Raw genomic sequence first — 144,179 nt, 5'->3', positions numbered from 1 at the left:
GAAAAGTAAACCCAAGGTTCTTTGCATAGATTCAGTTCACACTAATTCTTTTTTTCCATGAGCACAATACACTTGTAAATTCCCAGAATATTTGTTTCCCTATGGAACTTGATCTAGAGCTAGTGATTATTTTGGGAAACCAGACTTGTGACAATTGTGTCTCTCCTGAGTTTGAATCAGTTTTCAAAATGTCTCCTACCGAATAAGCCTCTAATTCTCCTTCATTGAGTCTTGTTGTGTGCGTGTATCTGCTCATTTATATCTTGTATTAAATTAAGAGAGGCTTCTTAATTTGGAATTATTTTTGCTTTATTGAGTTATAGTAATTTATTTGATGTCATTTCCATGATTTAATTTTATCATCGATTAATTTTATTTATTTATTTATTTATTTATTTATTTGCTTTTTGGGTCACACCCGGCGTTGCACATGGGTTACTCCTGGATCATGCACTCAGGAATTACTCCTGGCGGTGCTTGGGGGACCATATGGGATGCTGGGAATCAAACCCGGGTTGGTCGCGTGCAAGGCAAACGCCCTACCCGCTGTGCTATCGCTCCAGCCCCTGTCATCTATTAAATTTATGGGATAGCAAAGGGTGCTCATGAAATATTTGTTCCCAAAGGAGACCTGATGCCCAATAAGCTTGAGACTCTAAATTCATACCCTGAAGGGAATTTTAAATCAACCTTGCTCACTACCAGATCACGCCGCATTGTTTATGAATACTGTTATTCTGGGTTGTGCTAAATGAATACATGCTTAACTCAGGCGATCCTGTGGGTGTTCTCGATGCCTTTAATGGGAAAATATGTTCTGTCTCACAAAGTAGATTTTATATTCTCCAAGGAAAGAAAACATCATTTTGATTCCATTTGTATTTTTTCATAGCAGGTACACAAGAGGTGGTGTTGACAGCTGGACTCAGGTTTAAAGAGAAGCAGGAAAATTCAGAGAGTTGAATCAGTAGTATCAATTGAAAAAAAAAAGAGTGCCTGAAAAATGCTTGTTTTCAGAAGAAAACTGGCACAGGTAAAAGCATAAATAGAATGCCTCCAGGGCAACTTCAGGGCTGTGATGTTGAGACAGCTGGAAAACCCAGCTGTTGAATTTTAGGGACACGCAGGTGTACTTTATCCAAGGAAAACCCCAAACAGACATTGAAGCCTGACAACAAAAGTTTCCCAGGGAAGATCTTGATGAAGGAGGAGATATACTATTAATCGCAGATGAATTATGAATTAAGAATTAGTGCCTGCCGAGATAGAACCTTCTTTGTGCTAAAAAAAAAAAAAGTTTGCCTTATAAAACGGTACGTTCTTGTCTGTAACTTTGAGAATAGCTACTTGAAATGGATGTAGCTCCATCCGAAGTAGCGTCCAGTTTACACAACATTAATTTTATTGCAGCTTTTTTTGTGGCACATTTTCTAAAACTAAATGTACCACGATGTTAAATAAAGCTAGATAATGATTGACTTGGTGGGCCTGAAAATTGGGAAACATTAAACTCACGATAGTAAATACGCTCTGCCATAAGCTTTAGGGTTTCATCCCAAATGAGTATTAAGACAAATACACGCAAGCAAAAAGGAGAAAAAAAAAAAAACCCTGCTGGATTTTTTTTCTGCCCAAAGCAGTTAGGAGCGATGTGGCCTGACCTGGAGGGAGCGTTGACTTTGCTGATTGACGGGGCCTCTCGCTGAAAGCGACCTGTGTGTGGGGTGCAAGTTGATAAAAATCTTCCTAATGGAGCAATCGGAGTGATCGCTGCCAAAACCTCTGCTCCTTTTGTTACATCATCATTAAGAAACTTGACCGTAATCTGTAGATCTCTGTCTCTCACAGATACACGCTCGCGCGCACGCAGTTTGCACATACATGCATATGTTTTTAAGCGTCTTTATCTGACACTGATAATTTTCTTTAATGACGCGGGAAGAAAAATGGGAGAAACAAAACAGCTAACATTCCCTTCCACTCGGCTTCCAATAATAAGAAATCAGATTGACTTTTCCTAGCAGACCCAAACCCCTGGACATAGAGAGAGAAACATAAATGGGATGCACAAGGCTGTGTGGTGCTTTAGAGCTCTAGCGTCCAAACGAGCGGTGCTCACAAAAGGGGTGCATTAGAATCTGTGATGCTTTAGCTTGCTAGCGTCCCAAAGAGCAGGGATTCCACTCCTCCTAACCCCCCGGCTCCTAGACAGATGTGCTTGGTAAATCGTCAAAGGATATGACACAGTTGTGTCAATGCTATCAATCAGATCATTTAGGGGGGCATGTGGCACACCCAGGGGTGGTTGGGTCACTCCTGGTCCTGTACTCAGGAATTTCTCCTCCTGGGGCTCGGGATCAAACCTTGGTCAGCAGCGTGCAAGGCAAACGTCCTCCTCTCTGTACTATCGCTCTTGCCCTTACTCAGGTTTGGGGTGGAAGCAGGTCATCGTTGGAGTGGAACCCTCAGCTGCCGGGCCTGGTCGCAGCGGGGTTGCCAGGAGCAACGCCCCAGATCCAGGTGAAACTCCTGTCACCGGCTCCAGCCAACCCTGGCGGCGATCTGTCTGCCACGGCACCACGGCCGTTCCAGGACGTTCCTTTTGCAGGTAAGGGCGCAAGCCTTCCCTCTGGGATCATCAAATCTGGCACGGGTTTATTTAGACTGGCAGCGCCCACGGTCAGATAAGGAGAAAAGGGACTCTCAGGAGTTTCAGATTTCAGAGAGCTCTTCTTTGCCTCTGCAGGATTGGAAAGATGGAAACGTCTAGAGAGAGGGTTCAGTTGCCGGGGAAGAAAACAGACGGCAGAGGCCCGTTCAGTAACCTTTCCTGCTTTTTTCCCCAAGTGCGGTCTCACATGGGGTGAGCGGGCATGGGTTGCATTCTGATTTACACAGTCTTCCAAAGGGTGGCTCGAGTTAGGGCTCCAGTGTGGACAAAGGTTCCTGATAACTCATGCTTACTACTAAGAACGGAGTGGTGGGTCTGGGGTGGGCAATGGCAGGGGGCTCCAGCAGACAAAATATTCTCATGCTTCGACAAATACTGAGGCAGCCAAGTCCTGCCTCAAATTCACTGCAGGGCCTCTGCATTGAGGACCCCTCCATCAGAGCTTTGCCCCCTGCCTGGGGATTTCAGGGTTTCCTAGGAACCTAAGAACCTTCGGTGACGGTTTCCAGACACCTGGCAGAAAAAAATAAGGGAAAAGAGAGAAGTCAATAAACGGAGGAAACTTTTAACATGGAAAAAGAAGAAAAATTACAAGATTATTAGTGACCTTTGGGAGAGAATAAAATGAAAAAAATGAATTTGGAGAATTAAAAAAAAGCATGAAAGTTAAATTGACAAGTAAACACAGAAGGGTGGAATTGGACAAAGGACATGGTATTAATGCTGTGTAACTAAGTTAATGAATCAGGAGATCGATCCAAGTGATTTCTTTAAGAAAATGTTTTTGAGGAAGAGTGTTATATATATATGTATATAAATACACACATATTAGCAGAGAGTTTCTTGCCTACGCGCCTGGCTGTCTTCCCTGGGGCCCCTCAGAGGGGATGGGCTCCAGAAGACCTCCGAAGCCTAGCCACAGTCATGCTCAAGGCCCCTCTACACACATTCGGACAAGCTTCAAGCATGAAGGTACTGGCAGAGGAACCCAGGTGTGTGGGACCCGGGGCTGAGACCTCCAAGCCTGCTCGGATTGGGACTGGGCCTCTTCCATCCATATTTCCCATTTTCCAGTAGCTAGGCGGTCACACCCAGGGACTGCCCTCGTGTGCCGTGTAATTCTGTCAACGGCCAGCATCCGGAGACTTAAAAGCAAACTCCCAGAAGTGCTTGGCCACTTTGTGGCTACTCACCATCTTATAGCCTACTTCTCCCCCTGGGAGAAACTGGCAAGCTACCGAGAGTTTCCTGCCCACATGGGAGAGCCTCGAAAACTCCCCATGGTGTAGTCATATGCCAAAACCAGTAACAAGCTGGGTCTCATTCCCCTGACCCTGAAAGAGCCTCCAATGAAGCATCATTGGGAAGGATGAGTAGAGAGAGGTTTCTAAAATCTCAGGGCTAGGACAAATGGAGATGTTACTGAGAACCACTCAAGAAATTCAACAATCAACGGGATGATGATGATGATGATGACGATGATGATGATGATGATGATGATGATGATGATGATGATGACTCCAAATAGTTCTTATTCAGTGTGTGGTGAGAATACTTCAGATCTACTTGAATACATGATGCTACAAGTAACTCTAGTTACTATGTGGTGCAGGACATCCTCAAGGCTTTGTTTTCTTACACTGGAAATGTATACGGACCCTCTGACCTACTCTAATGCAATTCTCTACCCTCCACATGATCTTATATTGCATGGAAAAAACGAAGGGAAATAGAAAAAACAAGGAAATCATATAAAAAATGAGAAACCCTTGACCTTGGATTGAAAATTTCATTAACAGGCAGTGAGGGGAAAGATGTGGGTGAATGAACAACAGACCAGAAGGACCATAGGGACAATGTTGGTGCATTTCTGGCACCTTCTTGGTGATGGAGCTTCGTAGCTTTGTACATCAATTCCATAAACTTGAACACTATGTGACTGTTACCTAAACAATGATGTTTTTTAAAAAAGAAAGAATGTTACTAAAAATGAGATTGCCTAGGCAGGGGGGTGAACTTTGGTGGGTGGGAGGGATGAAGAGATCAATCAGAGGTAGCGTGAGGACCTTGGTGGAGGGTCTTGGATATCTTGGTGCTGGCTGGGCGTTTGCCAACTGCACATCAAGACGATCAATATTGACACAATTGTAAACATGAAACTAATGTAGTAATTAAATGTGTTTGAAACATAAAATAATTTTTGTTTCTAAAAGAAAAACTTTTAAGCGAGAGAAAACTGCCAAAAATGTCTACATCAGTTGCATTGACTTTCATTGCAAGTAAGAGAACAGAATTAAGCATGGCTTTAAAAAGGGTGGGGTGGCGGGAGGGTCAAAGCAATAGTACAGCAGGTAGGATGCTTACTTTGCATACAGCCGAGCATGGGCCAATCCTTGGAACCCTGTGTGGTTCCCTTAGCACCCCATCTGGCCTACTTGGCACTGTGAAGAGTGGTCCTTGAGTGCAGAGTTAGGAGTAAGCCTTGAGCACTGCCAGGTGTGGTCCATAAAGCAGAATAACAACATAAACAAAATCCACCCAAATAAAAAACACATACAGGTTCCTCTTTCCTTGTCTTGTGAAAGTTCACTGGAAGCCCATTCAGGAGTTCCAGGTGGTCTGGCCCTTTGGGATGTTGTCCATGACACATTCCAGATGAGGATGGAAGAGCCGACAGTGATGGAGTGACATTTGTCTCTGAAGGCAGTGCCAGATGCTGCTAAAGCCCAGAAGCTAGCTGTGTGCCGTATTTAGCTGGAAGCAAGGTCTGGTAACTTGGATTTTGCTTTTTAGATGTTCGAAGAGGAGAAATTAGATATGCCAAATGTATTTATGGGATTTTGTATCTGCTTTTTCCTTCTCAAAATTCACAGGATTCTATGGACAAATACATTCTTCCAGCTTGGGTATAATCAGTAATTGTAAAGAAAATCTGATCTCTAAAATATCAAGTAACGGAATGAAAATGCTAATAAATCAATCCAGTAAAAATAATGAAAAAGACAAAAAGATTTTTAAAAAATAGAAATAACTAAACACATAAAGGTAAATAACTCTATATCCTTGCATTTATGAGACAGACCCCACTTGAACTTTTTAAAATTTATTTTTCAATTGAGGTAACTGGTATAGCAGCCTGTAAATATTTGTTATAGGAATATAGTATTTTCATGTCACGCCAACCACTACATGTTAAAATCCATCCTCCACAAGTTTCTGGGACATCAATCAAATCTTCCCTCCTCTTTGCTCACCTTAATTCTATGGTGAGAGTATAGTGGTTTCCACTCATTGACATTGTTCCTTTGCTTTGTTTCTTTCTGTACAGGACCTGAGAAATATCATTCATTATCTGTCTTTCCTTCTTATTGTACTTAGCATGATACCCTAAGTTTTATTAATGTTGTAACGAAAATCAAGATTTCTACCTGCTGTGCTATCCCTCCAATCCAATGAACACAGGTATGCAGATATATTTTAAATTATTGTTTCAATGTTCTTGGTATAGACACCTACGAATATAACTTCTGAATTATATGATAGTTCTTATTTTGAATTTACTGAGTAATGTCTAGACTCTTTCCCTTAGAAGCTGAACCAAATTACATTCCTAACAACAGTAAATGAAGGCGCCTCTTATCCATCTCCCATCATAGTTTATTTTAGTATTTTGTTTTTTGTGCCAAACTTGTGATGACAAGGGCTCATTCATACATCTGCATTAAGGGATCAGTCCTGGAAGTGTTTGGGAGATCAGGGACTGTGTGGACCAAACCAGTGTTGCCTGCAAGCAAGCAAGCAATCCATCCGTACGCTATCTCTCTGCTTCCACTAATTTCAGACCATTTTGACGTAAAGGAAACTCAGAGGTGTGAGGTAATCTCTCATTATCATCTTGATGAGCATCTCCCTGAGAGTACATGCTAATGAATACTATTTTTCAGGAGCTTACTAGCCATCTGCATATATTCTTTGGTATGTCTTCTATGGTCTGTTTAATTTCTCTCCCAATTTTATGGGTTGCTGTTTGAACGGTGTTGCATTTTGTGAGTTCCTCGTATATTTTGTATATCGGCCATTTGTCAAATGTATGGTGTATGGATATTTTCTAATATTCTATAGAATTTTCTTTCAACATGCAGACTTCTTACTTTGATGTAGTCTGTAAAAAAAAACTACACACGCTGAAGAGTGTGTGTTCCTGGGCTCTCCAGCCGGCTCTATCTCACCACCCGCGTTCGGTGCTCTGGAGCCGCTGTGTGTGGACTGGATCAGGGTGGCTGTGGGCAGGCGAAGGAAGAACGAGGACCAAGCTGGTTGCTGATTAGTTACTGTTTATTCAATCTTTCGTCTCCCTCGTCTCCTGCACTCTGGCTCCTCATTCCTCCATCCCAGCTCTCAGGATTCTGCCTCTTTCTTCACTAGTCTCTCCAGCCCTACTTGTCTCTCTCCACCTTGCCCTCTGGGCTACACCCAGTCTGGTAGCAAAACCAACATAAGAAAGCCCTTCCTGAGGGCCCACCAGGTTCAAAGGAAACATCACCTAGAGGTATTCCAAAGCCCACAGGCAGAATACTTCTTAAGGTGTTTTTCTCCTTTCCTCACTCCAAAAACTCCATCAACATCTTAATCCTAGTTAGTTCTGTATGGACACAGTAAAAGATACACTGAGGCTTGCAGGGCAGCTCTCCAGGCAACATCTTGCCACAGACTCAGACTACAGCACTCAGGCCAGATTAATCATTCCTCACCCTAGCAGGATCTGAATCTAGTTATTACTTTTTGGATCATGACAGCATCGGCCCATGACCAAGGTCTTAACTTATAGTAAGCATTAGGCACTTTGGCCAGGCCCATCTCGATGCCAGGGTAGCACACAACTCACCGCTTGCCCTGGGCCCGTCTCATCCCTCGTCTAGACCCTGCTTTTGGGGGTGCTAGGAAGTAAGGGCAGCCAAGGCTTAGGTCTAGAGAACAGATGCCCAGGAGGAAAATATCAGTTAGAGCTAAATGACTCCCATGTTACAAAAGCATAGCATTTGCTACTGTCTTCCTGTGCCCATACAAAAGAACGTGGCTCATAAACTATGCGAAAGACTCAAGGAGAAGAGAAAAACAATATTTACAAGTCAACAGAACACAAAGAAAGAAGTCACAAATAAACACAGAGGAATGGGAGCACTGTGATAGGAACAACCCAATAAACCTAAACTACCTGAGGCTATGTTATCCTAGTAGTCCCATTTGTTTATTTTCACTCTTGTTTTTTTGCTGATAGAGGCAAATCCTCAGATACTACTGAAGCCAATATTATTAGTGTTTTGCTTATGTTTTCTTTGATTTATTTCATGGTTTTTAGGTCTAGCAGCAAAACTTTCATTTTAAGAGTTAATAGTGATCTAATGTCATTCTGTTGCATACAACTATCCAGTTTTTGCAGCACCATTTATTGAAGGGACTGCATATTTGTATATAAAGATACTTATAGATAAATCACATATACATATATATGTTCTCACATAAATAATTTTTGATTTGTAATAAAGGAGTCAACATTAAGGACAGAAATGAGGAAATATATCTACTTCAGAGGTCAGAGAGTCTGCTTTTATTCCAGTACCACCCTGTTTTGATTACTATAGTTTGGTTGCGTTGGGTTTTTGTTTGCTCTGTGGAGGTGTGCCATATTTTCTCTAACCAGACATTTGTTCTTGGGCACTTGGGTTTTTTCCAGACTATTGTGAATAGTGCTGCAATAAACTTAGAAGTGCAGATGGCATTTCTGCTGTGTGTTTTTTGGCCCCTCGGAAATATTCCCGGAAGTGGTATTGCTGGGTCATATGTAAACTAGGCACTGGTATATCTTTACAAGAAAAAAAGCATCCAACCCTATCAAAAAATGGGAAAAAGAAATGAATAGAAACTTCCTCAGAGAAGAAATACAAATTACTGGTACACATCAAAACAAAACAAAAAAAGCCAGAATAACCAGTGCTGGCATGGATATGGGAAGAAGGGACTCTCCTTGATGCTTGGTGGAAATACCCTGAATGCAAATAGGTCTGACCCCAAAACCAAAAAAAGCAAACAAACCAACTGGTAATGCCATTAATAGTTTCAAAATATGCATTTTATATTTCTCTTTCAGACAGTATACATACAGCTATTTTGCATGGAATAGTAACTTTGTTGTTTTTTAGGTGCTTTTCTTAGAATTGTTGAAAAATCTTCCAAGGCCAGTACCAAATTCCCCGATTTGCCTAAGAGAATTCCAGAAGCATCATTAAATTAGTGCCTACGTTTACAGGCTGATGATACAGCCTAGGGTTTGGATCCAAGCATTTTGATCTAAGAATTACCATAGAATGCTTCCTATCTGGGTGGAGTTGGTCTGTTATTTCTTTGATTCAGAGAGTACCTTGCTTTGTGGCATTTACATATCACACTGACCCCAGTAACAATAATGGATTTCATTCCTCTGACCCTGAAAGAGCCTCTAATATGGCACCATTGGAAAGGCGAGTAAAGAGAGGCTTCTAAAATTTCAGAGCTAGGATGAATGGAGACGTTACTGAGACTACTTGAGAAATTCGACAATCAATGGAATGATGAGGAGGATGATGATGATGATGATGATGATGATGATAATGATGATGATGACTGACCCCTTGAACTCTGATAGAAAAGTCACGAGGATAGATTATTTGTTCATTTCCCCAAGAATTGCAGGAACCTATTAATCATCACCCTATGAAATCACTCAGTAAAAATGCCTAGGAGTGCTCTGGTTTCTTTGTAACTGTAGGGAAGAGCCCTTCCATTTTACCACCCACACTTCTTCTTCTTCTTCTTTTTAATTTTATTGAATCACTGTGAGATAGTTACAAGTTTTCATGTTTGGGTTACAATCACACAATGTCCACCAGTGCACATTCCCCACCACCAATATCCCCGGTATACCCCCCCTTCCCGCCCTCCCCCTGCCTCCATGGCAGACAATATTCCCCATACTCTCTCTCTACTTTTGAGCATTGTGGCTTGCAACACAGACATTGAGAGGTCATCATGTTTGGTCCATTACTGCCCAAACTTCTTAAATGACCCTCATACACTGTCTTGACTTCTAGATTCAACCATTTCATGTTAAATTTTATTTGTATTCATTTATTTTTGTTTTGAAGCCTCCCTTGGCCATGCTCAGGGCTTGCTCACGGCTCTGCATTCAGGGATCTCTCCTGACGAGTTTCAGGGGATCATACGAGGTGCTGGGGATCAAACCCAGACTGGCCACTTGCAAGGCAAACACATGGACTACTACTGTATCCTCTCTCCAGCCCTTTGTGTTAGATTTTTCAATGAGGGTTTTTATTAAAAACATAGATCTTGGGGGCTGGAGCGATAGTATAGCGGGAAGGGCATTTGCCTTGCATGGGGCTGACCCGGGCTTGATTCCCAGCATCCCATATGGTCCTCCGAGCACCGCCAGGAGTGATTCCTGAGTGCAGAGCCAGGAGTAACCCCTGAGTATCGCTGGGTATGACCCAAAAAGAAAAAAAAACCCACCAAGACAGAGATCTCAAAAACTAAAACCAAAAACAATAAATAAAAGATACCCTTAGATCTCAAATATTCTTTCCTTTTTTTAAATTTTATTGGAATAATACTAAATTATACGGTCTAAGGGAGGCAGGGATCTAGTCCAAGGAGTGGGTGACCCTGACTCTGCAGAGCAGTGCAGCCACGGTGCCCTCCAGGTTGAGAACTGAGTGGTTGCATACCTGGGCTGAATGTTACCTGGAGAAAATGGGTCTCTGGCTCTCTGAGCACTGCTTGGGGTACTTTTCTAAACCCCTAAAATCAAGTCAATTCTATAGTTATTTATAGAATTTGTCATTAAATCCTCACCTATGTCATTTAATTCTCAACTATGGTTGAGTTAGATATTCTACTATATAGGACCTGTTGCTATAGTACTGAGAATATGAAAGCTGATAGTAATTAAAAGAAAATGAACCTGACCTTGAAGAGCACCATGGTGTGGCGTAGACCCTTGACTATTTGGGAGGACTTGAATGGCTTCTGTATTGATTTTGGATCAGCTTCTTTTTGTCAAAGGGAGTACTGGGCCCATAGTTCTCTGTCATCCTAAAGCTTGAGCATGAACATTCAGGGAGCTTCTCATTGACTTATTCAGCTGCTGCCTATTACAATTTTGTAAATAGAGATGACATTTTGTTAATAATTAAGTGATGACTCGTTACTGTTTTTCCTGTCTATGCCGCAAACCCTTTATAATTTCATTTCAGCCTAAGGACTTTACTTAAAACTCATTTAGTCTCTGATTTATTATTAACTAATTAAGCTAATATTATTATTTTATTATTATTATTATTATTATCATTAGTGGATTAAGACCCCTATTTTCACCCTTCTTATTATTTAAAGTTGTCCCTGTCTAGAGTGTAGACGTTTGCTGTCACTTTTTCACCTAACCTCTGTGGACTGCAAGAAAATAGAAGGGATTCTTCTAGCATTATCATTTCTATCTTTCAGCAGATAGAAACATAAAATATTGGTTTTTCTCTCAGTTTTTCACCAGGTCTTCAAGGCTATGAAATTAGAAGCTTAAAACAAGATTATTTTTTTCAGAGTCCTTTGAACAACTTCAATAAATTTCACTTAATTATATAGTGCCATAGGCACGACAGTCATCAAGAGAAACTTGTGCCTTTTAATTTATATAATTTAATTTGCAACAAAAATAATTAAGGGACACTGTGAAGTATTTTCAATTAAAATTATTCGATCTTTAGAAAATATGAATAATAAATTAATGCATTATATTGCATTTTATGGCCATTCTCTTAATAAAAGAAAATGTTGCATCCATTCAAAAAGAACAGGATGTCACACATAATAAAGGCAACAATAACTATTGGGAAGTACAGAGAAATTAAAAAATGTGTAAATCGATGAGAGTGATAAAGAAAACGGTTTTGACAGACATGGGTTCCGGACTGAAAGTGTCTGTAGAGCATGCAGCACAAACATGGAAAAATACAGCAGAGCATGTAGTCAGGACGTGTCAGAGCAAAAGGGACAAAGGAAAGATCTTCAAGGTTCTCAAATAAGGAGCAAAAATTAGGCCACGTATAAAAGACGAGTGAGTAGAGTTGGGCTAGTAAATATCCCACTATGAATTGGACTTAATTTCATGCTCTGCTTTCTGCTTTATGGAAATCAGGGAGACGGACATTACTGAACTGGAAACTCACTCCTCTCAGTGGCCTGATGCCCTCCAGGGCGGTGTTGAACCAGCAAGTCAAGGTTGTGAGAGGGTGAACAGCTTGACTTGAATGAGTGAGAGAAGAGAACAGATATTGAGCATGAGACAGATGTGGGCGTCCAGCGATGTAAGACATAGACACTGAGCATTTGGAGTTTCTTTGTTTTTTTTTTTGGGGGGGGGTCACACCCTGCAATGCACAGGGGTTACTCCTGGCTCTGCACTCAGGAATTACTCCTGGGGATGCTTGAGGAACCATATGGGATGCTGAAATTGAACCCAGGTTGGCTGTGTGCAAGGCAAACACCCTACCCGCTGTGCTATCACTCCAGCCCCGACACTGAGCATTTTGAAGCAAATTTTACAAGATTGGAATTGTATCAAAAGAGCGAAAGGGTGCATTTGAAACCATTTTCTGAGTAAATCTTTTTTTTTTTCTTTTTGAGTCATAGCCGGCAATGCATAGGGGTTACTCCTGGCTCATGTACCCAGGAATTGCTCTTGAAGGTGTTCCGGGGACCATGTGGGATGCTGGGAATCGAACCCGGGTCTGCCACGTGCAAGGCAAACACCCTACCCACTGTGCTATCTTTCCAGCCCCTCAATGAGTAAATCTTGACTTGGGCTAAGCATATGAGAGAGAGAGAGAGAGAGAGAGAGAGAGAGAGAGAGAGAGAGAGAGAGAGAGAGAGAGAGAGAGAGAGAGAGGACAGGCAGACACAGAGACACAGAGAGACAGAGAGACAGAGAGAGTCAGAGAGAGACAGAGACGGAGAGACAGAGACAGAAAGAGACAGAGACGGAGAGACAGAGACAGACAGAGAGACAGAGACAGAGAGAATGAAGGACAGTGCAGCTGGCAGTGTGGGGAAAGGAGTTACTCTGCAGAACAGTTTAGGAAGAAAGAGTTCTTGGAAATTGGCACTTTTAGAGTTCTAATAGAACCAAGCAGTCCATGCAGAGTGGGATGACTCCATCATTCAGGATAAAGTTTCTGGGAAAATGTGGATGAAGAGATAAATGCCGGTAGGAAACTGGGCTGAGCAGGACCATGATAGGGAAGGAGCACTGACGTGAACCGGGATTAGTCAGTGCCTGAGATGAGCTCAGAATAAGCCAACCTTCAGCCGAGCAAGTGAAACAGGTCCGAACTGGCATGAGGAGGCCATAACACACATGGCACACACATGACATTACAGCATGTATGTGTCCAAGAGGTGGAAGACAACAGCCAGCTGCTCTTCTCACACTTAAACATCTATAAAAAAATGAAACACACAAAGGGTCAAATCTACCTTTTCTCAGATTCAAGTGGTGGCACACAAGAGTTTAATAAAAAAATTAAGTTCTATTAGGTAGCTGTGATTTGGTTTGGCTCCGGAGGATTTGTGTTGCTTGTGAGGTTTTGTTTTGATTCTGATTCTTTGGTCCTTCCCACGAGACCCATCGCCATCCCTCCGAACCCTACACTACCTGCTTCAGAATTCACAAGGACACGCCGTGTCCTGCCTCCCTCCGGTGAGTCCTCAGCCAGGCTTCTTGGCCTTTTTCAAATCTCTAGGTCCCAGTTCATTTTCATAGACACATCTGTGATGGAAATTCAATAAAAGCCCCGGGATATTGGCTGCTCTTGGGGGAGAAAAAAAAAAGCCTAATTGGCCTTTAAGAGAAAGAATGTGTGCTCTGAATGCAGTCCCACGCAGGAATCTCCAGGGCTGGTTTGAAAGATGAGCTGCACCAGGGATGCTGGCACTGTACACTCTAAAGCACGACTAGGGTGGGCTGGAGAGATAGTGCAGCGGGGAGGGTGCTTGTCCCCACACTGCCCGAGAGGATCCCGAGTGCAGAGCCAGGAGTCAACCCTGGGCATAGCCTGGTGTGGCCTCAAAATAAACAAAGGACCCTTACACTGAAAGCAAAGACCCAGTTGAAATTGTATTGCGTGCTTCCCCTTTGATTCGCAGAAAAAGATGGTTGTCTTCTCCCCCCGCAACTGCTGAGACCTGTGACCAGCCACTCCATCTACTAAAGGATCTCAGCCACTCTGCGCTTTGAAATACAGAGCAATTATTCTCTATGCCAGTTCTTCACTTTGCGTGTCATATTGGATTCACTGGGAATACTATTTGAAAGTTTTAGGTATCTGGAAAAATAACAAGGAATATGAAGTACAACTTAGAAAAGCAGGTTAATGCCTTTGAGAGTAAATGATAGAAAAATTCAAATACTCATCGGGGAGGTAAGAGATGTAAGGAAATAATGCTGCAGGGTATATACATTAAGGGGATGTAATAAATTAGATACTAAAATTAAAAAAATTTAACAGGCAACTGCAAGAGAGAAAATATTTTCATATTTCCCGTCATGATCGAGTCTATTGTTTTCAAAGTCACTGATGAGACTTAAAAGCAGCAAATCACTTTTCAAAATAGAGTCAAATCTGTATAACCTTGGAGCACTTCACCATTTGCATTTTACCATCTGCTTTGCATACTTTTTAATATGCGTGTCTCACAGTTGATTCGACTTACCAGCTCCTTTAGGAAGACGTGTACTCTTATTGTGTTGCAGAAATGATAATATTCCGCTGCTTGTGTGGCATAAATCTGAAAGGACAGCGTGGAATGAGCACTAGACAAAGAGGCAGGAATCTTCAGTGCAGTCACATCATCACAGTGACTAACTCAATTTGTTGTCCTTGGAGAACATTTATTTCCAAACCCTCCAGGCTCCAATTTCCCTTGCTCCAATGGACGGGCCAACCTCTCTAGGATTCTCTCCAACTCCAAAATTCTCACAAATTTATCTTTGTATTGGGGGAAGGACACATCACTTTAATAAAAAGACAGCTATTGACTAGCACTGTGTCTCTCCTGTGTTGAATGACATTTCAAGAGCATTTAAATTTAAAACAGATACAACCGGAGGCAAATAGACAAAAGGCTATCAGAGGCTCCATGCCAGGACTGAAGGCTGCCTTGCGTGCTCCTGACCCTATTTTGATCCCTGGCATCACGTGATCTCCTGGGCTCCACCAGGAATGATCCCCGAATGCAGAGCCGAGAATAAGCTCTGAGCACTGCAGATGTGGCCTCAGACAATGCAAAACAAGGCTCCATGCCAATAATAAGAGGAAAATTTAAACATAAAAGATAAAAACATAAAGTATGTCAGAAAGCACAGTGATTGAAAATATAAAAACTTCCTTGGTTGGAATTGAGAGAGAAGAGAGAAAGAAAGGAGAGAGAAGAGAAAGAAAACTATTTTTTTCCTGGCTTTTGGGGTCACACCCTGCAATGCACAAGGGTTACTGCTGGCTTTGCACTCAGGAATTAGCTCCTGCCGATACTCAGGGGACCATATGGGATGCTGGGAATCGAACCCAGTTGGCCTCGTGCAAGGCAAACGCCCTACCCGCTGTGCTATCGCTCCAGCCCCAAGAAAGAAAACTTGCTACAAAAACACAATTTAATGAAGCTACAGACTATAGAAGAGTTGAGGGGTGGTAACAAGTAGAAATCTATGTGAAGAATATATGTATTTTTATGTTTCAATCAAAAGAAATTTGATCCAGCAATATTATATGATGGATAAACTTTAAAGACAAATGTAATGCTTTGGAAAATATTATTATTACTAATAATAAATAAAAGGATCACCCCACTGAGAGAATAGTTCTGAACCCTGATTTGCCAACCAATGTAGCCTCAAATGTATGAAATACATTTTGACAGAATTACTGGGAAAAATTACCCCAATTAAACCTGGTGGAGCATTTTTATGCATTAATAAATGAAGCTGACAATTTAATTAACAAGCAGAACTGAGATATGTATATAGAACCCCAAAAACAACAGTGAGGGAAAAAAATACTTCTATTTTCCCTAGGGATCATTCCCCAGATATTTATACAGCACCTTTTAGGTTCATAATTTGTGTGATTTGATGATAAGATTTACATTATGTTACAGGCCGTCATAAATGTCCAGATTAAGAATTTACTACCTGTTTCCTGAACATTGTGGCTAAAGAATGCAGGAAGGCTGTACTTTTCTTTATTTTAAATTTATTATTTTTATTGAGTCAACATTACTTTACACAGCATAAACGTCCATGTTGTTGCTGTGTTTTATTTTCAGACACTGTGGTCTACAAAGAAGTGACAGTAGAGTTTCAGGTGTTGAGAGCATTCAGGGCTCCAACCGCAAGCCCCCCAGCCAGCGTCTGCCTCCATCCTCCACATACAACCCCGGGTTCACTCCCGCCCTCCAACCTGCTTCTTTGACAGACACATTTTCAGGTTAAATAATGGTACCTTGGTTCCCTGCTTGCAGTAGCGTTGGCTGTAGCTATCTATTTTCAGCCAGCTCACCTCTGTACCGCACATGAGCCAAAGTCCCGAAACCCTTGATGCTAAATTACAGTATAGAATTTTCAATATAAAATTGTATACAACCTGGTATCAGTATGTATCTGAGTAACCTGCAGTCAAGTCAATATACAGAAATTCTTATCACCTCCCCTGGGTTCCAGGCTGACCCTTATATGTGTTGTCATTATAGATGAGAGTCTATTCTGGTTCCATAGAAATGGAAAGTTCCTGTCAGAACTTTCACCATGTGTGTGTGTGTGTGTGTGTGTGTGTGTGTGTGTGTGTGTGTGTGTGTGCTATGCAGCCACATTGGTCTCTCAGCTGTTTCATGTTGCTGAGTCTTTGTCTACTCACTGTTCATCCGTCTGCCTCTTGATGGACAATCTGGTCGTTCTCAGTTGTTAACAAATGAAAAAGGTACCATGAGCATTCATGTACGAGTGTTTTTATGTTTAAATGCATGTTTTTTTTTTTCAGTTTTCTTGCACAAATGCCTTAGTTGAATAGCTGGATCGTTTAATAACTACATTGAAATTTCGAAAAGTCAGCTCCCTCAAAGCCGTGGCTTTTGAATTCTCATTCTGAATGAGTTCCATCTGCTCTGCTGCCCGGACTCTTGTCTCCTACAGACGCTTGTCTGTGAGTGTGGATTGTTATCTCATCATGGAACTTGCAATTCTTTAATAATGAATGGCGTTAGGCCTCTGTCCACGTGTCTGTATTCCTTTTTGGTGAAGAATCCAAACAATTTAGCGTTTTTAATACTGGACATCATTGGTGTCATTTATTCAGTTGTGTATATTCCTTAAATATTCTTCAGAGAATCCCCTCACTAGCTGTGTATATTACAAATATCTACCAGGTTGTGGCTTATTTTCATTTTTCTATGAGTATCTTTGAAAGAAAAGTTGTGTTACTTTTCCTTTGAGGTAGATTTTCTCAATTTGGTGCTTTTATTAGTCCACTCAGATTAGATTCTGGGAATCCTTGACTGACTTCCCATCATTAAAAATGATATTTATGATTTTTTATGTACTAGTTGCACATATAAATGTTAGTCAACATTTTAATATTTAATAATCAATATTTAATATTTTATTTATAATATCTTCATCAAACTCATTTATGTTCCTTTTGTGATTAATTTATTTGTTAATTGAGGTATCATAGCTTATAATACGATTGTGGTCATTGTTTTACAGTTGCCGAATACTACACCAGTTCCTCTGCTGTGTTTTAAGATTCTTCTACCACTATCCCAAAATCCTTTCACCTTCCCTACCACCTTTTAATTTCTAGTTCTATTGATCACCTCTCTGGGTTTGTTTGTATTTGGGACTGTCTAATCTCTTACACTCCACACGTGAATGAGAATATCTGGTATTTTTTGCTTTAGATTCGCTTCCCTTAGCATGACATCATCCGATTCCATCAAACTGCAAAATTTTACCTTTCTCTCATAGTTGAATACTATTCCATTGTGTGTGTGCTTGTGTGTGTGACATTTATTTTTATCAGCTTATCTATTGTGGTGCCCGTGGGTTGTTTCCAGAGGTAGGCTATTGAAAATAGTGCTGCTATGAACATAGGTGTGCATATATTTTGGAATAATAATTTTATGTTCTTGGGTTAGAAGCCCAGGAACAGAATTGCCGGGTCATATAGAAGAATTTCTAGAAAAGCAGTAGTTTTTATTCTGATGAAATTCAATTCTCTTATGATTCATAATTATATTTTTGTACTTAAGAACTTTTTATTCCAAGTCCTGTCTTCTTTATTTTCCTCTAAAGGTTTCTAATGTTAGAATTTGCATTAACATCTAAGGTCTATTGTGAACACTTTATTTTTAAAACTTAAGTAAAAACTGATCGTTTCTGTATAGTTACCTAGTAATTCCAATACCTCTGCTGTAAAGACTCTAGAGACTTCTCTCTTAGACGTGTCGCCTTAATTCTTCAGGTTCACTGGAGTCTCGTTGCTATCTTTAATTAATTCAAACTATATTTTCCTAATTAGATTCTTTGGTTGTTCTTCGTCGTTTCCCTCAATCATTGTCTTTGCATTGCCAGAGCACATCTGAAATGCTGTCATCTCTTATAGATCATTGAATTTTGTTTGCTGTTGGATAACATTAGGTTGTCCTTGTTCCTCCCACAGGGAGTTGAGGTTTTTGGAGTTACTCCCTCAACAGTGCCCCTGCGACATGCCCAATTCTATCAAGCACTAATAATCTACATTGCTTTTCTCTTTCCTTTTAGTCACTTGCATGGTTTAGCATGAGATTGTCCTTTTTGTATAGACACAGGAAGGTAGTTGATACTATGCTTTGTATTCGTGTATGGGAGTTGATTGACTCCAAAATAATATTTACTCCTGGGCATTCATATTTACTTGACTTAAGCCTCAGTTGCCCTTTGTTCCTAGCACTCCAAAAGCAGGGTCTTGATGAAGAGACTGGATGGACCCAGGGCAAGCTGTAAGCTACCCTAGTGTCGAAAGGTGACAAGCTAAGCACCATAAGTATAATAAGTTAAGAGCATGGTCTTGGAGAGCCTGACAAGCTACCGGGAGTCTATTACCCTCTCAGGAAGCCTGACAAGCTCCCTGTGGTGTATTCATATCCCAAATACAGTAACAGATACATATATGCCTCTCGGAGAGCCCAGCAAGCTACAGGGAGTATCCTGCCCGCACAGCAGAGCCTGGCAAGCTACCCGTGGTGTATTCAATATGCCCAAAACAGTACTGATAGGTCTCATTCTCCTGACCCTGAAAGAGCCGCCAATCGTTGGGAAAGACAAGTAAGGACAGGCTGCTAAAATCTCAGGGCTGAGTTTAAAAGAGATGTTACTGGTGCTTGCTTGAGTAAATCGACAAACAGTGGGATGACAGTGATAGTGATATAGTGATACATGGTCATGGAACAAACTCTGTCATGACCCAAAAAGAAGTAACTGAACAAGGACCCTGCTGGGCTTAGGAAACACTAACCTGGCCTGAGGACTGTAGTTTGGGATGTATAGCGATATGTCCCCAGGAAAAGCCAACCTTTAAACTTAATATATCCCTTACTGTGTTCATACAAAATGACTAGAAATATTATAAGAAGTAAATTTACTATGATTGTTTAATTGGATTACTAGCTGAGGAAAGGAGGAAGCAATGCACCCACGATGGAATCCCTCCCTTGAGTGGATCTCCTAGTAATCTAAGGTGCTGAACCCTTAAATGAAATTTTTGTCCTTGAGTGAATCTCCTAGAACTTTCCATGAAGGAATGGCTTTACCTCTGTTTGTTGTTATGACAACGTTCAACCCTACCGATGTGTACCCCACCCTTCATGATTCCTGTATAACTGTGCTGTCAGGGGAAAGAGGAGACGAGAAAGAGAGAGATTAGGAGAGGACTTTGGGGTCTGTGAGGAGACTAGAGTGATGGAACTATGAGACTGTGCTGTAAAGGGAGAGACCAGACTACACTGGGGAGGAGAGAGAGATAAACTGACTATCAACCAGCCTGGGGCTCTGTTCCCCTGTTTCTGGGTTCCCTTGGTCCTTCATCCACCCATTGCCCTGGGCCAGCCAGGAGAACCCTTCTCAGCCACCAAATGCTTGAGTCCTGCATGCCTCTATGCCTTTCTGTTGTGAAACTCACAATTTGCTACAAGTTACTGAGGATTTTTTGCACTTCTATGTGTGATTATGTAGTTCGTAATTTTTATTTTATTTTTTTGCAGTGTCTGTTTTGTTATCAGAGTATGGCTGTTCATAAAATATTTGACTAAGTGTTCCATACTCTGATTTCTGAGAGTTGGCATTATTCTTTACTATATATGTAAATATATATAGAGAGATGTAAATATATATAACTATGCATATTCATATATCTTATAGAATGAACCATTGAAATAATAAAATATTGCACCGTTTCTTTTGTATTATTTTTAGAAAATCAATGGTTTTACTGAGTATTATAAAAATCAATTTTTATATGATCCTGTGTTAGATTGGGTTCATTGTGATTTTCAAAATATTTGTGTTCATCTGGAGTGCAGTATAAATTAGCAAGTTATAAAGTTGTCCTTTATAATTTATTTAATATATAATTTCTATCATTATGCCTTCAATTTCACTGATTTTTTTTCTTCAGTGTTTAATCTGGTGCTAATTCTTTCTAATGTTAGTTTTATTTCAGATGCTATATATTTCATCTCTAAAAGTTCCTCTTGATTCTTTATATTTTCTTCTTCCCTCATTATTATGCATTTCTGTACATATTTGAGCATATATAATACATTAATAACAAGTTTCCAGCATTCTTTCTATTAATTCCCTCTTCATTTTCATTTCTAGGTTTTTGTCCCTCTATTTTTTTACTTCTGGTTACAGGCCACATTTTCCCTAGCTTTTACATGTTTCATAGCTTTGATACGCTGTTGAACATTATGATTTTAAAATTTAAAAACTTGGACTTGCTACATTTATGAGTGTCACCCAGGTGAACAGTAAAGTAACTTATAATCAATTTTACACTTTTGTGATTCAAGAGTTGAATTTTGGAGCTGTTAGAGATTAGCTACCATTTTCAAGTGTCATTGCTAAAGTGCTATACTTCTGGGCTATCTATTAAATGCCCCACTGATTAATAACAAGATTTTCCTATTATGGTTGTAGGAACAAAAATGATTTCTTGTACTGGGTGAATTCTGCCTATGGGTCCAAATCATTTTCTTTTCCTAAATTGTATGCTTTGTCTGCCCCACTACAAACTTGTGTAGACTGATTTTTAGCTTCACAGTCAGAGGGTCATTAGGCATAGCGGGACGTCTTTCTCTGAAGATTCTCCTCTTTATATTCTGACGCTCCTCCCTCCCACCAAGTCAGCTTCCTAATTGTCACTGAACATCAGTCCCCAGTGTTGAACAAGAATAACTTTTTTCTATTTGAATTCCCCTCCCCTTCTTGTCCAGTCCCAAGACTGCCTCCCTGAAGAAAACCAAGGCTTCCAGCTTGCAGAGGCCAAAGGTTTGTGCTCCCTATTTCTGGTGACTGGAAGGAGTAATTTTATGTATTTTGACCACCTAAATTGTTTCCAGTAGAGGAATTATTATCGGCACTGCTACTCCACGCAGACCGAGCAGGAGTTGAATTTCTGTTTACAGTATATTTAGATGTGTTTTTCTGCATGTAAAATTTCTGTTTATCCCCAAATGTCAGCCATAGCAGACTTACTACACATTGAAAATCATGTTTTCTTATAAAAAATAATTTCCCAAGCCCAATAAGAAATCTAAAGGTCAGATCATGAATATAAATGCGCTTTGAAATATGGGCTTCCTTTTCAAAATGGTCTGGTCCATTTTGATTGTATGTCTGGATCTACGATTCCTAAGTGAGTGCACCCGCTCAGGTGGCATCTGGGGTACAGTGAGAGTTTACCTCCATTTCAGAAGATTCTTGTTACCCTTCACTAGATTATAATTAAATCAAAATAATGAAAATGGTAAGCAGTCATTAACTGTGTATTAAACATTTCATAGTAGAATTTTTCAGAGAGCAGAGAGGGAATTCTTTTTTTTTATTAAATTTATTTATTTTTAATTAGAGAATCACCGTGAGGGTACAGTTACAGATTTATACACTTTTGTGCTTATACTTCCCTCATACAAAGTTTGGGAACCCATCCCTTCACCAGTGCCCATTCTCCACCACCCGTAAACCCAGTGTCCCTCCCACCCTCCCCAATCCCATCTCCCCCCCACCCCACCCTGCCACTGTGGCAAGGCATTCCCTTCTGTTTTCTCTCTCTAATTAGCTGTTGTGGTTTGCAATAAAGGTGTTGAGTGGCCGCTGTGCCCAGTCTCTAGCCCTCATTCAGCCCGCAACTCCCTTCCCCCACATGGCCTTCGACTACAATGTAGTTGGTGATCGCTTCTCTGAGTTGACCTTTCCCCGGAACGTGAGGCCACCCTCGAAGCCATGGAGTCAACCTCCTGGTACTTATTTCTACAGTTCTTGGGTGTTAGTCTCCCACTCTGTTATTCTATATACCATAGATGAGTGCAATCTTTCTATGTCTGTCTCTCTCTTTCTGACTCATTTCACTCAGCATGAAACTTTTCATGCCCATCCACTTGACTACAAAATTCTTGACCTCCTTTTTTCTAACAGCTGCATAGTATTCCATTGTATAGATGTACCAAAGTTTCCTCAACCAGTCATCCGTTCTGGGGCATTCGGGTTTTTTCCAGATTCTGGCTATTGTAAACAGTGCTGCGATGAACATACATGTGCAGATGTTGTTTCGATTGTACTTTTTTGCCTCTCTGGGATATATTCCCAGCAGTGGTATTGCTGGGTCAAATGGGAATTCAATATCTAATTTTTTGAGAGTCGTCCAAATTGTTTTCCAGAAGGGCTGAACCAGTCGGCATTCCCACCAGCAGTGAAGAAGGGTCCCTTTCTCCCCACATGCTCTCCAACAGCGGTTGCTTTTGTTCTTTTGGATGTGTGCTAGTCTCTGTGGTGTGAGGTGGTATCTCAAAGTTGTTTTGATCTGCATCTCTCTGATGATTAGTGATGCAGAGCACTTTTTCATGTGCCTTTTGGCCATTCGTATTTCTTCCTTGGTAAAGTTTCTGTTCATTTCTTCGCCCCATTTTTTGATGGGGTTGGATGTTTTCTTCTTGTAGAGTTCAACCAGTGCTTTATATACCATTGATATCAACCCCTTGTCTGATGGGTATTGTGTAAATATCCTTTCCCATTCTGTGGATAGTCTTTGTATTCTGGTCACTGTATCTCTTGCGGTGCAGAAGCTTTTTAGTTTAATGTAGTCCCATTTGTTGATCTCTGTTTTTACTAGATTGCTTAGTTCCGTGTCACCTTTGAAGATACCTTTATCTTCAATATCGTGGAGGGTTTCGCCGACCTGGTCTTCAATGTACCTTATGGTTTGTGGTCTAATGTTGAGGTCTTTAATCCATTTTGATCTGACTTTTGTGCATGGTGTCAGGTCAAGGTCTAAACCCATTTTTTTGCATGTGGTTGTCCAGTTGTGCCAGCACCATTTGTTAAAGAGGCTTTCCTTGCTCCACTTCACATCTCTTGCTCCCTTATCAAAGATTAGATGGTCATACATTTGGGGTTGTGTGTAGGGATATTCCACCCTGTTCCATTGGTCTACGGCTCTGCCTTTGTTCCAGTACCATGCTGTTTTAATTGTTACTGCTTTGTAGTAAAGATTGAGGCTGGGGATGGTGATGCCTCCCATCATCTTTTTCCCAAGAATTGTTTTAGCTATCCTTGGACGTTTGTTATTCCATATGAATTTTAGGATTGCTTGATCCATTTCTTTGAAGAATGTCATGGGTATATTTATAGGGATCGCATTGAATCTGTATAATGCTTTAGGGAGTATTGCCATTTTGACAACATTGATTCTCCCTATCCACGAGCAGGGTATATGTTTCCATTTCCTCATGTCCTCTTTGATTTCATGGAGTAGCGTTATGTAGTTTTCTTTGTAAAGGTCTTTTACTTCCTTGGTTAAGCTGATTCCGAGGTACCTGATTTTCTGGGGCACGATTGTGAATGGGATTGCTTTTTTCATGTCCCTTTCCTCTGCCTCATTGTTTGCATATATGAAGGCCATGGATTTTTGGGTATTGATTTTGTAGCCTGCAACTTTACTGTATAAGTCTATTGTTTCTAAGAGTTTCTTAGTAGAGGTTTTAGGCTTCTCTAGATATAGTATCATGTCGTCTGCAAATAGTGAGAGTTTGATTTCTTCCCTTCCTATCTGGGTGCCCTTAATCTCTTTTTCTTGTCTAATAGCTATCGCAAGTACTTCCAGTACTATATTGAAAAGGAGTGGTGAGAGTGGGCATCCTTGTCTTGTGCCTGATCTCAGAGGAAAGGCCCTTAGTTTTTCCCCGTTGAGGATAATGCTTGCCGTAGGCTTGTGATAGATGGCTTCGACTATCTTGAGGAAAGTTCCTCCAAACCCCATTTTGGCGAGGGTTTTCATCATGAAAGGATGTTGGATCTTGTCAAATGCTTTCTCTGCATCTATTGATATGATCATATGGTTTTTATCTTTACTTTTGTTGATATGCTGGATTATGTTGATTGATTTCCGAACGTTAAACCATCCTTGCATCCCTGGGATGAATCCCACTTGGTCGTGATGTATGATCTTTTTGATGAGTTGTTGGATCCTATTTGCTAGTATTTTGTTGAGGATCTTCGCATCGGTGTTCATCAGGGAAATTGGTCTGTAATTTTCTTTCTTAGTGGTGTCTTTGTTTGCTTTTGGTATTAGGGAGATATGTGCTTCATAGAAACTGTTTGGGAGAGTTCCTGTTTTTTCAATTTCCTGGAAAAGTTTGAGGAAAACAGGCAATAGGTCTTCTTTAAATGTTTGGAAGAATTCGCCAGTGAAACCATCTGGGCCTGGGCTTTTGTTTTTGGGGAGGGTTTTGATTACCGTTTCAATTTCCTTAACATTGATGGGTCTATTCAGGTATTCCAGGTCTTCTTTCTTCAGTGTTGGGAGATTGTAGGAATCAAGGAATCCATCCATTTCTTTTAGGTTCAGAGAGGGAATTCTTGCCTAGTAGGCATCGAGAATTTAGAACATGGTCTTAATATTAGGCAACTCAAACAGTAGAACTGTGGACAATTACTTCACATTTTTCTATTCCAACCAAGTAATGGCTCACACTAATGAGTCTCTGAGAATTAACCAGGCCCTTAGGCAAAACTCATGCCTCAATAGATTTCATTTGTCCAGGACAATACTGTTTTTTTTCTTTTTTGTTCTTGCACAACCATCTCATATTCATTTCTACTCATGGGCATTTATAAGCTGAATATAATTAGGTGTAGTTTCTGTTTCAATTGTCTCCTGGACTTCGCGTATCCTTTTAATGACTCAGTCCTGACAATTGACCTGAGCCTTGGATTCTATGAGGGACCTTCTTGGGGACTAGAACTTCACTGTTTATTTATTTTTTTGCAGGGTTCATTTCACTTGCAGTTTGATTTCTGTGAAAATCAGTCAGTGAAATAAACTATCAATCCCCTTGCCCTGAGGTACTGTGCATATCTTCTACATTTTGCATAGTAAAAAAAAAAAAACAGTTCTTACTTGTTTTCAGTAAATATTTGAGTGTCTGTTTATTTTAATGCCCTTTGCAAATGCAATGCCAAATAGTAGCATTTTATTATAAAATGATCAAAAATATGTGTTGCAGACATCACTGAAGCGGGAACATACGGGCCATAACTAAGTGACTTTGCTTTACTTTCTCAGAGGAAGTCTGGAGGAAGGATAGGTCTGAGATTTAGGGAGGCATCTCCATATGTCAATCTTGACGTGGCTGTAAACTTCTCTTTCTATAGAGTTTTTCATAGACATAGAGCTTTCAAAGACATGCTAATGTTGATTTTCACAATGTAAAGTTTCTCCTTGTAGATAGTCTGCCTCCAAGGTGTTTTTTTTTAATAAAACATTTCAAGGATTTTTCTTTAGTTATCAGAAGAATTTAGAAAGAATCAAGGAAAGTAGTGAATATAAAAATATGTGACTTTCAAGGCACAAATGAGGAAGAGGAAGATGGAAGAGGTAGGGAGTATTCTTAGGCACTTAAAAAGAGATTGATTTCCTGATGGAGAAAGATAACCTCTGCTTAGTACATCTTGCTATAGCTCAGTTAGCTCAAGTATGTTTCATAGTTACTTGGAACAATGTTCCAGTTGAATTAATTTCAAATGCAAGTAAACAAATATCTCTATAAATGAGTGACCATTTCCTATCTTAGGATTCCATTAATGTAAGCTATGATATATATTTTTTTTCTTTTTGGGTCATACCTGGCAATGCACAGGGGTTACTCCTGGCTCTGCACTCAGGAATTACCCCTGGCCATGCTCAGGGGACCATATGGGATGCTGGGATTTGAACCCGGGTCGGCCGCGTTCAAGGCAAACGCCCTACCCGCTGTGCTATCTCTCCAGCCCCAAGCTATGATATTTTTAAACTTAAGTTTTCATTTGTTACTTTTGTAGTCTTGGTTTTGAATGTGATTAAAATAATAAGGAAAAGCAGTATGAAAAGATTTGGAGGTCATTGTCAAATAAAATAAAAATTTTTAATAAAAATATATGGTAAATGTTTTTTACTATTATGAATAAAATTACTTATATGTGAAAAAATTATGTTCCATAGTTTCCTTCCTTCCTTCCTTCCTTCCTTCCTTCCTTCCTTCCTTCCTTCCTTCCTTCCTTCCTTCCTTCCTTCCTTCCTTCCTTCCTTCCTTCCTTCCTTCCTTCCTTCCCTTCCCTTCTCTTCTTACCACTCCTCTCTCCTCTTCCCTTCCCTTCACTCTCCTGTCTCCCCTATCCTTTCCTTCCTTTCTTTTCTCCTTCCCTTCCCTTCCCTTCCCTTCCCTTCCCTTCCCTTCCCTTCCCTTCCCTTCCCTTCCCTTCCCTTCCCTTCCCTTCCCTTCCCTTCCCTTCTCTTTTGTTTTTGGGTCACCTCAGCAGTGCTCAGGTCTTATTCCTGACTCTGAGCTTGATCATTTTTGGGGGGCTTGGGGAACCATCTGTGATGCTGGGATTGAACCTGGTTGAGCATATCCAGAGGATGCACCCTACCCCCTGTGTACCAACAATGTACCATGCCTGTGGCACTCTCCATAGTTTCCTTTCTAGTTGACCACAAGGAGACAAAGAAGTCCAGGATATTTTCTATGACTTTCAGGGAATTTTCTTTCTAGGAATCACAAGAACTGATTTTCTGATTCTTCAATTAGTCCACGGGGTGACCCAAAGTAAGCCAGAACGACTGAGACTCGGGGTTCTGTGAAGAATATGAAGGAGTGGATCCATATGGGCTCTTAAGTTTTCTTCAGCTTTATTGCATAACTTTATAAGTTTTAAATGAAGAAGGTAAAGCGTAGAAACTTTGAAATAACCCTGACTGGTCTAGATTAATGTTCCATCCAGCCCCCAAATCTGTGCAAACAGCGGCTCTGGGGAATGCACCCCGAGTGGTTGTAATTTTTCATCCTGACACCAACCTTAGAGGTAAAGCCGGCGTCAGCTCCTTGTAATCGCCATTGATGGCACCGTGGTGTATCAATTCAGTGAACTGCTTTCAAAACCCACTTACATTTGCTGTCAGTATCTACCTTGTGGGATTTAAGAGCTTCCTACAATTATTGTCCTCTGTATAATGAAGTATTTCCTTTAGTTGGTCCTATGTTTCACATGCTCAGTTTTAGAAAGGATCTTTCCTTAAGGACCCTCACTCTCGTGGTTCTGGCTCTGAAAGTTTGTTGATACTTCCTTCAGTCACATCAGTCACCACAATTTTATATTTTTATGATTGCGGTTTTTATGATTGCCCTAGTTGGCATCTGCTGATTTTCCCTTTTCAGGTTGAAGAAAGCTTTTACTTTCTGTTCCTTCTTCTGTGACTGGCTTTTTGCCCTAACATATTTTCTTCTCTGAATCCTGGTGATTAAGTTTTCCTCTATAGGATTTTTGCTAGCTCCATTTTGCATTTCTGGAGGTGCCAACTCCAGGGAGAGGAAGGCCATGCATTTGCTTATGCTTTGCATCCCAGATCTACCTGGCTGCCCTTGGCTCATAGAAACGATGAGCATGCATTTTCCAGAAGTCTCTCGGTCTGTTCCTGGTTGAACTGGCCTTTTATATTTTAGTTTTTTTTTTTTTTTTTTTTTTGCTTTTTGGGTCACACCTGGCGATGCACAGGGGTTACTCCTGGCTCTGCACTCAGGAACCACTCCTGGTAGTGCTCAGGGGACCATACATACGGGATGCTGGGAATCGAACCCGAGTCGGCCGCTTCAAGGCAAACGCCCTACCCGCTGTGCTATCGCTCCAGCCCCCTGAACTGGCCTTTTAAAGTGTTTCTCTGAGTTGGAAATCTGGCCTGCACTGCAGCAGTACAAGGCTTTGAGTTCAACCTCTAACACTGCATGTTCCTGACCCACCACTAGCAGGTGTTGATCTGGTGGCCCCAGGGCATTGCAACTCCATGCAGCACTGTACCACGGATGCAGGCGTTGTACTCTCGGCCCACACAATCAGATCCCAAGTCTTGCTTGAAAGGCGCCCCTCCAAAATATTTTCTGGCACTTAAAAAAAAATAGCTCCTAAGTCTCCAGAATAGTTCTCTTTCTTCTTACCCTCTTTCATTCCTCTATCCTTGCTTGTTGTTACTAAAACAAATCAGTTATTTGACTGTTGGTTTAGAACAGGGAAATCCTTTATTTGTCGCCTGAATTTTAGTGGTCATTAATCAACTCAAAATGTCACTATGTTCAACTGCTATGACTCCACTTCTTTTAAGTTCTCCAAAACATAGCCTAATTTGAACACATAGCTTCAGAGTAAGGAACTAAACCAATGTCTGGGAAGTGATGGGGAAACTGAGTAAGCTGTTGAGGCAGAAAACACTAAGAAAGTCTTCAGGGGTTCAACCTTACAGGGATTAAAGGTAGAGACTCTTCTGGAACTCTGTCTTACACCCGATTTCAGAGGACTGGTTTGTCCTAGCTCTCTGCATGTCTGGTTCTTTCTCCAGTCATTCCAAATGTTTTCTTTCCCTTCATTCTGTCTCACCTGAAATAAAAATGCACTTTATTTTCTCTTGTGTTGTCCGCTCCCCTGATGGCCAGTAGGAAAGTGAGACTGTCCTAGCGGGGACAGGATGCTGAAATGTACTGAGTCAGGCACTCGACTAGGCACTTTTATTATTTTTCGAGGACCGGGTGGCGTGCCTGTGGGAGAATTGTCAGACTCTGTCATTTGACTCCTGAGTCATTTGAGGTTCATAAAATCAGTTCCTTGCACATGTAGATAGAAAGACGCAGACTTGGAATCAACCCTGCAACTCAGCAGCTTTTAAAGACCTGCATTAACGGCAGGAAGAGATAGTGAGGATCAAGATTTCTCATTGTTCAGTTAACTTTTTTTGAACACTGTTTGTTTTAGCATCATAGTATAGTGCTAATCTATGTACAAGATTTTTTTTTTCCTCTGCTCTTTTCAGGAGACTAAAATTTACTCCTGAATTTTGTAGATCAAGCAGAATGGCGAAATGAAATCTTTATTCAGAAAATTGGTCTCTTGGGACATGGAGAATATGTTTTATGCTCCTATCTTCATTTATTCTTTTGTGTAGTGATCCTTGTGTTCAGATAGTCAAGAATTCAGGTGTGTGTGTATATGAGTGTATTTGTGTGTGTGTGTGTGTGTGCGTGTGTCAGGTGGGGCTAGTGATGATGGTGTTATGTCCTAGTTAATAAAGCAGGAAGGGATAGTTTTTTTTTATGTAGACTTATTTGAGTTATAATTTTTGACAATTGTTGACATTTTTATAATAAGACCATGGATAAAATTATAATTTGAGAAAGCTTCTGAGACCTCAGTGGTTTTCTCTATCTATACCTAAACTTCTAAAGATTTTTAAATTGACTTTTAAATTGATCAGATTTACTATGTATGAAACAAAGTCTCACTTGAAATATTGACTTGAAGGTGGGAGTAGACACTTACTTAAAAAAGTCTACTAATGAGTATGTGTACTTCTGTTAATAAGTTATCAATTAGCTAATTTTATAATTATACACGCTATGTTGAACAGTGAATCTCCTCGGCTGGAAAACGCTATGCTTCCCTTCTTGGGAGCCCTCAAGAGGGAAAGAAGTAATTACAGTCGATGGTCCTTCATTCCCTATGAGCTATAAGCTGAAAACCCGCTGATTTTTAATTCTGGTCATAGATTCTCTTTTTCAAATTAGGCTGACAGAATGCTCATTTTAAGTCATCTTTAGAATATATATAAACATATAATCTTAAGTGAAGGAGGACAGGATTTTTTTTTATGGCAGAAAATGTTTAAATGAAAGTAATGGGGTTGTATTTTTTCATCAGTCCTTTCAGCTTCAAAACAACCTGTACTTATGTTCCATAACTGGCAGTGAACTAGAGTGACGCATGCTAATGTCACTTAATGTGTCCTCAATAGTCGGCACACAGGAAGTTGTAGGGGTTGCAAAAATAGCCGTTTTTATCTTTGGTACTTTCCATTAAGACCCTTTAAAGATGCAGGAGGGGCAAAGTTCAAAGCTGGCAGAAGCACAGTGATGCCCACAGGGCTAGGTGCTGCTTTATTCTGCTTTTCTCCTGTTTGTTTGCTTTTAGTTTCTATAATCAAATCCCTGCATTTTGCCCTCCTGGGTAGAGGTTCTTTCTGTTCTTAGTAGAAGGAAACTCTTCCTGTTCTCCTCCATGTGCAAATCTGGCCTAAGGAGCCAGGCCTCCCTTCTCAGAATAAGATTTTAAAACTCCTAGAACAAAAGACAAAGGATCGTGAGGAAAGTGAATTAGTGGAAATGTAATTTAAGCAGTACTAGTAATAATTGGAGATATAATAACTCTCCAATCTCTCTGCCTGCAACATTAGACTATCTGGACATTAGATATCATCTTAACAGCTATGGAAAATTTTAGTAGAATTCAACATGTAGCATCACAAAATATCTTGAACATTTATAATGGGATATAATAGGATATGAAATTTTCTGATTGTATTTATGACTGTTAACAGGGGTTGGTATTTACTTTCCTGCATCCATAATTGAAGAAAATTCTAATTGCAGCTAGAGGTTGATAGAATTAAGGATTCCATTTTTTTTCCAACTAAGTTAAAGAACCCCATGAATTCCATCCATGTCTCCACTAGGGAACTAAGATCTCAAGATTGAGTCTACATCATGTAATTACACATTTGCTTCCTCATAGGAGGTGATTAAGACCATCGGGCCATCTTGTCTTATCATTTGTAATTTCCCAAGCATACTACTTATTTAAATATTTTAAGTTATTTTAATTCAGGTAATGTCATTACAATAATGTTTAAGTTTATCATATTGCTGTACAAATTTCTGTATATCACTACCATCTTCTGCCCCATCCTCAGGTCACCCCTGGTCTAGTTAAAAATAGACCATACTAAAGAAGCATTTAATACATTTAATACTTCAGATTAAATAAAAGACACAATTTTCCTATTAGTGTGGAGGAGCTGCTTAATTATAAAAAACTCAATGATGAGAATGCAAAGTGCTTAGTCATCAAATAAATGTCTGATTTTTCGCCCACCTCCTACCTATTCTCTTCCTTCTCCAGTCTTGGTGATATTTTGAATCTTCTCTCTACATTGTGACTTTTTTCACCTGCATTTGACTTCTGAGTCTGCATCATACTTTGCTCAATTCAAATTCTCCACCCACTGAGTATGGCAGCATATTCATTCTTGATCCCAGAGGATAGCTGATGTCACATCACTGATCACTGGTTTTCTGAATTAGATTTCTATAAGAAGGAATCGGAAAGCGCTGCCTTTCTTCATGCTGCAGAGTATATTTCTATCCTAATAAAGCATTGCTATGAATTGCTCCCTGGGTTTTATCTTTCAGAATGATTCCCGAGCACTTTCCTGAATGGTTTATTTAAAACATCTGATGTGTCTTAAAATAATTCTATTCCTGTGGATAGCCAGAACTACATTAGATTTACAAGCTAGTTTTACTAGATTTGGAGACCTTGCGGGGAGGGCGTTTGCCTTACATGCAGCTGACCTGGGTTCGAGTCCTCTGTCCCTCTCGGAGAGCCCGGCAAGCTACCAAGAGTATCCCACCCGCATGCAAAGCCTGGCAAGCTACCACCCGTGGTGTATTCGATATGCCAAATACAGTAACAACAAGTCTCACAATGGAGACATTACTGGTGCCCGCTCGAGCAAATTGATGAAGGAGGGGATGACAGTGCTACAGTGCTAAAAACTATCTAAACCCAACTTTCTATTAATTGTATCAATTCACTATTGTCTCCTTTTCTTAAGTTTTGGTGTTTTTTTGTTTTGTTTTGTTTTCTCTGGGCTCACATCCAGTGGTGTTCAGGCCTCTTCCTGGCTCTGTGTTCAGAGATTGCCCCTGACAGTGTAAAGTTTACAAGGCAAGCGCTTTAACCCCTGTGCCATCTTTCTCACCCCTCATCTCACTTTAATGTTTTACTGAAAAATTGTCAGAAAATTTCTCTCTATAATCCCAATTCTTTTACTGCAAGGATCCCTTATAGGTGACAATGAACACGGATATCGTAGCAATGGTATGTAGCAGTTTAGACAGGAATCTTCTCTGCATGGTATCAATCAAAGTGGGAAGCTTATCAACTTGACTGGGCTTACTCCTGACTGTGCTTAGGCTAGGAATCTTTCCTGGTGGGCTCAGGGACCAGGTGGGGTGCCTGGATTCAAACTCCAGTCAGCTGCTTACAAGCCAAGTGCTGTACTATCACTTTGGCCTCTCTTTAGCTTCTTAAAGTGCGGAATGTTGGGTTACTGTGTGAGAACAAACTTCTTGCTTATGTGGGAGTTTCCTAAAATTATTGATGCAATCAGTCAATCCCTCACTTATATATGCCTTGCTTTCTATTTGATGTCATTCACTATTAAGGTATATTCTCAGAGCCACTGGAAGTTCTGCCTTGTTGGCCTCTATGTCTATTCCATTCTTTCAACAGATTCAAGGTGAGGCAGATATCCACAACCACAATTGTGTTCTGGGTATAGGATTACATGCAAGATGCACTGCGCCAAGGTAGTTTAGATCCAGCATGTAAGACAGTGTCTAAAATAAATTCAAGTGTCTATAGACTTGAATGAGTTTAATAAACGTTATTAAAATCCCAACATGGATTGCTTTCATTTCAATATCTTTCTCTTGGTCCTCCTATATCTAGTCAGTCATAATCTCACCTTTGACTGAGATTCCAACTTTCTCAGTCATCATCCCAACTTTTACTAGTTTCACATAACGTTTTCTGTGGTGTGAACGTCTCATGAATTTAAAGCTTGGCCAAAGATATTTGGTAACACATGGCCCTTCCTCATTCACCACTATTTCCTTTGTCTATTGCTCTGTTCCTTCCTGTCCCAGAAGAGAAACATGCAAGTTATTTTTTTTTCTGTAAAAAAAACAAAACAGAAAAAATTCACCACTGTGGAATGAATCTGTTCATTCTCAAACCCTTTGAAGTCTGCCTTTGTATCTGAAGAGAACATGTGTATTAATTTATGCAGAACAAACACAGTGCTCCTCCAGAAAGATATTACAGAGGAAAGGGTCTCCTGATTTTTGCTGTGTACAATTATAATTATGTTTGTTTCAAATAGCATATGGTACTTCCAAGTGATTTAGTATAGGCTTTGAAAACAGAAGAACAGATTGAGTCTCCTGTGAAAATATGGAACAAAGAGGTAAGAACAAGAAGGCAAGTTGAAGACACAGCACGTTAGATGTCAAAGCTTCAGTGATTATGTTGTATTTAAAGAAATACAAATAGAGCAGCACTAAGATAATGGAAGGAAAGGAAGATGAAGTGAAAACTACAGAAGCAGAGTCTCACACCCAGGAAGGAGCGTTCTGATTTCTGACTTTTGTGTAAATATCTTGAGGGATACTCTGGATTTTGGTAGACTATACAACTGAGTCATTATCTTCAAACCTTTTTTTCCTCTCAAATTTCTGCTTTAAATGGCAAGTATGAATTTGAAAATTTGTAGAACAAAGTAACTAAGCAACGAGATTGAACATATTAAGTAAAAAAAATCAGTGACATTTGATTTAATATTTTATAATAGTGAGTATCGTACTTAGAACTATATGGAGTATATAAAAGTAACAGAAGCTCATATTCTGAAAATTCATTTTGTGTTCCTCAGTAAGCCAGCAAGAGTTTTCTCAAGCATTACTTGACAGTGAGGAGGACTGATTTCTTTCTTGTTCTTAAATGCAAAACTTAAATTTTATAGGATCTCACTGAATTGAAAAACTGCTTCTATTTTAATATACTTTCCCTTGAAAATTGGGATAGTGAAGTAAAAAAAATAATGTATGTATGTATATATGTATGTATGGAGGGTATTCAGCTGCATTAACTGGGGATACCTTTTTATCCATAAGCATTTATTGATCATCTGCTATGTGCCATAAACTGTGCTAGGTACTGATAGTCACAGGACATTTCAGTAGTGTGGGATAAATATTATTAGAAAATGTTATTCTATGTAGGAAAGACCAGAACTGATAGATGAGGAAAATACTCCAAACAAGTTCATTTTAAGTGGAAATGTGAAGAATGAGAGATATCAAACACAAAGAGAGAATTTGAACATTGAAATAATTAGTTTGTTAACTTTTAAATAAGAAGCAAATTTATCAAATAAAGAGTCCATTGGACTGGAGCAGTAGCACAGCGGGTAGGGCATTTATCTTGCATGTGGTCGACCCAGGTTAGATTCCTCCGTCCCTCTCGAAGAGCCTGGCAAGCTACTGAAAGTATCCTGCCCTCATGGCAGAGCCTGGCAAGCTACCCGTGGCATATTCGATATGCCAAAAACGGTAACAAAAAGTCTCACGATGGAGACGTTACTGGTGCCCGTTTGAGGAAATCAATGAACAACTGGATGACAGTGCTACAGTGAAAAAGTTCATTGCATCTGCACTTAACTTATAACTTTTGAAATAATTTTCAGAAATGATAAAGCAGCAATCATATTGATGCATGCTTACTAATTTGAATGAATTCAAATTAAATGTCCAACCCCTCCTTTAAGTAATGAGGCCACTTATGAATTTTATGAAACAAATTTCCATTTTTTAAAATCCTTTCTTTAGGCTTTATGATTTACAATGATTTATGATTTCTCATGATTTACAATAGTGATAATATAGAGTGTCAGGCACACGGTGCTTTAACACCACACCCTCCCACCAGGGCGTCAGCAGCTTGAATTTCCCCTTCGACAAACATTATTCGTTAAGCTAACCCTTAGGATCTGTTACCATCAGTTATTTGTTACACCCATACTGTGTTCTTTACATTCCACATATGAGGGAAATCTTTCTGTAGTTTTTCCTCTTCATTGCATTTCATTTCGCATAATACACTCTAAGTCCAGCCCTAGAAAAAGTGAATTGTATGATTTCATTTTTCCTTATAATTAAGGATTATAGCACTGGCAGAATCTCGCACGGCAGAGCCTGGCAAGCTCCCTGTGGCGTATTCGATATGCCAAAAACAGTAACAATAATGGGCCTCAGGGCCGGAGCGATAGTACAGCGGATAGGGCGCTTGCCTTGCACGCGGCCGACCCGGGTTCGATCCCCGGCATCCCATATGGTCCCCCAAGCACTGCCAGGAGTAATTTCTGAGTGCAAAGCCAGGAGTAACCCCTGAGCATCGCTGGGTGTGACCCAAAAAGCAAAAAAAAAATAATAATGGGCCTCATTCCCTCGACCCTGGACACCACAGGGGCGAATGGAGACGTTACTGGCGCCCACTCGAGCAAATCGATGAGCAATGGGAGACAGTTGATACAGTGATAGCACTGCTATGAACAAATGAGTGTGATATCTTTTCAAAACAGCGCTTTGGGGGCTCTGGGAGAAGATGCCAAAGATTGAGAATTGTTGGTTCACATGGAACTTCAATACTTAAATTTTTTTGAGACCTCTTCATCTTGTTTTCCTTAGAGGCTAAGCCAGACAATATTCTTACCAGCAGTATTTGAGGGTTCCATTTTCTTTCCTCACCAGCATCAGTAGTTCAATACGTTCTGATACGTGCTGATTTCACTGGTGGGAGGTGATATTTCATTGTTGATTTGATTTGCGTTTTCCTGACGATGCGTGATGAAGAGCATGTTTTTATATATTAACCATCTGTATGTCTTTGAGGAAGTGTGTTTTTTGTTTTTAAGGAACTATTTGCTTTTAAGCTGGGTGCTGGCCAGAGAGATAGTACAGGACTTAAAGCACTGCCTTGTTTTTTTATGCACTTGACCCTGATTCAATACGCAACATCTAAATGGTCTCTTGAGCCCAGACATAAGTTATCTTTGAGCACAGAGCCAGGAGTAATCCCTGAGTAAGCCACAGTATATTGCCCCCAAACAAATTATAGGAATGTGGAAGATACAGGGAACATTTTGCATGTGTGTAAGATCCTAGATTTGATCACAGGTGCTTCATGCTCTTAGAATCACTGGCTATAGCCATAGAGGTCCTGGACACCGTAACACCATGCTCCTCCTTGGTGCTCTAAGCATCACCACATCCTCTGTCCTTGCCATTGAGCTGTCTGATCAAGAGTAGCACTGGAAGTTTCTCCTGAATCCTCTGAATACTGCTTAGGAGGTTTCGTTACCCAAAATAAGGAGCTACAGTGAATAACTTTATAATGTACTACAGCAATCTAATAGTGATATTCCATTAGAAACATGACTGTTAAAGATTTTACAATGAGAAATGAAATTTATGAATCTTCAACTAAGAGAAGTCCAAGTCTAAAAGTCTTCACTAATCAATTCTATTAAACATTTACAGGAAAACTCAGACCATGTGTTATGAAACTATAAAATGGGTAAGAAGGTTCATTTTCCAACTCACTTTATAAGGTCAGCGCAACCCAGAATTCAAAGTAAGACAAGGATATTATAAAAAGAAAACACTGAAGACCAAGCTCCCATGGATATACATGCAAATATTTTCAACACAAAAATGACCAGCAGAACCCAACTGTGTCAGAAAGAGATACACATCATAACCAAATGGGTTTTATCTGAGGAATTTAAAATGGGTTTATATATGAAAATAAATACACCTAATTCACCACAGTAACAGATTAGATAGGAAAATACATAAATATTTCACTGGCGCATAAAAATGTTTGCAAAGCCAAGGATTTTATGATTTTTTAAAATAACCCCCAACTAGTAAACCAAGAATGGAAGAAAAGTTCCTCAATGTAGTTAAGGATTACTATGGAAGTTACTTGGTTCATGTCAAACTTACTGATAAAAAATGTAACCCCTTTACTCAAGATCAGAAACAAAGCAAAAACTTCCATTAGTTTTCTGGCTTTTTGTGTTACATCCAGTGGTGCTATGGGATTGCTCCTGGCTCTGCACTCAGGAATTACTCCTGCTGGTGCTCGGCGATGCTTTCGGATGCCAGGGATTGATATACCCTCCCTGCTGTACTATTGGTCTGGCCCCTTGTTTCCATTCTTAACTCTGATTTGATCTAACTCTCCAACTTCCTGATATCTACCACAAAAATACAATATCATTAATTCAAAAATATGTATACACACCTACATTCATTGCAGTCCTTAATACAAGAGTCAGGATATGGAAGAACCCCAAATGTCCAACAGATGACTGTATAAAGAAGTATGGTATATTTAAAAAATGGAATAATATGCAACTAGAAATATAGTTATGTAGTTAGTGACAACTTGGGTGGAATTGAAAAGTATTATGCTGAGAAAAATAAGTCAGAGGCAGAAGGACAGATATAGGATGAGCTCTCCTATTTGTGGTATAGAGAGAAACAAATCAAGGGCATCAATGATATCAAGCAATCCTTAGGAACTAGAATACAAACCAGAGACAGAGCAAGATTTGAGGGGAGAGGTTTAGTTGCGTGGAATGGATAGGTTGACCGGAAGCAACAAGGGAAAACGGTTGAAGGGTCTCTTGCACATGAGAGGTGATAAGGGAGGGAACAGTAAGCCCTGAAACTATAATTGTCAATAATAAAGAAGAGGGGAGTGGTGGCAGGGAAGGAATATTGAATGGGGGGGTAACAGAGGCAGGGGAGGGGACAAAGGTCATAGACATGTCAGCAGTGGGGGGTGCAGTAACTTTGTAAATCAATACCATAAACTTCAACAGTACTGTAACCCTATTACCTAAAGTACAATATATATTATATAGCTCTGTAGTACTGCCGTCCCGTTGTTCATTGATTTTCTCAAGCGGGCACCAGTAACGTCTTGCTGTTATTGTTTTGGCACATCGAATATATGCCACAGGTAGCTTGCTAGGCTCTGCCGTGCGGGCGGGATACTCTTGGTAGCTTGCCGGGCTCTCTGAGAAGGACGGAGGAGTCAAACCTAGGTTGTCCCCATGCAAGGCAAACGCCCTACTGCTGTGCTATCACTCCAGTCCATATTATGTATAATTATAATATATGATATCTGTAATACAACTGGTCAAATTTCTTTAAGAATTCAGCATTGTTGTAGAAATCTCAGAAATGCAATGGCCAAGTGTAAAAAAATCACAAGGATGGCACGTGCAGGAGGGGGAGACGCGATGTTGTGTCCTGTCGTTCTGTTGCCCGCGGGCACTCAGTGCAACTCTCTCTCGCACCACTGCTCTCGTCCTGTGTTCCCGAGCCACTGTGTATGGACCGGATCGGGATGGCTCCTCCTTGTGCTCTGCTTCTGTGTGTGCCGCTGTGCTCTCTTCTGTCCATCTCTCTGTCTCTGTAGTCTCTCCTCTGGTCTCTTCTGACCTCTCTCTGTCTCTGCTTCTGTGTCTTCTCTGTTCTTCTCCCGTGTCCTCTCGTGTGTCTCCTTCTCTGTCTCTTCTGTCTCTTCTGTCTTCTTCTACTGTCTCCCCTGTCTTCTTCTGTCTCCCCCTCAGTGCCCCCCAGTCTTAGTTTATATAGCAAATTACACAGGTGGTGACACAAAGGTAGGTAGAACATTAACAAATCAACAAAGAAGGGTAAGACCGTTTCTTGAGGAGATTAACAAAATCTCATCTAAGGAGATCCGCTCAGGGGTGGGAGCCAAACAAGGGTGTGTCAGGGAGTGTCCCTTTCTTCCTTCCTCAGCTAGTTATCTGCTTAAATAGTTATAGTGAATTTACTTCTAATATTTCTAGCAATGTCATTCTGTACGAGCACAGTAAGAGATTTATCAGACTTAAAGTTTGGTTCTTCCTGAGGACATTCACTATATATTCCAGACCAGGTTAGTCTTCGTAACCCCAGCAGGGTCCTAGTCTCATTGTTACTTTTGGATCATGACAGCATTTGTCTATGACCATGCTCTCAATTTATAGTTGAGTATTGTGGTGCTTTGGCCTGGACCATTTCGATGACAGGGTAGCTCACAGCTTGCCCTGGGTCCATTCCATCCCTCATCAGGACCCTGCTTTTGGGGTGTTAGGAACTAAGGGCAACTGAGTTGAGAAAGCAGATGTCTGGAAGTAAATATTTTTGGAGTCAATCAGATCCCAAGTTACAAAGCATATTATTAACTCTCTTCCTGTGTCCATACAGAAAGGCCATTGCTCTAATGTAAACTAAGTTCCCTGTGGCAAGGCTAAAAGGACAAACCCCATGTTTATTCTACAGTCAAGAAAGAGAAAAAAAATGAATGAGGGTTAGAAAAAAAGGTAGAATATAGCTGTCAATATTTACAGGTGACTGAAGTGTACATGAAATAGTCAAGAAGCCCACATAATTGCTATGAACTGGTTAGGGAATTTTGAAAGATTTGATATTGCAAACTCAATATGCAAAAGTGCATTTTTTTCAAGTTTCCAATTAAAAAATTTTCTGGTCTGAACTTGCAGTTGAGAAAGTTTTCAAGTACTAACCTTAACAATTGTACATAAAAATAAGGCATTGAATGACATGCACCTTACATGAAAATCTGCAGATATTTTTGAGAAAATACAACTTTAAATAATTGGAAACTATATAAAATTTATTAATCTTAAGAGTCAATTCCGTTAAATCAGTACCACCTCCCAATTTTTGTAGAATTATGATGAAACCAAATAAAATTTAAATAATGTTCTCTTTTCAATGTTGATAATACTGATCCTTCTTGGAAAGCCCAGAAAGCTACTGAGAGTATCCCACCCACACGGCAGAGCCTGGCAAGCTACCCGTGGTATATTCGATATACCAAAAAGAGTAACAAATCTCACAATGGACACCTTACTGGTGCCCACTCAAGCAAATCGATGAACAATGGGATGACAGTGCTACAGTGCAATACTGATATTCTAAGGAATAGAACCTAAAATGACTAGAAAGGTTACCTTTTCTTCAAAACTTATTATGTAGTTAAGACAGCATGGTATTTGTGGAAGCATAAACAAATATATCAAAGTACATAGTTGAGAATTCATAAATAATCCCCTTATAATGTCCAAGGTTTGTCAACCAATGCACCAATCACCTAGATGGGGGAACAGGAAATTCAGATTTGGTTGATTGACTGGGTGTGTGTGTGGGGGGGGATTGATTTTAGGGGGATTTCAGCCATTACCTTCATCATACAAAGAAACTGACATGAATTGACAAATCAATTGGCACATTCCTCATTCAAGGGGTCACCTACCCCTCATGCTGAGAGCTATGGTTTGTTTCTTCTATTTTATAGGTGCCCTTGCTTTCTGGCTCTTGGTTTTACTTTACAAAATTCTTAAAAATATTTCATAAAGGCTTATCTAAATATTCCATATGGTCGTTATGGGAATGCATTCTGCATTTGATGAATGAGCTTGCCCTTGTCCCCATTAGAATATGTACTTTTTGAACTTTGGCCATACCCAGCGGTGCTTTGGAACTACTCCTTGCAAGAATAAACTCTTTGGGTGCTTAGGGACATGTGGTACTAGGGATTCAAACCCGGGTTGGCCCCAGCTATAAGTATAGCACTGTAGTACTGCCATCCCTTTGTTCATCGATTTGCTTGAGTGGGCACCAGTAACGTCTCCATTGTGAGACTTGTTGTTACCCTTTTTGGTATATCGAATATACCACGGGTAGCTTGCCGTGTGGGTGGGATACTTTGGGTAGCTTGCTGGGCTTTCCAAGAAGGATCAGTATTATCAACATTGAAAAAAGAACATATTTAAATTTTATTTGGTTTCATTGTAATTCTAGAAAAATTGGGAGGTGGTACTGATTTAATGGAATTGACTCTTAAGATTAATAAATTTTATATAGTTTTCAATTATTTAAAGTTGTTCATCAATTTGCTCAAGTGGGCACCAGTAATGTCTCCGTTGTGAGACTTATTGTGATTGTTTTTGGCATATTGGATATACCATGGGTAGCTCTGCCATGTGGGCAGGATACTCTTGGTAGCTTGGCGGGCTCTCTGAGCAGGACAGAGGAATGATAAGTATATATATATATGTATATATATATATACATATATATATAATTTTATTGCACGAGTGTAGGGTAACATGCACAGGGAACTTAGTTTACTTTAGAGCAATGACCTTTCTGTATGGACACAAGAAGACAATATTATGCTTTTGTAACTTGGGACTTAATTGGCTTCGAATATTATTCATTCCCAGGCATTTGCTTTCTCCACTTAAGCTTCAGTTGCCTTCAGTTCCTAGCACCCCAAAAGCAGGGTTCCCACAAGGGATAGGACGGATCCAGGGCAAGCGGTGAGTTTTGTGCTACCCTGGCATCGAGATGGGCCTGGCCAAGGTGCCTAATTCTTAACTATAAGTTAAGAACTTGATCATAGACAAATGCTGTCATGATCCAAAAGACTAGGATCCTGCTGGGGTTAGGAAGATTAACCTGGCCTGAGGACTGTACAGTGAGATGTCCTCAGGAAGAACCAAACTTTATATCTCTTACTGTGCTCATACAGAATGGCATTGCTGGAAATATTAGAAATATTAGAAGTAGATTTATTATAACTGTTTAAGCAGATTACTAGCTCACACCCTGACACACCCTTGTTTGGAACCACACCCTTGAGCAGGATCTATTTAGATGAGATTTCCTTAGATGAGATTTTGTTAATCTCCTCAAGAAATGGTCTTACAGTTCTTTGTTGATTTGTTGATGTTCAACCCACCTTTGTGCTACTGCCCTATGTAATTTGCTATATAAACTGAGACTGTGGGGCACAGGGTGGGAGACAGAAGAAGACAGGGGAGATAGAAGAAGATCCAGAGAGGATCCCAGACTCAGAAGAAGCAGAGAGAGAGAACGAAATAAACTGATCGAGCAACCAGTTTGGCCTTCCTTCTGCCGCCTGCCCTTGACTGACAGCACACACAGTGGTTCCGGAGCACCAAACGTGGGCGGTGAGGCAGAGCCGCCTGGAGAGCCCGCAGGTGCATGCGCCCCTCTCGTGCTTTAGTTTTTTACATACGAGTAATTATACTTTCATTTGTTTTTACTGAAATAAGTGCTACATGCTTAATTTCATGTAACAGTGAGCTAAAGGATAAAATGTTCCAAGAGAAGTTGGTTAGGCCCTAAAATCAAATTCCATAGTATTGTACTATTTTGATTGAGTTTAGATAGTTTAGATTGAGTTTAGATATTTAAGAATTCTTAATGCATGTTATGGCTTTAAGAACACAAATACAATGCAAATTTTAAAAAAACTCAGCATAATGATATTCTATCTGCATTTCAAGGATCTATGAAATCTGCTGAACATCCCTCTGAAATCCTGTCAGGGTATATCAGAAATCTCCGGATATTAAATCACCTCTGAGTAGCAAAGAATAGGAGCACAAATTAAGTGAAATTAATAAAGTAAAGTGAGTATTGAATGAATGTAGCCTGTAGATAAACTTCCTCCTGGATTGAGAACAGAAGTCTCTTTGTAATCAATATATAGTAGTGCCTTGAATGAAGTGCTATATTTCATTTACAAAGTCACAACTTTAGAAATGTTATTATTGAGAAGCATGTTGTTGATTTCATTTTCCGGTTTCATCTGTCATTCACAATCATTCATCAATTACATCCATAATTTTTCTTACAGCATCTTTTCATCAGGGGAAAACAAAATATTAGGTGCAGTTAGAGATAAATTTTGATCTCATATTACCCGCTATAAATTGGTTGTTTACTTGGTGATTTTTACGGTGGATAAATACCGTGTTGTTGTAAGTGCTGGGAGTTGTGCTTCCCTTAACACTAACAATGACCTGACATGCAAGTTCTTTGTACCTAATACATAATTATAGTGATACTTTGTGTTTGGTTCTCAAACTTAATTTTTTCTTGAGAGAGACCTACCCAGGAACTGGGGAACAGCCAAGTTCCGCTAAGCTCTAAGGTCACTAGGGACAGTGGGATAAACTGCAAACTTACCAGCAAAGGCAATGCTCAGGGGTAGTTCCTGCTCTCCTTCCAAGGGTGGGTTCTCAGCACTGCATCAGGTGGTCAAGGTTAGACTATATAATCGTCTTCCTGACACTGAAGGTTTGTCTTGTAGCATTAAATAGGAATATGCCAAACATACCTCAAAAGCATCAAAAAAACAGTGGTCTTGCCCTGGCTATTTTCTGGCCACCCACTAACTTTTAAATTAAGAATATTTATGCCTCATACTCTTGGTTTTACTTTACAAAATTCTTAAAAATATTTCATAAAGGCTTATCTAAATATTCCATATGGACATTATGGGAATATAGTATTAAGTAGTTTTGCAAGAGACCAAGAGAAATGCATATGCATGATATTATTACCTATAATATCTGGAATTATAAATAATAACATAACTCCTCTTAAACTTCCCTTCCAGTTTAATTACCTCCTGGAGCACTATATTCTTTTTCCTTTTTATCTTCATGCACCACGTTAGGTTCATTTCCATATTAATATTTTCCTTTGCTTAGGTAATATTTTTGGTGACTGATTTATTCTCCTAATTTCTTTTTTGACTTTTTACATTGTGATCTAATATGGATATTGATCTAAAGGAGTAAGTAAAAAATAATAGAATTTTATCTAGAATGTTCCTTTCTAGAGATGGAACAAAGTATTTTTTCCCCCACGGATTTCTGAATCAGATTTTATTTATCCTATTAACAACTTTCAAATACCTTGGGAGGAGATTGAAGGTAACTAGATATGTTCAGTTTACTTAAGTTAATTTGGATCTGACACATTTTTAATGCCCTTTGCAATGATTAAATGAGCATTGAATGGTCACCAAACTGAGACACATTGTGACAAATTAGAAGATGACATCTAATGTGTCATTGGATGCACATATCTCTAAGCGCAATAGAAGTATAATTCTATTTCTTATTTCCTAGAAGGAATCACTCAATTGAGAGAAGATAAGTAAACGTTTACAGAGCTGTGAGCCACCTGACAAGATGCTCTGAATCTAGTGTAGCCACAAAGATACCGAGTGGGGAAAACAGATCCAACCAGAGCAATTCTTTTTATTTGGTTTTGCTTGGGGGATGGTCCTTCTGATTTGAGAGTTTCTAATGAGATTTACTTCGAGACATGTAAAAGAGTTTCAAATGCAAACATTCATCCAGCCAACTCATTGGATTGGGAGCAGAGCTCAGTCTTACCATGTCTCATTAGTTTCATTAACAATAGACCAAACAAATGGGAAGTTCTTTAGGAGCACCACATTGGACTTGTTTTTCCTACTGCCAAGCTCCAAAAGAAATAAGGTAAAGTCCAAATAACTCATTATGAAAATGCAAAGAAATTGTATTCAACCCCCCCAAATGTAGAAACAATAATGTAGAAACAGACTATAAATTTGAATGGCTTTAGTCTGTTCTATCGTACAAAAAAAATTGATTTTATGACCTAGTTTTCAAAAGAGAATTATAGAGTGACCCTCTCAAAATTTTTTTTGACTTTCATCATGTTTATTTCAGTGATTAAGATTTTTTTTTTTTTTTGCTTTTTGGGTCATACCCGGCGTTGCACAAGGGTTACTCCTGGCTCATGCACTCAGGAATTACTCCTGGCGGTGCTCGGGGGACCATATGGGATGCTGGGAATTGAACCCGGGTTGGCTGCGTGCAAGGCAAACACCCTACCCTCTGTGCTATCTCTCCAGCCCCAGAGTGATTAAGATGTTCTGACGATTTTTTTTTTCTGAATTTAAAACTGATTGTGCTGCTAGTGGAGACCAATGGGGGGGGGGGGAGCGGGGGACACAGAGAGGAAAGGTGGTATCGGGAATACAGGGAACGTGGCCCTGCTTGACTCGGTCTTGCCAATGAAGAGCCCACCGGGTTAGGAGAGTACAAGTAAGTGCTCGCTAGCTCCAGTGCAGCATAAACATTAAATTCTTGTCCTCCTCCTAGGCCTGTTGTCAATTCTGGCACCAAATAATTTCTGAGAAGACAATAAGGTAAGGTAGTTTTATCTAGGAATATGGGAGAAGAGAAAGAGGAGGAGGACGAGGAGGAGGAAGGGGAAGAGGAGGAGGAGGAGGAGGAGGAGGAGGAGGGGGAAGAGGAGGAGGAGGAGGAGGAGGAGGAGGAGGGGGAGGGGGAGGAGGAGGGGGGTAGGAGGGGGAGGGGGAGGAGGGGGAGGAGGAGGGGTAGGAGGGGGAGGAGGAGGAGGAGAGACAGAGCCAGAGAGAGAGGGAGAGCATCTTCAGAGAAAACATAGGCTTCTTCAGAGTGAGCAGAGCCCCATGATGCAAATCTCGGCCTTTGTCTCTTCCTTTGTTAGGACTCTGTTAAGGGAAATGGACTTGTAACTTTTGGCGTTAGTTTTTATTTTAATACAATTTAAATTTTTTTGTTTTGTTGGTTGTTTTTTGTTTGGGGGCCATACCTGACAGTGCTCAGGGGTAACTTGTTGGGGACACTGTACTGCAGACAGGAATATTTTCCCCTTTTCAGCTGCCTTCAGAAAATAATTTCAGAGGCAGTTCTCTTTTTCTCACAGAAGCCTGGCTGGTCTTTGGTGCTTGCCAGGCCTGACTTTTGACATTGTAGATTCCAGGCTCTGGCCCAGCCTAGTCTTTGGGATCTAGATTTCAGGTGCTGCCTAGTTTGTAATTGACATGTAGATTTCCTGTGGCAGCCCAGCCTGGTCTTTGGGATGTAAATCCGAGTGCTTTCAGCCCAAGGAAGGTTTCAGTTCTGGTTTTGTATCTTCTTTCCAGAGGCCTAGATTACTGGCCTGCAGATACAAGAGAATAATGTTGCCTCCGTGTTCTTCCTGTAACATCTTTTGGTGCCTTTGGTGACGTCAATGTTTTGCGCCCTTTGGAAGTTCCATGATCAATAAAAGGAGATCCACAGGCCCTCTGCCTTGGCCAAGAGCGAGCCTGGTCCTCCATGAAACATATTTCTTCCGCGTTCCTTATCTCAGTGCCTCCGACCGCACGAATGTTCACGCAACAGTAACTCCTAGCTCTGCCCTGGGGAATGAGTCCTGGCAGGCTTGGGGGACCGTACGGGGTGCCAGGGATGGACCCCAGGAGGGCTACATGCAGGGCAAGTGCCCAACCATCATATCTACTGTACTACTACTGTACTATTGCTCCGGCCCTAGTGGTTTTTTGTTTGTTTGTTTTTTTAAATTTTCTTGTCAGTCTTATTATTCCTACTAAAGTTTCTCATCTCCTTAGGGGTCCACTTTTTTCCTTTGGACTGGCATCACCCAAGGTCTAATCAGGCCTTGCATCCTATGGAATTATCTCCACAGGGGATTTCATGCTTTGGGGCTTGCACAAAAAACTGATAGCAAACTAACTTAGTTTCAGATCACATCTTGTTTTTGTGGCTTTTCGAAGCTCTCAGCCATGAGAATCTCCCTGCCAATGTGACCCTGTGATCGGGAAACTTACAATGAAAAAAATTGTATCCCCTTTCCCAGAACTGTTCTCTTTGATGACTTAACTGAAACATTACTAGAAACATTTCAGTTGAAACACAATGCTAGACATCAATTTAGCACTGTAGCACTGTCTTCCCATTGTTCATCGATTTGCTTGAGTGGGCACCGGTAACGTCTCCATTGTGAGACTTGTTACTGTTTTTGGCATATCAAATATGCCATGGGTAGCTTGCCAGGCTCTCCCGTACAGGTGGGATAGTCTTGGTAGCTTGCCGGGCTCTCCAAGAGGGACGAAGGAATCAAACCTGGGTTGGCTGCATGCAAGGCAAATGCCCTACCCGCTGTGCTATTGCTCCAGTCCAGAAATCAATTTACCTTTGGATTTTCAAAAGTGGCTTTATAGCAATGTGACAATGACATTGATGACATAGGTTAGGTTAACTTAGGTGAAATTGGGCAGGAACAATCATTTCATTCTGTAGTCTTCACCATTTCAGTGCCCAAATACCCAGTGCTCAGAGAGTTCCCAGGAAAATGGAAATAATTGGTATCAGGATATAAATAGGATGGTGTTGAGATCCCCTGCATGGTTGTTCAATGACACATGTTTAATCGGCGTGAACACTCTCTAGTTCCTGCATTCCAAGCCTGTACCTCCTTTCCCATCTCATTTTTCTCCTATAACATTTCTTCTATTTTCTCCATATCCCCCTCCCCCAATTTTTGGAGGATGCATTAGCCTTAGGCATAGCTGCGAACTTAATGCCTTTTAAATGGTGAAGCTGCCTTGAGGGGTAAACCATGGGACCTTAGAGAGGTCTGCAAACTGCCTGATTTGGGTTGTGAAATCGTGTGCCACTTTCAGTCCTGCATCACAGCATTCACCCGTTATTACTTCTTACCTTGCATTATAAATAAACTGTTTCCTCCCTTCCAAACATAGCTCTTTAATAGGCAAATAAACAGCAACTTGCAGAAATGAACTTAGGAATGTTTATGCTTCTTGCCAGGTCTTGTTGGAGTCAATTGAGGTGCAGTTAGGCTGTTGGGTTGAGCCTGGGTATGCAGGGCTCATAATACTTGGACAGCAGCGACCATTTTTCTATGCTGCGCTTTGAGTTCACATTCCCAAGCTGACATTTCTATGCTGGGCTTTGAGTTGACATTCGAATCTCTGTCTACGGCCCTGGTCTGGGCCTTCGATGTTCTCTGATGTGGCATTCAGGAGTTATCATTAGTTTCTTGGACTTGGCATCTGTCTGTAACAAGCCTATCATTGCTTCTCTTAGCTGAGCTGGATTCAGAATTGAGAACTGATTTCTCCGTAGCTCTGGTTTAATTGAGGTCATTGGCAAAGACACAAGGAAAGGAACTGCAGCCAAAGTGAGAGGTGGCTCTCTTTCTCTCCTCTCAAAGGAAATCTGTGTCCTTCCTTTTATCTGTATTAATAATGAAAATAAAAGGAGTTTTTATCCTGGGAGTTTTGTCTCCAGGAGTCTCCCCTATCTGTGATTAAAGGCAGTGTTCCCTTCAAAATCTCCCGGTTGTTCAGTTGTTATTAATTTGCCATCATTTGTCCTCCTGGGTCCGAGGTGCCTATCTGATCCCAAGCCTCCCGGAAATCAGCATCCAATGTTGTCAAAGAAGAAAAATCATATAATTTTTATCCCAGCTCATGCCTGAATGTCTCCAGAAAGATAAGTGGGAATAACCACAACGGCTCAGACCAGTGAACAGACTCACCGTATTGCCTTGTTTCAGACCCAGTTCCAATGAGTGTTCGTATTAAGGGCGTCCCACAAGCAATTCTCAAACACTGTCCAGGGGTTCAGGAATCACCCAATTTCTATCAACCCACAGAGTTTTCAAATTCCACTCTGTCTGCCAACACAACCACCTAATCAGATACAGGTTTGTAGCCCTGGCTGTGACATAGACTTCAGATCAACCTGGTATAACTGAAGGTCCAAGAACCCTTATCAGTTTTCTGATGCTCATCGTAACCCTTCATGATTATTTATGCTTTGTTCCAACTATAAAGCAGAAGTTCCCCAGAAACTCTCTCTGAATTCCAATAATTAGAATAGTAGCACTCACTCAAGATACTGGTTCACTCACTGGATCACTAGTTTATTACCAAAGCTTCTATCACCAGTCCATAAGTACTGAAAAACTGAGTTCTACCATCCTTATTACAATAGTCTACCCATGGTCCAGTATGCGGGGTGGATGTTGTTCCACAAATGTACAAAGACCAAATCAATAGGCAGATGGAGTGAGGTGCCAAGACATCAGTGTCTATCCTCATGTAATTGGACTCTAGCCAGGCAATGCCTGGAAGTGCTCTAGAATCCCAAGCTGGGAAGTCTCTTAGACCCTCTCCTGTTGGGTTTTCTGGAGGCTTCATCGCATAGAGGTTCAATAAGATGATAGACTGATGGACTCACTGGTCATTAGCAGTTGCATCCAACCTTTGACTTTCTCCCCTTCCATTCTCTCTGGATGTCTGGACAGGGCAAAGGAAATTCCAGTTCTCAAATCACATGGCTCTGCCCCAGACATCAGTTACCACCCCTAGTAGCTTCCCTCAAAGTCACCTCCGTGACATAAGAAGAGACGATATAACTCCAGTTCTTAGGAAATTCTAAGACTTTGGGGAGCAGTGAGTTACAAACCACGGATGAAGAACAAATGTGGAGGACTAATCCATTTCAGTCATCTAAATGACCAGGCATAGGTCTATTCTCTGTAAACTGCAATCTCTCACTCATCCCTCTGTTACTGACAGGTCCCTGAAAACTATGCTGTTGAAGGAGAGTGACCCATGTCTACCTGCAAGAAAACTACTGAGTCTGCAAGGGCCAGAGATGGAACTCACAAGTTGTGTGTCCAGGGAACCTAGTTCTTAGGTTGGAGTGATGCATTGCTTTTCACAGGGAAAGGAAAGCCCGTTCAATCCTGGTCCAGCTTTCCCTGATCACTGCTCTCGCAGAAAGGAGTGTCAGGAGAAGATAAAAAAGGAACCACAGAAATTTGATTAAAAAGAGAAGGAGAAAGAGAAAAATGTCCAAAAGAGAACTTGGGTTTCACCAGAGAGAGGAGAGACCCCGAACAACTTTTTAGAAGATTTTTTTTTCCAAGTTGCCTTTGCTTAGTGTTCTCCACATAGGGAAGATTTGTCACCAGGGCAACAGCAGAGGGGAGGGCCCTGCACTTTCTTTAATGTTCTTTTTCCCCAAGAGTTTCTCCTATCCAGAAGGGGCCCAGCCGTCTCCCTTCGGGCTAGCATCACCAAGTCTTATCAGGACTCATTGCTATGGAATCAACTCCATAGGGGTTTGGCCTGGCTTTCTCAGTCTGGGGCTCAGGGCTTGTGGAGGCAGAAATTCCTTTTTCAGATCTTGTCCTGGATTTTATCATTTCCCCAAGCTTATTTTCAAGAGGATATCTCGCCCCCATGCCTAGCCCAGCTGACTTTTCTGCCTGCTTGCCTGTCGGTTACTTAATAGCCTGTTGATAAGCCTACAGGAGAATGCTATTATAATGGTTGTATTTGATGGTATTGATGGGGGAATAATTTTTTTTATAATAAGAAAGTTTTATAGGGGCTCTCTTAAATGGAGATTCAGGCCATCTCTAAATCACTTTTATTTTTCAGATGGGACATAGTTTTGAAGATGAAATAAAATTTCTCTAGGTGCTCTCAATGTGGAGTTGATCACAGAACACCAATTATAACAGAAAACTCAATTATGTATGTACAGCAATATTTTCAGTCATGTACTAGGTGATATATCTCATATTCGTAAACACTAAAGATGGCACAGTCAAATTTAGACAAGTATAAAATTATACATAAGCTATATTAAATTGTATTTAGCACTTTTTCCTCTGTTATCTTTGCAAGCATCTTGTCCTATTTTAACATACTTCTGGGCACATCCAAGAAATAGCTTGGGAGTGCAGTGATTTACCTACAGAATCACATTGCAATGAGCTGGAAATGGTACCACCAGGGTAGCGTGATTCTTAAGACAAAGTAAATGATAAAATTTGTCTGTTACATTTTTTGCTTATTGCCAGTTTTTTTCTTGGTTATTTTGTAAATTAATAGCAACTTGAGTGATCACTTAATATTTTTGTTGAGTTGTTTTTTTATTCTATACAATATGTAGCTTTTTCCTTCACACTTCTCGCATCCAAATCTGATTCATCATCAGACAGTGTCTGGATAGGATTACTCAGAGAGTCTCAGCCTATTTGGATATGACCTTAGAGAACCAGGTGAATTATTCATCTAAGTCTACTCTTGAGGCTCCATGTATTACAGACTGGAGCTCCATGCATGGGCAGAACTGAGGAAGAGTCATCTGAGGCTTTCAGAACTAATCATGGCGTGGGGAGTGGGTGGTTTGCATCATTTGGGATCGGATGGCTGATTCACTGCACCTGTGACGAGCTTGCCGCCTGCCTGAGAGACTGGTGAGAAAGGGCCTGCTCTTTCCTGCATTGTAGAATTCCCGTGGAACCACCACTTCTGAGCCTTCCCCACAAAAGAGAATATATCTCTCCAGCTAATGGCATAGCTCCTTTTTTCCTAATGTCTTTGACTTTCCATTTTGCTGCTTTTGATATGACTGAAAAAGTAAAAGATTAAAGGAAAGCAGCCTGCCAAGTACCTGAAAGAATCCAGCTTTTGCAGCCGAGCTTATAAATATAAGCTTATAAACAAGGGCTCAGGCTTCAGTGGAAGGAGAGGGATAAGAGGGCTGAGGAATTCCTCTGTCCTCTGCACTCAGAGAATGGCGCTTCCTTGTTTAAATGAACAGCAAAATGAGCAGGGTAAATCTGTCGGCTTCAAATTTTTCAGAGAGTGTTGAGAAGGAGGAAGATGAACTTTCAAGTGTGGTAAAGGGAAGAGTATCACCCCGCACCCCCACCCCTGCCATTGGTTTAGACCACATGGACCAAATCCCCCCTAATTATGATTCCTGTACATCATTGCAAGGGCAAGTGCACCAGAGAAAGGCACGGAGTCTCTTGTCTGGGTTTGTCCTGTAATTGGTTTGGGGCTCCCAGTACCGCCCATTTGGATGATAAGAAAGACACTTCCCTACGATCTATTCCTGCCAGCTGATGTCTAGATTTCTCCCTTGAATTTGGCATGGCAATCTTCCCATGCTTATTTCTTACTCTCCTCTCCAGGTACGCTCGACATAGAGCAAATATAAGACTTGTTACAGCAACCTGGTCCCTCTCATCCTTTGGCCACGGTGAATTTCGGTGTTGCTTTGAGAAACAGGGATGAAGGAAGCCATGCCGTGATGAGAACAGTGATACCCTTCCTCGGCTCTCCTGCTTCAGGAAGTGCTTGACTTCTCTCCACACTGCACTCACATGATCAGCCTGAACCTTGGAGACTCTTCCTTGAATAAATCAGAATTACTGTGCTCTGTCCATCTTCATTATTTCACCTTGGTTCTTGGAGTTGATTAGGTTCCACTTGGGTTGCATTTTCCATATGCTGTTCACCTCTTTGAAAGATAGAAATGGGAAAACTTTTCTGGAACCATTAGGAAAGCTTTCCCTCATTCTGTTAGTTATTACTCCTTTATTATTTCCACAGTAGCAAAGCATAATCTTGCCCAAGAGGAAGGCTGTTCGTTTGTATTCATGACTTTGGAAATACCTGTCATGTGAAATGCTAACGGCATCCTTTAATTATTATTGTTTCTTTCTGACAAGCAAGAACATTGAGATTAGACCATAAGATTGATGCCTGTGTCTATGCCACATGAATGTTTTAATTACTTGAAAAATGTTGATAGTTTATATGAGTGAGTACCTGGCATAATGCAGGATTTGTAAGAGCAAATGTCCTCTGGCCACCCCCTGCCACAACCAGTTACATTTCTGTGACTCTTTTCATGACTAACACTCTCAAATAAGAAGCAGTAGGAAACAACATCAAATTCTGACAAGAAGTGATTTAAAAGCTTACTTCTATTATTATTGTTTTAAATTTAGTTTTATTTTATTTTTTTAATTGAATCACTGTGAGATACAGTTACAAAGCTTTCATGTTTGAGCTTCGGTCAGTCGTGGACAGGAGTGGTAGTGAAAGGATCAGTCAGGTTGTTGAGGGAAGGAAGACTTCTGAAGAGAGAGGCGTGTCTATTATGGAAAGTCGAACAAGATCAGGCCATAGCCCCTAATCACCTGGAAGCTAGAAACAGCAGTTACCTGAAGTAGTTACCTGAAGGGAACATTAGATGAGAGATGAAAACTTCATCCTCCGTATTCAAATTCCCCTAGTATATCTGCTCAAGGAACTGGCATCACCAACGCAGAACACAGGTATAAAGGAAGTTGGCTAAATTTAGCAAACTCCCAAGAATGATTCCATGAGACCAGAATTACATGTCAATAATTTTACATACAATAAAATAGTAAAATTTTATATACTCTCATATGGACTAGAGCGATAGCACAGTGGGTAGGGCATTTGCCTTGCATGTGGCCAACCCAGGTTCGATTCCTCTGTCCTGCTCAGAGAGCCCAACAAGCTACTGAGAGTATCCTGCCCAAACGACAGAGCCTGGCAAGCTCCCCATGGCATATTCAATATGCCAAAAGCAGTAACAACAAGTCTCACAATGGAGATGTTACTGGTGCCCGCTGGAGCAAATTGATGAACAACGGATGACAGTGCTACAGTGACAGTGCTACTCTCTTATGGTTAGCTTAGCATACTGAATTTTTGGTTCATGTTCTGGGCCGCAGCAGGAAGTTCTCAGGATTAGTCCTGGCCCTGTGCTCAGGGATCACACCTGGGTTTCCTGGATTAAACCCTGGTCAGCTGTGTGGAAAGAAAGCGCCCTACTTACTGTACTATTGCTCTGGACCATGGCTTTGTATGTGGAGTAGAAATAGGACAATTTAGGGGAAGCAAGCTGAAAATAATTTTATACTATTCCATTGTGTTAGAGCATCAGTTGCTAATGAAAATCATATAGATTCAGACTTGCACCAGTTTTTCCTTGCATTCTCACTATGAGTTGTCAGAAGATATTCATGGTTTTATTTGCTCTATGCCAGTTTTAGCCACCTTGATGTGGCTTGAAAATACTTAGGAGTGTCTAGGTAGAAGGGGAGGAAAAGCACATGAGCAACTGAATAGATAAGAAATGGGTTGCTGGTAATGAAACAACCTAAGCTGGGAAGAATGTCCACCAGCAGGCACTGGAAAACGGCTCCAAAGAGAGGTAGTAGGGGATCCGGGTTTGATGCCAAGTGGAGTCAGAGTGACATCACAGCTTATACATATTCTAGTAATTTTCTGGGAAACATTCGTGTTCAGGAGGGAGGATAGCAAGCATGCAGAATTGAAAAACATGAATTGTATGTGCAGAGAATGGCACTGTAATGTCATGGGTAGACATGTGCCACCCCTTGTCATCGCAACAGCAGAGGGAAGGGAAGGAGAAGGAAAGGAATAGGAGGAGAGCCGAGTGGTAAGAAAGGAAAGAAAGGGAAGGAAAAGCAAAGAAAGGAAAGGGAAGAAAAGGGAAGGGAAGGGAGGGGGGAAGAGAAGGAAGGGAAGGGAGGGGAGAGGAGAGGAGGGGAAGGGAAAGGAAGGAAAGGGAAGGGAAGGCAAGGGGAAAGGAGGGGAAGGGATGGATAGGGGAGACGAGGAGAGGGAAGGGAAGAGGAGAGAGGAGTGGTAAGAAGGGAAGGGAAGGGAAGGGAAGGGAAGGGAAGGGAAGGGAAGGGAAGGGGAGGGGAGGGGAGGGGAGGGGAGGGGAAGGGAAAAAAGGGGAAAGGAGGGGAAGGAAAGGATAGGGGAGACGAGGGGGAAGGGAAGAGGATAGAGGAGTGGTAATAAGGGAAGGGAAGGGAAGGGAAGGGAAGGGAAGGGAAGGGAAGGGAAGGGAAGGGAAGGGGAAAAAGGGGAAAGAAGGGGGAAGGAAAGGATAGGGGAGACGAGAGGGAAGGGAAGGGAAGAGGATAGAGGAGTGGTAATAAGGGAAGGGAAGGGGAAAAAGGGGAAAGGAAGGGAAGGAAAGGATAGGGGAGATGAGGAGAGGGAAGGGAAGGGAAGAGGAAAGAGGAGTGGTAATAAGGGAAGGGAAGGGAAGGGAAGGGAAGGGAAGGGAAGGGAAGGGAAGGGAAGGGAAGGGAAGGGAAGGGAAGGGAAGGGAAGGGAAGGGAAGTCAGCAGAGGGGATGGAAGGGGAGGGGAGGGAAGGGGAGGGAAGGGAATGGAAAAGAAGAAGAGGTGAGGGGAATGGTAAGAAGGGAAGGGAAGGAAAATAAAGGAAAGGGAATAAAAGGGAAGGGAAGTAAGAGGGAGGTGAGAAAGGAAGGGAAAAGAAGGGAAGGGAAGAGAAGGGGAGGGAAGGGAAAGGAAGAGGAGGGGAAGGGAGAGGTGAGGAGGGAAGGGGAGGGAAAGGAAGAGGAGGGGAAGGAAGGGAAGGGGCGGGAGGGAAGGGAGGGGAGGGAGAGGACACGTCATGTGAAAGAGAGAGAGCTTCAGTGTGTCCGTTCACGCCTGGAGCAGAGGCTTCAGAGGCAGAGAGCAGGAAGCGTGCAGGGGCGGTGCGGAGGGCGGCTGCATGCTGCTGAAGGTTCCACTTTGTATCGAGAAAATGCAGGTGCACAATGGGATGTGTGACTTATCTGTTCTCACCTCATTGATTTTTCAGTGACTAGACAGCGAGCTACTCCCACCCCATTCGTAACACCTGTGTCACAGCCACATCGCCTGTTATAAGGGCATAAAAGCGAACGGAACAGCACTGCTTGTGTTTGTGTTTGATGAGCGGGGCTTGCTCCTTGCCTGTCTGTCAAAACAGGAGGTGAAATTCTGGGGAGCTCTGGGTTCTCAGAGTTCTTGAACTCGCCTACCTGTGTGTTTGGTGACTGGATATTGCCTGTCATCAAGTTTGTGTATAAGGATCCTATTTATCTTAAATCTGAAAAAATAAAAATTAAAAATAAAAAAATTTAAAAATTAAATAGAATATTTAAATAGTTTTCTTCTGTCATCTAAAGACCTAGGTATTTTCTTGAAAGTAAACTCTCTGGTTCTGCTTGAAAATAAGTTTTTTGGGCAGCAGGTGCATCTTAGTGTGGTCTCTATCTGGCTTTTTGTGGAATGTTCTGTAATCTTGAATGTGGTACTCAAGACTCACCCATAATATTGTATTGTAGGAATTATTACGGAGAAGTGGAGGTAAACATTTATGTAGCTATAGTCCCTAAATCCATTATTCAATTTCTCATAAGAAACTACCATCTCTAACGCCTTACTCACTTTCTGTGGGAAAAATTATTTGCAATTTATTACTCATATAGAATATGGTAATACACATGTTTCTTAGTACAACCTCATATTTTTCACTAGCACTCATCAGAATATTGTTTGAGAGAAAATTGTGATGTTTGTCTAGAGAATGATATGGCAAGTTGAGTATCTATCTCTGTATATCTCAAGCATTAATAGTTATTCACAAAATTTAAAGGGCTAGATATTTTGCCATTGTAGCTATTTTACAATTTAGTCTTAGCATGACATAAAATATTAAAGAATAGTGTTTGTGGTGATCAAGACATTATGATCTTCATGCAGTTACACTTTGCTGAATGCCTATGCTATTCATCGAGGAATCTTCTAGAAATAGACCTGTAAAAGCCATTGCAAAATGATTCAGGAATGTAATTGAGAACTGGTATCTTCAAGCTGCTTTTACCTCTTTAGGAAATCTCATGAAAAGTTCCCTCAGGCCTTACTGTTTGCTTTCCCTTGGAAGACATACTCATTGTTAATCGTTATTTTTAAATGCTTATGAAAATTTTACACTGAGGATTTGAGTATGTATTTTCTTTATTGCTGAGTGTCATTTCTCTCTACAGAAACCTTCTAGACCTCTGGTATGCCTTTAGTATACCTCTAGCTTCATAGTCATTACATTAATTCTAGCACTGTCATCCCATTGTTCATTGATTTTGCTTGAGCGGGCACCAGTAACATCTCCATTGTGAGACTTGTTGTTACTGTTTTTGGCATATCGAATACACCACAGGTAGCTTGCCAGACTCTTCCATGCAGGCGAGATACTCTCGGTAGCTTGCCGGGCTCTCTGAGAGGGGCGGAGGAATCGAACCTGGATCAGTCGCGTGCAAGGCAAACGCCCTACCCGCTGGGCAGAGTAAGTGACATAAATGTGTCTGTATTAACTGAACTATGCTGAGTCACGGCCCAGAGATGACACCTTCCCTGTGTGTGCTTTAGTATTTCTATTCCTGAGCCATCTCTGGAACCCTGGCTCTACAGAAGTCTGAAAGACAGCACGCTGTCCATTTCTATCATTATAGAATTACCTTAGATTCATAATTTCAACTATAGGTTGAAAAGTATTTTCACATTGTTTGATGATTCCATCTAGTTATAAAAGACTATAACATTGGTATTTTGCTGGACTACTGGGAAGAAACAGGATGCAGGCAATGCTGTCCTTTGGGGAGCCAGTCTAGCTAATAAACAATCACAATGCAACGTCAAGTATGCAGTCACTTATTTAATCCTTGTAACAAAACCATGGGGGAGAGGACTATAAACAATAATTTTATTCCCCATCTGTTTTTTGGGGGTGGGAGGAGGTGTTATTTTTAGGCCAAGCTCATCAATGCTCAGGGACTAGTCCTAGCTATATGTTCAGGGGTGACCCCTGGTGGTGTTCAACGGAACACAGGTGGTGCCAGGGACTTGAACTAGGGTGTAGAGGAAGTGCCTTAACCTTTGTACTATCTCAGGCCCTATTATTCTACCCCTTTTTTGGGGGGGATTGGGGGTGAGGCTCATACCCAGTGGTGCTCAGGACTTACTCCTGGCTCCATGTTCAAGGATAACTCCTGGCAATGCTTAGGGGACCATATGGGGTGCTGGGGATTGAACCCAGGTCTGATGCTGACAAGACAAGAGCCCAACTATTGTACTATTGCCCTGGCCCCTGTTAGTCCCCATTTTTTTATGGGTAAGAAAAATGAGGCCTACTGATCAGAAAACTTTGCATAAACCAGACATTTAATAATGTGAATAAACGAATAAATCAATGATGTATAAGTTTTTTCTTCCTTTCCTTTTTTTTTTTTTCAGGATGGGAAGGGGGACTCCTGGGAGTGCTCGGGACTTACTCCTGGCTGTAAGGAGCACTGGCCTTAACCCCTGTATCCTCTATCCAGCCCTCCTCATAAGATTTCCTTAAAATAACCAAATATCCAAGGCCAGGGAAAAGAGGTCCCATGTGAACTGGTAAATGGTTGGGGATTACCACAAGGGTGTGGAGGGTAGAAGTTAGTTAAAGAGGGTACAGCTTAATTGTGCCATCGCCCAATTCTCTCCGACTCTTCCAACTAGTGTTAGTGCATATATTGGTGCAGAATGAGTCGTATCTTCTTGAGATATAAAGAAATAAATGGGCTATGGTTTTAGCGTGTTCTAATTTAGTGTACCCAATGGTTATCTTTTTCACAACAACAACATCAGAATCATGTCCTTTAAATACCAAGTTGGCATCTTCCCTTGTTGGCAAGGAACAGTATCCTCATTGCCCTACCTGTGATTCTGAGTTTCCGTGAATGGACATCAGGGACAGAATACACTACTTAGAGGTTATTTCCCTAAGAAATGTGGTGAAGGAAGTCACCTTTTCGGAAACAGAAATGACTGCAGGAGCAGGAGTCTGTGAAGTGAGGGCATCAATTTGGACAAATTCAGTTTGAACGAACACATCTACCAAGATGTTACCTGACGAGCTCTCCAGGCCTCCTTGATCTCAGACTTAGATCTTCTAAGCAAGAGTCACATAGATTCAGGTCACATCCAGACATCTTTCCCCTCCTCCTTTGTTTGACAATCAGGCTGCATCTATCTTGTCAGGGCGCATCAGATAAATCATGTTCTCTGAATCTGGTCCCAGATTCTGTTGCCAAAAAGGATAAAATGAGTTGGCCGTGATTATAGGTCCTTTCCCTTGCCTGAACCCCTGCATTGCTGGGTATCAGGAAGACTGGAGAATTCCAGCTAATACCTCACCCTGCTGCTGCCGGAGATGGATTTCAGGACTCCACATTCTTTGCCTTTTCACAACCATGAAGTTCTCAAAGCCTCCTCCTCCGCACTGTAGAGTCACGGGGTAGCTCTAGGGTGGACACAGAGAGGCACCGGCTTCAGTGCAGGAATGAAGGAGATGCCAGAAAAATATTAGCGATAAAAAAGATGTTATTGAATGGCAATATCTAAAAATACTAAAATATATCTCAAAATATATGGATTAGCATTAGCATTGTGCCTAGTTATGTTGGAATTTGAGGCAAAAGAGAAAATCAATTATCCTGTTTGGATTTAAAAGTCTGATAATTTCTTCATTTTGATTTATTTGGTAGAATGCCTGAATTTGACCTGGAAAACAGTACCTCATATTCCCTCATCCCAACTCAGGTTGGACTAACCCATTTGTCTTTTTATATCTCTTATTATAATAGAAATGCCTTATCTTAACTTCTGGACAGTCACCCTAACATGATTTTCTTATTTTCTACCTCAATTCTATAACTTAACTACTATCCTGCCTTTTGGAATTGCTAGCAATTTAAGAACTGTATTAAGAGCCTTACCTCTCACAAGTCGAACTCTTTTAGAAATTCTGTCTTTGCACTCATCTCTATGTTGCCATTATCCTCTCAACTAAAAGGTGTTTTCTGGGGCTGGAGTAATAGCACAATGGGTGGGGCGTTTGCCTTGAATGTGGCCGACCTGGGTTCGAATCCCAGCATCCCATATGGTCCCCCTAAGCACCGCCAGTAGTAATTCCTTAGTGCATGAGCCAGGAGTAACCCCTGTGCAACACTGGATGTAACCCAAAAAGAAAAAAACAACCCACCACCACCAACATAAAAAAAAAAACCCTAATAGTTGTTTTCTTTTCCACATTCCATGTAATATTGGTATTGGAAAAGTGATTCTCAGATGTGGTAGGTTCTATCACTGTAACTGTTTCCACACTCTTTCCCCTCCTCTACTTTCTCCATATAATCACTATATTTTAATATCATGTCATCAAAGGACTCTCCAAACCGTAGTTATTTTTATCTATTGAGAGCATCATCAGTAGTGACCTGGAGCCTCAATATTGACCCTCTAGTATGACTTCCTAGAATACCTTTTCCAGGAAGATTTTAGCATCTTGTCAACTCTCAAGTTAGGTAACATTACTCAGTTATGATCTTTGGTCATTTCAATTACATTTATATGATCCTTCTAATAACTTGTCCTCAACCTTCTTCTACTCGGATCTCTTCGATAGCCATGTCCGTCTGCCCACATACCAAATTACGCAGGATGGAAATGTTGTTTCCAACATTCTCCCTTCTGAAACCCAACATGCCATTTCATCGGTAAAGACACATACAGCACCCAGTCCAGACAAGGTCAGAACTGAACACCTGAAGAATCTGCTGCTAGTACTCCTCAATACACTGGCTCGGCTCTTCACATGCTACCCGTCCGAATGCAAGGTTCCAATGGAAAACCAGCAGGACGGTTCTGTTGTACAAGAAGGGAGACATCACGACATCGGCAACTATCCCCCAATCTGCCTGTTGTCCGTCATCTACAAGTAGTTCACTCGAGTCATCCTGAATAGAATAGGCAGAATACTAGATGAAGGACATTTGAGCAAGCCGGCTTCCAAAAAGGATTCAGCGCGATAGACCATATCCATACAGTGACCAAGCTCATTAAAGTTTCGCGAGAGTTCAAGATGCCGCTCTGTCTAACGTTCATCGATTTAAAGAAGGCCTTTGATTCTGTTGAGACTGAAGCAGTCATTGAATCCCTAGCCATACAGGGCATTCAAACTCATCACATCAGGATCCTCTGTGAGCTGTATTACAGATTCACCACCAGGATCTCACCATTCTACAAGAAAGTGATCATCAATGTAAAGAGAGGGGTTTGGCAGAGCGATACCATTTCACCGAAACTCTTCATTGCCACGTCATACGATGACCTGAATGGGAAGGAATGGGAGTGAAGATAAACGGTTGGCAACTACACCACCTCGGCTTCACTGATGACATCATTCTCATAATACCAAACATTAGCCAAGTGGCACAAATGCTGGCTGACTTCAATCAAGAGTATGGAAAGGTCAGACTGCAGCTGAATCTCACCAAAACAGTGTTCATGAAAAACAAACTAGTCCCTGACATTCCATTTGCTCTCAATGGAACGAACATCTCCGAATTCAGCAGCTATGTGTACCTGGGTCGTGAACTCAACATGAGGAACGACTTGGCACAAGAACTGCGCAGGAAGAAGAGAGCAGCGTGGACTGTGTCGAATAAATGGTTAAAAGGACGAAGAACCTCTGGCTCTGGGCACATCTTTTCGACTCCACCATTCTTCCTGCACTAACATGTGCCTCAGAGACCTGGGCCCTATGAAAACAGAATGAGAACGCTATTCGGGTATCCCAAAGAGGAATCAAAAGAGCTCTGCTTGGAATATCACATTTCACTCAAGTGAGAGAAGGAATCTGGAGTTCCGACCTCTGTGGATGGTCAAGAATCAGGACGCTGTCTCGTTTGCCAAGGAGTCAAAAATCAGATGGGCCAGACATGTAATGCGATTCAGACAACCGTTGGACTAGAGCTGTTACCGACTGGATTCCCTGGAATGTCAAAAGACAGCGTGGCCGCCCACCTATGAGATGGTCAGACTTCTTCATCAAGACCCTGAATGAATGATTTGAGACTCTTCCTGTTCCTGGAGCACGCAGATATCTTTGGGCTACACTATCACGCAACAGGGACAAATGGAGACGTTACTGGTGCCCACTCCAGCAAATCGAAGATCAACGGGATGACAAGTGATACAAGTGATATAACCTTCTTCGTACTTGCTCCTCCAATGATCTCTTTTTTGTTGTTTTGGGGCCACATTCTGCAGTACTTACTCTTGAGTCTCTACCTGGGGCGCACTCCTGGTATGGCTAATGGACCCATGTGTGGTGCAGGGGATTGAGCTCAGGTTGGCTGCGTGCAAGTCAAATGCTCTACCCACTGTGCTATTACTCTGGCCTCCTGCAATGCTTCTGTTCTTTATTCATATGGAGCCAATTACTTCCGTATATTCACTTCGGTATCCCCTATATGGCAACAGTATCATTGTCAAAAAGGAGTAATCTTGTAGCTTTTATCCCTAGAAATCCACTATTCAAACACTGTTCCATGTCATTCCATCTTGTTTTCCCCTAATGTCATCAATCCAAAAATTCTTTGCGTATTCTAGCACAATCCTTCTTTTACCACTCTGTCGATATTCCTTCCCCAGCTTAGATTTTGTCATTGAGAATTAGTATCTCCTTTACATAGACTCTCAACTTTACAACTCACCTCATACTTGTCTGGCAAAATTAAAATGTGCTTAAATGCTTACTTCCACATATTTTGTTCCTATATCTATACAACAAATAAGAAGCCCGGTAAAGAAACCTACAAAATTTGACTGTCTGATGTCACATTAAGTATACAACATCTATTCTAAGTTTAGACTCACCATACTGGTGAGCTATCTTCTACTTTGAGTTTATTCACTTAATCTGCCAGACCAATTTTTTAGTTATTTCTCTTTTATAAACTTACAGTACTTCTGTCCACGTTTATTCATTACCATGCTTTAAAACTGAGCAAATAGTGCAAATGCCAGGAGGATGTCTGCAAATTTGTATTATCATTTCCCTCCACATCTACACCCAAATATCAAGTTATTTATCATCTGTATATATCACCCATGGATGAACAGGACATATTCCTAATAAGAATGAAATATCTGCTTGTATGCCTGATCAGTTTTCCTCTCACTTGTTCAAACTATAGGTCTAGACCATTTTTATTACTTTCCAGATTTTAATATTTTCTTCCTTGTACTATTTACTTTATAGATATTTTCAGTCACTCCAATATCTCCTTTTTGAAATGAGAAAAATGAATACTAAAATGCTAGCCTAGATTCCCCATCTTCTTACTGTTTCTTTGTCACCTTTAAATGACTAACAGTTGAAATCATTGTCTCTATCTGCTGACCTTGATTATGTCCTGTTTTTCTCTTGAACATGCTTTAATCAGGGTGTTGCTTCCAGGGACTATTCTACTAAAACCTTTCTTTTAAAGATAACCCTTTTATTCAATGCCCTGTTACAATCTATGTCTTGCCCTTTGTCAATCTATCAACTGCTATTCAATTTTCTACCTTATTTCTTGAAATGCCTTTTACAATATATTTCTTGAACACCGCATTAACTCTTTCTTTGCTAATTTTTCCTTTCCTTATCCCTAACATTGACTCATTGTAGTAGCTAAGGTGCAGTCCCCAGGACTCCTCATCTCTTTCTCACATATTCCCTAGCAATCTTATTCAGACTACAGGTTTTATTTTCATGCAGTAGATTCCCCAAGGGTATCTTTATCCTGGGCATCTTTAGCTTCTTTGATAATCTAATGAGAAAAAGACATGTGCTTTAAAATGTATTCTATCTTGCCCTTGCCCACTTTACCCACAATAGAATAGTTTTTGTCTGATCCATTTTAATAAATGTTGACTCTACTCTTCAATTTATTCCCCCAAACACCCAAACGAATAAACAAACAAATAAATGCCACAATATTACCCTTAAAAGCTGGTGTCATCTTTGACTCCTCCTTCTATCAAATTTCACTATAATCCATGCGTAAGTCCTAATTGAAGTATATCCCACCATTCTCATTGCTTTTATCTTAGTCTAACTGACATTCTCTCTTGCTTGGAAAGTCTACTTAAGTTATATCCCTGTTTCCTTCATTGACCCCTTGCAGTCTAATTCACTGCAACATCAAAAATGTCTTGAAAACGTAATTCCAGGTTATATTTCTTCTCTAAACATAGCTTGGTTCTAAACCCCTTTAAGTTGAGCCAAACAACTTAGAATGACACAGAATGCCGAAACACGAGACGTGTCTGTCCACACCCCATCTCCCTCCTTTTGTCTGTCCACTTGTAGTTTGGACCCACCTGCTCTTTCGGTACCTTGAGCGCCTTCTTGTTTCAATTGTCTCAAGCCCTTTGACCTTGTTTCACCTGCTGCTTTAAGGATTATTCACAAACATATTTTAGGGCTTGTTTTCTGATCACCAGCAAATGTGCTGATCACTTCCTAGTGACCCTTTCCTTAATACAGGCTAAAATGTTTATTGACCCAGATTTTTCTATTCTACATTCTTCATTCTTCTTAAAACCAATTATGACAAATTAGCCTTTGGTGTCTGATTTATTTGCTTATTATTCTCCTCTCTCCTCTTTCTCCCTTAACATAAACTGTAGACAAGATCTATAAGAGCAGGAATTTGGGTCTGAATTCTTTTTTTTTTTTTTTGCTTTTTGTGTCACACCTGGTGATGCTCAGGGATTACTCCTGGCACTGCACTCAGGAACCGCTCCTGGAGGTGCTCGGGGTACCATATGGGATGCTGGGATTTGAACCGGGTCCACCTCGTGCAAGGCAAACGCCCTACTCCCTGTGCTATCGCTCCAGCCCTGGTCTGATTTCTTTTCATAGAATATATTTAAATCTGTGACAAATGCTTGGCCATTAAGCCAATAAATAATTTTTTCAATGGATATGACCACATGTTGCTTCTTTAACAGCAATTCAGTAGGTTTTCTTTGTTTATTTCCTTTAAACAAACTTACCAGTTCGTGGTACCCAACTATGAGATGAGCAGGAAAACAAACATTCCTACTGTCAGCAGTCTGGTGAGAAAGAAACCTGAGCCTGCTATAAAATATAGAGCTATGAGGCAATTTTTCCATGTCCCATGCTCAGAATTTTAGCACTTTTTTATTTCACTAGAGAATATTGATATTTAAAAACTGAGGACCTACATGTATGTATATACACATATGTACAATGACTATATTAATTTTCTTTGGGGGCTATACCTGGTAGTGCTCAGAGCTCACTCTTTACTTCTCACTCAGGAATTGCTCCTGGCAGTGCTCTGGGGACCATATGGGATGCTGGAGATAGAATCCCTGTTGGCCATGTGCAAAGCAAATGCCCTATCCACTGTACTATTGCTCTGGCCCTAAATTTTAATATAACCTTAGACACAGGCTAAGAAACGCAAGTGCTTAGAGAATTTATATAAAAGGCACACATTTTTAAAGAGGGGGCATTGGAAACATAGATGTATTTGTGCTATGTGAAGTAGACAAACTATTTAGATTCAGCCGAATAACTGGTATAAGGTTATACAAGTCCAGGCTTACCAGATAGTTCAGTTTTCAAAAATGAAAGTTGGGATTACATATTTACGTTTGAAATCTTCTGTTTTGAAAGTTAGAAATGACACTGGTATCAGCCAAGAAAAGCTTCCACTTGGATTTGGCTCCTGGACCTCCTGTTTGTATTGTTGGCATTAAGATCGTGTGTGTGCAGTCTCTTGCCCCTGCGCCTGACTGTCTTCACCGGAGCCCCTCGGAGGGGGTGGGTTGAGTCTCCCTCCCCACCCTGAGCAGAGCCCTGGCAGCTGGAGACCTCCTGAACCCAGCCACAACCATGCTCCAGGCCACTCTCCACATGCTTGGACGAGCCTCACACATGAAGGAACCAGCAGAGGAACCCAGGTTTGCGGGACCTGGGGATGAGATCTCAAAGCCTGCTTGGATTGGGACTAGGCTTCTTCTGCCCAGATCCCCCATTTTCCAGTAGCTAGGCAGTCACACCCACAAACTGCTTCCGGTGCCATGTAATCCCATCAATGGCCAACATCCAGAGACTATAAAACCAAGCGCCCGGAAGACATTTTATAGTCTAGCTCTCCCTCTCAGAGAAACTAGCAAGCTACTGAGTTTCCTGCCTGCCTGGGAGAGCCTGGCAAGCTCCACATGGAGTATTCATATGCCAAATACAGTAACAATGATGGGTCTCATTCTCCTGACCCTGAAAGAGCCTCTAATGCGGCACTGTTGGGAAGGACGAGTAAAGAGAAGGTGCTAAAATCTCAGGACTAGGATGAATGGAGACATTACTGGGCCTGCTCGAACAAATTGATGATCTACGGGATGATAGTGATAGTGATAGTGAAGATTCTGTGTGCCCACCTGGGTAGCGATTAGTAACTACTAGTATTTATGGTCTGATAATAGGGTATAGGTAGAAATCTCCATATCGCCTAGTTCATGGTTTAAGTCCTTAGAGGATGTAGGAAAATGGGTCCCACGCTCTTCTTTATAAATAGTTAAATTGCCTCTAAGAATGGTAAAGAATATTTTCTCTGGATATGGTCAGAGTCTCAATTTTTAAGTACAGGGTTAAACTATATTATAATTCACACATTTGTCCCAATACCATGTGCATTCTTTTTCTTTCTTTTTTGGCTTTTTGGGTCACAGTGGTGATGGTCATGGGTTCTACTGGCTCTAGTACTCAGGAATTACTCCTGGCAGTGCTTGGGGGACCATATGGGATGCTGGAAATTAAACCTAGGTTGGCCACATACAAGGAAAATGCCCTACTTGTTAAACTATTGCTCTGGCCCACCATGTGCATTCTTTTAATCATAAACTTTCCATTCAAAACTGTTGATTGCACACTCATTATTTGCCACATACCATTGTTTGTCGTATCTAGGTACTCAATAATGAATGATATTTGTTAAGACAGACATAGTCTTTCTCTTCTTCCTTTGTAACAATACAAACTTAATTTGGATCACAAGGTTCTAGTCAACTATTACAGTTCCCATTTCCTGTGTTGCTCTGAAAATTTCCTATATATTTTTTATCTATTGAGATAATATTGGCTTTGAAGTGTATAACTATTTATATGATTTATTAGTGTAATGTCATGACCAATGTACTGACATCACTCCAATGTTGTCTATAGGTCTTTTGTTTTTCTCCTCCTGCCTTCATTTGATAGCCTTAGTTCTGTCAGAAGAATCTAAGACTTATTTTTCATTGGGCATTTTCTAGCCCCTTGCTTTGTTTCTTTTTATGCCTCCAGTGAATCAAATCATCCAGTATTTGTCATATTCTTGACTTATTTAATCACTTTCCAACTTATTTTATTTAGCATGACACCTACTAGTTGTCATCAAGTTGTAGCAAAAGAGATTTCATTCTTTCACAGAGCTGAGTATTAGTCCATCAGTGTATATACCTAATGTCTTCATTCATGCATATGTGATTGGATACCTATCTTGTTTCTGGATCCTGGTAGCTGTAAATAGTGACGTGACAAATAAGGTCTGGATAAATCTTTTCAGACTAAGTGTTTTTGTATTCTTGGGATAAGGATCTAAAAATGGAGTTGCTTCTAGATTATTGTTGCCCTATGACTAAGTCTTGTCTAATGAGTTTTTTATGAGTTGACTGTTTCCCTTCCCTCTAAAAGAGATGTTGAAGATCTAAACTATAGTACCTCAAAATGTGACTTTATTTGTAATCTGGTATTTATATTTGGAAGAATGCTGTGATAATAGAGGCAGATATTGAAGAGATGGGTGGTTAATCTAAGGAGCACAAAGAATTAATTACCCCACCAGACACTAGAATAATGTGGGAAAGATTCTACCAGGATTTCAGAGAGAGCCCAGCTATGCTGAAAACTTTAGTTCATATTCCTAGTCTGATAAACAATGAGGAAATGCATTCTGCTTTTTTTTAAGTCACCCATCTTGTGCTATTTGCTAACAGAAACCTAGGAAATGCAGAGATATAATCCAAAGTTGTCAAGGGTGATTTCTGGTTATAATCTTTTAAAAAGGTTTCTGTTTAACTGGAAATATAAATGTGATAACTTGATCACCAAGTGGAATGTTGGTCATGTGGCATATTTGAGAATGAGGGAGTCAACAAACTGAAGAGATGGAGAACCAATGAAATATAGAACCAGCTGGAATCACTATCACTGTCATCCTGTTGCTCATCAATTTGCTCAAGTGGGCACCAGTAACGTCTTCATCGTAAGACTTGTTGTTACTGTTTTTGGCATATTGAATACACCACGGTAACTTGCCAGGCTCTGCTGTGCGGGCAAGATACTCTTGGTAGCTTGTCGGGCTCTCCGAGAGGCGCAGAGGAATTGAACCCGGGTCAGCTGTGTGCAAGGCATACACCCTACCCACTGTGCTATCGCTCCAACCCAAAACCAACTGAAATAGTGAAGTTGATTGAGTGAAACTGGTATACTTACCTCTAGCCCTCTTGTTCGAGACTTAAACAATGTCTTTCTTGTTTCAGCTTGTACCTTGACTTCCTGTTATAAACAACTAAACCTATTTCTAAACACTGAACTGGTTTTGATCATCTAAACCAGATATGATCATCATCTAGAAGAAAGGCATAAGTGGGAGGTGGAAGACTCAGGAAATTCTTAGAGAAGAGGGTTCTTTGAATTGAAAGAAGGAAGGAAATGAAGTTGGAAAAGCACCAAAAGTAAAATTTATTTCTATTATATTACCTATTTCTATTTATTTCCTGATAGTACTATTGATTTCAACTACTAGGGTGATATGGAAAATGACTTCATGTTCCTAGTGGCCATTGTGTGAAAATTTCTGCTTTGAGAATCGTAGAAAAACAATAGCCAAAATTGAAAAGCATAGATTTTAAAATTCAGCTGGTCTACATTGGAATGTTTTCTCTCTGGTACTCATTAACTTCAGCTTACCTAATATAACTGCTTTGATATTCTCATCTATAGAATTTAAAATAATCTGATCCCCAGACATTAATGATGAATACATCGATAACACATTGAGTACTAATTACCGTATAACAAAAGTTCCTCTAGCAGCAAATAAACTTTCATTGAGGTACAAGAAATTAGGTAAGTAGAAGTTCCTATTATAGGAGTCAGACCAATAGTACAGTAGTAGGGCAACTGCCCTGCAAGCTGTCACTCAGGTTCAATTCTTGACACCACATATGGTCCCCAAACTTTGCCAGGAGTGATTGTTTAGTGTAGCCCTAAGCATCACTGGCTATGGACCCCCCAAACCATAAAAAATTAATTTGGACATTTTTATGGAGGGAATGTACTTTTTAGTGAAATTTTCCTTCAGATTTTCTTCACGTGTACCATCATGGACAACATTAAAGACCAATCAGATGTGTTCAAATTATAGCTTCATTAGAAGTAGTATTTTTTTTAGGGGGACAGAGTTTCTGGAATGTACTAGGTTCATTCAACCCAAGAATTAATCATCTGTTAGCAATTAAGAAAAAACATTTATTATTTACTTAGATTGGGGGTCAACCCAGATATGCTTAAGGCTTTCTCTTGGCTCTGCACTCAAGGGTTCCTCCGAAAAGGGTTACAGAACCAGATGAGGTTCTGAGGATCAAACCTGGGTTTGCTATGCGCAAGACAAGCACCCTACCTGATGTACTATCTCTCAGGCCCTCAAATGTTTTTTTTTAATTTTGCTTAATTAAAAAAAAATTAAAAAACTTATTTTAAGGATCATGATTTAAAATACTTTAACTGTAAGGTTTCATGAATACAATGTCTCAACACCACACCCTCCACCACAGAATCTCCACCACACCCTTGTCCCAGTGCCCACCCCTTCATCCTATTCTCCCAACCTCCTGGTCACTTCAGTCGTGTATACCAGATTCTGCATGCTCAGGTTCTATTGTCATTGGGGAGGATTTCTCTAAGCTACCCTGAAGAAAAGCTGCATACTTAACCATAGGTAACTATAATATTTTTCATTTGAATATAGTGTACAATTTTTTTTTTAATAGAGGCGGCTTACCTCCCAGTGGAAAAAATAAAATATAGGTACTATTAGATCTGCTAGATCTAGCATGGTCTTTAGTCAATATTAATATATAATTAATAATTTAGTATATACATGTATTCTGAATTCCTTATACATATATTCCATATATACATATATATAAATATATATGTATGTATCTGAGTTTATTTTCTTTTCCTAGGATACCCTGGGACCGAGGAATTCTTTTGGAGTCTTAAGAATTGTCACCTGATCCATTTATTTAAGATACTTCCTCTTTTACTTCCCCACTCTAAACTCAGAGTTTCCTACATTTTGAGGTTAATTTCTTCTCTGAATAGAAAATATATGATTAATTTGTGATTTTAATAATATATAATCTTGAATTAATGACTTTCAAACTTGTCTAGTTATCTTTGTCATTTCTTTGTTCTTGCAATCCAAATGCGATACCCCATAGCTTTGAGCTTGACTCTGTGTCTTTATTTCTGTCCCCTTTTCCCTGTGGTCTCAACTCTATCTCCTTGACTTAAATTGCTAGCCCCGCTCTAGACTAGTATGTCTCTCATGGAAAAAAATGTGTAAGTTTGGGGTTTGAGAAATAATACAGGGGTTAAAGCATTTGCCTTACATTCACTAGTACACTTGAACTCTTCGACACCTTATATGTTCAACCAAGCATTTCCAGGTGAGCCTCATGAGCACAGAGGGAGAAATAGCTGCTGGGTGTGTTACCCCTAATTTAGATAAAAATGCAGACTCTTCTGTATATTAGACCTTAGACCTTCTGTATATTAAGCTTGTTGGGTTGTTTGTCTTATTCTACCAGTTTATGTGGTTCTAATGATTTTGGTTTTCTTTTCTAGATTCTCATAAAACCTGTCTTCCTCTGTGCACTTCACTAGGAAGGTATCATAATGACTATCTGTCCTGGTCCTGATATGTTTGCACTTTATTTACCCAACACCAATTCTGACCTGTAACTATGTCTGGGTCCTAGTGCCCTCCTTATGCTTAACATGACTATACCTGACATTGGCTAATGTGTCCCTAGTCTAGTTTGTGGTTAAGGGTTATCCTAGCCTCGTTTGTGGTTAAGGTTCATCTTTTGTACATTTCCCAGCACCAGTGTCCCAAAGTTCCCTCCCATCACACACTGGTGGAAGGATGGGTGTTGGAATATTGTATGACTGAAATCCGAAGTTTTATAAGGGTCTATTTGACAGTGATTCAATTAAAAAGTTTTAAATAATATACACTGGACATTAAAAAATAAATCATCTTGCCTGTTCTCCCATGCCAAAGCAGGTCTTCCTTGCACCTAATCCTGGCTGTCCCTGATTTGCCCAGTGAGACATAATATATCCATCATGAACATTGCTCATGACCAAATCCCTGTTGTCCCACTCTGTCTAAACTAATTTTCTGGATAAAATTCAACTTTAAATTCAGTACTCCAATATTTTGTAGTGAGTATGAAGGACAATGAGATTGAATTATTGTTTGTTTACATAGAGATGGGAATAGAAGATTAGAAATATTAAATTTGAATTAAGTGGTACCTAAGTGTATTTTTAGCAAACTTAATGTCTTCTTAGTGAAGTCAGAGGATGTTCTTCTATTTTTCCAATTTTCCAATGGGCATTAAGGTTTTTTTTTTCCAATCCTTCCAAACATTATAATCTTTGACAGCCCCAGGCCATCCCAGTTGGAAGCTGATAAGAAAATTTTAGGGAAAAAGGATGACATGTTACTTTTCCTAAAATATTTGCATTAGAATAACACACCTCACCTAAAAAAAGAACATAGAGGGTAGCTTTGGTTGTTATTTGAGTTACTTTTAAAGAAAACTATCTCCCATGCTTGGATATAAGTGACTAAGTTGATTAATAAAGCAATTAAGAATATAGCTATTTTAATCTGTTATTGTTTTTAAATGGCATTAGTAAAAATGTCTCCATCAATCTTCTAGAAGTTCGGTTTTTTTCAAAGAAAGTGTTTTTTTTTTTTGGAGGGAGCAGTGGTCAGGAGCTTAGGGGCTGGAGCCACATCTGGTTGACCCACTGGATTGGAAGTTCAGTGCTAAGGTCTGATATTGTGGTACTGTGGGTACTGCACGGTGCTTGTTACCAGCTGAGCCAATCTGTCAGGAATTGGGGTCCTCTAAGCTACACCCATGATATTTGGGAGGCCATGTGTGCCAGGAACTGTACCAGGCTTGGTCAGATGCAAGGCATACAACAGTCTAACCCCTATACTATCTCCCTGTCTCCAGCACACAATTTTTCTCTTAAGTGCAAACTATTATTGAATAATTAGTTTTATGCAAATATATTTATGCTGTTGAACATTATTTGGGTGCAGTTAAATGGAGGGTGGTTGGAATATAGCCCTCAACAACCACAGTTGCCCCCTGAGGAATTGCTAGGGAAACCACGGTGCCACCCTGCCCCAGCATGGAGCAATGCAGGACAATTCCCCACACTCCCACAGTGACTTCCTTGGTTTATAAAACCTCAGGATTTCTCCTTCTTTAGATAACTCTCTTTATTAAACGTTCCTCTACAACTTGATATAAAACCATCTCCCTAATTTCCTGGTGCATTTTAATTTTTAGAAGCAACATATTCGCCCTCATCCACCTGACACCCGTTTTGTTGTAATCAATTCTGTGTCCTTTTTTTAAGCCAGAGAAGTCAAGGAACAGAAGTTTTATTCCTCTAAACCTTCCTGAGAAAACATAAAAGTATGCAGGTGTGAGTTCAAAAAGTGTGGGGGCGTGACGCGTGTATTTGGTGGCTGAGAACTGCCTCCCCGGCATCCCCAGCAGAGGAATAGAGACAGGGGACCACAGACTGATGGCCAACATGGCCTGCTTAATGCACAGCTGCTAGCGTATTTATAGAACAGGTGAAGGGAGTTGAGATACCGGACTGCATGTAGGAGTGATTGATCATTGCAGAGATAGTGTTTCAACAGAGGCAATTCTATTGGGGGATTAACTCAAAGAGACACTCTGTCTCCCAGGAACATCGAGATTTTCTCTTTATCTTTTCTCTTTGCCTTTAATTGTACATATCAAACAGTTAAATTTACTTCTTATTAATACTTGCAGTTATTTGGATAAGCACAAGGCTGGAGCAATAGTACAGTAAGTAGGGCATCTGCCTTGCATGCTGCTGACCCGGTTTGATTCCTGCATCCCTCTCGGAGAGCCCAGCAAGCTACCGAGAGTATCCCTCCCGCATGGAAGAACCTGGCAAGCTACCCCTGTTGTATTTGATATGCCAAAAACAGTAACTACAAGTCTCACAATGGAGACATTAGTAGTGCCTGCTCGAGCAAATCAATGAACAATGGGATGACGGTGCTACAGTGCAGTTCTCTGGGCTCTGAGAGTAAGCATGGCTTTTACCGTAAATCCTAGACTAAGTCCTCAGACCGGTCCAGCTTGTCCTTCCCCATGGAGGTAAGTAATAACAGCTTGCATCAAGACCATGCTTTTATGCTCTCTAGTCTGTCCCATTTTGATGCCAGGGTAGCTTTGCTGCTCGCCCCCAAGTCCATCCCATTCCCACAGTGGGACCTCCCTTTGTGGGGTATTAGGAAATACAGCAATCAAAGCCCGAGTCAAGTAATTATGATGAATGCCCAGGACTATATATATATATATATATTACAGAGTCAATCAACTCCCAGATATTAGAAGCATAGTATCAATGGTATTTCTGTGTTTAAGCTAAGAACATTGCTCTATAAATATGAAAGGTCATAGGGGAAATAGAAAAGCAAGTAACTCACTATAAGTGCGAAGTCCAGGGTTACTAGAAAGTTTGACTTATAAGTAAATGCCTGACTTGGGGAATTGTGATAATGAGAGGTAAAGGGCAAAGAAAAGGTTAAAGATAAAGTCAGAAGCTTAATGGTGCTCACAAGAGCACTGTAAGCTTCTCTGGGAGCAGGAAAAGGGGTGATTCACTCATGAAGCCTAAAACACGTAGGGTTAACATCCATCAGGCAGGGAAGAGGGAGATGAAATTCTTCTGGCTCCTGTAAATACATTTAGATCAGACCTTCTCAACTCAGGACTGAGTGAGCTTCTGTGGCCCCCGGATATTGCAAGGGGACCACAAGTGAAATTCGGCATGTTCAGCATGAGACTAGCACAGGATAGGGTACAGGAATCAACAAGCCGAGAAGTGGGCACGGTGGGATCAGGTTGAGAGACACTGCTTTAGACACTGTATTCTTAACCTGTGGCTATTATTTATCTCCAAATGGGTCAAGCATCCTGATCTGGTGCTCCAGTGTATCTACGAAGGATTTCATTTTTGTTTTGTTTTTACTTTCCCAAATATATACTGAGGGGAGGTTTTGATTTTTTTTTCCCCTACCTGGTGGTGATCAGGGCTTACTCCTGGCACTGTGCTAAGGAATTACTGTTGGCCGTACTCAGGGGAACATACACAGTGTGGGAATTGAGCCTGGGTCTGCCCCGTGCAAGGTCAGTGATCCACCCATTGTATGATTTTTCTGGCTCTTGAGGGAAGGCTTTTGTTCAACTACAAAGGTCAATAATAAATAATAATAATTTGAAATTAAAAATTCCATTTGTTTGGGTGGTAGATTAAAATTTACCTTTCCTTATGTGTTTAAATTTAATGTACAAATGACATTATACTATCAATAACTTTATCAAACTTTAAGAATTACTTAAGGGGTGATCATTGGAAATAACAAACTGAAATTATTTAAACAATAAGTTTCATTTCCAATTCAGCTATTAAGTGTATTTAATGTTTAAAATATGTCTAAATTCTTTTCATTCTTTGATCCTGAGAAGCACAAAGTAAATTTGATTATATAACTAATACTAAACTTTAGGTAATATTTTACATTCTCACTAAGGAAATGAAGTGACCATTCAAGGTAAGTTGGTGTCCCAGTTCAGGACATGATATGGGACAGCTTTCTGGCCAGAGGTTTTTCATTAGGAGCCTAGGTGGAACCATTTTGTTTTGTACCACTAAGTAGAGCTTGGTCTTGCTTCTAGTTGTTTTTACGACAGCATTTTTTCCAGTAAAAACTCTTCGGATTGAGTTGGTTTCCACTGGTTTTTCAATTATATCTTGCCAAATATTTTTTACCTGTTTTGAGTCTTGTGAAAATAAGAGGTTCAGATTTTGAAGTGCTGTCTTTTACCAGGGTGGAGAGGTTTCACTGACAACTCAATCACATATCATTTTAATTTGATTTATTGAGATAAATTCCTCTTACCATTTAATGAGTAGTTAAAAGGTGAAATTATGAACCAAGCAGAGGAGGCCTGGGGGAGACCAACCTCAGAGTGTCAATATTCAAAATTGAGAATTCTCTTGGATGGCGAAAGTCCCTCGGACAGAGGCTTTCTGCTTCCAGCAATGGTCTCTAGAGGCAAAATCCTGGAGACAGTTTTGAGGATTGCATGAGTCTGCCATGCAGTTCCGTTGGCTTATTCCAGCTTCTGTATTTACACTGTTCCACAGCCATATTATTGGAGATGCCTGATAACCGGGAAACTGGTCTCGTGAAACAGCTCTCATATTTTACCACAAAACCATCATCAAAACATGTTAGCCACACCCCATTTTAAGTAATACTGGCACAATATTTTTTTTAAAACTTGACATAATGGTCACACCCATAAACATTTGCAAAAAGTTTATCATGAAATCAGTGATGATTATGCAATGAAATAAGGTAGGTTTTTTTTTCCATCCTTTTCTCTCTAGTCTATTTATGAGCATCCTGAGATGAGTGTTTGATTTTACTCTAATTTGTTTTTTAAAAAAGCCTTAAAATGTCATTAATTTCCAAATCACTTAGGATCACCAACATAGATACCTCTAATCTGTAACATCACAGAGAATGTGATGTTACATAGGTAACTTCTTTTATCTCATTTTTCTTTCAGTTAAAGTCTGGGTTATTTGAACCCTTTTCCTTTCTAACTTCTGCTCTTTTGTGGATAGTAAGAGATCCACAGCTGGATTCTGTGTATTCTGTGTTTTTGCCAAGATCTGGTCTCTCTATATGGTCCCATCAATCCACCCCCATTATTTCATAGTCCTGTGTTTTTAACCAATGGGGAAAAGTGATGGCAATGTAGACCAGTGTGGAAACCCTAGAGTCCGAGATACTAAAGTGCATGTAGACAACAAGAAAGTATAGATTATTACCCATTTGCTAACGCAGTCTTACCCAAATACCAACCACAGCCTCAGCTTTTTTAGGGCTGCACAAAAACTATCACAAGGTAAGAAATCAGTGAGACCATTTGTTGGGAAAACCTGCAAATATATGTATATGTATATATATATATTTGTATATGTATATATGTATATATATATTTGAAAGTTTATATTATATATATTTGCTTTTTGGGTAACACCCAGCAGTGCTCAGGGGTTACTCCTTGCTCTGCACTTACGAATCACTCCTGGTAATGCTCGGGGGACCATATGGGATGCCGAAGATTGAACCCAGGTTGGCTGCATGTAAGGCAAATGCCCTACCCCTGTGCTATTGCTCCGGCCCAGAAACTATTTTTTTAAAGACTAATATCCTGGAGTTAAATTTCTTATCCTTTATATATATAATTAAATTAATGTATATTGGTATAAAATTCTTTTTGGAATAAATAAGGCCTTTTGATTTTGAAGAATGTATTTTAAATGAAAGAAAGAATGCATCAAAAACACTATACAAGAGATGTCCTTCAAATTTTGTGAGTGAGTATATATCACAGAAGGAAATAGTCTCGGGTCATAAAACAACCCAACTCTGCTAAACAGACTATGTGACACAAAATATGTATTGCTTCTGAAGTAAATTAAATATGACTTAGGAGAATGAGCTAAAGAGACAATTTCTGGTACCAAGGGGCTAGAACCTCTTATAATAAATAAAATAAATCCTAACAAGTGCTCTTCTTTCCCTCTTCGGGCCTTTCCTATTAAAGTGATAAATGGTTACAAGAGATATATCCAGCTACATAACCAAAAAGATTGAATGAATGGGACTCAGGGACATTTTACGACAGTCATTTTGATTTCACAAACTTCTGGAAACAAAAGGTACTTTCAGATAAAGATGGAAATTTCGTACTAGACTAGCATACGGTGGGAAACATTTCAAATCTATGTCTTCTTTTCCAAGTTATGCATTTAGATGCTTCTCTTGATCTAAGATCTACTGAGATGCTTCTCAATCAAAACCACTGTTCAAACGTTGAGAAGTTCTTGGCTTCCTTCATTCTGGCTTGATCCCATCCTAGGCTATTAAATACCTTGGTTGAGTCTGTTTACTCTGGAGGAATGGAGCAAACTTGTCTAAAAGCAATATGAGAACGTTTCCTTTAAGCAAAACTTGGATGGGTTTCACATTTCTCTGTCTTTCTCTTGACCTTATGGTGTATTTATCAGCTTCCCTCACATACTCATTGTCTCATGTTCAGAGACTGATGTGATCTAGCACAAGCTCCCTAAGAAGATGCGTAGTTTAATTTCCCCATTTAAAATGCCCGACAGGCTAAGACCATCCCTGGGCTGTCTCTGCTCACATAAATAGGAGAATCTGGAGCCCCACTGTCCCTTAGTTCTATTTCTGAATTCCCAGAATTGGTTGAGCCACTTTATTTCCAAGACAGGTTCCAATTATTTTCTATACAGCTCACTCCCTTCTCAAGACTGACTCAGAACATTTCATATACAACCCACTTCCTTCCAAGAATTGGCTACACATCTCTTAGTCACCTACCTCCCAGAATCTAATCTATAGAAAGGAGAAACTTTTGACGCAAGCCGCCCAGAGGTACATAGTGAAAGACTCTCCAAGACTGTGCTAAATGGATATCTCTTCAGAGACCTTCACTGTGTCAGTTTGAACTCTCCTTGAACGAACTTGCTTTGCTCCTGCCTCAGGTGTCCTGCTCTCTTGTTGAATTTTTTTAAAATCCCAGCATTTGAATCTAGTGGGCCTGGGTTTGAGTTCCTCTCGGTTTGGAGATGACCAAGCAATGTTTCTTGATCATACTTCATCACTCCAAACCCACTATCTATACACCCTTGGCCCATTCTGATTATTCTTATTTTAGATGAATATGGGTTTCAGGAAATTGATTTTATGTTGGGTTGCTATATAGAACACCCTAGACAGGTGGTTTAAACAACAGAATCCATCTATCCTAGTTCTGGAGGCTAAAAATACAAGATCAGAGGCTTGGTTTCAGGCAAGTTATAGTGAAATAACTCTTGGGGATTTATGTTTGACTACCTTTTATACTGCATTATCAGATGAGGGAGAGAGAGTGAGAGACAGAGACACAAAGGGCACACAGAGAGACTTTCCCTCAATTTCTAAGAACAATAATCTCCTTGTGCGAACTTCACTCTCATAATCTCATGTAAACTTAATTCTCCAGTTACCATTCAAGTCAGGATTTGGGCTTGAACATAGGCACTGGTGTGACATAAGCATTCAGTCCATAACCATCAGTTATTTTGTTGTTCTGTGAAGGCGACCTTAGAAAATATCTCTGTGGTTGATTTTTATGATAAGGTGGCAGGTAAGAGCAGAGAAGTGAATAACAGAATGACTCTAGAGTTCTTCAGTAAACATATTTTACTAGTCAGGAGATGTTCGGCTCTCTCTGTAGTTTGTCAAGGATTGGTAAGGTTCTGTTCATAGAAAGAACACATCTTTTTTCCATCTCATAAATAAATGAAGGGTTCTGTGTTCTCTTATGCCAAAGGACACTTGCAGATTTCTGGGAAAGGGGTGGGGACGCACTATTTTGGAATTCTGAAATTTTAATAATTAAATCTGGAGGGATTTCTGCCAAAAGCCGCTGGGTTCCGAGATTTGTTTCTAAGTCTCTGGGATCATGGCCGTTAAGAAGCTTGATCAGGAGTCAGAGAGGCCGTTCGTGGGCAGCGACTTGGGGTCTCACTGGAAGCGGGGCGCTGCTGCCTTCTAGGGAGAAAAAGTGACAGAGAAAGAGGGTGTCTGAGACATAATACCCAGAGGTAGGAAGTGAGTGTCAAGACCACCTGAGCACTGGGCAGGAGTTTAGGTAGACAGATTTCTCTCCAGACCACAAAACTCAGGAGAGGACCGCCATGCTGGGGACAAGAGAAGACAATCCCAAAGGTTGTGGAGAAGGACCTAGGTATTTAGTGGGAACCTGAGGTTGGAAAATCAGGAGATAAGCAAACAAGTTCATAAAACGCAACTCTGAGCTACTTTTGAGGAGATGGGCTCATTCAGTTTCTGGTCATTGTGGGAGATTATGTCCAGTGGTAAGAGAAAGGACACTAGCTCTAGGCTGATAAGGGGACATTCTAGTGGATACTAGTTCCTTGGTGTGTAATCATGATGCTCTGGGCATCTACTTAGAAGTAATTGATATTCTCTTCCCCTCCAGTCAGTTTTCAATGACCAGAAGCACTGCCTGAAGGAATGTTTGTACATCAGGGTTCTGGGAATCTGTAGCAGTTTGAAGAGAATTGAGACTATTGTAATTACCCAGCAATTTACAATCTCCAGGTGGTTGGAATAATTTAGAACAATCAGAGCTGGGAAGACTTTAAAGAAAACTTTTCTTTTTAGTTTTTTATCGAGTCACCGTGAATATCAAAGTTATTTATGATTGAGTTTCAGGCTGAGTGAAGTTAGAAGAAAAGGGATAACTTCTGAATGAGCTCTCTCCTATGTGGGAAAGATATTTATAAGAGGAAGACTGAACCAGTCACTATTCACAATTTTCAGAATCTGGAAACAACCTGAGTGCCTGAGAACAGATGACTGGTTAAAAAAGCTATGGTACATCTACACAATGGAATACTATGCAGCCACCAGGAAAAATGAAGTCATGAAATTTGTATATAAATGGATAGACATGAAGAGTATCATACAGAGTGAAATGAGTCAGAGGGAGAGGGACAGACATAGAATGATTGCACTCATTTATGGGATCAAAAGACCAAACAAGCATCATGTGAGACTAATATCCAAGACAGTGGAAACAAGGGTCAGCTACCAACAGTATCCCACCCACACAGCAGAGCCTGACAAGCTATCCATGGCGTATTCAATATGCCAAAAACAGTAACAACAAGTCTCACAATGGAGACTTTACTGGTGCCCGCTCAAGCAAATCGATGAACAGCAGGACAACAATACAGTGATACTCTCCGTAGCTTGCTGGGCTCTCTGAGAGGGACGGAGGAATCAAACCTGGGACAGCGGCGTGCAAGGCAAACGCCCTACTCGCTGTGCTATCACTCCAGTCCTAAATTTGCTTATTATAGTTTATATTATACTAGTGTCGATGGACTTAGAAAACTCACTTCCAAATCACCAAATTGTTCAGTGCCCTTGTACTAATGTCTGTCATCTCCTCACTCTCCCCCGTCATCTCCTCACTCTCCCCCGTCATCTCCTCACTCTCCCCCATGCCCGTCTTGGCATTCTCAGTTCCATAATCCACGGCTTGTTATTATTGGATACCTTCCACTCACTATTTGTAATTGTTACTTATTAGTATAGTAGAAAAGTTTTATGTCAGGAACACAATATAATGTCTTCTCTCAGCAAATTTCTTAAGTATATCACTGCATACTGTATCACTGTCATCCTGTAGTTCATCAATTTGCTCGAGCGGGCACCAGTAACGTTTCCATTTGTCCCTGTCGCGTGCTAGTGTAGCCCGATGGCATAGAGGGGGCTCTTTTAGGATCATGGGGCACATCATTGTTACTGTTTTTGGCATATTGAGTACACCACGGGTAGCTTGCCAGACTCTGCTGTCTTAAGTATGTATGATGATTAATTTTGTAAAAGCCCAGTTATCTGGCCAAACATTTCTCAGTGTGTTAACGAGGATGTTCTGGACAAGATTAGGATGTGAAGAAGATGTCAATGTAGGTGCATGATATCTAGGCTATTGAGGGTCTTGATTAAGACAAAAACAAGGGGAAAGGGTAGAATTTTTCTTTGCTTGAACAAGGCAATCATCTCCTATCCTTGGGCAAAAGCACTTCTTCTTTGGGCTGGGACTAAGCTGTTTCACTAGCCCCTGATTCTCCAGATTGTAGACGACAGACAGAGGGACTCCCCTGTCTCCACAATCATATGAGCAGTTCCTGCAATAAAAACAGAACATCATCCCCCCGCCTCTTTGCCTACACAAATATATAGACATATTTCTGATCAGCTCTGTTTCTCTGGAGAGCTCTGACTCAAATACTACCTAGCCCATAGGAATAACTATTGGCATCATGCTTTAAAATAATATAATGCCAGAATTTATCTATATTGCACAACTAAGACTCTGCAGGCTACAATTTTAAATAAACTTGCTTACTTCTCGTACCACCGTTGTTCTGTTAGCGTCTTAAGGCGTTTGAAGTCAGAGACTCTTTACCTCTCCCAGGGAAACACTCATTAAATATTTACCCATCATCTGATTGGGAAACATGGCACATCTACACAAGGAACCTTATCCTTGACTGCAGATGTAACTGAAGTTTCTGCTTCATTTCTCTATTTTCATTCACAACATTTGACTTCACATGGAAAATTTTCATCTCCTTATTTCCTTGATGGTTATCATTCTGGATGGTTTACCCTGGTATCCCCAAATCTACATATGCTCTTTTTGACTGTCTCTGGTCTCGATTTAAGTAACGATTTAATGCACTGTAGCACCATAGTCTCGTTGTTCATAGATTTGCTCGAGTGGGCACCAGTAACGTCTCCATTGTGAGACTTGTTACTGTTTTTTGGCATATCGAATACAACACAGGTAGTTTGCCAGGCTCTGCCATGTGGGTGAGATACTCTTGGCAGTTTGCCGGGTTCTCTGTGGGGTGGAGGGATGGAGGAATCAAAGCTGGCAAACGCCCTACCCCATGTGCTATAGCTCGAGTCCAACTATTTAATATTTTATAAATTTTAAGATTAGGTATTATTTATCTTTGAATATCTAGTTTATTCTATTTTTAAATTGGTCTATTCCCTCACCCCAATGTTCTGTTCTTATTCAGCAGCTCTCTTTTCTTTCCCTTCTTAGCATCTAAAACCCATGTATTTTAAGGTTTTTTATATCGTTCTATTTCCTTCAATGTGGATTCATATGTATTCTTTGATATATTTCATTTTCTGATTGCTTATGGTGAGGTGTTTCATGGTGCCAAGCATATAATTAGTATTCAATGGTTATCATGGAACTTCTTAATTTTAACTTCAAAGTAATTATCTTTGTATATTATTTTAAAGATCTATGCATTTCAAGATTCTTAACTGTCATTATACTTTGTCTAATTTGTTAGATATGGATTTGCTGATATGCTGTGTTTCCTTCCTGTTCTATGAAGTGGTGCATTTCCCTGTGTCTGTAAGTACCTTGTTAATGACTTCATTCTCAGTAGCTTTATCTTATTCCGTGTTTGAATTTTTTAATTTAATTTATTTTATTATTGCTTTTCAGGCCACACCCAGCAATGCTCAGGAATTACTTTTGGCAGTGCTTGGGGGACCGTATGGGATGTGGGGATAGAATCTAGGTCGGCCGTGTGCAAGGCAAATGCCCTCCATGCTGTGCTATCGCTCCAGCCCTAGCTGCATCTTCTGTGGGAAGCTACATCCACACTGAGTCATACGCACTCCATGAGGGGATGGTTCAGGATAGACGACGAGATTTACAGATCTTAGACTGTACTTGAATTATATTTGGATCTAGAGTTTCATCATCACTTTGTTTATATAAGTTTTCTCCCCTTGCCCGTATATCTCCCCCCAACACACTTAGATAAGCCCCATTGTTGTTGCGCATGCAACAACACACCAAGGGTATATTCGGTTGAAGTGTTTGTACGTTTTTTGTTTTTAATTTGTTGGGCTTGTTGGGGACAACACTCTTTGGTCATGGTGCTCCTGCACACTTTGGATGGTAAACAACCCCAGTGGGGTGAATCACGCTCTTTCTTTTGCACCTCAGATTCCAAAGAGCAGTTGGAATTGCACTGGGCCTGTGAGGCAGTCCTGGGAAAAGAACTCTTGTTCTGACGGACCTCACACTCACGGTGTAGAGATGCTGCAAGTGAGCTATTCCTGGAGCTCCAAATATATGACTTTATGATCTACTCTCCCCCGACATGAGTTTCCTTTTCTCTTCTTGAGTTCATCGGTCACTTTTGTATATTTATTTCTGAGAACTATTTAATTCAAGAGAATATACTATGCATTTGCAACAAGCTGAGGCGATGCCTGCAACTTTTGAACCACGACCACCTTTCTTGAAGAACTGGAGGTTTTTAACACTGCTCTCATTGTATTGATGAAAATAAACGAGATCAGGACACCCATGCTGACCTGATGTTAAAAATTGCAAGCTTAATATTATTGCAATGCAGTTTTTATTTGCCAGGCTCCAGGTGAATAAGGGTGAAACAAAGATGTCTCAAAGTGTAGGTTAGGAGGGCATTAGGGAGTGATAAGTGTAGGTTAGGAGAGTCATGGAAGGAAAAATAATAGATTTGAATATCTTCAATGCTCAGGTCACTTACAATGGGATTAATTATAGTATCACATAAAAAGGAGTGCTAAGGACTCCACTCACCTAACCAAGCTCTGTTAGACATCTTCAGAATCTTAACCAAACAAATAATGGGATTGCAACAAACCACATCTGTTCACCAAACTCAAACTGACTGCAGATTTTACTACCTGAGGATTAATTAATTTAGACTTTTGTCCATCATTGGTGTAGAGGATACAGATCTCCTCCTTTGAAATCTACTGGAATGTTCTAATTATAACGAGATTTACAGATCTTAGACCTGTACTTGAGTTATATTTGGATCTAGGGTTTCATAGGTTTCATCTAGGGTTTCATATTTGGATCTTGATTTCATAAAGAGCATAAAAATTTGCTTTAATTCCATGAACACATACAAAGTGAGAGTTGGTGTAGGTTTTCACACTAATGTTCAGCACTATGAGCACTCTACTAAAATGACCAGTCTGCAACCTGAGTAATGGGCTTATGAATTAATGAAAGTTTATCCATTATGATTTGTAAACCACAATAAATAAATAAACATTGCTTACTATATAACTAAGTTACCAAGAGGGAGAGTTCTCTGGTAGAATACCAAGGACCCAGAGGGGAAGAATGAAATGGGAAGATAATGTTGATGCTTTGGGTCTCGTTATCATCATCATCATCATCATCATCATCATCATCATCATCATCATCATCATCACCATCATCATCCTATTGATCATCGATTTTCTCGAGTGGTCTCAGTAATGTCTCCATTCGTCCTAGCCCTGAGATTTTAGCAGCCTCTCTTTACTCGTCTTTCCTAATGGTGCCACATTAGAGACTCTTTCAGGGTCAGGGGAATGAGACCCATCATTGCTACTGGTTTTGTTATATGAATACCCCATGGGAGCTTGCCAGGCTCTCATTTTTTCACAATAATTTGTTACATTTAATACTCTAACACCAATCCCACCACCATTACACCTGCCACTGCCATATTTCGAATGTTTCCACGCTGACCCCCAAACCTTGCCCCCAAAACAGGACCTTAATAATTTGTTTTGTATTGCTTGTTATGAATAATCCACTAAGAATGATTCAAAAAATGTCCTTAGAGGAAAGTGTGTGAAGATTGTTGTATTCCTCCTGGGTCTCGTTATAAGAGGAAACATTAGTAAGGACGGAGGAAACGGCCTATTGTAGGACAGTTCTGGTGAGACAGAGCCCAGGCAGAGCATAAGAGGGGCAGGATATTAGTGTATCCTTTTCTTTCCAGACAGTGTGTCTTCTTGCCAGTCTCTTGTTCCAAGGTAGCAGATCTCAAAATGTGTTTTCTAAATAATCATCAGCAGCATTCTCTGATCATTTTCTAGAACTGCAAATTCTATCTTACTCCCAGCTTCACCCAGCCTGCAACTGACAACTGACAAAGTTAACAGACAATTTGGGGGTTAATCAGTCGTCCAGGTGAAGGTGACCACGGTACATCTGAATGTGAAAGAACGACTGTCCCAAGGAATCAATCTTGCATTTCTATGGATAGAGTATCAGGAAGAACTTCAAAAGACAGTCCAAAATCTGTGGAAGTCTAAAAAATATGTTTGCAATCAGCCATGGGAACCTATATTAATACTATGGGGAATCTTTTATTTATTTATTTATTTAAATTTTTATAGAGTCACCATGTGGAAAGTTATAAAGTTTTCAGGTTTAAATCTCAGTTATACAATGCTCGAATACCCATCCCTTCACCAGTGCTCATATTCCACCACCAAGAATCCCAGTATAGCTCCACCCCACCCCCCACCCCCCTAGCCCCCCCACGCCCCTAGGCCCCCCACCCTTAGCCCCCCCACCTGTGTAACTAATAAATTTCACTTTACTTTCACTTTGATTGCATACAATATTTCAACAAAACTCACTATTATTGTTTGGAGAGTCTCTCCCCTAAAGTCAGATCTGCTGAAAAGGAAGCATTAGATAATTTGTTTTCCATTGCTGAGGATGAAGAGGTATGAGGTACTATGGGGAATCTTAATTTTCACAGGAATGAAGATAAAAAAGAGACTTACGGAAAAGTGAAGGATGATTATATATGGATGATTGCTTCTCTTACTAGCTGGTTTTCATGGAATAAGAACTGCATATTTTATTACTTTACAGGCTTTTACTTACTTTGATTTTTTGAAATACTATCATTATTGCAACATTATTCAGGAGTAAAATTCTAGGGGTTGAGAGAAGTAAGGAGTCCCCTAGCATTGCCTACAAAGCAAATCTATTCTTGAAGCCAACACCTATGGAAAATTCCATTTGGACTAGTCATTAGTTGAGAAACATGCTTCTTTTCTATTTGAGCCGTAATATATTTTTTGGTCTATTTTCACTGAAATAGTATACTTCACTAAACAAATCTACACAACTTGTAAATGCTAGAGCACAGGCTCAGGCCCAAGTTGTCTGAATTCAGATTCCATGCTCTTAGCTCAAATATTATACTCCAAGTTGTTTAAATTAATATTTGATGTTCTGAACTCAAACATTTTACTATCTATCTGTCCAGAACTGCTGGAGATGCCAGGAATAGGCTTAATGAACTTTATTTTGGTTTGGTTTTGTCTATTGATCTCTCCCCTAAATTGAGCCTTTCAATCTGATGACTTATTGTAGCATTTACAGCACTGTACTTATACAAAAGAACATAGGTAATCAACCTTTAGTTCTTACTTTGATATTTCTTTTTCTTCTTGAAAAATCATATATTATCTATCTAAATTCATGTCTTTTATATGTACTCAAATCTGAAGTCAAAATCCTTCCAGCCTGCACTTTCAGAGGATTACTATTAGACTAGCTCATGGTTCCTGTTTCCTGTCTTCTTTTATCCCTTTGTTATTTGCAATGCCTTCTCTTTTTATCTTCATTCCTGTGAAAATTAAGATCCCCCATAGTATTAATATAGGTTCCCATGGCTAATTGCAAACATATTTGTTAGACTTCCACAAATGTTGGTAAAAATTTATGTAACTATAAATGGAAGAACCATAAACATGCCCGTTAATTTTCCCAAGAGAACTTGAGCAATAGCACCATATCCCAAGTTTCCTATCAAACATGCACATAGTTTGAGGAAGGTGAAGAACACACCACAGGGAAAAAAATGTAGAACTGAATAAGCTTGCTAGATTTGCACAGAGCTAGTCAGAGCACTGCTATTTAATAAACACGAGACTTGGCCCGGTGCCTACTACTACTACCAGTTGTTCCTACTGGGGAACAACCCCTCATTTGTGAAATGGCAGGCTGGGAAGATACCTAAAGTTCTTTCTAGCAATAAAATTTTGTAATCTTCGTTCTGAGTCTGAAAGTTAATGCTGGTGACATTTCCCACAGGGCTAGATTCCCCCACAAAAAGGCCCTTACTCTTAAGCTTGAAGAATATTAGGTCAGTGACCCCAATAGGATGAAGGCAGTCAAATGGAACCCATTCTAAATTGTTAAGCAGGAGGAATTTGATATGAAGAATAAGTTTTAAAGGTTTTAGAAAGAGCAGAAGGAACAAAAATTGGATCCTACTCCCAGGTCCTGTATTAGAAGGAAAGAAAGGAAGAAGTGGTGTTATCAGAACTCTATAGCAGAGACGGTTGGGAAAAGATGGGTTTCACATGGAGAGGATCCTTCCCCGTCCGTGCAAGGACCATGATGGGAACTTCTCTGCAAAGATGGACGCATGTTAGAAAGGCTCCTGGAAGGAACTGCAGTCATAAAACTGGGGTCAACACCAGAGAGAATTCTCAAGATGAATCCCATGGCTTTGCTCCTTATCTGCCTCATCTAATCCCTTTCAGTGTTTCACATTAGCTTGATTGTCCTAGAATCTTGCTAATGTAGGTGGCAGGGGTCAGTCCCCTAAAGCAAAGACTCAAAGCAAGATTTACTACTTGATGCAGTGAAGAAGTGGGCAGCTAGCCCACATACCCATCATCTTCATTTTTTGATGAAATTCTTGTCTGAAAGTCTAGTCTAAAGGCCAGGTCTTTGTTTAACAGCTCCAACACTGATTAATAAACTCTGGCAATCAAAAGCCAGAGACATATCTTCCTACAAATCCTATTAGCCCGATTTCCTCCACACCAAGTACTGGTAGGAAGCATAGGCTTTCATGAAGGGAAGCAGAATAAAGGCCCTTGTCCTGAATTTTGTTATCAGTGACAAGACTCTTTCTATAGCAGACACAAGAGAATATATAGACATTTGTTGGCTGTGACAGCTCTGCATGCAGGAGCCAGGATTGGATCCTTGGTACCATCCAATCCCCAAGCAGTGCTGGTAGCATCCCTGAGCATACAGCCAGAAGTAACCAGGAATATCCCTAAGTATCACTGGGTATTGCCCCAAGCAAAAAAAAGGGGGGGATACAAAAAGGTCAGAGTAAAATAAATGATATTAAAGAACCATAATATCTTGATGAGTCAGATCAGGAAATTTCTTCTATGTCTCAGTCATACTGACTGGTAGGATTTAGGGTTCTTAATCCTGGACACTCAATATAATTTTGTAGATCATTCTTTGCTTATGGATTTACCTGAATGTGGTAATATTATTCTCGACTTAGACTGAGATTCTAGCACAGGACTTTCCCCACTTGGTTGCATATTCATATCTCCTGAGGGCTTGGTACACACATTCTAATTAGGTAGGTGTGGTTTGGGCACACTGTCGTGGAATTCTGCACATATCCAGGTATTGCTAAAGCAATGGGATGATTTGAGTAGTTGTTATTTTCTGGTCGTATTCCTCGTTATTGTGCACAGGGATCACATTCTATAGGTAAGTGATTAAATTAAATTAAAATTAAAACACACAAGGAACAACAAGATCTGGGCCACAAAGGGTTTCCAGCCACCTGGCACTGAGGACCTTGGAGAAGCAGAAATATCACATAAGCCCCCTCAGATGAGAGGAAGCTTGTCTTGGTCAAGACTAAAGGAAAATACTTTTTTTTACTCCATGGTAAAATTCAGATTTACTATCTGGGTGATTAATATCCTTGAAGCAGAGAAAACAAGAGACATAAGATGAAATCAGAATAGCTCCAGTCGGTCACAGCTAAGACAGGAACTGTGGGATTCATCCAAAGCGGCTGCCGCTACTGTTCACTGCCTTTCCACTGTCTTTCCTCTGGGATTCTGTGCGAAAACACAGGTCTTTTGCCTTTACACCCACAGTTTGTCTGATAATGACCCCACAAAGAAGATTCTGAAAGATGAATGTCTTCATGGTGGAGATGTCTTCTTAGTAGGAGTGAATTTGATAGGTTGGGTTTTCTAAAGAAGGCAAATAGTACACGAGAGAAGGGAATGATAGTACAGTGGGTAGGGCACTTGACCTGCGTGTGGCTGACCTGGGTTCAATTCCTGTATGGTTCCCTGAGCCAGCCACGAGTAATCCCTGGGTGCAAAGCCCACCCCTGTGAGTGCTGAGCACTGCCAGGTGTGGCCTCAATCAAATTAAACAAAAAACAGCATATTACCAGTAAAATAAGATGACTAATTCCTTAGGATGCAAATAGTGGATTATATATTTGTTTATTTTGATCTGTGCTATATCTACATTGAAGGTCTCGTTGTTTGCTGTGTTCCTTTTTCTCTGGACTTTCTAGATGTTTCAGAGGAAACACTGAGATTATTCTACAGGGAGAAAATAAATAGTGTGCCTTTTCTGTTTAAGACACAGATGAAAGCAAGTGATTCATAAGGCTGGTGGTGCCCATAAAAGAGGATAGTCAGATTTCTAGGGAAGATGGAAAGAAAGGAAGCAAATACAAAGCAATGATGAATCAGCAGCTGGCCCAGGATTGATGAGATTCTCTGGCTATCCAGCACCGTCTTCCAGATTTCATAGGGATTTTGAGGTCATTGGTTGACAAGGAAAGGCATTTAAACATTTTTTAAATTTATTTATAAAATTTAATCACAGTGAGATAAACAGTTACAAAGTTCTTCATGGTTGGGTTTCTGTCATATAATATTCTAACACTCATCCCATCACTAGTGTACATTTCCCACCACTAATGTCCCCAGTTTCACTCCTGCCCCTCTCTTCCCACCTCTATGGCAGGAACTTCTCTCTCTCTCTTCTCTCTCTTCTCTTGCTCACTCTCTCCCCGCTCTCTCCTTTTCTTTCTCCCTCTCTCTCTTCTCTTGCTCTCTTTCTCCTTTTTGGACATTACGGTTTTCAATACAGATACTGAAAGGTTATCAGGTATATTCCTCTGCCTACTTTCAAATACATGAAAACATAAGAAAAGGAGAAAAGGTATATTAATGCAATTGATGACTCTTTGCCTAACCTGATTTTGAGGGTTTTCATTTCTCTGATTTGGGTATCATTACGTGCAAGGACTGGAGCAGTAGCACAGCGGGTAGGGTGTTTGCCTTGCACGAGGCTGACCTGGGTTCGATTCCTCTGTCCCTCTCAGAGAGCCCAGCAAGCGACTGAGAGTATCCCGCCTGCACGGTAGAGCCTGGCAAGCTACCCATGGCGTATTCAATATGCCAAAAACAGAAACAACAAGTCTCACAATGGAGACATTACTGGTGCCCGCTCGAGCAAATCGATGAACAACGGGATGACAGTGACAGTGACAGTGACTTGCAAGGCGAAAGGTGACTTGAAAGTCAGCTTCAGTTTCTTCCCAGGTGACAGCAGATAATATCCCTCCCTCTCAGGGCGGTCAGACTAGAAGTAAGTAAAACAGAAATAAAATGCTTGTCACTTTGACTTGCATATAACAGCCCAGTGTACCAGACTTTTCCACTGTCTGTTCTCCATACACTGGTCTCAGCTAAGCCTGAGAACATTCTTAGGCAGCAAATCTTGTCTCCTTGTGATTCATGGGGTTCCAAAGGAATGACTCTGGGGTCCCATGCATGGGAATAATCAGCAGAATTCAGTTGAACCCCTATCTTATATACTCAAGTCTTTGTTGAGAGTTACTAGGAAATGGATATTTAGGGCATCAGAAAAATTCAAGAGCACCCCCATGGCTGGAACGATAGCACAGTGGTTGGGGTGTTTGCCTTGCATGCAGCCAACCTGGGGTCAATTCCTCCATCCCTTCTGGAGAACCTGGCAAGCTACTGAGAGTATCCCGCCCGCACGGCAGAGCGTGGCAAGCTACCCGTGGCATATTCATTATGCCAAAAACAGTAACAATAAGTCTCACCATGGAGACATTACTGGTGCCCACTCGAGCAAATCAATGGACAACAACAGAATGACAGTGACAGTGACGCCCATGGAAGATCATGGAGGAGGATATCGAAGGGTGGGCTGGAGGTAACTGACCATACAAAGCTCTTAAAAATTAGTTTAGTCCCCTCAGTGCTGTGTGAGTGGTGATGAGTCTCACGGCTTCCTCTCATCTCCTCTCGACGCGTTGATTTCTCTCAACTGTTCCCCCATCAAGATTCCACTTACTCAGCTTTTAATCCCGGCCGATCAATTGTTATAGTTTGATCTTCCCAGCCACCCCCTCCCCCCGACTCTGCACCCCCACAGACCCTCAGCTCCCTTCTGTACAGGTTATTGTTCACTTCTCTACGCTTTCTGCTCCCAGCACCTTGCAGGATTGATTACCTGGAGAGTTGGGCTGTGTTTACTCCATTTTATGTATCTTCTGAGATGTGTCTTTAATTGCTAGAAGGACTGCCTGCTATTTCTTTTCAAATTACACTGAAATTGCTGACTGAATTCCACTACAACTACCTGGAGGCAAATTTGGTGGAAAATATTTTATGTTACTTCCTGAGTTCCATAATGAAAACACGCTATGTTTGTTTCAAACTACCAAAGCTGGCTTTGATCCTAAATAAAGTTTCTCCAATTCTTTTCTAGCCAAACATTTTAATTGTTTGTATTTTTAAAACTGCCAGCTTAAACAGCTAGACTCTTCCAACTGTGCTTGTGAAATAGTTGATCTCATTAAGAAGCAAATCCTTCACGCCCCGTGTCAGGGGCCTGTTGTTGATAAACTTCAGACTTCTCTGTCTACCCGGGCATTTCTCCTCTCCTATGAAGAATTCCTCGTTGAGGGGTCAAGTGCATGCCACTGCCTGTTGGATGCCATATTGCTTATCGTTTCTGGTTGGCAGAGCAAATAACTCCATCTGCGCCTGCCCTTCCATTTTAGCCCGAAAGACCAAATACTGCCCGCAGGCTCTGCCACATGCCTGTGGGATGCATTTGGAATTGAAATGTCCTCTTTACCTTCCACTGTGTGAAACACTTATGAAAGGAGACACTCTTTGGTGCCTGTGGGAGTAGCTGGTCCTCATTGGCAGGAGCAAGTGTCTTAAAAACATCTTTTGCACTTGCCTCCTACCTTGCCCTCTTCTTCTGCTTTCCCTCTCAACGGGTCTCAGTGATGGTGGGTTCCTCTGCTCCCCAACACAACTTCTGCTGCAGAGAGTTTGATTGCCTTCTGGGTTGAAGATAATGTTTGTGGTTGCTGAAAATGCTGGAGATACACGAGCACGGGGGCTAGTGAGCTCCCTGATGGATGCAGATGGTACCAATTAAGGGCCGGTGCCATTCTCCACGGCTGTGGGCCCTCAAACTCTCACACCTGTAGGTTCCCAGCTCTCCAATTCTTATACCAGGGAGGCTGGATGATCGGAAACCTGCAGCTCCTTTGTTCTAGGAGGAAGGAGCCCCAAGGAAGATTTGTTTCTCTTTGGCAAGCCTCAGTTTCCTGACTTCACTGCTGCTTGGGACTCTGTCTTTTCCATCCTGTCCTTTTTTTTAATTATTATTTTAATTTTTCATTAGAGAATCACTGATGTACAGTTACAAACTTATGAACGTTTATGTTTGCATTTCACTCATACAATGACCCATCCCTCCACCAGTGCCCATTCACCTCCACCAATGATCCCAGTATTCCTCTCACCACCCCCACCCCATCCCCCACCACCCCACCCTGCCTTCTGTTCTCTCTCCTTTTGGGTGATGTAAGTTTGTGATGTCCTGGTCACTTTCTGACCTGACTCTGACTGGCAATAAAGGTTTCTCAACACCGCAGGGGGCCCAGCAGCAGCTTCTACTCTGGATTCCTCCTTTAGAAACAACCACCTAGACTCCCAGAAAAGGTGGGGAATTTAATTTATGTTAAAGGCTTAGGCCAACTGGAGCCCCGCCCTCTTCCTCAGGGCAGATCTCCTGGAGACAGACTTAGGTGGAAATGAGGAACTGAGCACCACAACCTTAGCAGCAAGATAAGCGAACTCCAGACTCCTCTTGGCCACTTTCTCCATCGCTGATTCCTTCTGCTCTGGACCACCCGTTCTCAAAACTACTCTTGCTTCATGTGGTTTTGCTGATCACACTTCCAGCATGTCCGCTTCTATTTAGAAAGACTTTCCACATGTGGAAAAATCCCTAGCTGCAGAATCACCATTTAGGATTGATGTCGGTGGGCCCCACGGCTGACTTACGTGAAGCGGGGAGGAGAAAGACAGTCACTTTCTCTCCAACCGCCTCAAACACCCGGGGACCCAGGGTTACTGGGTTCTTGTCTCGCTCGCGGAAAAGAATTTCAGGAGTAGACAAGCAGTGAAGTAGCAGATTTTATTTAGAAGGTCTTAGGGAAGGAGGAAGGGATAAGTGGAAAAGAAAAACTAGTAGGAGTAACGCACTCAAGAAAGAACGCGGGCTCCTCGGAAGATGGAGAGAGCTTTGAAAGGACTATTGGGCGGTCTTTTATAGGTTCTTTACAGCTCGTCTTGATCCGGGAGAGGTCAGAGGGAACTTCATGGGGAGGGTCCAACCTCCTCAGGGTCTGCTGAAGGTCTTATCAGGTCCGTTTCCTGTATCCACAGGTTGGGTCAGTCTCAGGATTCTCCTCCCCGGAGACTTTGATAATCTAAATTTCATTGCCAGGGGCCTTTCCCTATCTACCTGCCTACATCAGGATGGCCGTGCAGCTTGGCACACGTGGATCAAGGCAAAACAGAACAGTAACGGTTGTTCTAGTTTCTTTTTGACTGTCCCAGACATTATCTTTCATGAATATTTTGTCGTAAAACAAATATTGGTATAGAATCCATTCGGGGGCAGATATTTCTATGTGTTTTCTCTCATAGTAGCCAAATAACTATCTACACTTGCACCTCTGTATTCTAGCTGCCCTGGGCAAACCAATACGCACATTGGGAAGCAGTTTGCCCTACAGCATCATGTACAAACACACGCGGAGTACTTAACTGTGCCGAATTCAGACATGGGTAGCCTCGTCTTACCCCATTTTATCTCTTCAGAACCAAGTTCCTTGATTTTACAGTTAAGATGAAATCTCTATGGAATTTAAAGACCAGTTGATGCAGTACCTAGGCCCTCTGACCTAGGTACTGCATCAAAGGGGCGGTGCACACTCTTCACTGCCCCTTTGTTGTCAATCCTGTTAGAAAGACTGAAGCTGTGTCCTGATGCAAGCTCACCCTTTCTTTCTCTCTCCTGGGTTTCTCTCCTACCCTCTTTTGTGCTCCAGGCTTTCAATCCTTGTGCCTTTTTTTTCTTGTGCTTCTGAGATGCCCTAAATTGGGAGGGGAGAGAGGTGGGTGGGTATTTGAGCTGCTTGCACCTGAACAAAGGTTGTTGTGTATTTTCCTTTGTCTGTTGTTAGAGCCCTGGCAGAATAATCTCTTTCCCACCAGGTTAGCCCTGAAACTGAGAAATTGTCACTGTTGCTGCATCGGAAGCCTCACCTAACTCAGTCATGCAAATGAGCTTACTCTAATATCCTGGGGGTCTGGAAGAATAGGTGAAGTGCAGGATTTGGGAGCTGAAAAGTCGTTGGCAGAGAGGAATGCAGGGAGTGGTTCTATTGAAATGTGGGCCTCACACCGAAAAGGAATCTGATAGATTTCTTGTCTGCTTTCAGTTCCCCTTTGATTTCCTTTTATAAGTGTCAATGCAGGTACAGACTTGTGCCCTCCAAATCCATTTCTGTGAAAAAGCAGTGGAATAAGGCGTGAATGGCCTGGAGAGTAAATCACAGCTCTTGTTATGTGTGGGTAACACCAATGCACATTTCCAGACTGAAGGCTTTTGAAAAGGGGTCTAGCAAGACATGTGGTCTTTGTAGCCAGCTGAATCAGAAAGGGTCTGTAATTAGGCTGTGACCATGGTGAGACTCTGGGGAAACACTGACTAGGAACTAGTTCCTCTCCCTCACAAGCCTAAATGCCACAAGCTGAAAAAATCTGTGCCCAGCCCGGATTTCCACTCTGAGTTAAAGCTGAAGAAACCAGCAGCTAGTGAAGAACAGCAAATGTATTCTACAGGATTGCAATACCCCCACACCTCAGAGGAACAGGAGAGGGTCACACGGTTTGCACTATTATGTTCGCACTTGTTTGCACACCTGTTGAGCCATTGTCACCATGGTGGCAGTTCCATAACCTCACCCTTGTCCTGGAACAAATATTTGAGCAAGAGCCTAGGAAGTGACACACCGAAGCAAGTTTATTTCAGTTCATATCTTCTGATCCCCACCTTTTGAGCTTTGTGGCACTATCCAAACTAGCATTTAGACTGGCGGACTGTGTTCCCAGAAGGATTGTGATTAGGTGAGGGAAACTCAAGGCATAAAACAGAATCTCGTTGCGTGAGAGCAAGAGCAAAAGGCATGATGCAGTGAGACTTTCACTGGGACCGTGTAACTATGATCCACATATTGAACTGACATTGGCGTGACAGTGTGAACAAGTCATCTTTTCTTAAAGACCCTGAAGATCAGAAATGAGAAAAGGAAGCATAAACACTTTGCTATTTTGTTAACTCTGGATACTTATTGCATATCAACAACTCACTTGGCTATTTTATAGGCACTGGTGGAAGGAAATATCATGGAAACTTTTGCTTCAGTGAAGTTGACAATTGAATGGAAGGAAACCTGCAAAAATACAAACTAAGGAAACCAAATCTATCGTATGATAGAAGGAATCAACAGTGTATAAAATGACAGCAATGTAAGACTGCATATTTAGAGAGAATAATATTCCTGAGAAGACTAAATTTAAGCAAAGTCTAGATGGATGAAAAGTAGACCTTGTGGATATTTGGGGGAACTGTGGTCCCCAAAGCCTGGGATGGTGGGAGTGATCTGGAAAGGTTCAGAAACAGGCAAGGACGTAGCCTATCTGCAGTGGAGGGAGCAGGAGGAGGCAAGCCGGGAGTAAAGACATGCGTGATGGAGCATGAAAAGGATTGATGTGTCTTGATAAACCTTGTTTTGCCTCTGATGGAACTTTGAGAAAGGAATAATTAGGTCTGATTTTCATTCTTTCTTTTTTTTTAAATTATTGGGCTGGATGATAGCACAGAGGTTGGGTGTTTGCCTTTCACTCGGCCCACCCGAGTTCTATTCCTCCACCCCTCTCGGAGAGCCCAGCAAGCTACCGAGAGTATTGAGCCCATGCAGCAGAGCCTGGCAAGCTGCCCATGTGTATTGGATATGCCCAAAACAGTAACAATAAGTCTCTCAATGAGAGACATTACTAGTGCCTGCTGGAGCAAATCGATGAGCAACCGGATGACAGTGACAGTGACAGTATTGGTCTTTGGGCCATATCCAGTGATGCTCAGAAGTTACTATTGGCTCTGTACTCAGAAATTACTCCTGTTAGTGCATGGGGGACCATCTGGGACGCCGGAGATCAAGTCTAGGTTGGCTGTGTGCAAGGCAAACATCCTACTCGCTGTACTATCAGTCCCTAAGTTCTGATATTCTTTAGGAAAACTGGTTCCCGTGAGTGGAAGTGGGAAGGATAGGCAGAGGCTAGTTAGTAGGTAGGAAGCACATCTGTTCAACATCAATATGACAAGAAAGACGAAACTCTAGAAGATCAACCAACATTGCAATGGACAGGGAAGTGTATCAGAAAGCTAGTTTTCCTTACAACACACAGGTCCATGATCCTGAGACCTGGTGCTTGGGAAGAGTCTTAATAACTATGATAGACTGTCGTTTGCTCTTATTCTTAGAGGCTGGATAGGTGTTAACCTTGAGTGGGAGAGAAGGCAGGTGTGACAGGGCATGGGAGAGGATTGATGTGTCTTTGGGCAGTATCACATGCCTTCCTAGCTAAGTCCAAACTTCAATCTGTATTACCTGTTTGGGAAAAAGAGAGGACGAAAAGAATTAGCAAAAGGGCAACTTGCCTGATTCACATTTTGTTTCAAAGCTTCCGAGTACCCTGTGCACTGGGAAATGTGGCTCCCTTGTGTTCAGATGGGATCTGGTTATCATCAGTGTTACATGGGACATCTGGGGATGTGCACGAAATCAAATATTTTAGAAGTATTCTTTTATTTTGTTTTTGTTTCTTTCTGGGTCACAGTGACTGAGTTCAGGGCTTACCTCTGATTCTGGCTCAGTAATCACTCTTGGTAGGCTTGGGGGGTTGGGGGTGGGGTGAGTATGTGGTGCTAGGGACCAAGGTCTACCACATGCAAGGCTGTACTATCTCTCCATCCTCTAAGTGGAATATTCTTTCTGTGCTTGTCTCGGGATCTTTACCCACAAGTACCAAGCCACAGCAAAGCCCAGTTACACAGGAAGGCTCTGTGGCAATCTCATGGAAGGCAGCTTCAGCTAAGATCCCAGGCACGAGTTGGAAACAGCTGACAGGTATTGGAGTGACTACAACTTCAGATGATTACTTTTCTAGCCATTAAATTATGCCAACCGTTGCCAGTAGAATGGCAAGATGAGTGTTGTGGTTTTAAGCCACCATGCTTGAAGGTTGTTTGTTATAAAGTGATAGATAATTGGACACGGAGCCAATGCTTGTAGCCTAAAAGAGAAGACATTCCAGTGTATATAGCAAGGGCATGCTTTCCTTGTAAGAGGTAATAACATAATGCGGTTATAGTAGGTGCAGTGGAATGAGCTTTTTTTTTCTGCTTTCCCTCTAGTGGTTTCAAAAGATAGGATATGTCTTTTGTGATTAATCGTTAGTGATAGGAAGGAAAATGTGAAATATGATTTTATGGCTCCTAACGTAGACCAGGAAAAGATGCTCACAAATATTGAGCCTAAATACAGCGGATCTTCTCCTGAAAGAGGTAGTCCTAGGTACTGACGCTATTTGGGAGCCTTCTAATCTAGCAGCCCTTTCTCCCAGGGTGGGGCCCAGTCTTTGCCCTTCCCTTCTAGCAGCCGAGAGGAGACTCCAGGTCACCAGAGGTTATCAAGTTCATTCACAGTAGCCAGCAGCTTTCCAGACTGTATAACTCTCAAGATTATGGCTTTGCTGCTTTTGTTCTGCTTTTAACCTTGAATGGTATCCCTTTAAAGAAAACAAAACAAAAAACCAACCCACAAGACAAACACACACACACACACACACACACACACACACACACACACACACACCCTGAAATGAAGAAAAACTCTTCAGTATTTGCGGTTGTTTCCAATAGGAAGATTAGCTTTGGGGTTTGTGGGTATCAGGTGCAGAAATCAATGCTTTTAAGGAGTCTTTTACAATGTATAATAAAAGACTTCCATTTATTTCCTCTTCTATTGCAAAATATAATCCTCAGTATAATACCCTGAACTGGGGATAAGATTCCAGTTTTTAGTCAACATTTGAAGTCTATTCTTGGCATAATTTGCTCAAGATTAGGTTGAAAAGACAACCTTGATTTCCTTTTTCAATAGTCTTTTCCCTTTCCCAGCCTTTTTCAATTAATTTTAACTACATGAACTGGGAATCACAAATGACCTTTCCTGTCAATTTTCTTTGGATGCCACTTGATGATAATCCTTTATTGAAATCACTGTTTTTTGCTTTTCGAGTTTTTGGTTTTTTTTTTCACTTCAGGGCTATTATCTGGAAAGTCCGGAAATGTATTTTAGGAATAAACTTCACATTAGTTTATTTCATAAATTAAATAGGCAACTCTACTTAGAAGCAATCTTGAGAGCCCCACGAGTCCGAGGAATTAAAGAGGGATTGGGTAAAGGGCTCTGAGAAACCCTTTAGTTAGTAGGTGTTAGTTATTTAAACATTTTAAGTGTCTGAACAATTTGGTTAGCCCTTCAGCTGTCCATGCAAATACAGAGTCTTTCTTTGTGTTGCCATTAAAATATATATTCACATGTGGAACTCAAGAGTGGAGAGGGAGAGAAAGGCAAGTGAAGCACACAGCTGGATTCCTTGCATCTGTGGCAATTTTAAAACTAGCCGGTTAGAGGCAATTTGTAAAAAATGGTAACTTTTGCTCCTGAGGCGGAACCAACATTTTCTCCAGCTTGCTCATTTGTTTTGGATTCTCTGTAGTTTTTAAGGACACTTCAAACCCAATGACCAATCTGAAAAAACCAGAATGGATGTTTTATCTGTTATGGCTTGAAGATCTCAATGTGCAAATCACAAATCAAATGTCAACAGATGCTACAGGAAGCCAACTTTATAAACTCCCAAGATTCAGAAACTCATATGGTAATTTTGAAGGGAAGTTGATAGAAGTCAGCAAAGGAGATAAAAAGTTAGCGAAAGAAAAATGAACCCAAAAGGGTCTGCTTAGATGAAAGTGAATGAGAATAGCATCTGATTGGAGGCTGTCTGATTTATGCAAGAAAATGTTTTCCTATAACCCTTGGAGATCTCATGATTAGATAATTCCAATGACTTATAATAACTTGGAAATACAATAAAACAAGCTTGTAAATGTTTTAGAAATCATAATTATGGCACAATTTTACTATCACACTGTAGTCTCATGAAAGTGATTTGGCTTGTAGAGAACTGGAAGCATTCAACAAGTTGGGTTTTTGATTTTTCATATTGCAACAAATTATGTTTTCCTTGACATAAGCTTAAAAACTTCTGACCTTGGATGTTACAAAAACCCTGCCAAAGTAGGGCAGGGCATCAAGAATAAATTTAAATGTAAATTATTAAAATTTATTAAATGGCTCTCAAAACACTGGGTCCAAGTTTTACGACAGCAACATTGTGTATAAATATTATTAGAAATTTACTGGATCTATTCATAAACTCAGTACTTCAAATAGAAGCATTTGCAGGTATATCCCCTTAGCCCATCAAAGCAAAGAGAATTAAGATGTATATTGTGTAAACATTTGAGATAGATTGAGCCTTATCATTCTCTAGAAACAGAGAAAAAAAATAGGAATACCATCTCTGAAACCTCAAAATCAGTCCCTTGAACAAAGAATTTATGAGTTTGGGGCTCCACAACTTTTTTTCTGGACCTATGAGAGAGAATGAAGGTAGAAGAAACAGTTTAAAAGAACTTTCCCTTCAGGGCTGGAGAGATAGTACTGGAGTTAAGGTATTTGAATGACATGTTGTCAACCCTTCTTGGCACCACAAACAATCTTAGGGTGCCTCCAGCAGTGACCCTGAGCACTGAGCCAAGAGTAAACCCTGGGTGCTGCTGTATATGTTGCCCCCATCTCCTAACAAACTCAAACCCTAAAAGTCACCTTCAGATTTAAATGGATGAAAACATAATGATCTAATGACCCACTTTTCATAGAATTTTGGCATTGGAAATGTTAGCATGAAACTGGCTAGTTTCTGAGTGTAAGTCTTCAGCATCACATGAAATATTAATATACATAGTTCAGGTGTTTATAAAGTTATGGTTATTTGAAAGCCTCTTATTTTATTTTTATTTTTATTTTTTTTTTGCTTTTTGAGTCACACCTGGCGATGCATAGGGGTCACTCCTGGCTTATGCACTCAGGAATTACCCCAGGAGGTGCTCAGGGGACCATATGGGGTGCTGGGATTCAAACCTGGGTAGGCCGCGTGCAAGGCAAATGCCCTACCTGCTGTGCTATCGCTCCAGCCCCATTTGACAGCCTTTTAAAAGGAATCTTCCCTCCATAGTGTACTATGTGCACTAGTTGAAAATAGTAGATAATGAGAATAGTTAGACTTCTTTTTTAAAATAGTCTTTTATTAATTGAATCATAATGAAATACACAGTTACAAAGGTTCATGATTGGGTTTCAGTCATATATTATTCCATACCCATCCCTTCATCAGTGTACATTTCCTACCACCAATGTCCCCAGTTTCCCTCCTGCCACCCCCCCATGGCAGGCACTTTCTCTCTCTCTCTCTCTCTCTCTCTCTCTCTCTCTCTCTCTCTCTCCCCCTCTCTTTCCCTCTCTTTCTCTCCCTCTTTTTCCCTCTCTCTCTCCCTCTCTTTCCCTCTCTCTCTCTCCCCCGCTTTCCCTCTCTCTCTCCCTGTTTCTCCCCCTCTCCCCCTCTCTTCCCTTTCTCCCTCATCTTCCTTTCTTGCTCTTTTGTTTTAGGACATTGTGGTTTGCAATTCAGATACTGAAAGGCTATCAGGCATAATCTGTTTACCTACTTCAACATTCAATTCCTGTTCAAGGTGATTATTTCCAACTATTATTGTGACACTGGCCCCTTCTCTATCCTAACTGCCCTTTACCCATCACACACTTATGGCAAACTTCCAAAAGTCTTGGTACCTGTTTTTCCTGGTCTTTGATATTAGTCTCATACTATTTTTTTATAACCCACTAATAAAAAAATCATTCTATATCTGACCATCTCTTTCTGACTCATTTCGCTCAGATACTCTCCATGACCATCCAATTATAAGCAAATATCATGACTTCATTTTTCTGAACAGCTGCATAATATTCCATGGTGTAGATGTGCCATTGTTTCTTTATCCAGTCATCTGTTCTCAGGCACTTAGGTTGTTTCCAGACTCTGGCTCTTGTGAATCAATGAACACAGAGATGCAGATGATGTTTCTGCTGTGTGTGTTTGCACCCCCAGGGTCTATTCCCACAAGTGATATTGCTGGGTCAAATTGGAGCTCAGTTTCTAGTTTTTTTGAGGAATGTTCATGCTGTTTTCCAAAAAGACTGATGCAAGCCAAGAGGATAAGTAAAGTTTGGTCAGTGAAACCCAAGGAAGTATTATCACTAGGTTGACAGCAACGATTAAATCTCTCCTATTTTTCCTCTATTGCATTTTTTATAAGATAGGGAAATTAGAAATTTAAGGAAGAAAAGAACTTTATCAGATAATATGCATTAGATTAAAAAATGAAAAATAAAACCCATAAAATATATTATAATTTAAATGGCTTCATTATGATAAATGTTAAATAGCCTTTAAGTCGTATGTTATGTGCTTCTAGTTGCATGGCTTATGTAATGTTTATAAAGAGGCCCATGGGGTGCCAGAGATGAGTTATTTGTGACCAGTACATTTCAGATGAAGCAAATGGACAATTCAAGCCCTAATTATCCTCATAACCTACTAGTGTTGTATTATGCACCAGATTAAATAATGTTTGTGAGAACTGCAAGGGGCAACAGAGTAAGTTCTGATTTTAAGATATTTAAAGCCATATTGTGAGACATAACATTACTGGTTTTGCAGTCTCTTGCCTGCGCACCTGGCTGTCTTCCCCGGGTCCCTGGAGGGGATGGGGTCCAGCTTCCCTCCCCATCCCAAGCAGAGCTCCCAGCGGCCAAAGACCTCCAGAACCTAGCCACAGCTATGCTCAAGGTCCCTCTCCATACGTTTGGACGAGCCTCACACAGCAGAGCAACCCAGGTGTGTGGGACCCAGGGCTGAGACCTCCAAGCCTGCTTGGATCGGAACCGGGCCTGCTCCACCCAGATTTCCCATTTCCCAGTAGCTAGGCGGTCACATCCAGGGACTGCCCCCAGCGCCGTGTAATCCCACCAATGGCTAACATACAGAGACTATCAAACCAGGCTCCCAGAAGTGCGTGGCCACAAAGCGGCATCTTATAGCCTAATTCTCCCCTTGGAGAACCTGGTAAACTACCGAGAGTTTTCCTGCCCGCATGGGAGAGCCGGGCAAGCTCTCCGAGGTGTATTCATATGCCAAAACTAGTAACAATGCTGGGTCTCATTCCCCTGATCCTGAAAGAGCCTCCATGTGGCACCATTGGGAAGAACAAGTGAAAAGAGGCTTCTAAAATCTCAGGGCTAGGACGAATGGAGACGGTACTAAGACCACTCCAGATAATCGACTATCAACGGGGTGATGATGATGATGATGATGATGATGATGGTGATGATGATGATGATGTCTCCTTTACTTATTTCCTCCACTTTACTGTTTTCACTGTCGTTGTACTTCCGACCAGAGGAAACTTGAATTTTGGAGAGGATGGGGTACATCATGGGTGCTCCATAGCTGGCAACTCTGTGCCCACTCTAACAACTGTTTTCATCTTAATGTTGGTGGCAAATGCGCCCCATGGAGGGTATGGCCTGAGGCCTTGACATGAGTAAAACTGGAAAATGGCCGGGCAGGGTCCATTCTGACCCCAAGTTCCATTCCCACTCCAGGTCTGGGCTTTCCCAGTTGTAATGCTTGGAATTGTTCTCCGTGTGCTTATTTCCACCCCTCCCCACCCCTCAAATCATAATTTCCTTTTTATTTTTTTGCTTTTTTAGGTCACACCCGGCGATGCTCAGGCGTTACTCCTGGCTCTGCACTCAGGAATCACTACTGGGGGTGCTCGGGGGACCATATGGGATGCTGGGAATCGAACCCAGGTCAGCCATGTGCAAGGCAAACACCCTACCCGCTGTGCTATTGCTCCAGCCCCCAATTTCCTCCTTTAAATAAAATATTTTCTAAAGTATTACTGATTTGCCATTTTATCCTCCACCTTTCCTTCAAAGAATCACCAAAATGTTTTCTTTTATTCTTTTTTTTTTCAAACCAGAACTAGGAGTTTGTTTTGCTGTTGTTGCCACCAGTTACTTGGCTGTAGTTATTTACATTCCACATCTGGTGAGGGTTTCTCACCTCCCGATTTATTTCCCTTGGCATGATCATCTCAAGATCTGTCCAACAATTTCTAATGTCTCTGAAAAATGTCTATGTGCTGATACAGCAAAGCTAATTTGATGTGAGTCGGGCTGTGGTATGGGGGACGTTAGGGAGAAAATTAGTTTATTTCTTGTATGGATTGTCCTTTGGGCACCATTGTGTATAATACTGTTCATGATAGTGTTTCTGGCATATAATGTTCCAACGCCACACGCTCCACTAGAGTGTCAGGAGTTGTTAACCACTATCCCCACATCCGTTACCCCATCTCCACCACTTAGCTTAACTGTGCCACCAATTCTCCCAGGCTGCTGCCATTGGCCTTTTGTTATCTCTTGACTATGTTTCTATGCGCTTGACATCTGAGAGAGATCATTCTGTATCCGTGCCTCTCCCCTGATTGATTTTGCTTTTCATAACACTCTCTAATTCCATCCATGTAGTAGCAAATTGTAGTAGAGTTTGATCTTTGCTTATAGTCTGGCATATGTTTATATGTGTATATATATACACACACATATATATGTGAATATATATATATATGTGTGTATATATATATTCACACGCTCTAGGTTTTTAGTTTTCTTATCTGTTATTAGGCACTTGAATTGTTTCTGGAACTTGGCCATTGTGAATAGCACTGCAATAAGCATAGGAGTATAATATATCTTTGGGGAATATAATTTTTGGGCTCAGAGTAGAGGCCAAGAAATAACATTTGCGTCATAAGGAAGCTCAGTTCATAAAAACCTGAGTTCTTTAGACAACTGGCTAAAGAAATTTGGTACATATACACAGTGGAATACTACATAGCTGTTAGGAAAGATGAAGTCAGGAAATTTACCTATAAGTGGATGGACATGAGAGTATCAAGCTGAATGAAATGAGTCAGAAGGAGAGGGACAGACATAGAAGGACTACACTCACTTGTGGAATATAAAATAACATGATATGAGACTGGCATGCAAGGACAGTAGGCAAAAGGGCCAGGCATATTGTCCCATAGTTGGAAGCATGTTTCAATGAGCTGGGGGAGAAAGCAGCTGGAATAGAGAAGGCATCATTAAGTCAGTGATGGTTGGAGGAATAGTTTGAGATGGGAGATGTGTGCTGAAAGTAGATAAAGGAACAAACGTGACGGCCTTTCAGTATCTGTATCTCAAACCCTAATGCCCAACAGTATAGAGAGAGTATGGGGAAAATTGTCTGCCATGGAGGCAGGGGGAGGGTGTGAAAGGGGGGGGTATACTGGGGACATTGGTGGTGGAGAACGTGCACTGGTGGAGGGATGAATGTTTGATCATTGTATGATTGAAACTCAAACATAAAAGCTCATAATTGTATCTCACGGTGATTCCATAAAAACAACAACAGCAACAAACCTGAGTTTTTTATTTCTCAGATTGTGAGAAATCTGATAAGATCATGGGGGGGGGTGACAAAGGGATCTCTAGTTAGGCGCTTAGCTTGTATACTATTGATGCAGAGAAAGAGGAGCGGGGAGGTATTGGGCACTTTGGCGAGGTTTCTCCAAATAAATATTGAGTATTGGCTCACAGAAAATTCCCCAAGATATTAGGTGCAGAAGAACAAGAAAAGTCTAATATAATACCCTACCTATTTAAAGTAAGGCTCACAGAATCTTGACACCAGCAAAGAAACACTTTGTATTTCAGAGTCATGCTTTGAACTGAGCTGAAAGTTTGAATTTTAGTACCATGCATATCTCATTCTGGAGTTTTAGAAGAAGAGTGTATATATAGGAAATATTTGTCTAGCCTATTTAGGAATATTTGAGCACAATCCTAAAATAGCTAAAATGTGACTTGGCTACTATTATGCAATTCTTCTCTGCTCATTATAAAAAGTTTAATATCATGTTACAGTATCTGGTTAGACTTCTTTTCTCTCTGCCGTACAAGGCAAGATAATTGCACTCCTTAGTAATACACGATTCTGTCTTTGCCAAGCACTTAGCCAAACTTGCGTCTGTTCAATTAAATTCTTTTCCTTAATTATCTATTTTTTTTTAAATACATGCTCTGCTGGGGAGACATAGTTTCCTAATCCAGAAACAGACCAGAAGTGTCTCAAGCTTTGCTTTTCTCCATCTCTATAGCTCAGACATCCTAACTCATACTTCCGGGTGAAGAGCAGCCCCCTATAACCTGTGACATTGTAATTTGTGTAATGTCTAACTTTTTTTAAAAAAAAATTCTGGATATTTTTTATCCTCTTTATTTTCTTTTTCCTTTTTCTTTCCCCCAAATTGACTCAGTGTGAGATGCATAGTTACAAAGTCGCTCATGATTGGGTTTCAGTCATACAATGTTCCAACATCTTGAGTTTGACCAGTGTGCATTTCTCACCACCATTGTCCGCAGTTTTCCACCCCACCCCAGTTTGCTTATTTTTTCCAGGATAATGAAGTTGTCATATTTTTTCAAGTTAATTCTATGTATGTCTTTCATTCATAGTTTAAATTTGATCATTTGTATTTTAAATTTTGTGTTCAGGCCTTGCAACAGTGGAGAATATCTTATGTCTTATGCTTTATATCAATTGTCATCCTGTTGATCTTCGATTTGCTTGAGCGGGCACCAGTAACGTCTCCATTCATCCCTGTCGCGTGCTAGTGTAGCCCAATGGTATCTGCTTGCTCCAGGAACATGAAGAGCCTCAAACCATTCATTCAGGGTTTTGACGAAGAACTCTGACCATCTCGTAGGTGGACGGCCACACAGTCTTTTGATGTCCCATGGAATCCAGTCAGTAACAGCTGTAGTCCAGCGGTCATCTCTAAATTGCATTATGTGTCCACCCCATCTGATTTTTGATGCCTTGGCAAATGAGACAGTGTCTGTGATTCTTGATCGTCTACGGAGGTTGGAACTCCGGGTTCCTTCTCTCACTTGAGTGAAATGTGATATTCCAAGCAGAGCTCTTTCGATTCCTCTTTGGGATACCCGAATAGCGTTCTTGTCCTATGTTCGTAGGGCCCAGGTGTCTGAGGCGTATGTTCGTGCAGGAAGAATCGTGGATGTGCCTGGAGCTGGAGGTTCTTCGTCCTCTTAACAACTTCTTTGACGCTCTTGAAGGCGTTCCATGCTGCTCTCTTCGTCCTGCACAGTTCTGATGCCAAGTCATTCCTCATATTGAGTTCTTGATCCAGGTACACATAGCTGCTGCATTCGAAGATGTTCGTTCCGTGAAGAGCAAATGGAACATCAGGGACTAGTTCGTTTTTCATGAACATTGTCTTGTGAGATTCAGCTGCAGTCTGACCTTTCCACACTCGTGGTCTAAGTTGGCCAGCATTTGTGCCACTTGGCTAATTTTTGGTGTTATTAGAATGATGTCATCAGCGAAGAGGAGGTGATGTAGTTGCAGACCGTCTATCTTCACTCCCATTCCTTCCCATTCCAGTCGTCGCATGATGTTCTTAAGGGCGGCAATGAAGAGTTTCGGTGAAATGGTATCACCCTGTCGAACCCCTCTCTTTATGTCAATGATCACTTCCTTGTAGAATGGTGAGATCCTGGTGGTGAACCCATAACACAGCTTGTGGAGGATCCTGATGTACCTCAGGAAGATCCTGATTCTTTATATATAAAACCATTTATCTTCTGAATAACAAGACTCTTCATAGTGTTCATTCCATCACAAATTAATTCATTTGAAATCCAGTATTGATTTCTTGCGCTAGATATTATAGTTACTACAAGTAGAATTAGTTATTACAAGTTCAATGTATTTCCCTTAATATATTTATGATTCAGTAGAATTGATAAGCAGTGTACACTCATGTTTTGTTTTCATTGCTTTAATTCCAAATATGCTATGTACTTGGTGAACTATTTGGCAAGAATAAGAGTTAATTTGAAATGTTACTCATAGGTAGAGTGAAGGAATTAAACAAAAATGTATATATAAACTTCCAAATCTTGGCTTTTAGACACTCACAGTGGCCAGAGTGCTTGCCTTGCATGTGACTGACTTGGGTTTGACTCTTGGTACCCCATATGGTCCCCTAGACCCCACCAGGAGTGGCCTCTGAGTGCAGAGCCAGGAATAAATCCACACATGCCAGGCACAGCCCCCCCCCAAAAAAAGAAAGCAAAACAAAACATAACAAAATCAAACAATGGCAAAAAACCTTCTCATTGTAATTCCTCCAAATTTGCTACAAGTAAATTGTTATGTTTTTATTATACATGTTAGAATTGGATTATAAGAGACAACAAAAAAATGTGTTCTGAAAATTCAGGTGAATTGTAAATATCACCTGGGAGATTTAGGCATTAAAATCTTATTAAATTTGGCATAATAGGTGATACATGTAGTCAAAATTTAAATGATACCACATACTCATTTATCTTTAAACTTTTGGGTGTATAGGCATTTTCCACTGCTTTCTTAAAAAAAAACAGGAAAAGAGAAAGCAAATGACAGCAAAGAGAGGGAAAATGGAAATTGGTAAAATAAATTGTTATAGTTGATGTTTCAAAGCAAATTTTAAAAGGAGACTAAAATGATAGTATGAAGGTTTTGTAGGATATGAAAGAGAGATGCAAATTAAATGAACCTTGGGAGTGTTATCTAAGTAAACAGATTATAATGGGCATTATTATGAACCTAACTCTTGTGTATTTGCACAAAATTAAAGAATATGCATTAATTAGAAAAAAGTAAGGACTAAAATGTTAATCAAGGTCTAGATGAGATCAGGTGCCTTCAGGGTGGTATGGCCATAGATGATGACCAAGGTCTAGATATCTAGACTCCGTTTTTTTTTTTATAGTGGCAAAAGAGTTACCAAATTGCATATTCAGCCATACACAGAAGTTCATATGGCATTTATTTATTTTAAGGACAGAAATACTCTTTTCCAAAAGATAATTCAAAATCTTGATTTTTTTCCTTTGGTAACATGATGTTGAAGACATGTATCTCCCCAGCCAGTGGGTTCAGAGACATAATCCTCATCTTCAGAAGGGAAAGCTGGGCCCCTTTGCTAACTTGTAGGGAGATGATGCATCTGATGGGTCTGGTATGTTTGTGATAAGAGCTAGATGAGTGGGGTCTAAAGCCCATTTGGTATAGGAAGAAATGTTTCTGCTTTGGATTGAAATTCATATTTTCTCATTTATCATCATTTATTTATTTATTTTTTTATTGAATTACCGTGAGAACAGTTACAACGCTTTCAGGTTTAAGCCTCTGTCATACAATGATCAAAAACCCATCCCTTCACCAGTGCACATGTTCCACCACCAAGAACCCCAGTATACCTCCCATCCCACCCCCCACCCTGCCTGTGTGGCAGATGATTTTCACTTTACTCTCTCTTTACTTTGATTACATTCAATGTTTGGACGGAAAATCCACTATTATTATTTGAAATTTTCCCCCAACCATCAGACCTGCCGCAAAGGCATCATTTGATAATTTGTTTTCTATTGCTGGTAATGAAGAATATATGATTTTGGATTTCTGGTATTTTAGTAATTAAGTCCAGAGTGATTTCTGCCAGAAGCTGCTGGGTTTTGAAATTGATTTGTGTGTCTCTGGGATCATAGCCGTTCAGGAGCAGAGGAGCTGTTTGTGAGCAGCCGCTGGGGGTCTCGTCTGGGCGGGGAGCAGCGCCGGTACTGCAGCCCCGCCCCCCATTCTGAGATTTCTGGAGCACCCCGTCACTGAAAACTTGTACCTTCGTCCAATGGGCTCTGAATGATGGCAGTCACCATGCCGCTGCTCCCAGAAGGAAAGGCTGAGGGACAAAAACCTTTCTCCTCTGGGGGCGGCACGGGGCCGTAGCTTTATCATCAATTTTAACCCTGGATGGTCTGTCATCTCTCTAAGACTCAACAGGTTCATGTCTGAGAGTAAGATAAAATGATATATTTCATGTTAAGTATAGCAGACTTTTGTGAACATGAGTGCTTCTTGCTTTGTCTCATTTTCCCTGAACCCTAGGAGGTAAATTGAAGAAAATCACCTCTGTGGCCCTTCTGCCCCCCCCTACTTCCCCACCACTACCACCAAGAAAGCCCCCAGTGGCAATCTAGAAGGCCCAACAATGGAGAAACTAGTCTAGCAACCAGGAAGTAGCTCTTGAGACCCAGAGTGACTATGGAGTCATAGATTGAGGTTGACAAAGGCTAGGTGTCCATTCTACAGTGGTCTCCACTCTAGGACATCCATGCCTCCCAACTCTGTGGTCTGTGAGGCTTACGCCATGACTAATCAGGACAGTCATATCCTGTCCCCAAAGTCCAAGACACTAATTTTTTTCCTTATAACTTGTCACCAACTGGTATTTCATAGCTTGTTTTTTGCTTCTCCTATTGTCTTAATGGACAGTGAGAATTTTTCTATTCTGAGGAGAGCACTTAGTAAGGGGGGCATAATCCCTTCATTCATATTTTTTTGCATGAATCAATGAATATTTCTGCATAAAATAATTTGATACTTCAGCTGCAATAAATGATCCCTAAAATAACTCAAGTGAGTGGTAATCACCAGCAATATTTGGAAAGTCAGGATCTCTTCTTATGTATTAACATAAAAATTAAAATTTTACATGTATGTTATGAAAATTATAAATTTAACAAAAGAACTTACTTTATTCTATTGTACAAGTTTATACAATTGCCTCTTTTTCAAAATATTTTTTCAGATACTAACTCCAGTGGAATTTAGCAATTTTTTCCTTCTCTCACTGTAAAACAAAACATTATTGTTTGCAGACTAGAAGATGAACTTGAAATTACCTAACTCAAGAAATAAGGATATTTGCAAAAGGAAGCTGACTCTCATATAGTCACATGCGAGAGTTAGATAAAAGAATGTTTCCACTATCGCAAAAAGTTTTGATTACTTCTAAAGTCAGCCAGCGAATCATATTCTCCGTTTGCAGGTGTTCTCTTTAATCATTATTATTGCCATGAAAATGCATATCTCTATAGAGATAACCTCTGGATAAAGAATTCGTTCATGTGAATGTCAACTCATGGATGCTTAATCCTTATGAAGAAAAAAATGATGATTTCCTTGATTTTGGAACAAGAATGAATATCCATATCTTGGTTGTATGCTATGAAATTGTTGTTCATATTTTTAACTCCTTATTTTTTCATTTTTTAATTAAATAACTGTGCTTTACAAAGTTATTGATAGTGAGTCTTAGGCATATAATATTTCAGCACCAATCCCACTACCAATTGGTCATCAGAAACAAGAGAAAGTAACCAAATGGATATGATTTATAAGTGTACATTTATATATTTTGATTTTCATTTTAGTGGATGATCAGAGCAGCACTGCATCTGAACTTATACTGAGTCAAGGATATCAAATATTCTGCAAAGAAGCAGAACATTGTATTCTAATACCATTCAAGTCAAATGCTGCTTACTCAAAAGTTCAAGATATTCTATTACTAGTTTTTATTAACTGCTTTGTTTTTTTAAACTTTACCATAGATTTTTATTTTACAATATTAGATTTTAGGACTAATATACAAAATGCTATTATATTGCTTTTTAAAAATTCCTGTCTCAGTGGTCAGTAAAATATTTCTCCTATTTTTATTGATCTTCAGGTGCACAAATGTGGAAAACCACTGACCTAGACAATTTCATTTCCCACAATCTTCTGACGGTGATAAAAATATCTGTTACAATTAGTGAGACCTAAGAGAGTTTTTTGAGAAAGAATTTTTTCTTCTTAAAAGATGTGCATAAATAATTGTACAATTTGAAGTTCCCTTTTATGCCTAGATTGCAGTTTTTAATAGAGTTACTATAGTTATCCTCGTGATTATTTTTTTTAAGTGAAAGAATCATGACTTTCTTAAAACTCCGTTTTAAAACCACTGAGGCACTGAACCAATTTTGAAATAAACATCTCCCTTTGAAACTAATATTATAAGACAGTAAACTCCCACCTTAAGCTTCCCTTGATCTTTCTGATTGAAGAATCCACTGAGTCATAATACAGGTATGATTTAAAAGTGAGAAGAAAGACTTCCTCATTGAGATGAGTCTTCAGGAATTCAAAGTTTAGAGTTCAATAAAGTAAGGAGATGGATAAAGAATATCCCAGACACTTCTCATAACCCCTGCTTAAAATATGTTGTAAAAATAAAAGTACGATGCTTCTCTATTTTATGTGTTTACTGCACCTAAAAATCTATTTCTTGGAATTTTCATCAAGCAAATACCCAATGCTGTGGCCTCTGATATTTTAAAATCACATCAATTATCACTTTTGAAAATTATAAATGAGACTTCTTAAAATGTATTAAGATGAAAGGGTCATACAAGTATAAAAGTTAGGGGTTTAAATATGCATATGTATAGACACATATATACATAATAGTGCAATATTCAGGATTAGTTTACCTCCTTTTGCTTTCAGATAATATGGTTTGTGAGTTGTCTAATTTGAAATACATTATAGATATGATTCAAATGTATTAATTATATTTAAATATATATTGAAATGTATTCTAGTTTATTTACCTAAATATTGCAATTTTAGAACCAGTTTGCTAGCATCTACAAATACAGATCACTGACATTTTGATTGGGATTAGTTTAAATCCATAGATATAATTGTTGAGAACTAATACCTTAAAATTATTGGGCTTCCTTGAAAATGGCACAACTCAATTTATTTAGATCTTCATTTAATTTCTTTATTAGTGCGATCATACTTATATTTTATGTCTTCTTATGTATGCATGTGTTTCCTAATGAATAACACTATAAATGGTATCTTAAATTTAATTTTAGTTTGGGTGACTTTCAAGCTGTGCTCAGAAGGCCTTGGGACACTCCCTAGGACACTTGCCCCAGCTATGTGGGCCCAATGGCTCAATGATAAGACCCAGTGGTACTGGAAGCCACCAAGGACTTATCCGGAAATTTTAATTTTTTCTTTATTTTTTATTCTCTGTGCTCTTCATTTTTTGGGTGCAGATGTGAAGTTCATCCTGTTATACTTTTTAGTTTGAAATACATCCTTAATAATTTGCAGGAATTTTTCTGAGGGTAATAAATACCCCAGTTTGGGTTCAAGAAAATGTTTATTCTCACAGTTTTTTGTTTGTTTTGGGTCACACCTGGTGATGCTCGAAACTTACTCCTGGTTCTGCAGTCAGGAATGATTCCTGGCAGGGGTCTGGGACTATATGATTAAATATATGGGTCAGCTGGGTGTAAGGCAAGTGTCCTACCCACTGTCTTATTGCTCCAGTCGCGCTCCTCACTTTTTTTGGGGGGGAGGTCGCACCCAGTGATGCTCAGGGGTTACTCCTGGCTCGGCACTCAGGAATTATTTGGGGACTATATGGGATGTCAGTGATCAAATGCCAGTCGGCCACATGCAAAGCGAACACCCTCCCCACTGGACTATCGCTCCGACCCCTCCATCCCTTTTGAAGGAAAAATTCACTGGTTATGAAACTGTAGCTGGGAATTTTTTTTATCCCTTTAAACACCACTCATATCTCTTCTTGTTTGTATGATTTCTGAGAAGACATCATTGTCCCACTTGCTTCCTCTTCCTCCACAAGCCAAGGGTCCATTTCCCTAATAACGTGCAAACATCTTTAAAGATTTTTTTGCTTGTGTCTGGTTTTATGAGTTTTGCATCCTACATGCTCTAGTAGGGTTTTTTTCTCTTGAATTAATTTTTGACTATTATTATTTTACATATTTATTCATTCTTCTCTCCTGTCGCCATTTACATCTTAGATATTAAATCTTTAAAATTGCCCCACTGTACTTGAGAAAACATTTCTTTTGTTGTGGTTTGCTTGCTTTGCTTAGTTTTTTTTCTTTTCCACTTAAATTTCAGAAATTCTAAAATTTCGTTTTTAAACAATATCATTAAAAAGTAGATTCTGTCTAGTCAGTAAAGACTGATGTTGGAAATTTTGGAGGGTGAGTTAAGCATGTTTATTCTGCTGCCCTCATGAGTCAGAAATTATTTTAATTTTCTTTACAACAGTGTATGTCCTGTCCAGTGTATGACTTAAAGATTTTAGAAATGTCAAGATTCGTGTAACTAATCAATTCTAGCGGAGAAAAAGTCAATATGGTAGATTGACATTGTTTACCTGAAAAAGTCATTAAAACAATCATGAAGTTTTTGGGAATCATGGGAAATTGGCTCTTTTGGAGAAGGACATCTATAAACAGATATGTTCATTCTCTACCATTCCATAAGTAGAAATGACATCTGCACCTATATGTTCATTGCAGCACCGTTCACAATAGCCAGAATCAACAACCCGAGTGCCCAAGAACAGATGATTGGTTAAAGAAACTATGGTACATCTACACAATGGAATACTATGCAACTGTTAGGAAAAATGAAGTCATGAAATTTGCTTGTAAGTGGATGGACGTGGAGAGCATCATGTTCGGTGAAATGAGTCAGAAAGAGAGGGGCAGGCATAGAATGACTACACTCATTTGTGGAATATAAAATAATAGAATATGAGACTAACACCCAAGGACAGTAGAGACAAGGGCCAGGAATATTGCTCCACAGTTGGAAGCCTGTTTCAATGAGCTGGGGGAGAAGGCAGCTGGAGTAGGGAAGGGATCACTAAGTCAATGATGGATGGAGGAATTGTTTGGGATGGGAGATGTGTGCTGAAAATAAAGGACCAAACATGATGGCCTCTCAGGATCTTTTTTTGCAAACCATAATGCCCATAAGTAGAGAGTAAGAGGGAAATTGCCTTCCAGGCTGGAGCAATAGCTCAACAGTAGAGCGTTTGCCTTGCACGTGTCCAACCTGGGTTCAATTCCTCCATTCCTCTCGAGGAGGCTGGCAAGCTACCAAGAATATCCCGCTCTCACGGCAGAGCCTTGCAAGCTACCCATGGCGTATTTGATATGCCAAAAACAGTAACAACAAGTCTCACGATGGAGACATTACTGGTGCCCGTTTGAGCAAATCGATGAGCAATGGGATGGCAGTGACAATGACAGTGACAGAGACAGGGAAGAGGGGTGGGAAGGAAGAGGGCAGGGATACGGGGACATTGTTGGTGGAAAATATACACTGGTGGAGGGATGGGTGGTCGATCATTGTATGACTGAAACTAAAACATTAAAGTTTTGCAACTTTAGCTCACAGTGATTTAATAAAACATTTTTTTAAAAACAAGAGCAGACCCCTGGCAGTCAAAGACCCACAGAACCCAGTCACAGCCAAACTCAAGGCCACTCTCCACACACTCGGACGAGCCTCACACATGAAGGAACCACAGGTGTGTGGGACCCGGGGCTGAGATCTCCAAGCCTGCTCAGATTGAGACGGGCCTCCTCCACCCCGATCCCCCATTTCCCAGTAGCTATGCATTCACACCCATAAACTTCCCCTGGTGCTGTGTAATCCTATCAATGGCCAAGATCCAAAGACTATAGAACAAAGACCCCTTATTGTCTAGTTTTCCCTCTCAGAGAATCCAGCAAGCTACCGAGAGTATCCTGCCCACTTGGCAGAGCTGGCAAGCTTCCCCTGGTGTATTCAAAAATAGTACCAATGATGGGTGTCATTCCCCTGATCCTGGAAGAGCCTCCAATGAGGCACCATTGGGAAGGACGAGTAAAGAGAGGCTGCTAAAATCTCAGGACTAGGATGAATGGAGACGTTATTGGTGCCCGCTCGAGCAAATTGATGAACAATGGGATGACAGTGATACAGTGATACAGAAAAAAGAAGAGATGGACAATATCCCACAATAAAAATTACCATATCAGATAAAAACACGCAGATTTGACGGTGAAAGATTTTCCATTTGCACTATTGATGACACAGTGAACAACTGGATGGCCTATTTTACAATATTTTCTGAGTTGAAATCATTTGACTTCTACAATATTCATTGTAACCCCATTCATCCCCCAGCCCCACATACACACACCTTGAAAATTCTACTGTGGATATTTATTTAAATAACATGATCTGTGATGTGATATGTCTATTGGGCACTGAGATACAAAATTGAATGTATGTCTTGGTCTGTTTACAGCACACACACACACGCACACACACACACATATATATGTACATATATATATATAAAATAACTAGAAATTGTTAATCCCCTTTCTCTAGATTTATGCTGAAGCCTGAGGATTATTTTACACAACCATTTGATTTTTGGTCCTTAAAGAATAGAAATACTGAATAGAAATACTTCAACACCAATCCAAGGAAGTCTCATATTATTTTTGTCTTTCTTTAGGTTTTTAATACCTATAGCTGAGCACTTAAATATTAATTGCTGCAATTGGAAATTTTTTCTTTGCTTCAAATATTTGATTTATTGATTGTTTTTAGTGTGTAGTAATGTGTCACTGATTAAATTCACTTTGTACAATTCCATAGCTACAGTTACTGGATTAAAAACTTATGTGACAAGAAAAAGCATGTTTTATAGAAGTTTAGATACTCTTTTTTCCCTCATAGTTCAATAAAATCCTCAGTCTATTGAACTTCAACTCACAGTGTAAGGCATATCTCCTTTGTTAAGCCTTTTTCAATTTGGCTATGAGCATCCTATTTCTGTAGGACATGAAAGCTCAGCATTTCTTTTATTTGCTGATTTTATATATAATGCATTTCCAGTGGCAACAGTAAGTACACTTGTTATCATGAATTTTGTTATTATGAATATATATGTTCTTAGTATTTCAGATGCATCTATAATAATAACATAAGCAGTAAGCTATAGCTTTAGGTCCTAGAAATAAACAAATATGTAATTAGCTATAGCTGCACATTTTAACAATGGATATATTAAACTAATAGCCTAAGATGTTTCCTTACACATGTCTTAAAGGTATATTTTTAGTTAAAGCAAAGTCCCCTATAAATAGAGAAGTATAATTTCTAAGAAACCATAGTAAAGCTTATTTTGTTTCTTTGATAGAAAAAAAGTGATTTTGAAAATCTTCTCCATGTAAGAATTTTCTAAAATCTTGTATGCATTTTGTTGTTATGTTGATATTAGCATGTATGTATACGAACTTCACTCTATTAAATGTTTTCTTGTTGAAGATAGAATTTGGTCATGCTATCATTGGAGATTCAGCCCTGTTTCTGTAAATTAACATTTAAACATATCTTTTTTAATGTTTGAGGGGCAACTCGAATTTAATATACCCCATGTAGGACCCCTCATACAAATCCTGTGCTAATGGCTGGTCTAACCTATGAACTAGAACAAGAGGTTTGCCAAAGAAAGTCTCTCTCTACTTGTACTTCTCACTTTGCCAATTGTCTCACTTTACAGTACCAACTTTATTCAGTAGATTCATCAAATGTTTCTCAGCATCTCACCATTGTTGATTTGAGCCTCTCAACCTTTTTCATTGAAGTTCCCAAAGTAGCTTGAAACTACTCCCTCTGGTTTAAAATGTCTTCCAGGCCAATCCTTCCCCGTATTTCTCTTTGTCTTCAGAATTAAGTATGGTTCATATATAATATTCTTGGATTTTTCTGGCAAGCATACACTCGGGCTTGTTGGAGAGGGGGTAGCCATTTATTGTTTATAATGTCATGCTAACGCTTTCACCCCGATTGTCCCATCATTCTGTGTTGTCTTCACACACATCAGCAGCCTCTCTTCTGGAATTCTGTCCTTCAGCTGAACCCTGAATTTGATCCCTTTTGTCACCCAGCAGGGCTTGATTCACTTCCATGTCCACTCTCTGGTTTGTGAGCAGGAGAGGGGATCTAGCTTGAAGCTCCATTCCGGGACACACTCCCTGAAAGGCTTTCATCCTTATCTTCTTGGCTTCCCCCAGTCCCTCTGTGAGAGCCCATTTGTTCTCTGCAGTGGTCTCTGCGGTTGGTCTCAGTGTCAATAATTAAACTTGTATCATTTACTGCACCCATGGCAACTGTTTTGGTAACTTTGTGTTCCAGAGAAATTTCCTACAGCAGGCAGTGCCTGACCCCTAAAGCTCCGTGTGGCTGGGAAATTGAGTTTTATTATTGTTATTTTCACTTTCAGTCTATGGTACTGTGGTTGTGAAAGGTTCCAGGTCTAGCACCTATGACCTGTAATTCTCTTTGCTGCCTCTCTGTTTGTATCAGCAAATGTGTTTTTTCCTCCCCCTTTTAAGCATGTTCCCTTCTGCTTAGATTCCAGGCCTTACAGCTTCCTAGACATCCCCAGATTTTCCAGCAACTCTATTTCTAGCTACTTAGCTATAGTTACGTGGACTATTTAAAAAACTCAAGTATATACCTTGATTGTGAAACTGCATAGTAACCATGCATCTGGAATGACACAGATGTGTGCGAGGAGGTGCCTTTGTGTGTGAGGAGACACAAAGCAGTTGGATGAAAGCTTCCTGAGTGTAAGAGATGGGGGTTGGGAACGAGGCTGATAATCTGGAGCCTGGACACGTTTAATCTTCTGTGTGCTCAGAACCCAGTGGCCTTAAAGGTCAGATTCAAAAGCTCTGAAAAAGGAGCAAAGAATCCTTTATTTAAGTGACACAGGAATTCTGCTCCCTCTGAAGAGGTATTGAGGCACAATGACTGTATGTCTCCTTAGAAAAGAGGATCTAGTTTACAGCCATAGCACCCTGAACGCTCCCATCTCATCTGATCAAGAAGCTAAGGAGGGTCCGGCCTGATTAGAAGTCGGATGGGAGAGATGATAATCTATTATTTCCGCTATTGTCCATAGGAATGAAAGGTAGCCAATGATATCTGTCCTATCAGAAGAGAAGTGGCAATGCTCTCTAATGATACTTTTGGTTACCATGGATGTGTGCTAAGTGAAACATGTTTTGAAAGAAGATGCTTAGTCTCCTAACTTTTCAAGGCTTCTATTAGAGGCAAGAAGGACTTATACTCTGTGTCTATTACTCTGTTTTCAATTCTGCTTCCAGTAGGAATGGTTTAAGGATCCCTGCTCAAAGTACAAAGTTACATGCATACTTAAATGTGTCTCCTTTCTATATTCTATTCCTGTCCTTTTTTCGACCTTGCTTTTCTAGGCATGGCTTAAATGTATGGTCCAGTCATTCTTCCACTTCTTAACATTGTACATTGCATTCAATTTTATGGTTGTCAAAATTTTAGAAATGCATTCTTCAGTCAGATTTGGAAAGCAGTTGAATAGTAAATGTAGATTTCGAGATTTTGTGTAACTCACTATTTGAAAATAGAGCCACTATAACTAAAACCTTATACTTTGTAAATCTCTCTAATCCTACTTGAGAAACAAAGAAATTCATATCAAAATGCCATCCAAACTAAAATGATCATTGACTATAATTTAGAGCCCCATGAATCTAAAAAATGCAGTACTTTTGAAGGAAAATTTCTAATCCTCATTTCTTCTTATACTGTATTACATTAAAACTAATTAGGGGTTTACTTTTGAATAAACCATTCTATATCCAGTCTTTTTTTTGTAACCTATGAGAGCTACTGGCATTGATTTAAATAATAAACTATGATTTTTTTATTTGATATTCAGACAATTTGAATTCACAAGATGAAAAAGAGAAAAACAAATCTCTTTTTATACCTATAGTTATGTTTATATCAAGGGATGGAAAGAAACACAGTACATATGACTCTAATGCTATTTTTGTAATTTCTTGTGATTATTTGTTGTATAACTTCTGTGGAAAGAATCATTGATACAGTAATTTAAATCTCCTAATAATACTGTGAAAAATATCTCATATATCCCCTTTTTACAGCCAAAATGACACAGACCCACAGGGATACATTAGTTATTCCTGGGTCACCAAACCAGATACACCAAAGCTGGAACCTAGACTAAGGTCTGTCTGATCCACCCTGTGCACGTTCCATCTTACTCGATTGTCTTACTGAATCACACAAATTGAACATAAGCATAAAATCCCTAATACATGAATTCAAATATGTCTTGGGGGAAAGGTAGGGCCAGGGAAGTTACGAGGGAAAAATATGATCAAGAAATCAATTGAGGGGCCAGAGAAATAATATAGAGGGGAGGGCATTTGCCTTGCACTTGGGTTAAACCCAACCTGGGTTCAATCCTGGTACGCCATCTGTTCCCCTGAACCTGCCAGGAGTGATCGCCGAGAACAGAGCTCGGACAAGACCAACACTGATGTTTGTCACTCATGAAGTATTATTCTTCACCCAAAGATTGTAGTGGAAAATAGAGGCTAAATATCCAGTGGAGGTAAGTCATCATGTATTAGTATATTATGAACTAAAAGCCTTTGGGAAAATAATCTTATCAGAATGGATTTTGATCAGACTATGACATGGTTTATAATCTGATTGGAAATTATAAATGCATAAAATTAGTTTTATATTTGAGCAAATAAAACTATTTTCAATAATGATAGATACCATGCTGTGAATTATGAATCACTGCAAATCTCAAGCAATTATCTAGCATTTCCTACTGGTTTTCTAGAACATTATAGTATATTCAGAAAACCCATGGGATAGAGAAAAATCTTAAATTCAGCCAGAGGAAGTAGATTACTGTTAAGTTTGGTTAAAATCAGAAAATGAATTATACCACACTACAGAAAAAATGGGCTGGAGCGATAGCACAGTGGGTAGGGCGTTTGCCTTGCATGCGGTTGACCCGGGTTCAATTCCTTCGTCCCTCTCAGAGAGCCCGGCAAGCAAAAGAGAGTATCCTGCCCATATGGCAGAGCCTGGCAAGCTACCTGTAACATATCTGATATGCCAAAAACAGTAACAACACGTCTCACAACGGAGACGTTACTGGTGCCTGCTCGAGCAAATCGATGAACAATGGGATGACAGTGCTACCGTGCCAGAGTGCTACAGAAAAAATAGGAAAGAAAAGATGAGTGTAAATAGATGCATAAACAATTTGATAATATAAAAATATTTCATTAAAAAATTACAGTCCAAACTGAAAGAAACTGAATATGGAAAAGGAATTAAACAAAGAACTGTGGCAAAACCACACTGAATGGAGAGAGACGCTGAAATCTTTCTCAAATTGGGAGGAAGGAAGGGATGCTGGCTGCAGTTGGCAAAAGAGAACCAAGAGAATGAAAAATCAAGAGAAGTAGGAAGGAAAAACTTTCAAATACAATCTGACTGTACACATAAGAAATCCCAAATAAATATGGAGTAACATAATAGGAGAATTACACCCAAGGATAGCAGAGATAAGGGCCAGGAGGATCACTCCGCAGCTTGGAAGCCGATCTCATGTGCTGAGGGAAAAGGCAGGTGGGATGGAGAAGAGACCATTTAGTAAATGATGGTTGGAGGGATTGCTCGGGATGGTAGATGCGTGCTGAAAGTAGACTATGGACCAAAAATGTGACCATTTGGTACCTATACTGCAAACCATAACACCCAAGAGGAGAGAGAGAATAAGAGGGATTGGGGAATGAGCCTGAGAAAGAGGCAGGGGGTGGGGGTAAATTTAAAGAACTTAAAGAATTTAAAAAGGATAAATTCTTTTTATCCTATTAGTTTTTAACAAGTGGTTGAGTCTTTCTTTCTTTCCTTTTTTTTTACCCCCAGAAGTACTTTTTATTAACCCACCATGAGATACAGGTACAAAGCTGTTTATGATTCATGCACAGATTTCAGTCATATAGTGGTCCAACACACATCCCTCCACCAGTGTCCAGTGACCCCAGTTTCCCTCCCGTCACCCCCAGGCCCCAGTCTGTCTCTGTGACTCTATAGCAGGTATTTTCCTTCTCTCTCTCTCTCTCTCTCTCTCTCTCTCTCTCTCTCTCTCTCTCTCTCCTTTTTATATTTATATTACTAATGTGTTCTTTATCTTGGAAACAAATCATCAGTGTAGTGGGCCAGAGCCATAGTATAGCAACTGAGGTGTTTGCCTTGCATGGGGCCTCCCCGATTTGGTCTCTGACCTTCTATATCGTCCCCTGAGTGGTGCCAGGAGTAATTCCCGAGTGTGCTGCCAGATGAACTCCACCATCGGGCGTGGTCCCCAAACAGCACATCAGTAAACATTAGTCTCCTGGAGCTGTGGAGATAGTACAGTGGGCAGGGGGCTTGCCATGCACTCAGCCAGCCCAGGACCGACCCTAGATCCAGTGGACCCCCAACGCTGAGGAGTCATCTCCGAGCATAGTTCCAGGTGCTGTATGCAACGCCACAGAGGGGGCCCTCAAATAAAACAAAGACAAAACAAAACTAGTCTTCTGAGGTGGGAAAATTCGAGGCAGCAAATAGAATCAACTCCAAACCCATCTTGCGAGAGCTACTCCGAGCAACGCTTCACTCTACATTCCTGTAGAAGTACGCACGTTTAAAATGAACGATTTCTTTTCTTTTCTTTTTTTTTTTTTTGCTTTTTGGGTCACACCCAGCAATGCTCAGGGGTTACTCCTGGCTTCGCACTCAGGAATTACCCCTGGCAGTGCTTGGGGGACCATATGGGATGCCGGGGATCGAACCCGGGTCGGCCGCGTGCAAGGCAAACGCCCTACCCTCTGTGCTATCGCTCCGGCCCCTAAAATGAACGATTTCAAATACATCAAGAAAAAAGCTACCCTGGAGAGGATTCTGCAGGAAAAAAAAAAAAGGAAGCACACAAGTTTTAACAGTTAGGGACGCTGGTATTCCAAGATTACTGGAAGGGACTTTATAAATTTGTGAGATTATTTGGGAAAAAAAGAGACCCCTGCGTGCTCAAAGTAGGAGGTGATTAGGAGTGTTCGTCTGTCTGGGAGAGCACTGTTTGGTCTCAGTGCAGCAAGACAGAGAATGACAGGACTGACCGTGGCTGAGGACTCCTTGCTCTGAGTCATCACCTGTCTGTAGCGTTTTTCTTAGATTTTCTTGAATTTGAGTTTGCTGGTAAAGGCCCTCAGCTGGAACTGGAACCAACTCAGCTGAGGGGTAGAACACCGGGAAATTGGGCCATTAGAACATGTAGATTTAAATTTTGAAGTAGATAATGAAATTAAGATAGAAAAATAGAACCACATTGGTTTTGAAAGATAAGCTTTCGGCGAGAGGAGCCATGAAGAGACAAACTGACTCGAAGCAACGTAAGGACAGACCCTTTGGGGGTCTCAGTTCGTACCATGAGTGGGGCATTCTCCTTGCACGCGGCCAGCTGGTTTGATCCCTGGCATCCCATATGGGCTCCTGAGCACCATCACGAGTAATTATTGATCTGGATTGCAGACCCAGGATTAACCCCTAAGTATTGCTTTGTGTGGCCCAAAAATCAAGACAAAAAGAAAAAAAAACAAACAAAATACCTATGTTACTGAAACTATTGCAACTACATTTAAAAAAAGGAAAGCAAATGAAAACACTGGGTGAATATAAAAATTCTAGGAGAATACAGTAATTTATATGAAAAGCATCAATCGGTGTATTAAAGGATAGATTAGAAATAGACCAAAAACACTGAATAAAAAAAAAGTAAGTTGGAGAAATTGATATCAATTCAACAAAAAAATGAAAATTAAAAAAAAAACCTCCATCCAGGAGAGATCAGAGAAAAGCATGCAAACTTTAAACAGACCTTCTAGAGAGAATAAATATAGAGAATTATTGCAAAGTAGTAAAGAGACCAATATATATGTATGTATGTATGTATATACATATATATGTGTATATATGTGTGTATATATATCCAAATATGTGTGTGTGTGTATATATACACACACACACATATTTGGAGACCTGAACCATTTCAGCAGCAAAATATTTTCTTAACATTATCAAAAACTGTTAAGACATATATTGTTTTAAATCATGAACAAGTTACTTGAAACTATTTTTGTGTTGTGTGCAGAGGTCTCTCCTTTCAGTGCTCAGGGGATTCTTTGTGATATGGACTGAACTGAAGTGACCACATACAAGACAAAAGTATCTTAGCCTTGTACCATTTTCTAGCACACATACAGACACACACGTATGTGTGTATAGACATATATATGTGCGTGTGTGGTATGTGTGTGTATGTGTGTAGTGTGTGTGTGTGTGCACATGTGTGTGTTTGTGTGGTGTGTGGGCAGAATCTCTTGCCCCTGTGCCAGGCTGTCTTCACCTGGGCTCCCTCGGAGGGAGATGGGTTGAGTCTCCCTCTCCGCCCCAAGCAGAGCCCCTGCAGCCAAAAACCTTTGGAACCCAGCCACAGCCCTGCTCAAGGTTCCTCTCCACACATTCGGATGAGCCTCAACACAAGAAGGAACCGGCAGAGGAACCAGGTTTGCGGGACCCCGGGCTGAGATCTCCAAGCCTGCTTGGATTAAGACTGGGCCTCCTCCACCCGATCCCCAGTTTTCCAGTAGCTTGGCAGTAACACCTACAAACTGCCCCTGGTGCCATGTAATCTTATCAATGGCCAAGATCCAGAAATTATAAAACAAAGCTCCCGGAAGAGAGTGATGCAGAATCTTGCATGGCAGAATCTAGCATGCTACCCGTGGCATATTCGATGTGCCAAAAACAGTAACAACAATGGGCCTCATTCCCCTGACCCTGAACGTGACAGGGACAAATGGAGGCGTTACTGGCACCCACTTGAGCAAATCAATGAGAAACAGGATGACAGTGATACAGTCATATATATAGTATATATATGTATATAGATATAGATATGTGTGTGCGAGTGTGAGTGTGTAAGTATAAAAACAAAAACTATGCATAATTATCATCATCATCATCATCAATCATCATCATCCTGTTGATCGTCAATTTTCTCGAGCGGTCTCAGAAATGTCTCCATTCGTCCTAGCCTTGAGATTTTAGAAGCCTCTCTTTACTCATCGTTCCCAATGGTGCCTCATTGGAGTCTCTTTCAATGTCAGGAGAATGAGACCCATCACTGTTACTGGTTTTGGCATATGAATACACCATGGGGAGCTTTCCAGGCTCCCCCATGTGGGCAGGAAACTCTCAGTAGCTTGCCAGTTTCTCCGAGAGGGAGAACTAGGCTATAAGATGTCGCTCTCTTCCAGAGCTTGGTCTTATAGTCTCTGGATGTTGGCTGTTGGTGGGATTACACAGTGCTGGGGGCAGTTTCTGGGTGTGACTGCCTAGCTACTGGAAAACGGGGGATCTGGGAGGAAGAGGCCCAGTCCTGATCTGAGCAGGCTTAGAGATCTCAGCCCCGGGTCCCACACACTTGGGTTTCTCTGCCAGTTCCTTCATGCATGAGGCTCGTCCAAACGTGTAGAGGGGGGCCTTGAGCATGGCTGTGGCTGGGTTCCTGAGCCAGGGGCTCTGCTCGGGCCAGGGAGGGAAACTCAACCCAGCCCCTCTGAGGGGTCCTGGTGAAGACAGCCAGGCAAGGGGGCAAGAGACTCTGCCGCATAATTATAGTTTATACATATAGTTTATATATAAATATACATATATACACATACATATGTTAGCTTTTGGGACTCAAACTTGGGTCGGCTACATGCAAGGCAAGCACCCTGCCAGAAATGAATCCTGAACACACTTAAGCTCAAAACTAGAAGTACTGAGCATCATCAGGTGTGCTTCCCCCCCAAAAAAAAAACACCTAAAAACAAAATAGTAGTCATCAACACAAACAACAGCTTCTTGAAGTACTGAGAAAGCAATAACTATAACAGATACTTAGACACTTGAAAATCTGAAATGATCACTAAAATATGATTGCAAATTAAAGACATCTCAGTCTAACAAAAATTCTTTAACAAGTGTTTCTGAATGGAAAATAGATACCTAGAAGAGAATCATGAGATTCTGATAAGGCAACTGATAAATGTTAGAATTTGACTGACTAAATTATAATTTATAGTAGGGCAGAGGCTGAAAATTTGATTTGTCATAGTTACTAGAAAACAAATCCAAAAAATAAGCATAAAGAAAAGCTAAAACTATGTTTGAAATGCTAATGTCAAATAATCATGAGAATAAAACAACACTTTATATAATAAAATATATTTGGTCATATATTTTAGGTGAAAAATCATTCAGCAAAGTGTAGATATTGACAAAAACTACAGCAAAGTAAGGACACAAAATAACTTAAAATTTGAATTTAGCCTCATTATCTAGTCTTGGAAGATAGAGAAAAATAATTATATGGCTATATAAAAACATTGATACAGCAACAGCATGGTAGGAGAGCTGAATAGCTTTTTGACATAATTTATAGATCAAACAAATAACAATATAAGGCTATAGAATTTTGAATAGCACAAATAGTAAGTTACAACTTTATTCCCAATAACAAATAAGGCATACATTTTCCCTTATTTTGACATAAATTATTGATAACACATTATGTCATGGACTAAGTTTTGGAAATTTTTAAATTTTGATCATACGGAACACATCTGATCAAAGTATATTTTTATAACTTAAAAGCAAAGAAAAGTGAGAAAAAATAACTTCTAAACTATGTGCTCCAGACCTTTGTGCTATCATTCTTACCCAGATATTTACGTTCTTAACTACTTATATTAGAAAAGAAAGAATGGCTGAAAATTAATGACCAAAATGTTAATCTAATGAATTGGGAGCAGTATATAAAAGTAAATAGAAAGTCCAAAGCAATCAAAAATCTTACCTAGAATATAAAACATAAGAAAAATCATATAAAAATGTACACTAGAGAGCTAAAATAACTCAGAATTGTAAACAATTTCACATTAAAAAAACTTTGAAATTCATAAAGGAATCATGAGTAATTTCATGGGAAGATAAACCTATCAAAAATGGAAGTAGAAGCTATTATCAAACATGAAGAGTTAAAATTATTACAATAATTGAATCTAAAGTTGAGTCTGCATAACATTCATTCTCAGAAATACAAGCTCAAATCCTGAAGTATCAGATTATTCCAAGCTTAAATCAACTCACCCAGGGAACTAGAAGTTGGGCAACCTTATTTATTTAATATACTCAGTATGATTTTCATTCAAAATCCCTAAGAGATTTTATAATATAAATGATAATCACAAGCCAGATTCAATTTAAATCTTAGTTTTAAAGTTTCCCAAAAAATGCAGGCCAGCCAGTTTAACCCTATGTAGTAACATTAATGGTTAGTTTGTCACACCCAGCTTGGTTTGTCCTTCAGAATTCAGGTTTTGCCATTAGAAAATCTCTTTAGATAACTTTCCACAGCATGAGATTATGAATAAAGATTTTATGGTTATACCAATAAGCAAAAACCACATTCCAAATTTTAGTGTGAAATCAAATGAAACCTTTTAATCCTAACATATTTTAGTAATCTCTAGATCAAGCATTTTATTAGTGGGGGAAGGTTAGAAATTATCCCAGGATGCCTACCACAACTAGTTCTGTTTAAAATTGTACTGGAACTTCCAACAAGTACAGTTAAAGGAGAACAAAATAGAGCCAAAGATTGAAAAGATACAAAAATTTCATTATTCCACTCAATTTTGGGGTTTGTTTATTGTTCTTAAAAGTCCCAGCAATGCTTAGGGCTTACTCTTGGAGAAACAGTCCTTCCTGTCAGTGCTCCAAGGGCCTTGTGGGGTGTGAGGATTGAATCTGAGCCAGCCATCTGCCAGTGCCTTGCCCTCTATACTATCCCTCTGTGCCCTAATTTTTTTTTTTGCCTTTTGGGTCACACTCAGCTATGCTCAGGGGTGACTCCTGGCTCTGCACTCAGGAACTACTCCTGGCAGTGCTCAGGGGACCATATGGGATGCTTGGGATTGAACCCAGGCCGGCCAGGGTAGAGGCAAATGCTCTTCCTGCTGTACTATCACTCCAGTACCCTGCGCCCTAATTTTTAACAGGTTAAGAGAATGTACCAGAATGAGGGGATGCAATATTTTAAAGCCGGGTATGCCCGGATCAACCGTGGCCCAGCGGTGTAGGGAGGAGAAGGAAGGAAAGAGTGGAGGGGCGGGGGAGAAGAGAGATGAGGAGCAACGGGGGCCAGTTCAGGGGATTACAGTACAAAGATGAGCCAAATACCCAAACAACACAGTCAACACTGAAACCAAGAGACCCAAATTTTAACAACTGGACTTAGAAAGGTGCCTGCGAGGAGGCGGGCGGGTGGGTGGCGGAGTATGGGAGAGGGTCTGGGAACATTCGTGGGAGGACGTTGGTAGTTGTTCTCTGAAATGCTAGAGAGCATTTTGTAACTTATGCCCATGTCATCAGAGTGGCCTTTTAATGAAATAAAGCATTAAATACTTGATATTTTAAACATGGATTAAATTCACTAAACCGTTTTTTTCCCCTCAAAATCATTGGTATGGCAGGAGCAATAATGCAGATGATAGGTTCCTGCCAACCCATTATTCCATCTCTGGCACCCCCTCTGCTCCCCGAAGCCCATGAAGAGTGACCCCTGAGTGCACAGCCAGGATAGAGCACTGAGCACAGCTGGGTGATCAAAGGCAAGCAAACATACCTTCCTAGAACATGCTTGAGAAGTAGTACAGCAGCCTGTAAGCTGGTGAGCTGCCTTGCATGCAGCCAGCCCAGAGCTGAGCTCCAGCATCACATGGTCTCCGAAGTCACCAGCTGGAGTGATCCCTGAGCACAGACCCAGGAATCAGTCTTCAAAGCATACAGGTGGGCCTCAAACTGAAAAATAAAAACAAAACAAAAACGTGTCCACAACTGATGTATGAGTTCACTGAAGAAGCAAGATGCAAAATAAAGGGGCTGGAGCCATAGGACAGGGGAGGTGGCACTTGTTTTCCATGTGGCCAGCTGGGGTTCAGCCCCTGGCATCCCATATGGTCCCCTGAGCACCACTAGGAGTAATTCCTGAGTGAAGAGCCAAGAGTTACCTCTGAGCATTGTTATATGTGACCCCCACAAAAATAAATCACTTGTATCTCTTGTCATCTGTTGCTCATCGATTTGCTTGAGCGGGTGCCAGTAACGTCTCCATTCATCCCTGTTGCGTGCTAATGTAGCCCGATGGCATCTGCTCCTTCCAGGAACACGAAAATCCTCAAACCGTTTGTTTACGGTCTTGATGAAGAAGTCTGACCATCTCATAGGTGGGCAGCCAGGCATTCTTTTGACATCCTGTGGAATCTAGTTGGTAATGACTCTAGTCCAGCGGTCATCTACAAATCACATTACACGTCCAGCCCATCTGATTTTTGTTGCCTTGGCAAATGAGGCAGAGTCTCTGATCCTTGATCGTCGATGGAGGTTAGAACTCCAGATTCCTTCTCTCACTTGAGTGAAATGTGATACTCCAAGCATAGCTCTTTCCATTCCTCTTTGGGAGACCCAGATAGTGTTCTTATTCTGCTTTTGTAGGACACAGGTCTCTGGCGTGTGTTAGTGCAGGAAGAATGGTGGAGTTGAAAAGATGTGCCCTGAGCTGGAGATTTTTCATCCTCTTAACAACTTCTTTGACGCTCTTGAAGGTGTTCCATGCTGCTCTTTTCCTCCTGCACAGCTCAGGTGTGAGGTTGTTTGTCATGTTGAGTTCTCAAACTAGGTACACATAACTGCTGCATTTGGAGATGTTCGTTCCATTGAGAGCAAATGGAACATCAGGAACTAGTCCATTTCTCATTAACATTATCTTTGTGAGATTCAGCTGCAGTCTGACCTTTCCACACTCGCGACTCGCGGTCGAAGTAGGCCAGCATTCATGCCGCTTGGTGTTTCGTGTTATTAGAACAATGTCATCAGCAAAGTGCAGGTGGTGTAGTTGCTAATCATCTATCGTCACTCCTGTTCCTTCCCATTCCAGTCACCGCAGGACATTCTCAAGGGTACCCAGAGATGCAGGCAGGTGCAGGACTGGACAAAAAAATAAATAAAAACAGAAAAATAAATTTTGGGGGGCTGAAGTGATAGTTTTGACTGGTGCTTGCCTCCATGTATATGATCTACCCAAATTTGATCCTGGTACAACATCTGATTCCCCAAGTCCCTTCAGGTGTAACCCCTGAATATAGAACCAGAAGCAAACCCTGAACACCTCAAGATGTGTGTGACAAATATTTTTCTTTTATATACTAGCAACAAACATGTAGATAATAAAATTTAACATATATCACTATCACTATCAGCCCGTTGATCCTCGATTTGCTTGAGGGGGCCCAGTAACGTCTCTGTTCATCCTAGCCCTGAGATTTTAGCAGCCTCTCTTTACTCGTCCTTCCAAATGGTGCCGCATTAGAGGCTCTTTCAGGTTCAGGAGAAATGAGACCCATCATTGTTACTGTTTTTGGCATATGCAATACACCACGGGGAGTTTGCCTGGCTCTGCCATGTGGGCAGGAAACTCTTGGTAGCTTGCCAGTTTCTCTGAGAGGGAGAACTAGGTCATAAGATGTTGGGCGCTTCTGGGAGCTTGGTTTAGTAGTCTCTGGATGTTGGCCGTTGATGGGATTACATGGCACCGGGGGCAGTTTCTGGGTGTGACCGCCTAGCTACTGGAAAATGAGGGCTCTGGGCGGAAGAGGCCCAGTCCTGATCTGAGCAGGCATGGAGATCTCACCCCTGGGTCCCACACACCTGGGTTCCTCTGCCCGTTCCTTCATGCGTGAGGCTCGTCCAAACATGTGGAGAGGGGCCCTGAGCATGGCTGTGGCTGGGTTCTGGAGGTCTTCAGCTCCCGGGGCTCTGTTTGGGGTAGGGAGGGAAACTCAACCCACCTCCTCCAAGGTGCCCTGGTGAAGACAGCCAGGTATGGGGGCAAGAGACTCTGCAAAAGTATAGTACCATACTAATCATAAAGAGACCTGAGCCGCTGAATTGTTCAGGTAGCCTGGTCTCCATGCTGGGCTCTCTGGAGCCTGTTCCAGCTGGGGACAGGGAGAGTGCTAGTCTTGCCAAAAGGCGCAGCCCCTCACCTCCACCCAACATTCTCCGGCATCTAAAGATCTCACATCACTGTTCTGAGGTGACGGGAGACCAGGTCACCTCAGATTGACAGGCCCATTGTAACCAGGTGTAAAGACAGATAATTCAGATACTAATGCACGCTACTGCCTGGGAACCAATAGATGAGGGTCATTGACTGGTGATCAACTGATAAGTTTATTCAGTCTAAGCAGGGATTCTATAGAGGCAAAAGTGGGCTTGTGGCAAGGGGTGGGGGGCAAAGGAAGGGTCAAAGGTTGTGTGGCAACATGCAGTTTCAGAAGGACACAGACTGGAGTCTCCCAGCTCTCTTAACAAAATGAAAGCTAGGAACATAAATTTGGAAATTTTAATAAAGTTTAGGCATATTTAAAAGCAGTGGATGACTCAGGAGTAAATTTAACAGAATATATGTGGGAAAAATTAAAATGTTACTGAATTCATTTTAGAAATCTTAAAAATACAGTTTATATTTTATAGAGAAGAGTTAAAAGATTTATCAAAGAAATAGTATATACCCGGTAGATACAAACACAGTTTTATTAGGAAAAAGTTAATATATATTATATACATTCAAATTCTTGATACACATTAATAAATTAATAAATTACCACAACAATCTTATAAAAAAAGTACTGTTACTTTCTAATTTTTACTAGCTGAAAGACTTTTCTTTTGATGTGTAATTTGGAGGTGTGGTTCTAGCATTCAAACCAGAAATCTCTCCAGAGGCTCTACTCTTAAGAATTAGGCAATAACATACCATAACATAAAATGACAGACTGGAGTGATAGCAGAGTGGGTAGGGAGTTTGCCCGGGTTTGACTCCTCTGTCCCTCTTGGAGAGCCTGGCAAGCTACTGAGAGTATCTCTCCCGCACGGCAGAGCCTGGCAATCAAATACTCCTGGTGTATTCGATATGCCAGAAACAGTAACAACAAGTCTCACAATGGAGATGTTACTGGTGCCTGCTCTAACAGAATCGATGAACAATGGGATGACAGTGACGGTGAACATGCAATAACATACCAAGTTACTTCATTATAGGTGCAGTGTTAGGAAACTGCATTTTGAAAATGAGTACAAACCACAGTAACATCCCCGTAATAAAATATGACAGAAGTACCGTTCTAGCTCAGTGAGAAAGAGCATTTTTAGTGAACAATAATAGGGCCATTGGCCCTCCATATGGAGAAAAATGAAATCGAATGCCTATTATACTGTGTGTAGCAATCAATAAATTTTTCAGTGGAAAAATTACCCGAACATTTTAGATGATAATTTAAGAAATGATTTTTACAATGAGGTGGAGAAGAATTTGTTTTAAAGTCACAAAATTTAGGAGGATTTTTAATAGTATCACTGTAGCACTGTTGTACTGTTGTTCATCGATTTGCTCGCGTGGGAACCAGTAACGTCTCCATTGTGAGACTTGTTGTGACTGTTTTTGGCATATCGAATACGCCACGGGAAGCTTGCCAGGCTCTGCCGTGAGGGCGGGATACTCTCGGTAGCTTGCCGGGCTCTCTGAGAGGGACAGAGGAATCAAACCCGGTTGGCCACATCAAGGCAAATGCCCTACCTGCTGTGCTACTGCTCCAGTCCATTTTTAACAGTATAGACATAATGCGAAAAGAAAAAGACATAATGCAGTGTGTAATAATGCAGTGTACATCTCTTGCACAACTTTGGTATAGAGACAGTAGAAAGCCTGAGTACAGCTTGATGTGACCCCAAAACAAACAAAGATATTATGAAAAATTATAAATCATAATCTTTAATTTTTTTACCATAAAAGATATTTGCAAAGAAACACACAAAACCTAAGATTTAATTTTTAAAAATGTATTTGGTTTGTTACACCACACCCAGCAGTACTTAGAGTTACTCCCGGCTCTGAATTTAGGGGTATTCTTCGAAGACTTGGGGACTGCCGTGGGAGCAGGGGCTGCGCCAGTGTGGCCACGTCAGTCAGGCACCCTACATACTGGGCGAACACTCTGGCCCAGGATTCGAATATTGTGGAAATGTGGAAAAAATATTTCCTCTTTCACAAGTAGAAATAAACTCTGTACTTGCTGTATTTACTATCCCTTTGTTCACCCTAACCCCGTTTCTGAAACTACATTCAGCATGTCAAATGAATTTTCAGTACTTCGCATAGTTTTTATACCAAAAATTGTAGTCAAGACAATATGGGTTAGGAAAAGATTAAACTATGGGAGACTAAGATCCTTCTCTTAAAAATAAATCAAACCATGGAATCAAAAAGGTAAACTTTATACTTCCAATAGCAGAGGTCTGGTTAAACCAGATGCAGCATGCTATTAAAATGAAAGAACTTATACAAAAGACTTTGTATATACCTTCAAATAAAGTTGAAGAAACATGCTATGTAGATGACTATAAATTCAGGGTAAAATGATTTATGAGTATAATTTGAAATAGTTGTACAGAAATAAAAAGTATAAAAGTCCCTAAGTTCATCTCTATAATAATAAAAATTTAAAAATAGCTAAAACTTCTAAAACTCTAAGATAGAGTAAACATGTGGATAAGATATTTCATATTCAGGATGAGAGGAGGATATGATGGAAGGCTGAAACAGATTAAATTTAAAAACCTGTGATTGTTTAGTGCATCTTTATGGTAGGAAACTGAAAAAAAGTTTTTTAAATGATATCTTAGGTAAATAACTATCTAAATTTCTACTAGAAAAGGAAAATCGTGTTCTTTATACTTGAGAGAAAAACTTCTAAGAGAAAGGGTCAGAACTAACAGTGTCATTTTAAGATCTAACAAGTGCAGATTTCACATGTGAATTTATGGAACTTTTTTCCCCACACCCATGGTGCTCAGGACTGATTCCTGTCTCTGGGATCACTCCTGGCGAAGTTCACGGGGCCATACGAGTGCTGGAGAACAAACTCTGGTAGGCTGAGTGAAAAGCAAATGTCCCACGATCTGTCCTATCACTCTAGCCCCAATTTATAAAATCTTTAATGAGACTTTCCCGGTGTCCAGTGGCAGATATTTGTTATCTGGAGTATTATTTCTCAAATTTGGGGTCAACTGGAATTAGAATTTTAGTTACACTCAAAAAATGAATGAGCCTACCTCAAAGAGCTTCCCTTTACATAGATTCCATTTATCAATAGTTACCATTTTAGAAACTGAGAATGATATAATTTTAAAGTATTATAGTTTTACTTAAAGACATCAGTAACAATTAAACTATGCCTTAGCATGAAAACATTTTAATAAAGTGCTTTCCCGGTAAGACAACCATAGGAAGAGTTTCATGTTTATACCTTAACCAATCTACTGTCTGTTTTAATCAGAGAAGAGTGGATTATCATCTATGCTTTTCATTCAATCTGTTGTAAAATGGTATTTAGACTGAAATATATAAAGAAAGCTTGAACCTACAGTTTTATCTTGGTGAAAGGAAGTAAATTTTAATAGTTTTCTTTCACATAATTGCAAGTATGTTTTGGTACTCCACCAAAACTTCACAGATGGCATTTCTTAAAGTTGAGTTTCATTATGGAGTTTCAAACCGATTTAAAAAATCTCCATATTCAGTTAAATTAAACCCCACTGGTCTCTCTCAAATATCAAGTGGGTATTTTATTTGTAAAAATTTTGTCGTATCATGCATTGGTTAAGTGGAATATGTTGACTTCCTGAACTATGCATGTCTCCCAAATGTTGATCTTAAAATACTGTGTACATTAACCAATGTAAAAATAACATTTGTTAATGCCACTATTCAGCCTGTCCTTAGTCTTTGTGAAAAGATCTCCATCTTACTGTGAAAGAAACAAGTTTTTCAAAATTCTAAATTTTGCATAAAAGTTTGAATTGCATCAGTGGCAAAGAAGACTTAGCTTTTACTAATAACTAGTTAAATTCACTTTTGAAAAAATGTTTGCCAGTATGTCCACCAAAAATAGTCAGTTGTCAGTTATTCCTTCATGTAAAAACATGTTCTATGAAAAGGCAAGTAATTCAGCTTCTAGAAAAATAATCATATTTATGCTGTTCTTTGAGACAGTCACTTTGATTCTGATATGGAAAAGTGCTTTATGTATATGTCTTGTTTTGCCAAATAGAACATTAAAAAGACAAGTGTTCAAGGATTTATAATTTATAACATGTTATTGTTATGCTTCATCAAGGATCTCTATGGTCTTTATAACTTTATAAAAGTTAAACTATCTTTGTGTTTGGACATGTACATGTGTTGGGAGGAGTGTGTTTGTAATGATATAATACTGCTTTGAATCATACTAAGTAAGAAACTAGGAAGTTTTACCAATTCCTACTATAATTTTATTAGATCAAATCATCATCATCATCATCATCATCATTATCATCATCATCATCATCATCATCCCATTGATTGTCAAATTTCTCAAGTGGTCTCTGTAACGTCTTCATTTGTCCTGAGATTTTAGAAGCGTCGCTTTACTCATCCTTCCCAACGATGCAGCATTGGAGGCTCTTTCAGGGTCAGGAGAATGAGACCCAGCATTGTTACTGGTTTTGACATATGAATACACCATGGGGAGTTTGTGAGGCTCTCCCACGTGGGCAGGAAACTCTTTGTAGCTAGCCAGGTTCTCCTAGCAGCTATGAGCTTCAGAGAGCTTGGTTTTAAGTCTCTGGGTGTGGGCCATTGGTGGGATTACACAGCGCCAGGGGCAGTCCCTGGTGTGACCACCTAGCTACTGGAAAATGGGAAATCTGGGTGAAAGAGGCCCAGTCCTAATCCGAGCAGGCTTAGAGGTCTCAGCCCAGGTCCCACACACCTGGGTTCCTCTGCCAGTTCCTTCATTTGTGAGGCTCATCCGAACGTGTGGAAAGGGGCCTTGAGCGTGGCTTTGGCTAGGCTCCAGAGGTCTTTGGCCACGGGAGCACTGCTCAAGGCAGGGAGGGAAGCTGGATCCCACCCTCTTCGAGGGGCCCTGGGGAAGACAGCCAGGTGCGTGGGCAAGAGACTCTCTGCATTGCTCTCTTCCGAGAGCTTGGTCTTAAGATTCTGGGTGTGGGCCATTGTTGGGATTACACGCGCTGGGGGCAGTCCCTTGGTGTGACTGCCTACCTACTGGAAAATTAGAGCAGATATCAATAGTAATTTTAACTATGGTCTGGAGTGATAGCACAGCGGGTGGGGCATTTGCCTTGCATGAGGGCGTCCTGGGTTTGATTCCTCCCTCCATCTCTCTCAGAGAGCCCAGCAAGCTACCGAGAGTATCCCACCCACACGACAGAGTCTGGCAAACTACCCGTGTTATATTCAATATGCCAGAAACAGTAACAACAAGTCTCACAAGGGAGACGTTACTGGCCTGCTTGAGCAAATCTATGAACAACGGAATGACAGTACAGCAGTGCTACGATGCTTTATCTCTTAGCTTTTCATCCAGGGATAGGGTGGTAGAAGGGAGATAGGAAAGAAGATGTCTTAGGCAGAATTTTGATAAGTATTTTAATTTGTAAAATGAAACATTCAAAGTAACCCAAGGAAAGTTAGATTTAGGGTAGAAGGAACTATTGTAGGTTGGGTGAATTTTAATTTTTGTTATATTTATTTAAAGTATTGGTCTTCAAAAGAGTATGATTAAATTATGGGACAAAGCGTGCTGAATAAAAGTATTTGTATCTTGCAACACTTTTATGTCTTGATCACCTTTCTTGCCAGAAGAGTTATAAATGTTTTATGATGGTCTGCTTTCTGGTGTGCATTTCTTTTATCTTTTCCGAGTATTTGACTGCAGGAAATGAATAATCTGTGTCTTTAATGCCATGTTATAGATAAACCTAAACCCTGTTTACTGACCTGCAGCTATAAATTGACCTTATGGGATCAATTAATGGCTGTCTGAAGAAAGGAGCTTTAGAGATAAGCTGGACAATGGATTATAAAGCTTAAAAATATTGACTCATTATTTCAATTTCAAAGAAAACAGCAACCAACAACAAACCTCCAAATTCTAAGGTATCAAAAAATATCTGGGGCCGGAGCGATAGCACAGCGGGTAGGGCGTTTGCCTTGCACGCGGCCGACCCGGGTTCGATCCCCGGCATCCCATATGGTCCCCCAAGCACCGCCAGGAGTAATTCCTGAGTGCAAAGCCAGGAGTAACCCCTGAGCATCGCTGGGTGTGACCCAAAAAGCAAAAAAAAAAAAAAAAATATATCAAAAAGGCACGATGTGCATGTGTATAATATGCATATACATTATATACACAACTCTGAACTGGAATAACATTGTCACACAGTAAAATCACTTTATCATTTAAATCTTACTTTCCATTGCCGGCTTTGATATTTCTCATTAAATGGTCATGTTGGTGAAACTTTCGATAATTATCTGCAATACCACAGCTAATGTTTGTGCAAGGATTAATGGTATGATAGGGCAACAGAACATGACAGTAAGATTGTTGAATCAGCCACGCTGTTCTTGGCAGTGTTTACCAAGGCTCTGACGGAGGCAGAGGCATGCCATTATCACACTTGTGGTCCCTGTGCCCCCGACATCTCACTTCTTACCGCACTGCTGAACATCCTTTTTGTCTGTGAAGAATCACGGTGCTGATTTAGTACAGGGCATCACCTTAACTTGTACAGTGGTGCAAACGGTAAAAGGAGTTTTAATAGTTTTAGACAAACTTCATCTGACATATCACCAGAAATTCTTCTCTATGGTATCAGATCACAGACAACTCAAAGCATCAACCCTTGAGTGTTTGAAGGAGACAGCTATCTTACAGGTGGGCTTGTTTTCAAGTTTAAATCAATTGTCATATTGTGGCTTGGTAGGTGCCCACTGAAAAAAGAAACTCACCCAACTTAGTTCTATGTCTGTGACAAGAAGACAGCTATGTAATTAAAGGTTTTGGAATAGACAATGCAATTGGATAGATAATGTCAGTGAATACAAACTTTAGACTCCAACAAGAGAGACTGGAAGGAACAAGTTAAGGTGTGTGTGTGTGAGTGTGTGTGTGTGTGTGTGTGTGTGTGTGTGTGTGTGTATCACTCCATTCTGCAGAATGGGTGTGAATGTCTTGGGAGGATTTAGGACCCTATTCTCTGAAAAGCAAAATTGACTGACATGAATAGAGGTTAAAGGATCTATGAAATAAGAGATAATAAGATATATATTTTAAATATGGTCCTGAAACAAAAGAAAAAGGCATGCTATCTATACATAACTGTTAAATTAGACTAAGTGCCCAGAGCCAGTAAGTATTTTTGTGGTTCTTCAATACTCCATTACCAATGGTCTTGATGATATAAATCATAATCTTTGTTAGAAAAACATAAGCATTGTTACCTATAAAGATTTTTTAAAGGTGAATTGCACTTGAACGATAGAATAAATTTAAGGACACCTTAAGTATTCTTATCTTTTTCTGCCTTATAATATTTATATGATAAAATGTATCTCATATAAACCATTTTAAATGGTGTGAAATTAAATTTCTAGTATACAAATGTCATCACAGTTGAAATGCAACCTTCTTAGTTTTTATGAGATTAATGAAATAATGCTCATTTATAATGTTATGCTCCCAGAAGTTTTATTAAAAAATATATAGAGAGACACTCATATAAGAAAAATATCTCAAAAACTTTATATCAGATAATTTTGCATATGCAATATGCAATTCAATTTTAACAACAATCTTTAGCAGTAATGAAGAAACAGCTGTTATTATTTTAGGTTATTATGGGCATGTTAAAAGCAAGAGAGTTAAGAGAGTGAGAAATCGCCCGAGGTCTTGTAGCCAGTTCAGAAAAGCTGGAAATTGCACTTTGGAAAGGAATGGAATGTATTTGGGTACTTAACACATTACTCAGAAGGCTTTCTACCTCAATACTATATAAAGATATAATATTGAAGATAACAAATTTCAGGAAAGCATGGATATTTAAAATAGCCAACCCATATATTTACATATATACATGCATATATATGTTATACAAAATACTCAGTCATAAGTATGTTATGTCTGAGAAAGTCATTTTGTAATTATGAAGAATTATGAGCTCCTTGGCGGGATGGAGGGCTGGCACCAGAGGCGGGTGAGACTCCCTCTCTGGGGCTGTTCTCACTCCCACCTCCTCTGCTTTTATCTCCCATCATCTGCTCTTCCTCCATCATCTCTAGGGTGGGACCCTGGTCTCCTGGTCCAAGGAGAGCTGCCATGATAGCTACGCTCCTTGCAACATGATGAAGCATTACTTTAAGGATACTCTCCAGATACCACACCCAACAATTTTTTTTCCACATCTTCTCATTCTTTAGGGGCCGAGAAATCTGATTCTCTTTGTGTTGTGTACTGCCCAACCTGGACTGGAGTGATAGCACAGTGGGTAGGGCGTTTGCCTTGCACGCAGCTGACCCGGGTTCAATTTCTCCCTCCCTCTCGGAGAGCCCGGTAAACTATGGAGAATATCCCGCCCACACGGCAGAGCCTGGCCAGCTACCTGTGGTGTATTCGATATGCCAAAAACAGTAACAACAAGTCTCACAATGGAGATGTTACTGGTGCCCGCTCGAGCAAATCGATGAACAATGGGACGACAGTGCTACAGTGCTACTGCACAACCTAGTGACCCAAAATGTCCCAGATAGGAAAGAAAATCTGACGCTCCAGAAGTGTTCTTATGCTGAGTCCGTGCCTGCCTGTCTCCTATAAGCTGATTTTCCTACGTTTGTTCAGTCTGTGAACTGATGTGATTCATCTTACCCTGGCATCATTTCTTCCTTGCCTCCTTAAAAAGCAGGGCGTAGGTTAAATGGGGCGTTGTGGATTTTGTCATTTAATTGGACGTTCCAACAGGGCACCCCGGCCACGCCTAGTCTGTCAGTGACTTTCTGAAAGGCATTGTTGGCCTGGGTGCTGTTCTCAGTACACGTGTCTTTATGGAGGAGAAGCTTATTTGTTTGTTTACGCTGCAATTGTAGTCGCACAAACCTCAAAGCAGGCAAGCCCAGTAGAAATGAATGAGAGAGGGACTTAGAGGACAGTTCCAAGATCTAGAGCACAGAGTTAGGAGTTTGATCCTGAGCACCGCGTCGTTCTTGATCCAGGCACTGCTGGATGTGACACACCAGCTGCCACCTCCACTGAGCACTAGGCTGCCAGGGTTCATTGCCTTGAGGATCGATACCAGGAGTGGCCCCAGACTCCTGAACATTGCCAGTGTTCAGGCCCCAGGACCCTTGAACCTCCCCACACACAAAAAAAAAAAAAAAAGAGAGAGAGAGAGAGAAAAAGCATTTAACGTTCAGGAAAATAATAACCCTGCCGAACAATGTGATGTCTGGTTGGGAGACAAATCGTTGCGGAGTGTCTAACCACATTGGAGGTCCCTACCCCTTAAATGGGCTAATCAGGCTATTGATTTCACTAGTCTCAATTATTCACACATGGCCTATGAGGCTGGACAGACTTCGGAATGCACTTTACATGGAAGGGCTTTTGCTTATCTTCATCAACCCAAGTGGCAAAGAGTCAAGACTCCAATCGGACAGCGAACAGATTTCAGTCATTCGGCTAACTGCTCTCCGTAACTTGACAGGGCCAAACCTGCTGTCTAAACCCATCCTTCTCCACGGAGCACGAGACAGAACTGTGGCCCGAGTACCATTGAAACACCTGGGATATTTCCAAAGTTTGGAGAGAACTGTCTAAGCGTACCTGAGCATTTCCATCCCGTAGCAGTGCTCCCCAAGCGTTCCCAAAGGTGACTGTCCACTGATGGATATACTGGCCACCCTCCAGGTCTATGTTTCAAAACGGGGAAGGAACTTCCTGTGAAGATGCCCATACATCATTGCCTACGCCATTTTATTTAGTTAATTAATTTTGGTTTGGGGGGGCGACCTTTGGCTGTGCCCAGGACTTACTCCTGTCTCGGTGCTCGGGACCACTACTGACAGAGGTCAGAGGGCCTCGAGGATGCCAGGGGTCAAACCCAGGTTGGTCACGTGCAAGGTGAGTGTCTCATTGCTGTGCTTTCTCACCAGCTCTCATCGCTTTTTATAAGAGGTACATTTTGCCATAGAATCCCTGCAACATACAGACGTGTTTTCTTGTCATTTTCCTCTTACAAGTATTTATGACCTTAATTTCATAGAGCAAAATCATTACCCCCATCAGAAATGTATGTCATATAGTGGCCAACTCTGGGTGATGATTTTCTTTGGAGTTCTAATGGGGAAGCTGATCTTTTCCTTGCATAAATGGAAAATTAAGCTTCTTTGTTTTATTGTTTAAATTTTACAGCAATGCTTAGCACTATTTGAATTTTATTGTCTAGAACCGAGGCCCTTTCATACACTGCAGCTGCCATAATCGACTGACGTGCTATTGTGGGTGATTGTTCAGTGATTTTTTTTTCACTACTTGTTCCATTCAGCAGTGGTTTCTATTTCATTGACTGTTAAGTAAGTAGCATCTGAAATAAATCTGATCTACCTTATTGCACTGATCCCCAAACTCTCATTAAAAAAAAACTTTTTTACATCTTAATATCTCTGAAATCAAGTTGCATCCTCGAGGCAGTGATGTCCTGGGATTGCTGTCAACTAGGAAGAAATGGTGGCTGAGTGCGTGAAGGTCTTGTGACATAAGTACAAGCAAGAATCAGACCATTTTAGACTGCAAGAAATATAGTTCTTAAGTTCTTCTTAAAATATTTATCAAACCGATACGTGCACATGTTTTAAAAAACAAATTGAATTGAAAACTGTATTATGAGAAGCGTTATTTTTTGCTTTAGATCTCTGTCTTTAAAAATATACTTACCTTGCTGTTCTTTGATTTATAACCTTATTAGCTCATCTGATACTCCCAACCATAAATGAGAGTTTTGTGGTTTATCATCTCTTCCTTTCTAAGTTATGTTCCAGCTTTTTTTACAGTCAGCAACCAATTTTTGTTCTTTGGACTCAACACTTACATTGTCAAGGTTGATTGCATTTACTTTTTATTCCATAACCACAATTAGAGCAACAAATCCTTAGCTCTGGCTCAATTTCCCTGCCCCCTCAGATTCCTCCCTAAACGCCAAAGCAGGATGATACGTATTGTTCACTGAAGCTTCTGAGTATGATGCTATCAGCATTTTCTCTCCTTCCTTCCTTTCTTTCTTCCTTTCTTCCTTCCTTCCTTCCTTCCTTCCTTCCTTCCTTCCTTCCTTCCTTCCTTCCTTCCTTCCTTCCTTCTTTCCTTTCTTTCTTTCTTTCTTTCTTTCTTTCTTTCTTTCTTTCTTTCTTTCTTTCTTTCTTTCTTTCTTTCTTTCTTTCTTTCTTTCTTTCTTTCTTTCTTTCTTTCTTTCTTTCTTTCTTTCTCTCTTTCTTTCTCTCTCTCTCTCTCTCTCTTTCTTTCTTTCTTTCTTTCTTTCTTTCTTTCTTTCTTTCTTTCTTTCCTTCTTTCTCTTTCTCTCATTTTCTCTCTTGCTTTCTTTCCCTCCCTCCCTCCCTTCCTCCCTTCCTCCCTCCCTCCCTCCCTCTCTTCCTTCCTCCCTCCCTCCCTTTCTCCCTTCCTTCCTTCCTTCCTTCCTTCCTTCCTTCCTTCCTTCCTTCCTTCCTTCCTTCCTTCCTTCCTTCCTTCCTTCCTTCCTTCCTTCCTTCCTTCCTTCCTTCCTTCCTTCCTCCCTCTCCTTCCTTTCCTTCCCTCCTTTCCTTCCTTCTTTCTTATTTATCTTTTGGACTTTTGGGTCATACCTGGCAATGCTCAGGGTTACTCCTAGCTCTGCACTCAGGAATTACTCTTCAGGGGACCATTTGGGATGCCAGGATAAAACCTGGACCAGCCGCAAGCAACGCAAATGCCCTACCTGCTGTACTATCACTCCTGCCCAAGCGTTTTATTTTCCATTTCTCTGAGTAAGAGAAAGCAACAGTCAAATGAGAACCTCAAAACTAATTTTTATTGTACCTCACCACATGATTTCAAACCATACCAAATTATAATATGCTTTTCAAGGACAATGTCAAGTTTCATTTATGATTTTGTAAGAACTTCAAATTGTTCCCTTTATTACTTTCACAAGAATGTGCTTCCTTACCCTCATTTCCAGACCTTTTCACTTTTCTTCATTTCAACTTATCTTGGTTTCCATTTCATTCTTCTTCTAGCAGGACACTTTCATTTTGGCCTATTTGCTCTACACCCTTAAGAATTTAAAAATTCTGAAATTTAAAAATTATTCTTATCTAAAAAGAATTTAAAAATTTTTCAAAATTTTCCAAAAATATCTCAGGCATGATTTCTAGTTCCTTAGCACTATTTTTTAACTTGCATTATACACCTTTTGTTTTTTTAAAAAATCTAAATGTTCTAACATTGATAATTTGTTTACAGTTTTGCTAGTAAAATGCACGCCTACACCATCTCTTCTGGGTTTTGTTTGTTTCCTTTTGGGGACTGTGCCTGGTGATGCTCGGGGCTTACTCCTGGTTCTGAATTCAGGTGTCACTTCTGGGGGACTCTGGGAACCATATGGGGTGCTGGAAACAATCCAGGTGAGCCACATGCAAGACACGCTCCCTACCTGCACTGTCTCTTCCATTTTGTTCTTCTGGGAACTGCTCTTGTAAACATTGTCCTTGTCTCCCCTCTAAATTGAATCTCGACTTAATTTTTGCAAGCTTCTATTTTCCTGTTTTCTACACTATATTTCTATTTATTGTCATCTTTAATAGATGTGATTCACATTCAACTAATGTGAGACGATATGTATCAGAAGCAAAGCTTTCTGTATTTTCATGTTGGGAAAACACACGTCATGTTTAGTTGCTGGTAAGGTGTAGAAAAACTCACATATTTTTTGTGCTTCTTTGCTTCCTAATCTATGAGCTAATAGGTTTGCCAGGGAACTCACAGCCTGTTGGGCTCCTAGTTACGATTTTTCTTTTGGAGATTTTAGGACCTCATATTAACTTCTTGCATTTAAAAACTTCACCCTTAAATTTTCACTATGTTGATCTTAATTTCTTTCACCAGTTCCCATGTCAACTTGGTTTTTTTTTTCCCCTCTTTCTGACCACCTACCATGCTATTTTAAATATGGAGATTCCTGACTTCCTTTAGCTTGAATCACACTTCTCTTTTTTTTTATTTTTAAAATTTTTATTATATCACCATGTGGAAAGTTACAAAGTTTTCAGGTTTATGTCTCAGTTATACAATATTCAAACACCATCCCTTCACCAGTGCCCATATTCCACCACCAAAATCCCCAGTATACCCCCCGCCACAGCCCCCCCAACTGTATAACTGATGAATTTCACTTCATTTTCTCTCTACCTTGATTACATTCCATATTGCAAAACAAAACTCACTATTGTTGTTGGAGTTTCCCCCCAAGGAAGACAGCCCTACTAAGGAAGCATTTGATAATTGGTTTGTCATTAAAAGATTGTATGTTTTCAGTTTTTAGAAAAGGTCGCGCGGCCGCATTAGCGGCCGCGCGGCTCGGATGTGTTCCAATCCCGCAACCCGGAGCCGTGTTAGTTGCTGCTCAGTGTCGCCAGGGCCCCATCCGGAGAAGGTGTACCAGCTGTACCTCCTCCGTCTGGATCCCTGGTGTTGTTGGCCCGGATTCGGGTCCGGAGCATTTCTCCGGCCGCGTTGCTCACCAGACTGCCTAGAATCACACTTCTCTTTGTTATTATTTTTTCTTTATTTAATTATATTATTTATCTCTTTTAAAATTCTTTTAAAATTCTAGTATCAACAACTTAACCCAATAATTGCATTCTCTAATAGTTTTCCATATGTTTTCTGTACTGTGGGAGACTTTTCTTTCATTTAATCATTGAGCAATTCCTACAACTATTATTTTTGTGATGACCCTTATGTTACTCAGTGTTCTTTCTGTTCTTTCTGATTTTGTCTTCCTATTAATTTAGGATTTCATTAACGTTGCCATATTTTTAAAAATACTAGTATGTTGGACTGGAGTGATAGCACAGCCGGTAGGGCATTTGCCTTGCATGCGGCCAACCCAGGTTCGATTCCCCCATCTCTCTCGGAGAGCTTGGCAAGCTACCGAGACTATTCCGCCCGCACAGCAGAGCCTGGCAAGCTCCCCGTGGCATATTTGATATG

The sequence above is a fragment of the Sorex araneus genome, chromosome X (genome assembly GCF_027595985.1).
Source record: "Sorex araneus isolate mSorAra2 chromosome X, mSorAra2.pri, whole genome shotgun sequence".
Taxonomy (NCBI): domain Eukaryota; kingdom Metazoa; phylum Chordata; class Mammalia; order Eulipotyphla; family Soricidae; genus Sorex; species Sorex araneus.
The sequence above is the reverse complement of the archived record's forward strand: the minus strand, read 5'-3'. Positions refer to the sequence as shown.